Source organism: Pseudopipra pipra, chromosome 4 (genome assembly GCF_036250125.1).
Source record: "Pseudopipra pipra isolate bDixPip1 chromosome 4, bDixPip1.hap1, whole genome shotgun sequence".
In the NCBI taxonomy this organism is placed as follows: Eukaryota; Metazoa; Chordata; class Aves; order Passeriformes; family Pipridae; genus Pseudopipra; species Pseudopipra pipra.
The window spans coordinates 51,435,934-51,579,242 of NC_087552.1; the positions used below are offsets into that span (position 1 = coordinate 51,435,934).

At 38.5% G+C, this 143,309-nt stretch overlaps 3 protein-coding genes across 5 annotated transcripts; 1 reads left to right on the forward strand and 2 right to left on the reverse strand.

Annotated features, from left to right (window-relative positions):
- The first annotated feature begins 35,624 nt into the window (after positions 1 to 35,624).
- Positions 35,625 to 68,538, forward strand: BEND4 (BEN domain containing 4). 2 transcript variants are annotated; one of them, XM_064652939.1, is made up of 5 exons: positions 35,625 to 36,082; positions 44,301 to 44,867; positions 56,990 to 57,081; positions 61,327 to 61,496; positions 64,761 to 68,538. In XM_064652939.1, exons 1-5 carry the CDS (start codon positions 35,719 to 35,721, stop codon positions 64,768 to 64,770), a joined length of 1,203 nt encoding a protein of 400 aa, XP_064509009.1. In that variant the 5' UTR covers positions 35,625 to 35,718; the 3' UTR covers positions 64,771 to 68,538. The 2 variants fall into 2 exon arrangements, with proteins under 2 accessions (XP_064509009.1, XP_064509007.1); XM_064652937.1 differs by having other exon boundaries at positions 35,627 to 36,082; positions 61,327 to 61,567.
- Positions 68,539 to 70,462: 1,924 nt separating this feature from the next.
- On the reverse strand, positions 70,463 to 110,360 carry SLC30A9 (solute carrier family 30 member 9). Of its 2 annotated transcripts, XM_064652941.1 has the most exons (18): positions 110,115 to 110,360; positions 108,235 to 108,411; positions 105,666 to 105,728; positions 101,864 to 101,963; positions 100,428 to 100,520; positions 99,972 to 100,054; positions 98,844 to 98,902; positions 98,035 to 98,102; positions 94,566 to 94,668; positions 92,658 to 92,713; positions 91,136 to 91,271; positions 90,690 to 90,729; positions 90,175 to 90,246; positions 89,616 to 89,723; positions 87,793 to 87,958; positions 83,987 to 84,116; positions 81,634 to 81,747; positions 70,463 to 80,175 (listed from the first exon to the last, which is right to left on the reverse strand). In XM_064652941.1, the coding sequence occupies exons 1-18, from the start codon at positions 110,209 to 110,211 to the stop codon at positions 80,131 to 80,133; spliced, it is 1,710 nt and encodes a 569-aa protein (XP_064509011.1). In that variant the 5' UTR covers positions 110,212 to 110,360; the 3' UTR covers positions 70,463 to 80,130. The 2 variants fall into 2 exon arrangements, with proteins under 2 accessions (XP_064509011.1, XP_064509010.1); XM_064652940.1 differs by lacking the exons at positions 70,463 to 80,175; positions 81,634 to 81,747; positions 83,987 to 84,116 and adding an exon at positions 86,592 to 87,068 and having other exon boundaries at positions 110,115 to 110,352.
- Positions 110,361 to 116,961: 6,601 nt separating this feature from the next.
- Positions 116,962 to 129,276, reverse strand: TMEM33 (transmembrane protein 33). The gene is made up of 8 exons (XM_064652942.1): positions 129,186 to 129,276; positions 129,038 to 129,102; positions 127,630 to 127,724; positions 127,015 to 127,202; positions 126,233 to 126,300; positions 125,316 to 125,449; positions 123,288 to 123,371; positions 116,962 to 121,942 (listed from the first exon to the last, which is right to left on the reverse strand). Exons 2-8 carry the CDS (start codon positions 129,092 to 129,094, stop codon positions 121,813 to 121,815), a joined length of 756 nt encoding a protein of 251 aa, XP_064509012.1. The 5' UTR covers positions 129,095 to 129,102; positions 129,186 to 129,276; the 3' UTR covers positions 116,962 to 121,812.
- Positions 129,277 to 143,309: the final 14,033 nt, after the last annotated feature.

Consider the following 143,309-nt stretch of genomic DNA (forward strand, 5'->3'; position numbering starts at 1 on the left):
TGCGCAGATGTTATTTTTAAGGATAAAAAAAAACCCTTCTGGTGCTAAAGCTGTGGGAATGAGGCCCTTTTCATGTCAAGAGTGATGTATGGACTGATAGCTCATGAAAGGTGAAGACTTGACTAACTTATCAGATGTCTACCTTTAGAGTTATGGCTGGATGAAGTAATTTGATCAATTACCTTTACTGATGTCCTGAGCAGTCTGAAAGCTTGTTTTTTTGTTACCAGTTTCAGTAGGGTCCAGTTTGATGCCCTCAGACCAACATAACTAAACAAATTAGCTTTCCATTCCAAAGAAAACGTAACCTAAAGCAAGCTATGATTTATGTGAAATAAATGCTGACTACAGCCCATGGGGTCTGCAATGCTTAGCTCTGTCCAAATTACTTTTAAAACCACACAGGAAAACTCTGAAGTTCAAAGAATGAGTAGGACTTACTACCAAAAAATAAATTACTAGGACCTATGTGGATACTGGCAAACATATTAAACGTTCCAGAAGTGCAGATTTTTATGAAATGTTCAAATGGCTGGAGAGGATGGGGCGCCGGGCGAGCAGCTCTGCTCAGTAGGAGCAGCTGAGGGAGCAGCAGCACAGAACCTGCTGCTCCAGGTTGACTTTTCTGTGAAACCATATATCATGCAATTAAAACCTCAAAACATGGGTACCTAACTGAAAATGTCTCTGCTTTGTTGGCGCCTGGTACAGAAGCAGAAATCACTTTGCACTTTGCATACTCCAAATCTCTTTCCTTTGTCTGTTTTCCCATTTAAGGCAGCCAGTGTTGTACTGCCTTTCAAAAAGTAGAAGGTGGGAAGGTGCTGTAGGATAAAGATTAAACCATTCTAGTTACAATCAAGTTTCTTAACCTTCCTTCCATTTTGTCAACTCTGTGTGGTGTTGAGGCATGGTCTGAGTAACAACAAAAACCAGAAAAAAAAAGGACTTCAATCCCTGTTGTCTTTTTTTCATATTTGATATGAACTAAAGTAAAGTAAAATAAAATAAAAATGTTTGGAATGCCTTTATAACATAGGAGAGGTTTAGGTAATGTAAGAATACACTGCATTTCCAGAGAGTATGAAACACTGGAGGGTTTTTTCCCACCTGTCAGGAGAGAGAAGAAGAGGACAAGAATGGACAGTAACTTTTTTAGAGCTCCAGCCCCTGGAATCATGCATTTTGAAAATAATATTTTTTCCTATTTTCAATGTAGTTGTCTAGCCTTGTGGAGCTGGGCAACTCTTACAATAGTTTGCTTAGGAGAGAAAGCAAGAGTCTGACTAATTATTTCAGAAGAGGTGAGACAGGTAAGATACTCCAGGGCCTATTTTTCCCACTTTTCTTTGATTCCTTAGCATCCCTCCTTGAATTAATGCATTTCTTAACTTTTTTAAGGAACTTTTTTAAGCTGCATGTCCAAAATCAGAGCAATGTGCATGCATCTCTCTTTAGGTTGTTTAGCTTTACACAAATGTCAAAAATGTTTACTTTTGTTAAGTATCACTATAGTTACGTGTAGTTCTCAGAAAGAAACTCAAGGCTAGTTGTTTATCTTGATTATTCTCATTATACTGGGCTTATAGCATGACATCAAAATTATCTGGGTATATCTGAGGATCAAAGGACTCAACAATACTTGTGTAGAATTAGATGTCAGGCTGGACTTTTCTATAATGAAAATATCCAATTGTATATTCTACGTGTCTTGTTGCTGCCATCCTTACTTTGGGCCAACTATTCAGCAACTGCAGTCATATGGATTTACTCAAACATGGGATGCAGACTGTGAAGCAGGGGCAATAAAAAAACTACTCCAATGGAAAGCATTTCAACTGAAACTTCGGATGTCCTTCAGAAATTTTCTTTTTACAGGAACCCTGTGAAATTCAGCTGCAGCAGTCATATAGAATAAAGAACAGATTTCTCACGTATGCCTGTGTTCTCCAAAAATATGGTGTGGCATTTATCAAACACACACCCCTATGCATAAAGTGGAAGTTTATAGTTCCCATTTCAAAGTGTAAATATGCTTGGGATTTTGCTTTTGACAAGCACCATTGATGGATTTACACTTGTGGAAATTGGAACTGGATTCCTGCAGGGTGCAAGTCTGCCTTTACTTCTAATAGGAATGAAATTGTATTTCCAAAAATCACGTAGACAAGGATCTAACTCTGAATGAATTGCAGACTATATTTCCGCCCTTTAAATTGAAATTATACTTTTGAAAAATCCCTTGTTGTTTTCTTTCATCACAAATAACTCTTCTAAATACAAGATCTAGTTCAAATTCAAAATGTGATCTGAGATCCTAGCTGATTTCTTTCTATTCACATATTCATCCCAGCTGTAAAGGTCTGTTGGTTAAATCAGGCCTTTAAAATGACTGCTCTGTAATTTCGTGTCTTACAATTCGGCCTTTCCCAATCATCTTTGTAACTCAACTGCCCTCCAAGGATTCACAGAGGAGTGACTGACTAGCATTGAGACTAGATAAATTATTCTGTTGATGGTGCCTAGGAGGTAATAAAATCCACTTTAGTCCCTCAGATCTGGAAAGCCAACGAAGTCAGAAGAAGGAAATAGCAGTAAAAGCTGTGTTTTGTCAAAAAGTCAGTGAGTGTGTGACTGTGAATTCCTACGAGGGGTAGTCTCTAGAAGAAGAAACCATTTCTGAAGCCACCTTTAGACACAGACAAAAACTAGAAATAATGGATGATTTCTCCATTACATAGAACTATACCTCATTCATTTTCTTTGTGACCAGAAGAATATTATATAACAGTTTCCAGCCAGGGAGCTCAAGAAGCTTTAAAAACTCCAATTAGTTGCACCTCTGAATTCGGGCAGTGCTATCTCTATTGCACAGATGGAACAACAGTGACACAGGGAAGCTGTTTATCAAATGAGCAAAACCAGCCTGAAGAGAAAGTAAAGCATAAGCCCCCAAATGCCTGCCCCCTGTTCCTGCACTTTGACCATTCTTCTGTCAAAGAGTCTTAATGAGCTTTATATATGTATAGAAATATCAATGCATAATAATCTGCCTTAGCATTCCAAGGGAGGGATAATAAATGTAAGAATAAGACATAAATCATTGATTAAAATGTCAGAAGTGATGAGAATAAAAGATTGCTCCTGCCTTTGCTGAATTACATATGCAAATTTGCATACACTACAAAATGAACATCTCTAAATGAATGAATTAGAATCTCATGTAGAAATGACTGAGCCACATTTGCATACAACATTTATTAGGAGGAGATGTGCTTATTTTTGGAATAAACAGTGAGAATAAATCCCTGGAATCTGCTGAAGCAGCCTATGCCTGCAGCTTGTCAGAGCACACTGTCAGCCCTGCCAGTGTCTGCAAACAAATATGAGTTGTGCCCTGAAAAACCATAACTGGCGGATTCAGGAAAACATCGACACATCCCAAACATTTACAGGAGTTTACCACATTGTTTGTAGTATGAAAAAATTAAAGCCACTGAGTTTTTCTTGCTTTATTTCCTTTTCAGAAAGACAGATTAGTTCTTTGGCAGATTCGAATTCGCCATTAGGACAGGAGCATCCATATTTATTTGAAGCAAACTCTATTAGCTGAAAGACAGGCAACTTTTCAGTGAGACCGATCCCAAAGCTATTGATGCAATTAAAAAGTATTGGAATTGCAAAGTACAGCATACCCTGCTATATATCTATCATCCTAAAATATCTGGCATAGAGAATCATGAAAAAAAAGAACTCCCTGAAATTTAAGTTAACTCATTTGATGTATTCATTCAAAAAATTGTACTTTTCATAAGATTTCATGAAGTACTGAATCTTCTTTGAGACTATTTCACCCACAGCTCCTTTCATTTGAAGTAAAGCTGAGCATATTCAGCATCTGCATTTTCAGCCACTATCAAAACTATTCCAAGCATAGGAAAGTCATTTTAACTAGTTAAAGTACAAGGAGGAGAGAGGAGACCAGGAGGAAGCATTGAAATCCTCCCCAAGTCCCATGAGCATGCCACAAGAGACTAACCACTTTTTCTTCTTCCTTTGTTGCGGGTTACTTCTTGAAACAAAGAGCTTATCGAAATAAATGTAACCCGTTTTTCCCTGTGCGTGGTATTTGCAGTAGTGACCCTACAATTATTTCAAGAGCTTTGTGTATTAATGTCGTAGTTTGACCCCAGCCGGCAGCTCAGCCCAACGCAGCCTCTCACTCCCCTCGGTGGGATGGGGGAGAGAGCTCGAAGGGTAAAATCCCCATAGGAACACCTACGAAAAAAAATTAACCCTACCCCAGCCAAAACCAGCACGATTTATTAAAAAAATGGTCCTTAAGGAAGAAAAAACTCCACCTTTTCTATACACCTTACTGCTTTTTTTCTGGAAAGTCTGTCCCCCGTGTTAGTGGCTTTCATTAACGAGCACGTTGTGAGTTCCGACGACTGGCACACGCCAGACCTCACCAGTGCCGGGGCTGGGGGCTCCGCGGGCCGGGGCTGCCCGGCCGCCGCCAAAAGGGGGCTGGGAGCGCCCTCTGGGGGCGCTGCCGGGAGGTGCGAGTCCCTCCCGCTGCAGGCGACGGCGCGCGGATACTGCGGGAAATCTCGCGTCCTGGACCTACTCCTGTTCGTCATCACACCTTGGTCTGTCCCACCGCGTCCCCTGGCTGAGCATCCCCCGGCAGGTGCTCACCTCTTCACTCTCTCGGAGTCGGAGCAGTCAGGTGCGCTGGCTGAAGGCACTCTGAGCAAGTTCACAGGTGAACGCAAGCTGATTGATGCTGTTGACGTGCACAAAGGATGAGATACCATCCAGAGGGATCAGGATAAGCTCAAGAAGTAGGCCCACAGGAACCTGAGGAGGTTCAACAAGGCCAAGTGCAAGGTGCTGCATCTGGGTCGGTACAAGCCCCGGTATCAACACAGGCTGGGGGATGAACAGATCAAGAACAGCCCTGCCAAGAAGGACCTGAGGGTGCTGGTGGATGAGAGACTGGACAAGAGCCGGCAATGTCCTCTCACAGCCCAGAAAGCCAATTGTATCCTAGGCTGCATCAAAAGCAGTGTAGCCAGCAGGCTGAGGGAGGCAGTTCTTTCCCTCTGCTCTCCTCTCACGCATAGCAACCTTTCCCATCTTAGCCATTCTATCTTAACATTTGGCAAGCTTCAGTTTGTCAGTCCCTTCAAGCCCATAGCTGTTATTTGGAGGGACTAATTTTTTAAAAGGAGTGCAAAGCACAAGTGCAAAGCAAGGAACAGGGCATTTCTTTTCATAGTTTTAGCACTTCAGTGGATTGATCATAATGTGGATTCCTTTGAACAAGCCACAGCACAAGCACAGAACAACAGGGTGGCTTCTGCTCTGGCTCACTGGCCTTCCAGGGAGACAATTTTAAAAGAATTAAAATTTAGAAACTTTGGGAAGTTCACTTATCAATAAGCGTATTTGATTCCAAGCAAGAGGATTTCTTCTAGGTTTCATCTTAGCATTGTCACCAGCAATCTACCGACATTTCTAAATTGTTTCTCAAGGCAAGGTGAAGCCTGAAGAGACTGTCCTAATCTTTGTTAGGACACCAGATTTCCCATTTTACTTTAGGTTAGTTGAACACCTACAGACTCTGTTCTTCTCATCATAAACAAGAAGGGCAGCTTCCTAGAATAAAACCAAACCAAAAAAAAAAAATTCCCAAACCAAGAGGAAGTTCCCTCAACTTACAAATCCATAAACAAACAAGAGGAATAAAAAAGATATCCAAGCAGCTTATCTTTTAAAGATAGTCGTATTCTTGAAAACACAGTATGCACTGCCATGCATACATTTTGGGGGGAAAAGCCTACGTGCTAAATGTATTTCTCCAGCTTTAGAAGCAATCTTGTAATGTTGGAGAGATGCCAATCAGCTTGCATTCCCTGCTCACCTTAATGGACTGAGCATGTCCCCAGAGAGTCATTCCTCTGAAGTTAAACCCTGGATGGATTTATCCATTGTGTACACTCATCAGGTTTCACCAGACAGCACTAAGAGGAGGACAGAAGAAAATATTGGCAAATGTGTCAAAAACTGGTCATAGCTATCTGACCATTCTGAGTCTGAATATAATAAGTATTGACTTTTTTTTCTCTTTTTCTTGTATTTGGTACTATTAGTTCAGCATTTTGTTACCATATAATTATTAGCAAAAAAACAGAATTGATATAAATACAGCTCTTCAGTTCTTAATTTTCTGTGTTATCTACACTCATTGTGCATTGGCTTTGTGGGCATTTTTGTTAAAAATTCTCTGTTATCATTAAAAGAAAAAAAAAAAGAAAACCACAAAAAAGAAAGGGAAAAAAAAAAAGTCCAGTCCTACAATTCCACAAATTTCTGGTAAGTTCAGTAGAGGGGATACTAGGCATTTACAACAATAGTCAGACTTGTGCTTCAGGAGCTTCATTCCCAGTCTGGAAATCACAAACTGTGATTTATTTATGTGATATATTTATGTTTATTCTCTGGATGTGTACAACATCCAAACTGATGGGATTCTCACCCAGCAGTCATCCAGGAAGTACTTGAAAAATAAGTATTTTATAGCAGAGAGAAGTTTCTTTAGAGACCCATATAGAAATAAATGAAAATTTTATGCCGTTTCTGTTGTCATGGTTGTCTGTGCCCAAATCCCCAAACTTTTAAAGCAAGTCCCAGTAGCAGGTACTGTGTTATCATGGTCAGGTAGAAACACAGGATCTAGTTAGTCTTCAGGATACAGAAAAGATAGACCAATCTCTCTGAGAGAGAGACTATGGAAGCTATGCTCAACTCAAGTCACAAACTCTTCACATTACTTTATTCAATTTTGCACTTGCCTTGATGATCAAAAGGAGACTTCGAGGTCTTGGTCTTCCCAAGTCACTCCAAATTTGTCATTATGACAAAGTGTGATCTTAAATACCACAAGGCTGGTAGAATCCATAAATACCCACAGGGTCACAAGTTCTACAAAGAAACCTGCTCCAGCCTGGGCTCCTCTCTCCGAGGGTCCGAGGGTCCCTGCCAGGACCCTGCTCCAGCACAGATTTCCCATGGGTTCACATCCCTCTTTCAGGCATCTACCCACTCGGCGCAGGTCTCCTCCACGGGCTGCAGGTGAATCCCTGCACCTCATGGTCCTCCATGGGCTGCAGGGGCACAGCTGCCTCACCATGGGCTGCACCATGGTCTGCTCTGGTGCCTGGAGCATCTCCTGCCCCTCCTGCACTGACCTTGGTGTCTGCAGAGTTGTTCCTCTCACATCTTCTTACTGAGCTCCTTTCTGGCTGCAACTATATCTGCACAATAGGGGTTTTTTTCTTCTTTAATATGTTATGTCAGAGGCATTACTACAGTTGCTGATGGGCTTAGCTCTGGGCAGTGGCATGTCCATCTTGGAGCTGGCTGGCAGTAGCTCTGCCGGACATGGAGGATATTTCTGGCAGCTTCTCATAGAAGCCACCCCTGTAGCTGCCCCACTACCAAAACCTGGCCACACAAACCCAACACAAATATTGACTATATTCAGTTGCTGAACAGTTAGTGTCTGAATTTCCAACATCTGCAACAACACTACCAAGCCTAAAAATAATTACAAGAGTTTCCCAAACCTCTGAAATCCTTGCCCCTCTGTCAGCAACAGCTGTTCCATTAGTTTAATAGTCTGCAAATGCCCCCAAGATCCTCAAATTACCACTTCATATTTCTGCCTTGGCAATGCTGATGTATTTTGAGTGCTTTTTTGCCACCAAACCACTCTACTTCCAAAGAGAAATATATAAAACCAGGAAACTCTTCTATGGTTGCAAGCAAATGATGCAAATGGACCATGAGATGTGAAACTTTCCTGGGAAGTTTCCCCCTCCTGTGCACTTCTGGAGTGTTAATTTGACAATATTGTCTGCATAAATTAATGAAAGCAGTGTAACATCTGAGTATCGTATAAATAAGGCTAGTAGCTTACAAAAGCAGTTACTTTTCAGTGTGAAAAGTACTCCTACTTTTCACTAGGAGCATACAGGCTATTTTAAAAATACTTTCTGAATTTCTACTGCCCATTATTGCTAAATGTTCTCAATTCCAGAAAGAGTTTCTTTTGCCTTTATTATTCTTTTTTTCATTTACTTTGATATTATAAATATGCATTAAAAACACTTTAAAAGCATGATCAAAACAAATATAGAGTGTGCTTAAAATATCCTGTCAGAATATGTTTTGATTAGAAAAATTCCACAACTCGATAGCAAAATGTATTGCAGGAAGATATTCAATAACATTTTGTTTCAGTTAATAAAATATTTTCAAAAAGTTATAACATCTGTTGCAACATATTTGGTGTAGATTAATTTGATTCTATCCTCCAGTTACTTAGTTCAGAAATTTTAAATTAAATATAAAATTGGAAATGTAATTCATGCCGAGCAGAAAATTTAGCTACCTTGCTCCACAGGAAATTTTTTTTCTGTGTCTTCCACAGAATGGGAATTCCACTAGAATTTCCCACGGAAACAGGGATCTGGGCAAAGATTGTCAGCCCTATTGTCAACTCTGTGGGAACTTCTTGTCCCTAGCTCCTTAGCATCACCTCTCTGCTCCCTTCACTAGTAGTATTAATGGAGATCTGGTGTCTTGAAGGTTGATGGATTTGAACTTAGGGCGGCAGTTCAAAAAGGATATCAAAAAGATACCAGATTTCGGGGCTTCGGGATGGAGTTGGTCTCCAAGGTAGGTTGCCTCTTGTTTTCCACAGAGAGGAACCCAAAGGAAGATGTCTTTGGACACCAGCTCAGCTGGCCATCAGCCCAGCCAGGCACAGCCTGTAAGCAAATGCAGGAGGGCTTCGCAGATTCCGCTCCAGCTGAGTCAGTGTCGATGGACATGAGACCAACCCTCAGAAAGCCTATCAGGAGGGTGCTCTCCTCTCCTTTGGATGGAGATCCACAAGTTCTTTACCAAGAGAGAATACTGAAAATGAGGCTTTTCTATGAAATCAAATGAGTTGGGGGCCCATTCGCCTCTCTCCAGTTTATCTCCACAGGAGTGCTGTGAAGCAAAATCTGTCTTTCTAAAGTGCTCAAAGCACAGAGGTGGGATTCACGGCATGGTCAGAGGCAGAATGAGGGTAACCAGCCCCTGGGTCTTCCCCAGAACCTGTCACCAAGTGGAAACCATTCACTCTGCAAGACTGATGTCACCCTGTGAGACACTGGATTTTTATGCTAATTATTGGCTCGGACCAGCTCAAGTGTGTGTGTGTGGAGGAGGGGGCAGGTCAAATTTCACGAAGGTGAAGTGATACCCTGCTCCATACCCCAGTCCTTTTGAGCCTCCTTGGGCAGCCCTGGAACAGCTGTCAGTTACTGGACACTGGGAACACTGCCCCCCACCACCCTCTGGAGCCCCTAACCCAGCCCCAGAATGGCCAGCAGACTGGAAGTCCCATGTGGGGGTGGTGGCCACAGGGGGCCAGAGCAGATGAAACTAATGCCACGTGGCCATTGCATGGTTGCAGCCCTGCTATTTACTGGACTCCTGGTAGCTGGATCTGTGCTGGATCTGGGGTGGTAGATTTAGTTCTCTGTTTTTCTCTCTCTTTCTTTACTTCTTCTCCTAATCTCCTTTCTTGATATTTGAGTAACTTAAAGCTGGATGGATTGGACTTTGCTAAGTTGCATGAGTTAACATGTGCTAAGTCATTGCTTTGTGAAATGCTTTATTTCTAAACTTTTGTCAAATTCTCTTATTTTCTGAAGTTTGCTAAAAAAAGTTATTTTACCTCCTGAGAAATGCGTGCAGTACCTTCTCCCATGCACTTTATCAAAGTATTAAAAGAACTGAAGGCCCTTTAAATAGATCTGGCAAATGGATTTGGGGAGCCTTGTATATTTTTAAAGTAAAATGCCTATGATGGGCTCATAGCTCAAACCTGGGGTCTTGCACACCCCTGAAAGCCAAAAAGTCAGGAGAAAGGGAGTCAAGAAGATGAATAGTATTTAGACTAACAACTAACAGGTTGCTTAACCAACAAAACAATGCTAAAGATCAATCAAGCTGACGAGAGAAGTGCCAGGTGTGAGCAGAACACTGGCACTTGCTCAGGGAACATGAGCAGCATTGCTGTCCTCCTGCAAGGATGTGCCAACAGGTTTTGCTCACCAGGTTACAATAAGGATCACCAGCTTTGTCCACAGCTTTCAGAGATGAACTGCCTTGTCATACCTACACCCTTGCAGCTCACCTATGCATAAAAACTGCACAGTTTTAAGCCACTGTTTAAATCTTCATATTTCTCTATTAATGCATGACTTAAAAGCTGGCTTAGGTTTAGACTGTCACTCTTCAAGAATTAGGCTCTGTATTTCTCTTGAGAATGTAGTATATAAAAAGGAACAATGACAAAGGGCTGAGAACAAAGAGGACCATATTCTACCACAGTACAATGGTACAAACCCATGGTACACAAAAATTTTGAAGTCTTTTCAGTTTAAGTCTTGGTAAGGAGATGAATGGAAAGGAAATATGCTAAAACAATGTTCATTTATAGGCATTCATCATACACAGTTACCTGCATGATGACCCACAACTTATTGATAATGTACACCATGCAATTAATCATTGTTCTCACATTCTCATATTGTCACATAATTACTCTATATTTATTGGAAGCCTGTAAATCTTGCAGGGTCTGGGAAAGTACTGCTATTCCATTTTGTCAGTCTCAACCTTTAGTTGCTCAGGCCTTTGGCATTCCCACATTTCATTATTCACCCTTGCACATCTGATCTGTGTGAGCAGCTTCATGACTTCCCTTCTCCATTTTAAAAGGCTTATTAATTGCCATGTATGCTCATTTACAATTAAGAGGTCCAGATCTACACAAGAAATCAAAGGAAGTACTTTTTCTCACAAAGTTTAATTAAATTGTGGTGTTTAATACCAGAGGATGTTACAAAGACCAGGCATAGATGAGCTCAGAAGAGATTAGATGCATTCATGGATGCTGGTGCTATGGCCACCTGTTAAACTCAGGTTCAGAGGCAACCTCTAGCTCAGAAAGTCCTTCAGTATCTGAAGGGAAGGCTTGTGCTACATGTGCACTGTTATTTATGTGCTTTCTTAGGCATCCACTTCTGGTAATTTCAAAGAGCAAATACTGGGCCAAATGTATGTGCCTTCTTTTCAGCCTGGAGTCTCTGATGTCACTAATTTTCACACAGCAGGACAGACACGGTTGTTCATGAGCAACCAGACAAGAAAGGTGCAGTTCCTACTTCTTGAGCTTAAGGGAGACTTGGTTCAGATTTGGGATACAGCTGCCTTAAACAGAACTAGGGGGATCTGCAGTGCCTTCTCAAAGCCCACAAGGCTGCACAGAGCTAGCACTCAACACATTTCTCTGCCTTATTTCTCAGCTCAGAGCAGGTGGAGTGTGTGACAGGAGAAGGAATTGCAAAACACAGATGAATGGAAGAAAATGGAACCAAGCTACACATACAGACATCCACAGTCTTCAGTTTAGCGCTACTCATCACTGTGTGACCAATTCAGACTAGATCCCTAATTTACAGGTCCTTGTGTGTATGTAGAAGACAACTGCTTTCAAGAAACCCAAAGATCACAGGTCCAGAAACACATGCAGGATCAGTGCCTACAGTGGTACCTGCCTCTGGACTGACTGACATCCTCATCTCGGTAGCACCTTGCCCCACTTCCCCTGCTTGGGAAAACACCTACAAAACAAGCCAGTCCCCCAGCACAGAGGAGACCCAGCCCAGCCTATTTATCTTTTTCTAGCTGCCTATTTGCATTTTGACAGCATCAATCATTGCTCTATAACAGCATCCTTTCTTCTCAGGAACAGGTTACTGTGTGACTCTTTCACCTTCAGCTTTCTCCACATTGGCAAAAGCTGTGTATTCTAGGCTTAAAATCTTGGTATTTCATCTTGGTACCTCAGCCTTCCTATACAAAAAGCATGTCACCCTTTTTTGATCTCAAGTATCTCTAACTGGAGCCCTAAATCCTACTTATAGCAATGAATAATAATAATCAATATATACTGTCTATTTTCTTTCATAATTTCATGTATAAATTGCCCACATCCCTTTAGAATTGGTGTGGGAAAATACATTCTGTAGCATTCTTTGTAACAAAATAGTTACAGCCTATGCTACATACTAGAAATTCAGTGAGACACAGCAAGAAATCAATAAAAACACAAATTGCTCCATCAATACGTACATTCATTTATACTCTTCAAGGTTATCTTTGCTATGCCAACATAGAGACACATTTTCTCCATATATAGCCTTGCATATTAAACTAGGCAAGAGAGAAGGGAACGGAAACAAAAGCTATCAGTACAAATCTAATCTAGCTAGCATTTACATTCAAAGACTTCAGAGTTGTTTTTCCCCTCTGTTCAGGAAGCAGTCTGAAATCTGGGCACACCAGCTGACGCTGACTCTACATTCCCTGTACAATTGTCTTCTCCCAAGGCAGGTATGCTTAGCCATAGAAAAGATCCCCAAATTCACCTTATGTGTGTATTACTCTATCCACTGGTATAATATCTATGAACAGGACTTCTTTTGCATCAATGACAGATGAATGTGTTATAACAAATGAACTGATGGGTTAAATCCTGATTGGTGATCATCCATGTCAATGGAGAACAAAGAGAACCCACATAAGTGTCTTTGGGGCATTATGTACATGGACTTTGTGTTGAAGCCACCACCCCAGGAAGACCCCACAAAGCTTACATCTTTACTCATGTTCCAGTTCACAGATTATGAAGGTGGTATTTTCAAAGCAGAAGTAGGTCTGTCATGCACAAAAGCAGATTCTGCAAATGTTGAGCTTTAGGACCAGAAGAGTTCATGTTTCTAGTAAAAAATGGAAAAATACTAGGAAAGATGTGAGGTAGGGCCTGTCAGAGGTCTCTAATAGAATCTAAAGAAGAACAGCAGTGACAAGGAAAAGTTTCTTTGCATGAGGTCTCTGACAGGCTAGCTGCAGCAGGAGATCCCTTTCCTCCTGTAGTAGTCAGTCACTGCAGAGGACAACATATCAGGAGATCACACTGGTGAATACATGCACTGTTGGTTTCATGTGTTATTAATATTGAACACGATAATGCATTGCTTAGTTGCCAAATTCTAATTGCATCATTTATATATCACTTGTATGAATCAATCAAAGCCTGACTTGCCATGCCAGTATCATTGGTATTTTCCCATTGTGTTCAGTTCTGATGAAGTCTCTGGTCTTTTATTTCTATTTCTACATTACTACATTACTATTATATGCAAAATTTCTGCAAGGTTATGCATTTTCCAATAGGAAGTGATCATTAAATTTTTTATGGTGGATATCTATTATTTTTGTAGGCAGATCTTCATGATGTTCCCAAGAACAGAAAATGAGCCTTGAAAAAACACAGAAAGAGCTGCTTCCTTCATGCCATTTTCCTGATGTTGAGTGTATGGGCAAGAGATGTTCTCTTTACTCTCACCCATCACTAATGAGAACATGAAGGTATAGATGTGAATGAATTTGATACATTATGGGCATCTCAAGTCTTAATGTAGGATCAGTCATGTGTTACTGGAGAGTGTCATGGATTAGTTCTTCAGTTTCTGATCAGATTTCCCTGCTGGATTGACCTAGAACTTATATGCCTTGATCCAACTTTTTTTCTGGAAACTTGTATATGTTTTAATTACTATGGATTTTTCTTTTTCCCATCAGCTTGTCTTCTACTTCTCAGAGGAAAACTTCATAAAAGACCTTACCAACACCATACAATAGAGTAAGATAGAAGTCATTGTTCTTGGAAAGTATCTTGCTGCTCTAGAGACTACTGAATACATCTCTTTGGCCATGTAACACTTAATGTGACTCTCCATTCTTCTGCATGTGAGGTGCATTTTTATTACTCCTTACTTTAAACACATGTACAGCATTTCTATGAGCTTTCCCATGAAACCTCAGTGAATCTTGCAGGCAGCACCAGAAGTCAGTACCAAAGAACTCAGACATCCATATACCATAGGAACTGCATAGCAGCACCATCTTAAAACTGTAGAAACTTTGTGTGCTGCAAAAGTTAAATAGAACATTGAGGAACTTGTTTGTTTCCTTATCTGAAGGCTGAAAGCAAATTTCATAAGTGTTTTCCCCTACATGAGGAGTCTCAGCAATACACGTGTTGCTATGATTTTTGCCCAGTCCATGTTCAATATGGAAATGACAATCTTGCAATTTTTGTAATCATCTCACAATCTATCTCTGGCATTTAAGCAGACAGGGGCACTGCAATGCCCCATGATTAGCTCTGATTGTGAAAGTCCTTCTATAACCAAAATGATAAAAGTGATCAATCACCTTAACAATAGTTAATAGCTCTTATCCAAAGCCATAATAATCCCACTCCGCAGTTTGACTATAGCAAGCTATTACCCTATCAACCCAGTCTTGTGTCTGAAACATCACTGTTCTCACTCATCCAAAAGCCTGAAAGGACACCATATATCATGGTCCTACAGGCTTCTTTCCACCTTCCTCCACCCCTGCACAATAATTCCTGTTCCTCTCTGACTCTCAGTCACCATCCTAAAATCTCAGTTAGCTCCCTGGGAAGATCTCATAGGAAGTCCTCAGTCTTTGAGGCCACCTCTTGCTCCCTGGCTGTCTTTTACCTCAACATATGTCACATCAGTACCAGACCATTCTCTTTCACACCCATCCTTTTTCCTAGCAAAATGGAAAAATACCCTGAATTTTTAAACACATTATCTCTTGGTATTTGCATGTTAACAAAGAGCACAAAAGTGAGCTTGTTTCATAACAAGTGTGATCCCCCTGGCCTGCAGTGAGGCTTACACAACCTATAACATTGCTCTGAGGGGTGCAGGGATGCAGCGACTCTACCTGTTCCAGTTCAGCTACTGCCTGTCACAAGGGACAGGCAATTATTGATGGTGCCACAACTTTAGGGTCATTCCACTGAACTGTCTCAGCCTCTCTGGTTTGCCTCAAACGTATTTCTATTCCTTTCTAATCAAACTAAGCTGAGTATATTGAATGTTTTCACTTTTACAGGTTATGAGATAAACCTTCTGAGAAAGTGAAGACAAACATAGCATCTCCCTCACTTCAGTGTCATCTTGTTTTTCTATGGGCTAACTTCATCTCTTGTCTGACTTGGCAAGACTAAAAGATTGTGAAGAGCTGCTTATGTTTGTCCTGCTTATGTCACAAATGCTGATCTAATGAATACATCATAAAAGAGATTGCTCAGGCTTAGCCAAATGTTTTCAGAACCAAATGATTCAGGGAAATAGTAGTTATTCAGTCAGATTATAGACACAGCCAAGAACATCAAAGTCCTCGAGAGCTTACTGTTTACCAGTTGATATAGAGAAGATCATGGAAACATCTAGCCCCTGCAAGAAGACTGGCCGTAAAAGAATTCCTCCAGCGAAGGTTTGAGAGATGTAACTGCATTGGAGGCATAAAGATAGTGGTCATTACAGTACTTAGTGCAGGGAGTCATACATGTTCCCAAAACTGAGTGGTTTGTGAAAGACTCATAAATACTTGAATACCAGTCCTCAGACTACAAAATCACAGAGATCTCATCTTGAACAACCCTGACTGTAAATCCACTTTGGGCACAAGCTGCTCTGATACATGATGTCTCTTCAGAACTTCCTAAAAAATATGCCACAAGAACAACTATAAGAATTCACAGTCTCTAGAGGACTTACCCTTATTGCAGTGATCCTCCCGCTTTTCTTTAAAACCACCATTTTATCCCTCAATGTGAAAGGCCCCATGAGACAATGGGCCTTGAATGATTGTGCTGAGACTAATTCTTTTTTTTCACTACTATATTAAAATTATCTGAGGCAATACAGTTTTAGCCTGAGAAGATCTTATTTAATCAAATTTCTCAACAATGTCATTCATAATAATGACAATTCAGTGGGAATGTGCAGCATCCTGAATTAAATCAAGTAGTGTATAAATATAACCAAGGTATTCTCAAAGTAAATGCAACTAACCAGTTTAAAAATGGCAACTGGCTTTCAGTTTCTAATTGGGGTGACGTTTTGCAAGCCCATTTCTGGGTGAGTTTCATGTTCTTTCATTCTGTTCTGCTTTTCTTATTTGTATAGTGTTACCAAGGCATATATTAAATACATTTCAAAGTACAGATATCAGCTCATTTACAGCTAATTATAATAGGCAAGTGGTGCAGTAAATGGAACACCCGATTTTCTCCCCTCTTTTTTTTCCTTTTGGTTGAAGCTTTTGTGATGTTCTCCAGGTGACTCCCATGCATAATGTAACACTAGCAATGCTGTTTGCATAATAAGCTATTTTCTACCACAGAAGCAGAAACATTTTATCACTACAGAGAAGGCTTGGATTATGAATACATTTTCATATAAGTTGATTTATGTGAAAATTACCAATAAATGCATTCTAGCCATAAGTAAAATGTTTGTTCTTACTTTAAGAAGTAGTATTATTTGAAACTTAGGGGGAGGGGAAATGCACATCCGACCAAGGGAAAGTATTTTATTAGTATGATTCGAATGTCAGAGCTTGGGGTCACCTTTCAAGGTATGGAGCCCCCTGAGTTTCCTCAAGTGAAGTCAATGAGAGTAGAAAATACTCGGCACTAGACAGAATTACTCTGCATCTCACCACACTGAACCCCCACTCTATGGCATTTACTACAGTATAAACACTAAACCAATCTTGGCTCTAAAAAGATGATACCTTCTGCAGTCTTCACAACAGTTGTTTGTTGCCATTTTGTTTAAAAGGCAGCTACATTTAATACTGTGAGGTTTCCTTATTAGTCTTTTTTAACATGCTTATTTGAATTAGAGCCACATTGTCAGTAAGACTAGCTCTGGAGTCTGACCTCCCTGCCACTGCTGTAGGAATAGGACCATGAAGCCTCGGTCCAGTTCAGCAAATGCAGGCAGGTACTAGCCCCTCCATGTGCTCCACTAGCCCCACACCACTCTCACATACCCACGCTGCAGCAAGCAGAGCAGTGGTGTTAAAAAAGCCTCTACATGGCCCTACACCCCTCTCAAGATCAGCACAGGATCACAGCTCACGTGTTTGGTCGCAGATGAAATGCGACCTAGATGCATGTAAAGCACCAGCACCAGTCTCAAAACTGACACCCTTGAGACTAAGCTGGTGCCCTTTAAAGCCAGCAGAATAGAGGGCTTTGGATCTGGCCATTTGCATTGGAGTGTATCCCAGAACCAATTAACTGCCATTGCAAGTGCGCTTTTCATGGGCTAGAGTAAAGAGGCATTCCTTGGGAAGTGCTGGACTTGCTCCTATTCAGTGAGGAGCTGATCCTGCAAAGTACAGTCTGTAAGCAAACTTTGGTCCTCCTGAACCTGCGGGGACCTCGGCAGAGCTGTCTGACACAGCAAGGCTGCATCCTAATAGAGCAGATCAAGCTTCTACCTTTAAAACAATGAATAAGTGTACACCTCAATTTTTCAAAGCAATACGCTGCTCAGATCTCCTGCTACTGTAAATCAAGGTGGGTTTATTGACACCAGAGGAGTTCTGCTGAGTTACATGAGCTGAATGTCTGATCCAGTGCTGATGATCAAGACTATTTCTGCTTAATACATAACTCACAGAAGAAAACTTTTCTTACAATGAAAGTCGATGGCTTTCAACCCTACAAAATTAAAAGGCTAATACTCCAGTTGGAGGAGGATTGACTACTGCAAATGAACAACACATAACATATTTTGCCTGAAACACCACTCTGTAGATGTAAACATTGCTTAATGTCATAATTTCCCTGTAGATTTTGTAAACTTTCTGTAGAAATCCATTGATTTCACCTGCATTATACCAAATAGATTGGCATGAATTTTCTTCCAAATACATACTTATTTTTCTAAATGCCTTCCAGTTTTACTAATTAACTTCTCTCCCTTTTCCCTGCAGACCTCTTCCTGTGAGGAAGAGCACTGTTCAGCAAACAGCCTTGAGCACTACACACCATTCTTCAGTTCAGCAGCTGAGAAAACGCTGTGACTCTTTAGCAGGTGTCACTGAACCTCAGTGGGAAACTGAGCCTTCTGAGCAGGCTCAGCAGTGCTTAGGCCTGCGCTGCTTGTGGTCCAGCCCTTGCTGATGGCAGGATACACAGTGAACTGTCTTTGAGCGAGATCTGACAATGCTTCTGCCCTGGGTTGCCTCCAGGCAAAATCCTGCATCATTCATTCCCACGCTCTGCTGCTGAGAAGTGTGTGTACCTACCTCTGCTTCTCATTTACATTTGCTGTTAGGGTCACCTTATAGAGCTCAGCTCGCTGGCTCACTGAAGTGAAGGATGATTTGTATAGAAAGGTAAATTAAACCCTTCTCCTAAGGAAATATTTCCTGGACACACCTGAGTCCAGGCTTTCCTGTGTGACCCAGCAGCACTCCTATGCCCTGAAGTCTACTGCTTAGATGTCCAGCTGCACACCATCAGCCCAGAGGCACAAGTCAGCCAGCCTCTGCTGCTTGAGCATTGCAAGCTACATATTTTGGCTCAAGATCCCTTTTTATAGGTACTGCAAATCCTCTCAAGTCCCCCCTGCATGATATCCTCTTCCTGCTGTGCACTCATCCAATCCCCACCGAAGATGGTCCCTGTCCTCTAGCCTGCTTGGTAGCTCTCCCTGCATGCCCAGGAGACTGGCTAGTACCTCTAAAGATGCCTTAGCAAAGTTTCTTGCCTTTTGAGATTTCTGTCTGTTCTCTGTGCTCTGACACTGTCGCTGCTGGCACCGGTCCTGTGGCAGCTCCATTGGCCTCAGTTGTGGGTCACTGAGTCAAAATCTCTGACATGAAGAAGGAGCAGCCCAGGTTACCCAACTGTAGGCATGCCAGGCTCTCCCAGCAGCAGGTACCAAGAAGAAAGTCTTGGATAAGTTCCTTCACTTATCACCGAACTTGGGGCTCCCAGCATGAATAGTCCGGTTCAACTTCCCTTGTCCCAGGCATAACAAAACTGATGCTAATTCACAAAGCAACACTGACCCCTATGTTTTCACATTTTCAATTTAAAAACATTGTAAAACTATATTTATTTTACTACTCTTAAATACGTTTGTGTCTCTAAGATAGTAACTAGTATAGGTGGTGGAGTGTGGAATCAAGAAATTAAACTAACTCATTCAGACGACATAGTGTGGAGACTAAAGGTGGGAAGCAAGCTACAGAATGGGGGTGTTAGATCATGCATTCTTAGTTACACATTTACTATGTCTATAACAGCACACTTTTCTATTTTAAACCCTACTAAGTGGAGACTATTTAAATGTACTGCTGTAGTAATAAAGAAAAGGTCAACTCAATGTCTGTCTTGGCCATTAATCAATCTTTCCCATACTTTCTAATTATCTTGATTGCCTGATTGAGTGAAGCATGGGACACTGATCATCTATATGTTCCTTGGTTATATCTGCTCTTGGCACCTTTTTTTTTGAGACAAGAGAGGATATTTTCATGTAGTGATTATTTTTCAAAAAAGATCCCCAACTTCTTCCTCTGACAACCATCTCTTTTTCTGCCTTATCTCCCACCATTTTCTATAGCAATTTTGCAGGCTGTTCCCTATAAAATGTTGAAGTGTCTTTAATCATCTCAGGCAGCAATTTTGTGTTGTTTTTTGCCTCTCCTTTTCAGTAATCTGGGATTCCCAGTGTTATTCTCTCTCGCTCTCCCTCTGATTATGAATTGTAGCTTTTTGTTTTTAGAGGGAGCTTAATGCAATGCAATAACACACAAACATAGGAACAAATTATAGACATGAAAAGATCAGATTTTTTTATAGTGATAATTTCCTTTTACTCCTGGGTGTCACATATCCATGAGGGACCCCAGAATTTCACCAAGAGCAGCCAGATAGCTCGTTACCTAGACACCCGGGACTGCACAGCATGTCTCCAACCCCAGGTGACAGGGAGTACCTTGTAGAAAGATATGGCAGGGGAGAGGCAGCAGGTCACATTCAAACTGCATAGATCCACCCCAGGGATTGGAAATGCATGTGACAAATGGCACACAGAAAGGGGCAGTTGTGTAGCTCCCATATGAGCTCTGGGAGATGGTTTAGTCTCAGTTCAGCTGTACAGAAAGTACCAGGGATACAGGAGACCTGCAAGGACGGAAACTTCATCTTAATTCTTCCATACTGAATTCACTGAGAGTCTGAAATGTTTGAAGAATGCAGAATAGGATCCTTCGGAAACATTTCTCACCCTCTTTGATTATCTCTACAGCTTGATTGAATGAGTCATGCAACCCAACTCCTTCAGATATCCATTAATGCCCAGCAAACAAAGCATATTCAACACATCACTGTTTTTTGTTAGGTTTGGGTCTTTTTCCTGTTCATAAATAGCTTGAGAACAAATGTATTCATTGGCCAGTAATTTTTGCAACTTACACAGAGCCTGCGATTTTCTCAAGTAGCTAATGGTCTGAGCATTGTCTTCCTCCAAAGCTGCATCAGTGGGCAGGCAGCCTCCACAGCCTTTCAGTGAGAGGCACCGGCAACTGCTCCAAACCACTGCAAACCTTGGCCCTCGCTAGAACTAGTGTGAGGCTCAGGTGCCCCAGCCACAACCCAAAAACCTGAATCAGACCGGGTTTTTGTGGCATGATATAAAAATGGAACTGGAATATGCCTGGGCAAGGGTTCTCCTATTTTTCCTAATGCAAATGCTGTTACCAGAGAGACAACTCCAATTGTTAAACATCCCCATTCTTTACACACTGACACCCTCAAAATCAGGGTAATTTCCCCAGCAACTCAGGGGCAGTGGGCTAAATCTGGGGAAAGCCACTGAACTCCCCAGTGCAGCACCAGGATCCACAACCCCGGGCTGAGCAAGCTGGCACCTTTCCAAAGCAGATATCCCCCTGGGTCCTGAAAGAAGTCAGTTGAGGTTGCTAGAGTGTCACACTCATTTGTCCTCCACTCTTCCACACTCTAATGGCAGAAACAATCCACAATATGTCTGAGTAGCTCCTGCTGCTCAGCATAGCTCAAGTCTTGGTGCTTCCCTGCTCTGCACATTAACCACCCATCAGATGTGTGCATCTCTCCCCCTTGAATATCTAGAGAGCCTGACAATCTGATTTTCTTTTTCTTTTTTTTTTTTTTTTTTTTTTTTTTTTTTTTTGGTGTACTTTGTTGGAGCCAGCTACTGATTTTATGAATTGAGAGCCATGCTCTCAATTAGCAGGACTTGTGGTACCTTGCTAGATTCCACCCCTGGCAAATGGTGCAGTCTACTAGAAAGGAACAGTACAGCCAGGTTAGCATGGATTAAGGGAGATCATTGTTATATGACTATCTTATTTCCTAGTGTTCCAAAGAAAACTCCACAGTGATAAATGAAACAGTACCCCTAATGGAGAATTACTAGCTGCAAAATTATAAACTTTAGATTCAGTAATAGTACATTCAGGCAATATTTACATGAAAAATAAGGAAAACCTCTGACAGAAGAATCCTTCATGTACTTGTCTGGTTTTATCACTCAGCTCACAGTTTTATCTTGCATTTAATCATATTGCCCTTCATCTGCCATCCAGTAGCCAAAGTACTAAAATACCCTTAATCTCTCTGTATCTCATTACAATGTGAGACTATGGTTTTGCAAAACTTTCTGTTAAGTATGATAAATCTCAGCTGCATAAAGTATATGCTCAAAATTCATACAGAACATGGAACAGCATTAAAAATTCTAGGATCATTTTTAAGTAGAAAAACTGGATAAAATGATGCAGAAAATACAGACTGATAGGTAGGTAAAGTGTTATTAATAGATCATAAAGGCAAATGAAAAATATCAAATGCAATTTCATGTAATAAAAAACAGAGAGAAATACACATTAGTGGGTCTGATGACGTAAGACTTACTTGAAGATTGTATCCTTCCTTCCTCAGAGGAGGGCTCCCTGATATCTGTTTAGGGCAAGTACAATTGAAATCACTTTGTTTTGGTTTTAATCTCTAAATCTATAGTCAGTATGACATAACATATTTTCAGGCCAGAAGAACTTGATACAATAAGTCAACAATATTTATAAAGATAGCTATTTACTTGATTAACTCCTCATCAGTTTTGGACCACAGATACTCTGTGCCACATAGCACTACATCCTTAATTGAATGTGATTGTCGTTACACTTTGGCGTTAAAATTATTTGTCACCTGCCTGCTTTTACAAGTGGAAATCCCTTTAAGCAAAGGTATGTGTGAATAAATTGTTATTATTATTGTTGTTGTTGTTGTTGCTATTATTGCTATTATTTTAGCCTCCTCTTGATGGAGTTTTACAGTCTGAAAAGTACCAAGTGGCTCTGTGGAAGTCTCTGGAATGACTGGATTTGGGCTGCATTATTATACTGCAAATAGCTGGCAATTTATTAGTTACACATTCCATTTGACTACACCAGTTTCTGTGTATTTTAAGATCTCTCCTTTTGAGTATCTCTAAGACCCCTGTTGTTTCAATTACTTATCACTGTGGCCTGAGGTATCATCACTATGCTGAGGATAATAAACAACTCCTCCTATTTCTGCTGCTAGAGCTGTGACTAACTTAGCATGATCAAGAAGCAGCATAGGATGGCGAAGTAAGAGCCATATGGTAGGTGGTTGATCCTAAATCATATTCTGCTCTGACAGCTTTATTGTGTGGTCTGGGGCAAATCTCTAAAACTCACTTTTTGGAAGAGCTGAGCCCATAATATATACTGAGTACATAAGATTGCATAGTAGTTTTGAAATTATATATCCTCTGCTGTTTCTTTGCTGTAATAGGGTTGAGGTCTAATGCTAGGGACATAGCAGGAGTCTATTTAATACAGCAAATTTAGAAATGTGATGTTGAAGGACTAAGCATCAGAGCCATTTCATTTGCATTACAGCATGCAGCTGGATGTCAAATACACATTCTGATGAGGATAGCTTTAACACTTAGGGTCCGAGGTGTTTGTCTTCTCAAATGTAGTCTAAATGCTTTACTGAGTATCGGTTTTGACAACTATCCCACAACCCTGCTGTTCCCTTCAAAGTTTGAATACAACCTCGCCTGGTTCTTCTAGTGAACACCTTATTAACACTCTCTCTATAGCTTATTTCTATTTTCTCACACCCAATACCAATATTTGACCCATTTAACACAGAATTTGGGTCATGTAACTTCTGCTAACTTGTTATAACCAGGTCCATCCCGTTGATTAAAAAAGTCTTAGTTTACAAGAACTTCACCTGCCCTGAAGAATGTTGTAGTTTAGAGTTATATCTCATCTGTGTCTGTGCATCATCTAACTCAAGTCAATTTAAAGGGCAAGGAATTTTGTCATCTTTTGTTTGCTTACAATGCCATAGAAGTTATACGTTAAGAGCTTTTTCCTTCACAGAGGAGTAGAGAAAACAGTCTCTGAGCTCCAAGATCATGCAGAATCCTGCTATTACCATTCTTCCAATCATGTCTTTCAGCTAATTTATTCCCATTAAGTCTAGTGTTACAAAGAAAAAATGCTTTGCAAACATTTAATGGCTTCTATGAGTCTGAACAAATGAATCCATAAGTTCCTGTCTCTTTAAATACCTTCTCCCTACAGTATTCAAAAGAAGCAGTCTCTGGTTGCTTTCTCCTGCTGGTGAGAGACTGTGAGGTCTCAGGCATTTGGATGCGGTTTCTTTTTCTGGGGCTTATGGACAGACCAACTTGCAGACTTTCAGGCTCAGATATTGCCTAGCTCTATTGCAGGACTGTGTTCTTTCCTTATTCTGACTGTACTAGGCTACAAGCACAAAAACCCAGGTGGTGGGACCAGGCCGAGAGCTGGAATCAATCTCAAAATGGCTAGTGTGATTTACTAAAGGATGGTAGAGTCCAAAATTTTTGATGCTGCCTTCCCCCACAAATTTTGCTACCTCAGACCCCTTGGAGGGGTTACCCAGTAAATCAAGTATCAAAAAAACAAGAGAAAAACAAACGGGAGAGTAAATGTGAGAAGAAAAGAAAGAGATGGCAGAAGCTTTCCATTCTAGCATGATGATTCATTTGACCTAATTAGGGGATTTAGCTACTACCAAGTTAGGACTGAATTTATAGCACAGCAACTAACCATGCATAAACTGTACAGATGCTGCGTTCCACCTGCAAAGAGCATCAGCTGCCTCAAACAGCCACATGTTAAACCTGTCCATGCTAGACATGAGATTAAGTCCAACCTTTGACTAAATACCACCCATGCCCATTAAACCATACCACTTCATACTTAGGCATTATCCCTTTGTCTCAGTAACATGTATTACCAGAACATGTTTTATCTATATTTTGTATATGTTTTAATAGATGTTGTCATCTGCAAAGCAGGTGCCAAATCTTGCAAGGCACAAGTGTAATGTAACAGAGTAGGGGACAGGAACTGGAGACACATCTCGGGAGACAGAGCTGTTTCCAACTATGTCAGCCCTCCAGGACAGCTGTCTTCCACAGATCTGGCCCTGGAGGGAATAACAGCCAGCAGAGCTGAGTGTTGAATAACTCTAGGGTCCTTATTTTGGAAGGAAATTCTTTGTACAAGAAGGGAAGAGTCCACAGAGGACTCATATGGGTCCCCATGGATAAATTGTGAGGAGAGCAAGGCTGCCAGGCTCTCTAGGGGCATTAGCTGCTGGTAGCTGGGTCTCTCGCAGAGATAAAAAGATTGACGGCATTTTGTGCATCCTTATTGGAATGGTTAGTCTCCAATCTGGGGGGGAAAAAATCACTGAAAAATTAAACAGAGAGACAAAAGGCTTGTTTACCCTCTCTCCGTTGAAGATGTTCAATAGGATGCAGAGTTACATTCCCCAGTGCTGGGGGTGCTGTGCGGTGATTTGTTCCAGTGCAAAGTGTTTCTACAATGCCTGTATTTTATACCCCAAAAAGAAAGCAAAACAACCTCCCCCCAAATTACCGATGATCTCTTTTTTTAGCATGTAGGTAAGTAATGGGACAACTGCATACAGTCAGCACTTTAAGTTTGTGTCCTTAAAATGAGACTGTGATTCGTCTCACATTTACTTTTCCCATCTCTGCTTGAAAATCCTACGGTATGTCACTGTAGCATGGCAGGAGTAAACATCAAGCAAGTGCAGAAAACTAGCTCCTCCCTCAATAAAGACAGAACAGTTTTTTTAATTGGTACCTCACCCAGATGTAATCTTGAGATGTTACAGCTAGATCTGCGTTACAGATGGTTACAGACATTTTAAAGAATACAAAATTAAGAATTCAGGTCTTTTAAAGTGAAAACTGACACTGTTTTTATACTGCTTTGTCTGCAAAGGCATGAAAAACCTCAGACTTGAGAAGGAGTAAAAATCATCACTCATATATTTTTCAAAGTATCATTTATTTCCCAAAATAACCTTTATACATACATAATCTTCTAATTGTAGATTTTTTTTGGTGTTAATTATACATAATACCTTGCTATCTGTCAAGACTTTCTCAAAATCTAATTCCCAGAACTAATATTTCTTGATCTTTAACTAGTGAAATACTGACTTCTAGACTCAACGAAGAGTGAAACAACTGGAGACCATAAACCTCCAGTGGAACAACACTGTCATTTCAGGCCTGTCAGGGAGTAAAGGAAGGACTGTTCTGCATTTTGGGAAAAGAAAGGACCATTTCTCTAGAAACTCAGTGAGTTTTTAGCAACAATTGTTTAAAGAACCTCATTAGCATAAGAAAAAGGCTCTTGGTAGAAATGAATTAGCAGTCACAGTGCAGGTGAAGCAGGCAGATAATATATGCAAGGTAAATGGAATTTATTGTGAAAATGGTCTATCACATGGCTGTCATCTCCACCTGCTTTTCGTCTGACATACACTCCCATGTCATAGGAAAAAAAAACCACTTAAGTTTACCCTCCATGTGGAAACACAGTCTGTACCTGGAGAGTGTGTCAACTCCTATGTCCCCTTGGGTATCTCTGGTACAAAGCCCCCAGGGTTGGTTGCCATCACTAGCTGGCCCACCAAGGGCACCCCATCCCAGCCAGCAGTCGATTGCAACAGTCTCACAATCAGCACCCCTAGCATTTGAGTCAGGGAGAGAAGCCACTGAGGTACAGATATATATGCCTCAAACTGCAGAGAAACATCAAGAAGGATTCAGTTGTCCTCCACTCATTGCCTTAAACATCCAGTTCTACAGATCTAAGGTAGGATCCTGCTTGAGTGTGGAGCTGTGAACAGAAATGGAGTTTTATGGGGACAGTCCAACAAAGTTTTTAGGCTGGTGTCACTGAGTTACTGATGTACATAAAAACATTCCCAGTAAGGAGTGGTTCTCAGGGGTTCTCAGATGGTAAACAGTTAGACCAAGGGGTTATCTCCATCTGTCCTTTCCTTGTTGCAGGGATCCCAAATATAGGGTATTACTGTCACCATCATCATCATCATCATCAGTATTTTGTATAGAAACACTAGCAAATTCTACACTTTGAAAGCATGGTTAGCAGTGGTTGTTTGGAGAAAGAATAGAAAAAAATTAAATGAGCCCTTGGCAGATAGATCCTCCCAACCCATGGTCACCAACAATACAGTAACTTCTTGGCATGGGCATTATATCCGTAACTCACATGTAATAGTCAGTAATAGCCCCATGCTCTGCACATTTCTCTAATGTCTTTTGGATGCATTATACTTTGGGTCTTCTTAACAGTCTAAGGTGGTGGTGTGTTCATGCACGTGGCATGTAAAATAAGCTTGTTTAAACTTGCTAGTTGAATGAATGTCCCCCAGCTTTTACAGTTGAAGAAACAGTGAATCGTCATTCTTCATTCACCTTTCCTACACCACTTATCCTTCTATAACCCCTTGTTATAACTCATAACTCTTTTCAGTTATCCCTTCTCCAAACTGACAAGTCCATGTTTATTTGCAGTCTTTCTATATGGAGGTTTATAGAAATCTAGTTGGATTCTGCCTAATTCACCTCACACTTTGCAAGATGAAAAAAATGTGGATATTATACTGTATAATCTGAGAAATAATATTTGATCATGTAATTAGACTGTATCATAGGCAAATGCACTAGGGAACAGAGTTAATGTTGCATGTACAACCTTAATTTTGTTTCCTGACTTTTAAATGCCGAACTAGGCAACTTTAACATTTTCTTAATGCAATTTTTGTATGGAATATTATATAGCCTATTACATATGCATGCATATTGAAATATGGAATACATTAGGCTGCAGCACACAGACTGTGGCATACACATCTCAGTACTAGATACCAGCACTAGTCTTGACTGGCACTGGCTCAGTTACACAGGTCATTTCAGAGTGGTGGTCTCAATGTTTTTGAGTGTCACTGCCCTGTTCTTTATTCAGTATTTACTATAAGTCATACGGGAATGTTACAGATTGTTATCTTACAAAGTTGTTGGAGTTTTTTTAAACTGAATTGATACTACTTTTTACAGCCTCCTCTTCAACAAAGCTAGCCTTATTCAAATATTTAGGCTTCAGCAGCTTAAGAGAAAAAGTATGTCCTTGGAAGCTTTAAAAATTATGAAAATGTAAAAGAATACTATAAAAACATAAAACAGTTTTCCAAACATAATGGCACCATGGCTTTACTTCCTGATCTCTGCAGATCTCCGTGGGTATTAAGACACTATAATCGAAAGCTAATCATCTCCCCTTTCAAGTGTAAGAAGACCTTTTCTAGCTACAAAGAGCTATAAGATGATTGACTTCAAGGCTGAATTGTAAAGGATTAGGCACTGTCCTTTCTCCATCTTGTTCCACACTGTAATGTCAGGGTATCTCTGAAACTGTATGGCAGCTTCAGAGGTTAGAAGAAATCCTTTGCAGAGACATATTTCTGAACACACTGCTGGGAAGACACTTGGATGAACCAGAATATAGGATTGATTGATGAGGCTAATCTAAATAATTCAATACTCAGTCATCAAATGAAAAATAAAGCACACCACACATGTATTGTCATGTGTTTGAGACACAAAAGGGTGCTATTGGACATCAGGTTTTATTTCCCTGGTCAAAGACATCTAATATGTGTTAGGATTACAAAAAGTTAATATCATATGACAGGAGTAAGAATTCTACTGTCTTTGGAGGTTACTTTTGAAGAATGTCGCCATGGACTAGATGGAATATACCACTTATAAATCACAGCAATGTTCTTCCAATAGATTAAGTGATTTTTAAAAAGGGCAAAAAAAATCAAATAACATATTCAGCTAACAGGACTTGATCAGCCGATCATCTAGTGAATATTAAAAAACCTGATCTGATGAATAAATTATTCAGTAGAAGCAGGCAAAATTAACAAATTATATATTTGCTGAACAACAGTTAAACCATTCACCACATATATAATTAAATATTTATTCATACATATTTATAAATAGACCTTACACATTTTTTTTTTGTTTCATCCAGGTGAATAAAAACTCTCAACTGTTTTATTCTTTCTTCTGAGGATAGTGGAAATAGCCTGCCTTCAGAAAGTTTGATCTCAGGTCAGCATCTCATCAAAGCCAGCTTCATTTGTATTTTTAATCAGATGCCTATGTAAGTGAACATGTAAAATCTTAACTGTAAGCATCCATTTCAATGTTTAGTTTTCAAGTTTTCTGGATGTTTATGTGTCTGTCTGCAAGGCAGTGTAAAGAAAGGAAAGCTATGTTTGTCCTCATGCTTTGGCCAGAGCTACTAGGGCAATGCATTTTCTTTCAAATCTGGACAGCTGTCTTTCTTGGTACTTGGGTTTTCCAGAAGCCACAGCATATTGCTTTCATACATATATATGGCAACAAAACAACAATTTCCTTGGAAATCATGGTCTCATCCATCATTAATACAGATGATCAGAAAGGATGTTTATCCCAGCAAAAGAAAATTACAATAACAATAGTACTGAAAAATAAAAGGGGCTGGAAAAGTACAGAGAGAAAAAAAAAATCCCGCAAGCCTTTTTTTCTTAACAAGCTAAGTCCTACATAAGTGAAATTCTTGTTCATGGAGGGACAGCAAGAAATGGTGTCTTCCTTGCTTCCTTGAAGAGCCCCTCTTCTACCAGCTGGGAAGATTTTCATAAATTTTTAAATGTTAGTTCCAATTAAAGTAATGTAAATTATCTAAACTCTGATCTCTTTTATCCTACATAAGGGTGGCAGAACCAGCACCAAACCCAGCAGATATTTCCAAGGATGGTAGATGATATAAGAATTCCTCAATTATAAATTAAGATTCAGAAACAGAGCATGAGCTAAAGTTGATCTCAACTCTTTGTTATCAATGGCCAAGTCTCTCTTCTGTTGTACGTCACAAACTCATTGTCACATAGCAAAGAAACAAGAATATAATAATGAGGATGCTGAAAAACGGTCAGGATATAAAGAAATTCTCATGATAGAGTGATCACAAACATAAAGCTAATAGATGCTCAGTGTATTATCATATTATCTGAGACAACTACATATGATATTTTTTTTTTCCAGATCCTTTTCATTTAAGCAAGTAAAAGCATACATTTTTATAGAATGTTACTTATTTGAAGTGCTGTTCTGAGATCACCTCTTGATGTCTTTTGCGTGCAACTCATCCATGTGCAGAGAGACAGAGGTGGGTGGTGCATCAGGTGAACTCCAGCCTCTGCCAACACAGCATCTCTACATTTACCATTGAGAAAACATAGTTTCAACTTTTTTCTTTTTTTCCTAAGCAGATGCAGCTTGTGGTGGACACAGTCCCAGGCATAAACACTTGTAGAGTGATGGAATTTCTTCTCACTTGAAACTGCAGCAGACTCCTGGCCCTGCTCCCACACAATTTTGCCTTTACTTGCTATTGTCTTATTTTTTTTTTCATTTCTATGAATGTGGAATTAAATTGTGTTTGTGTTTCAAAGCACTTCTTACAACTGAGCCATTCTGTGCTGCGTCAGTCAGTGTGCTATTGTGCCTCGGGAGACTCCAGGTTTTGCCCATCACTTTCCTCTTTTATGAACTGCAAGTAATGATTTTGCCTCCAAGGACAGCTCTTTGGGGTTTTGCAGAGGATTAATTGTGGTACTTCTACGCTATTACTAATGCAGAGAAAGTCCTTCATTTCTTCTCTGTGAAGTGGTTGAACTCTGCATTTCAGAATGAGTTGTTGTCATGATTTCATGTAAGTTTTAGGGGTTACCTGAGAACAGGATAGTGATAAAGGGAAACATAGGGAAGAGTTTATACCTTCAGATCCTAATAGGCCCTCTTTAAATCTGGGAAAGGCACATAATCTGGGCTGAAGCCTTTCTTCAGCAAATAATCAGGTGTCATTCCCATACTTCCATCACTGTTGGTATCTCCAGGCATCTTTCGGGCCGGTGTTTTTCATCAGATTAAGCCTAGTTGACTCTCTGCTTGGTAGACACTACAAAGCTGATCATGTATATCCTGTTGTGCTTGAACCGCTGTTAGGTTTCCCATTTAGATGAGTTTAAGGAACATTCTGCTTCCAGCTGTTTTCCTCTGTCCATCCCATCTGTGTTTTAATTGCAACTGATGAGCACAGCTTCCTTGACAGTATTTTTGAACAGCCACCAAGCTGTGTGGGTGCTGGGCCCAAACACAACACTTCAATGCAAAATATCAGTAACATCTCCACTTGGGGAGGTCAGTGATTTCTACTGTAATTGAGTTCTAGCTCAGTGTGACTTGTGACCTGCAAGGACAACCTTTTTGCAAGCCTGGACAACAGAGATTGGAAAGTTAAAGGGCAGAAACTAGAAGGATCAGTGAGAGTCGCAGAGGTTTGGCCAAGAATCACAGAATCATAGAGTATGTCAAGCTGGAAGGGATCCATAAGAATCATGCAGTACAAATCCTGGCCCTGCTCAGGACCATCCCCAAGAGTCACACTATGTGTCTGAGAGTATCACCCAAACACCTCTTGAACTCTGGCAGGCTTGGTACTGTGACCACTTCCCTGGTGAGCCGGTTCCAGCACCAAACCAACCTTCGGGTGAAAAATCTTTTTCTAATATCCAACCTAAACCTAATGTTCCAGAGAGGAGACACTATTCCAAAAGAGCACAGCATAGACAATGAAGCTTTTTTAGGGCAGATGGAAGTTGAGACTATGTTATGTCATCTGTTTTATCCATGATATATTTCTAAAAATTCTTAGCAACAAGTGCCCTATACTGTTTCTCCCTTCTTGAAACTGCTTTATGTAAGCTATCTTTAATTAAAATGAGCTTTTCCATGTGTCCACAATTGATTCCTTAAAATATTAATAATTTTCCCTACATTGAATATCAAAGCCATTACTTTTTCCTGTGTATCCTTTAACTCTGTTTAAATAATTCATTTATCCATTTTCCATCCCTCAGGGAGACCCTTTTTTTTTTTGTTAATACAATGTGATCGCATTTAAAAAAGAGGATATTTCCTCCTCCTAAAGATATAAGATATTTTCTTTCTTTCCAGTGTTTATTCAGCATAAGAATCCAGTTAGCAACCATTTTATTAAGATACAAATGTAGCATGGAAATATGTGTCTGCCTCTGTATAAATGCCCTTTCCACTGCTCATCAATCTTGCACTAATTAGAAACACAAAAATATTTTAAAACCAATTAATGTCACTGAGAAACATTCCAGTAATTCTCAAAATGCAGTGTAACTATGATAGATACATTTCAATTATTTCAAAGCATTTTCTCAGAGCACTGAGTAAGCTTAAGGGAAAGGAAGGGGCTAAGAGCTGCATTACTTGGCTGCTGAATCTCTGACATAGGATGTGGATTAAGGTTTAAGTGAGACCAGCAGTTCATGTTCTCTCTCAAAAAGCTCCAGAGTCACCTGATTAAAGTGCAACCTTGACAAATATGCACAGCATTGTCTCTCACAGTTGGAATCACCAAAGAGGCTAAAAACAGCACCATGAGCTGCATAATCTCTAACCTCAGGGGACAACAAAAACAGAGAATTGCTGTGTCAATCTCATTTCCTTGTTAGGCTCATTATCATAAATGCAGGCCTTTGGTTTTGAATGCCACACTTCAATAACATTTACCTATCAACAGCTGCTGAAATATTGAATTCCACAGTCATCTTTTCCTTTTGATGCTTTCCCTTTTGTTTCTTTATCCATAAACATGAGCAACTGAGCTAAGCTTAAATTAACTAGCTGGGGTTAAATGTTTAGGGCAGCAAATTATGGCTAGCCTTCTTGCAGAGTGGTTTAGATTACAGAGGAGAGTTGCCAATCTTAGCTCTCATCATGCACTCCAAACGTGCAGAGCAATATTGGCAGTTCATGGCCAAATCCTGCATGCTTTAGTTATCACAGGAGCACTGCTCCCATGAATAAGTGGAGCAAGATTTAGCCCCAGCTCAGAAGATAGAGATGAATCACACTTTTATTCTTTGAGTACCTCACGGTACCTTCAACACAGGCATGTTCAGTGATTGATAGTCTGTGTCTAGATTGGGTATTTTTCTATATACTGACAAATATTCTCTTAGCGGTGGTTTCTAGGAGCAGAGGAGTATACACTGCAGCAATGTTGGGTTTCTTATTTTTCATTGTGCCCTTTGTCTTTGTTTTGATTAGGGTTTTTTCTAAGGGTCAGTTACTTCCTATCATTTTTCCACTCTGAGTGCTCCACAATAATCCTGTTACAACATCTCCAGCCCTTATCATCAGTAAAACAGTGGAAACTTGCATCAGTAAACAGGTAGGGAAAGACGCAACCTTCACTTCAGGGTCACATCCCAAGTGGTGGCACAGTCTAAGGGAAATGAAGGTGTTTGGCTTTCTGAAAATGAGCTCCTGGTATCAGCTAAGGCTTTTTTTTATTATTATTTTTAGTTGATCAAGGCAAGGGTTATGTGTTAACTGTTTTTATCCAGTGCCCAATCAAACTGTGACTGTAATTCAGAGATAAATGTTTGGTTAATAATAATTTTGTGATTACAATGCTGTTACTCTGAAGACCACTGGGGAGCTGTAGGCTGTGCTGCAGGGAGCAGCCACGGAAAGGGGCAGCCCACAACTACTCACAGCAGGCACAGCAGCATCTCCTCCTCATTTGACACCATTGCTTCACCCAGCCTATCACTTTGCTAGTCTAGGGCCACACTCCTCAGATGCAAAGGCACAGAGTCCTCCTCCAAAGGTGACTGCATACCTACAGAGCTTATGAGGAAAATGGTGTTTCCCTCGAAAAGGGTATCCCACAAAGGAAAAGGTGGGACCACCGGGGTTAAGCACTTTTGTTCCACAGGACTGAGCTGCAGGAGCTCCTTGGGTTAGGCACGACACACAGTCTTTTGGCCACAGCATGATAGTCCCTTGTGTGAAACTCAGGGGAAGTCACAGAAGGAAAGGGGGAGACACCAACACATTTTTTAGGTCAACATACCCAAAAGAATCACTGACAGCAAAACAGAGGAAAAGTTGAGCCTTCATAAAAACAAACAAATGGGGTATTTTGGTGGTGATGGGCACTGTCAAAAAGCTCAGCAGAAAGAAATCCAGTGCATATTCCATTTTCCTCACAGATGACATCCCTGTCTCATTTCAGTGGATAAACCTGCTTCTCTCTTCATATCCATAGAGATCCAGCATCTGCCTGATGAGTTGCAGGGACCCCAGTAAAGACGGCAGCTTGGAGAACATGATCTGCCACCCTTGGTTTTCTGTGTTTGTACAAGGTTCATGTCAGGCAAGGGCTGTTTCCTCCCACTGGGAGCTGAAGGGTATGCATCAACACCAAAGAGTAGTGAGCTCCTAGGAAAGTAGTTGACACCTCAGCAGGTAATTTTTGGCTGTTTATTTGAATCTAACTATTAAGAGCCTAATATTAACTTTATACAATTTTAGTACTGACCTTTGAGAGCTGCTGGCCACAGCTGTAGCAGAGGCCAGTCAGATGAGAAAAGATGGAGGACAGATTTTGTTTCTGAGTGGAAGCAGACTTTATCTCACACATATTTCCAGTCTCTCTTTTGCATTACAGTACAATATTTTTTTTAAAGCACAAATGATCAGAGACAGTCCGAAAACAAAAGATTTATGATTGATTTTGCTTAGGTAAAAAAGCGATTTCTATTACACTAGCCTTTACTTAGATGCTTTTGGCTCCAACAAGGAATCAATTTATTCTACTTGTCAAAAAAATCAAAATCAGAAACAGCTCAGCTCCTGGTATGCCCTGCATGAAAGAAATGCCCGGTTGTAGAACTTAGCTCCACTTTTCTGCTGTAGATGGGCTGTAGACCACAGGAGTTAATTATGTCAATAAAGAAGGTTCGCTTTTCATTTCCAGCAAGCCAGACTCTGACTAAATAAATAAAGCTGAAATGGGAGAGTGATGACCACAATAAGTAGCTGAAACTCCATGTCATGACAGAGGAATGATTTCCCATCCACCACTTAAATACAACTAAGGTGTTCTGTAATTTTACTTCCACAAGCCAAAGGGTTTATTGTAATCCTGATAAATTATAGCAACAGAAGCAGGCGAGAAGTGGAACAGAAGAAGGAAAATGTTAATGCAAAATATAAAATTGTCTTGCAGAAAAGAATAGGGAGAGCAAGCAAGCGGTTTGTTATCATTTATTTTTCTTCAACATATCATTTGGTTTCAGCTGTCTCCCATCTCACCCAGATCTCCACCATTTCTCAGAAACGTCTCTCGATGGCATCTCATTCTCCTCCTGTCTTTCACCAGCGTTTCATTATTTCTTAACTGTCCCTGAAAGGGCCCGGGCAGGCGATGGGGGGGGAGCGGGCGCGGAGGGAGAGGGACCAGCCTGCGCCCCACGCGTCGGCCCCATTTAAGCAGTTTCCAAAAAGCGGGTGGTGGGGGTTGGGGGTGTGAACTGGGCGTTGCAAATAATGTTAAATGTGATTAATCTCCCGGATTCCTGGAAATCTGACATGCATGAGTTACAGCGAAACCTCTTTTATTTCGCCATGAAATGCTTTTGCATAATGAGAAAGAAAACGTCCTCTGTGCCCTAATCAACTCTGACAGGTCCTGGACTCCCAAATACTTTTATTTATGGCATTATTTATTTCACCCCTAATAACTGGGGAGGCGGGCCCGCGGCTCGCTCCGTGCGGGGAGAGGAAGGGAGGGAGGGAGAAAGGGAGGGATGGGCGGCCGGGCGGCGGGGCTCCGCGCCCGGCCAAGGGGACACAAAGTTTTTGCGGCGGCCGGCGCTCGGCAGGGCGGAGCGGGGCCGTTCCCCGCGGCCCGGCCGTGCCGAGCCGGGCGGTGCCGAGCAGAGCTGGAAAAGGCTCCGCGGCCCCTCGCCCCCCGCTCTGCGGCTCACCTGCCCCGCGGAGGGGGCCCGGGGGCGGTGGCTGCCCCGCCAGCGCCCGCCTCCCACCCCGCTGCCATTAGCAGACATTACCCTAAACACTTGCCGGTCGCCGCCCGTCTCCCTCCAGGCATTGGCGCGGCCGCCTGTCAATCAGGCCGGCGCCCCGCCGCGCCGGGGCTCCGCCGTGCCACAGAGACGAGCCGCGGCGGCGGCAGACACAGCCCTGGAGCGGGGCCGCGCCGCGCCGGGGGAGGCGGCGGAGGATGGAGGAGGAGATGCAGCCGGCGGAGGAGGGGCCCAGCACCCCCAAAATCTACAAGCAGCGGGGCCCCTACAGCGTCCTGAAGACCTTCCCCGGGAAGCGGGCGGCGCTGGCCAAGCGCTATGAGAGACCCACCATGGTGGAGGTGCCCCGCGGGCGCGGAGCGGGGCAGCCCTTCCCGCACGCCGCCGAGCCGCTGCCCTACGCGTCGCACGGCCCCTTCCCCAACGGGCCCGCCCGCCCCGCCGCCGCCCCCGGCGCTGCCCAGGGCCACCCCCGCCCGCCGCCGCCGGCCCCGAGCTCCTCGGGCCGCTACGGCCCCTGCCCGGCGGCGGCGGGGGGCGGCGGCGCGGAGCTGAGCGCAGGTACCCGCAACTCCTCTCCTCCGCCGCGCAACTTCGCGGGGCACTTTGCAGCAGGCAGGAGCGGGAGGGGGGCTGCGGGCTCCCCTTTCCCCGACGCGCACGCCCCTCTCCCGGGCGGCCGGCGGCGGGCTGACCCCCGCTGGGTCCTGGACTGGGGGCTGGCGGCGCCGGGCGCCCCGGGGCTGGTGCGGGGTCACGGGACGGGCGGCTGTGTCCGCCCGTCGGTCGGGCATCGGCTGAAGTTCCCGGGGCGGGCGGGGAAGGGTCGCGGTGAGGACTGTGCCACAGCCGCACAGGACTTGGCAGGGCGGGCGCCGCCGGCCGTGCGCACCTGCGGGAGGGAGCGCTGCTGTCACCGCTGCCGGCGGGGCGGGGGGCGGACAGGCGGGGAAACCCCCGGGCCGGCCGCTCCGCCGGGGAGGGCGGCAGACTGGGGCCGGCTGCCGGAGGAGCTGCTGGTAATGGAGAGGCTGCTGATGGAGAGGTGGTGATTTTAACAGAAAGAAAATAGATCGGCTGCTTGCCTGCACCGTTTTCGTAAGATGCAGCGAGGAACAGGAGATCAAATTATTTTTATTTTTTCCTTCAAAGGTGTAAGATACCGTGATGCTGAACGTGTATCTTTCTTCTAGTGATGGCTTGGAGTTAAAAACCACGTAGATCTTGATATGCAACCTAAATTTGGCATCAGGAAATGGGAAATTGCATCTTTAAGCAGAGTACAATCAAAAATGAATTACAATAAATCCTATATAATTGCATAGGTCATTCTCTTTAATGAGATTTTATTAACCTGACTGTCAAGCTTTTGAGTCAGGCAGATATTTTATCTTCTTCAACTGATAAAAGTGTCAGCTATAAACCACCATATAAATATTCATAAATCTACACATCTGTGGCAGCCTATCAGCATCATTCTTTTGGACATTAAAAGCATTCTAATTACTTTCTGTCTAGCAGAGCTGAAATGCTGCCTGTTATAGTATGTGCTTGGCAGGCATGATTGCTTTTGTTTGCCATCACAAATAGCAGCATCCTATTTTATATACTGATGGTCCAGAATATATTCAGGGTTTGACTGAACAGGATGAATATTATGAAGCACCATCTGGTTTTGATAACATTGGGTATATTAACTCATCTGTTAATTTTTGACACATCATTGATTTATTTATTTAGAAAAATTGGATCCTGTTTTGGTATGTTGCTGTTTGCCTTTGTAACAAATGTGATGACATTTCCTTACTAAACAGGGAGATACGCTAGTTAATAGGATATATGGCTATGTTTTAATGCCTGTTTTCACTTAGAAGCAGCCGTGTACTGGAGGAATTTATCATGTCTTGTTACAAATAATTCAAGTACTTTACCAAAAAAGTTTAATACCTGAATAGATTAGCCTGAAAATTCACATCTCTGACGCATAGTTCTGTGATCTGTGGCAGAAGGTCATCTTTTTTCATGAAACTACTTCTTGAAATGCCCAAGTGGTGGTACTTAGGTATTCTATGTGGCTCACAATCAAAACAGTGATGATAAATGTAACACCTACATTTCTTTACAAAAGCAGATTACACCATGGAAAACATTCAGCTGTCTGGTAGATGATATACAACGCCATATTCACAGCAAAGCCCTCTGGGCTTTGGTGAGCAGAAGTTTGGACTCTCTTCTGCCTGTGTACATTGTACTAACCAGGCACTAGAGCGGACTACAGAGTTTGTCATTGATTCAGTCCTGTGCTAAAGAAAGAGATAGTTGAGGAAGTGCCATTTGTGCACTGAAGTTCTTTGAAGTCCCTGCCCCTTCATCTGTACGTTCAGGCTTTACTTTTACTTTTGGTTCCTAAATGGGTCCCAACATACCCTTTGCTCAGACTTAAGTACCAAGAGAAACAGCACAGGAGAAAACAAACCAAAAAACTTGTTACAGTGTGTGGAAGTGGGATTTTGTACAAGTTCTTACCAAAGGCTGATAGTTGTTACCAGAGGTGGCCCACGAAGGTAAGGTGACTAGAGCACCTCCCCTATGAAGACAGGCTGAGAAAGTTGGGGTTATTAAGCCTGGAGAAGAGAAGCCTGCATGGAGACCTCACAGCAGCCTTCTAGCATTTGAAGAGGGCCCACAAGGAAACCAGAGAGGGACTCTTGAAGAAGAACTGTAGGGATAGGACAAGGAGTAATGGGCTCGAAGGGGAAATTTAGGTTAGATATGTGGGAAAAAATTCTTTACTGTGAGGGTGATGAGGCACTGGAACAGGTTGCCCAGAATCGTGGATGCCCCATCCCTGGCAGTGTTCAAGGCCAGGTTGAATGGGACTCCGAGTAACCTGGTCTAGTGGGAGGTGTCCCTGCCCATGGCAGGGTGTTTGGAAATAAATGAACTTTAAGGTCCCTTCCACCCCAAAATATTCTGTGATTCTATAAAGCAAGAGGCAAGGTTTAGACCTCCTGGGTATTGTAATCCTGGAGGTAAGGGTGCTTTCCTGAGCTATGCACTGATCCTTCCTGCTTGGTGATGGAGTAATACTATGCACCTTTTGTTGGAGGAGACATAGTGTTGGTAAGCTGAGCAAGGAGCTAGTTGGGACCCCAGAGCTGTATGTATGGGAAGTACTCACATTGACCAGAGCCTTGAAATCCTCTTAACAAATGTCTGAGCCAATTTAGTAGCTCAAGATGCCTCTCGGGAGGCAGGGCTGGGGTTTTGCCCCTGAGGAGTGGGACCATTTGCATGTGTTCCATGCATGGTCACTCTGCACTTTGCCCAGCATCTCTGGGTTTCCCACAGGAGCAAGGGGCAGAGGCCTAGAACACCTCTTAGCCAGAGGTTCATCTCAAGTTGTGGCTGTTGTAGGGAGGGACAGGTCCTTCTCTTAGCAGGTGTCCAGCTGCATGTCCATTCTCCACAAGGCAGTCACCATCCATGACTTTCACAGTTTTCCCATTAGCTTATCCCTGGCACTTGGCATGTAAACACTTGAATTAAGGAGTGGAGTGCTGTAGGTCATGGTTTTGTAGGGACACCCAGTTTCAGAGATCTTTTTGCTGATACTCTTCACCTGTGCAGGCAACAGTGAGCAATATGGCTAGTAAAACACCATTACTGGCATGCCTAACTGTGCCTGCAACTTAAACACTTAGCGCAGTTGGTTCTTAATCTTCAGACATGGCATTTCTGGCCCCATGAAATTCAGAGCTCCAAGTTTGCTTTCCGGAGCAGGCACCTCAAACACAGCCACAAGTAAGGATGCTTCCATATTTTTGCAGCTTTTCCTAATGGTTGCAGCTCTTGCCAAGAGTGACTGGTTTCTTCCTCAGTCCCTCTCTAAGAGACTACCCTCACTTCCAGACTTCATCAGAACTGCAGGAAGATGGAAAGGAGGAAAAGCAGGTATTCTCCACCTAGTGCCACAGCAAAGAAAAATCTAGCTTGAGGTCCCATCATCTAGGGAAAAATCATGCCTGAGAAATGTCATCTTGCTACGAGAAATGCTGCACTGCAACACAACCCTTCTCTCTCCTCTGGTGAATAGTGGTTACTCTGACCGCTGCTGCTGCTGTGAGCCACAAATATGGATGCATTCAAAGCCCCATTTTCTTACATGAAACATTAATTCTTTATTCTGATTATTTTCCTGCTATGAAGACAATGTGTATCTTTGTCTTTGGTAGCATGTACGTTAAATAGTATCGTAATCCACCAAAGAAACTCATCTTCCTTAGGAAAGCGTGATGTAGACCTTACATTGGGGCTTAAAATTTAAGGTGGGCTTTCATGGAAAGCAGAGAAGGAAGAGCAGAGCTGTCTTAGAGGTATTACCAGTGCCAGCAACCTGGCATATTTAACATGACCAGTTCATAAAGCTCTATCCTGCCAAGACAGAAAAACAGTTTGTTAAGTGAACAGCAAAGGTGAAGATCCTTGTTTTGGCCTTAACTGAGGAGCTGGGAGCCCTCATCTGGAAGTACATCTGTCAGATCAGTACTGAAATGGCCAGACTGTCTCAGTGATCTTTATGCAAAATGCGCAAGAAAGCATCACATAGTCATGGGAGGTGTCAAATGGTCTCGATTTTGTGACCCAAGTGTAGATATTTACAGCAGTGGTCATATCTAAAAACATAATTATAAAGTCTCTATGCTTAGATAAAGCCTACTTTGGGGTGTACAAGGCTGCTGCCCCAGGATCTCAATTAATAAAAATATGATTATAATCAAATCAAGAAATGCAAATAATCAGGTGAGAGGGCTGAATCACTTTAAGGTGAAGAGTGAGATGATTGAAACTGCTAGGGAACCTGGACTTCACAATCTTGCTGAAAATTAAATACCAATGAATACATTCCCTGCAGGGAAGAATGTATGGTATTCTTAGCCACTCAACAGTTACAAAGATGACTTTTTAAACCAGCTGCCCAAGGATACCAAGGAAACTGTGGAAAAGCCACAACTTGAATCCAGAGCCATTGAGACCAAACACAATGCCTTATTAATAAAGCTGTCTGGTCTAAGTATTGAAAAGATACTTAGGTGTAGGAAAAGCTGAAGTTATACCTGCCAATTTTTCCAGGCATCTTTTCTGATGCATTAGTGTAAGTCATCAGATTGAGTTTCAGACATTTGCTCTTACTAAACCCTGTTTTCAGTCTGGCAGTTGAATAGCTAAGAGGCTCCCGTAGTTCAGCATCAATGAGAAAAAGATGTAAAGATGAATGCTGTATCTGGGAGTTGATACCTGGTTTGCCATATGTATCTTCTGGTTGCTTGTAGTCTCAAATAATCTAGTTACAAATACTTACACTTTCAGCAATTTAATCCCGCTCTCTTAGTGCTTTATGGGCCTTATCCAGCAGGTCCACCTTCAGGCAAATGTCTAGTTAAAGTCAATAGAAGTTCTGTTTTGTAAAACTAAAGACTGTGGGGCCTGGGACATTAGAATTACATGGTTGATGAGCATGGTAATAAGGAAAAGGAATATCACAATAAGGCTGTAATAAACTTTTTACCCTGTTTTAGTCCAGTGCAATGATTTCAATAGAATCCTACTTTCATAGAAAATACATACATTACATTAAATCAGTTAAGAATTGTATATTGGTGCTTATTCAGTAGTAATCACATAAAAACAACTTTTTGTCATTTCTTAAGTGATTAGATGTTGCACAGTGCTTGCATTTCTAATTACAGTCAGTCTGTAAAAGCTGAAATCCCAATTTCTACAATATATGCTAAATGGGCAGCATTTGTTTTTATTTTTTCTCTATCACAAAAATAACTGTAGTTATCATTTAGGGTTGTTCAAACTGTGGGTGCATGCACTATAACTGGTGTAGAAGTCGTTTCAAACTGCTACCCACTTCAGCACAGAGCCAGATGTTTCCAGAATGTGTGCTGAGAGCGTCCCTCGCTGTTGCTGCCCAGTGGTACCCACAAAAAAAAAACATTTGTGACCTAGCCCTGCTTTGTCATGACTCTCATTTTTATGTCTTTGAGTATGGGATGAAGTTAAGAAAAAAAAACAGTAATTGCTGTTATTGTTTCTTTGTAGTAGATCAGATACTGAACTGAAGACTAAATCAATACTGTCATTTCTGTATAAAATTTCAGTTGCATTTTAAGCCATTATCACAGGGAATGTGCCTAATGCATTACATTTTACAACAAAACTAATAATTAATTTCATCTTTACTGATGTGTGTATTATAGCATTCTTCAAAACTAGTATTTTGAATGTCAGGTTACTTTTTGCTGGTTTTTAGGAGAAACCATAATAGTAGAATAACATCTCTTATATTAATCTAATCCCTTTTCTATTGTTTCATTCATATTTTGTCCCCTTGTAACAAGGATATGCAAAGAACGAGTAACTGTTTTGTCAACAGGAACAATAATGATTAAAATACAAACAGGAAATACAGTTTTAGGTCTGGAATCAGATTATAGGATTAAAATTAATGAAAAAACTGTTCTGTAGTAGGAATGCAAAGTTCCAATCGATATCATCCTGAAATAATTTTAAAGGGAAATGTGGGAAGAAATAAGGCAAAGAAAGCACAACTTGAGATTGTTAGTGATGCTTCAGTTTCTTGATTTTCCTTTGGTTTATCAGATCCCAGCTAGAAAGCTGCCATGTCACTGGGGTTCCGTTCTTCTAATTTATATTACATCTGTTGTGCTATTTGCATTGTAAGAGTTAAAGACAGCTGGCCTTACGTTAGTGCAGAAAAAGAGAGGGAGAGACAGCAGGTATGGAGGCTACAGAGCACCTGGCACCTTACTGGCACCCACTTGCAAAGGGAGTGGCAGTGCCTGTGCATTTTGGCTCCTTGGAGTTTGTAGTGTGGACAGAGGGTGTTGCATGCTTTGCACCAAAGGTGTGTTGGAGAAATCTGCCCTGGTTCATCTGAGCCCATTTACAGGGATGTGTTATGGCTCTTTAGCACAGGAGGCTGACTGTAAGGACACTTAAAGTGGCCTTAGGCCAGTCCAGTCCTTCACACGCTGCTGGGCAGTCCCTGCTTGGCCTTGGGCAACCTCATGACCCAGCACTGGGCTTGGGCTTGCTCTGTCCACCTCACATCACTGTTCTTAGAGTTAAGCCCTCAGGAGATCACATCCTCGGGTTTTGTGCCAGGGAGGACTCCTCTGACTGTGTTCAAGACTGAAAGCATTTGTATGCTGCTTCAGCCCTGTCCTCTTTGCAGAGATCTGGAAGATGGTGCAAATGCAAATTAGTGTTGTTTCAAATATTCTTCAGGCCAGCTGTACTAACCTCAGTGTGAAGGAGATTTCCCACAAGACAGTGTATCTTCTGGATTGTGAAGAAGTACTGTGAGAAGTGCCACCTCTTAAAGGCCTGAATTCTGAATGTTTCTGTTATTTATGTGTTATCAGTGTGATGAGGCTATGTTTTCATCTCTACTGATGAAGTTAAGATAAATGAAGGTCTGGGGTGCTTAGTCTCATGCATCTGTGGCAGGTTTCAAAAGTAAATGCATTTATCACTTTCTAAAAGTCAAGGCTGCCTGAGAAGTGCTCTCCAAAATTGGCAGCACTTTAATCCACCAATCTTTTTTTCATATGCAAAATGTTAGTTACATCTGTTTAGACACCTAGAGGAACTCAGCTATGAATAAGCTAAAAAAAATTTAAAAGACATTATTTTTATTGGGGAACCTAACAGGTCATATCACATATGTCTTGGTCATTTTCTTTCTGAGTCCAAGAAGCATTACAGCGACTTGAGCTATATACATAGACATTGCAGAAATAGATCATCCTACTATGTAGGTTTAGCTTGTAGCTGCTGTTGCTCCCTGAGGTGTGACACCTCCTGTCATTAGAGGTAAGGCTGACTAGGTGCAGCATCCTTATCCTACTTCCAGAGCTGAGCTGCTGTCTTCAGAAACTGCTGCACATCTCCATGTAGATTTTCCTGATCGTATCCAGAGCATCTTGAAGAACTTCACACTGCTGCCCACTGTGTGATACTGGCCTGCCCACAAACTCATAGGAGGTCAGCAGGACAGAAAAAAATTCCTCCTCTGACCAGAGGAGCTTCATGTTGTACATTTGATGTCTTTGCTTTACTTAAGAAGAGGGTTTTTTGCTTATCACATGGAGTTTTGGATTGTTCTTGAACGTATCTGGAACCTAAAGCATAAGGAACAGAAGCAAAGTCCATAGAATTGGGTGTGGGTTGTGTGAAGTGTCAATGTCAAACAACTGCAGCAAAACCGAAAAGGAATAAAAACAAAGCTTGGAAGCCTTGTTGGAGAGGAACAGGGCAGAGGATGAAAATGTGGTGCAAAGTCCTGCAAATATGTACAGACAATGCTCTCCAGCATTTTGAAATAGACTTTCAGAAAAGTACTTACTTGAAATTTTACTTGTAGCAAATTGGATGGAATTTGTATTTTCTTCCCCATTTTCCTGACTTAATCCCTCTGAAAGAAGATGGCAGTAAGCTGTGTCTATCATCACAATGCATTTCTGATTAACAGCAAGGGCGCAAGGGCACTCTCAAAATAGAAACAAAGTCAGGATTGTTTTAAATCACAGTGTTGCAGAAGTATTAAAGCAGAAGCCATAATTTTAATGTGTTCAGAAATAAAATGCATGCTACTGTAAACGGTTGTGTACATTCATCGAGCTGCTACTGCCTGGCATAACCTTTTGCATTAGGTTTCTGTGATTCATGTTTTCTTTTGTTGCAGAGAGTCGAATGATTCTGGATGCCTTTGCCCAACAATGCAGCCGGGTTCTAAGTCTCTTAAATTGTGGTGGAAAACTACTGGACAACAATCACTCTCAGTCCATGATTTCTTGTATAAAGCAGGAAAACCCAAATTATAGCGAAAGACAAGAGCAATGTCAGCTTGGGAAAATGGTCCATAGTCAGACGTCAGACATTTTAGACATAGAGATGCAGTATATGCAAAAGAAACAACAAACCTCAGCCTTTCTGAGAGTTTTTACTGATTCCCTTCAGAACTATTTGCTTTCTGGGAGCTTCCCTTCTCAGAACACCTCATCAATAAGTGATTTTAGCCATTTGGCAGATGTGGATCCACTTTCAACCTCTCCAGTACACACTTTAGGTGGATGGACATCTCCAGCAACATCGGAATCTCATGGTCATCCATCGTCTTCTACACTTCCAGAGGAGGAGGAGGAGGAAGAAGAAGAAGGTTACTGCCCTCGGTGTCAAGAGCTAGAACAGGAGGTAATTTCATTGCAACAAGAAAATGAGGAACTTCGTAGAAAGTTGGAGAGCATTCCAGGTAAATAATCTCTTGCCATATAATGTTGCCAATCCGTGATTAAAATAGTTTGGGTAATAGTTTGTTACAAGTTCTAGTCATTTTTTAAGTCATTTCGGACACTGGAATTTGTCTCCAGCCAAAATTCCTATATCTGTGCCCAGTGGAAAATTGTCTGCTGATACTCATCCCTATAAACCTTGAGTGAGCTGTGTTCAGGGATGTACTTGGAATCTCAAATTCCACATATCAGGTGATTTGTCACAGTAATTTCAAACATACGCTTTTATAACTCATTATCTGTCTTGTTCTTTAAGTAACATTGCAGCTTATAAGACTAATTCCCTTTTGGGCCTCTTTTTTTTGGTTACTTAAGGAAACTATTCAAAGGTACATCCATACTTTTACCTGAAATAAATTTGGCTTTTAACTTGAATAGTATCTCTTAAATTGCTGTTAGCTTAGTGAGAAGGATTAATACATCTCCTCCCATTCATCTTCAAATAAAACCTAATAAAAAAGCTCAACAACAATTTTTCCAGTTCAGCACTACCTGCATGACACTGGGAGAGAGAGAGGAAGGAGACAGAAACACCCAGTCTAATAGAAACCCCCTATGCAAAAAGCTTCTCTTGCCCTTTAAACCTAGGACTTCTCACTGTTAAGATGTGTCAAGATGCTTGACGAGTGGTATTGGATAAGAGCAAAGTATCTTGGACCCATATCTTCTCAACTTTCAGCACAGGCGAAAATACACCTCAAATAGCAATACTAAAAGCAAATTGGAATTTAGCAAAGAAAAGAAGCATACAATGCACTTCTGACATGTATAAACACTAGAGAGCTGCACCTTTGCTACCTGAATTTGAGGTGCTTAGGGTAGATCCATGCAAAATTAAATGAACTAATCTCTAAATGGCAGAAAAACATGTAATATAGCATGGGCTGCAAGAAAGAAAATACTTGAAATCTGCTAACTATGCAGAAAGAAGGCAGTAACCAACTACTGCCCAAATATGGAGGAGCAGTTGAAAATCTGAGCAAAAAGCAAGCAGCAGTCTTCATAATTCTTCTCCCCAGCTATCAGTGATGTATTATGCATTATTAATATCACATTGTGTTTTTCTTTTGGGCATTGGTCCATAGGGGTGTAGACAAATCCCATAAGAAGCATTGTTCAGTGCAGAGAAAACCCAAAATTTAGAGTAATTCCCTCACCCCTCCCAAAATCTAGAGTTACCATAACACATGCACTCTCACTGGTTTCAGTAGTGATTAGTACATCATCTGGAAACACTGCATGACAAAGGGAAGTGTGTGCACTTCAAGTCCTGCTGCATCCTAGCTTCAGGTGTGTAAGACCAAAAATGATCATTTAGGATCTGTAATCTGACCTACAGCTTTCATTCAGTCTGAATGCAGTACTGAATGTAGTAATCTTTTTGACTTTGACTAAAGCATAATTTACATTTGACTCAAGTAGTATGCCAGAAGGCCTCCTGTCCTGAGTTAAAGACACTGGTAAGCAGCAGTTTCACCTCTTACCCTGACACTTCGTTCCAGTGCTTAATTACACTGGTGAAAATATGTGCCTTCTTCCCCATCTGACTACCTGAAATCAGCTTCTAGCCATTGACTTTTATACTTTGCTCCACTAAATTAAGTGCTCTCTAAGTCTTGGTACTTCTTCTGATTGAAGGTACTTACAGACCGAAAACTGACTTAATTTCCATTTTAGATAAACAAAGCAAACAGAGCTTCTTGAAACTCCTCAGATGAGTTGAATACTTCTTTGCAGTTCTTTTCTCCCCTTTTGATCGTTTCTTTAAAATTTGGGCGCTGGAAATGCGTACAACACAATCCTGTCTGCCTGATCAACAGTGAATAGTCTCTTTGCTCCTACCCGTGGTTGCCCTGGTCAGTTGACTATTGGTCGTGCTGCTGAGCTTCTCGTTCTGTGCACATTTCTTCCTAGATGTGTGTACTTTGTATTTGGCGGTGTTCGTGTACTAAGTGTTCCAGTTTGCTCTGCCTGCCGTGCTTGCCCACTGTTTGCCAATTCTTCCATTTCTGTATCATCCAGATTTTTTTTTATTCTTTTTAAATTAACTTTGTGTCCTGGTTAGAAATGCTGAACGGTAATGAGGTTGTTAGACCCTCTTGAACCTTTCTAGAAACACATCTATTAATGATGATTTCCACAATGACAAATACTTGAGTTGTCAGTAGCAAGTTCCTAATCTATATATGTTCTAGTCTACTGATGTTGTGTGTTTGTCCTTTTACAATCAGCTAACTCATGGTAGTAAGTTAAATGCCCTTAAGGAGCCTAGGTGTCTTATATTGTTCAACCCAGCTTTTTCAAGTGAATCTGTAATCTCATCAAAGAATGACGATCAGGTTAGTCTGACAAGATCTACTTTCCATAAGACCATTTTGATTGGCATTAATTATATTCATGTTCTTTAGTTCTTAGTCAATTGAATCCCATTGTGATCACCTGTATTTTGCTAGGATTAATCCTGAGTTAAGCATCCATTATTTACCTGGGTCATCATAGTTACCCTTCATCTCCTTTAAAAGCAATAACCATGCATAATCATAGTCATTTTACACGCCCCGGGAGTAATGAAACCCCTTGTTAACAGTGTATCAAAGGAAGCAGACAAAGATAAAGTAAATGTGCAAGGACGTAGGACTTCATCTGCCAACAAATAATCATCATCAGATGCATCTGTTGCTGTCTGGGTGACATACAGATAGATCTGAAGTGACTCGTGTTTGGAGAAGCAGTAAGAGCCACAGAAGCTGCCTCAGATTTTGCTATGTGGTAGGACAGAGGTTTGAGCTCCTCAGGCAGTCCCACAGCCACCACTGAGCAAAGTTAATCAAAAATCAACTAAAGGCAATGTCTAATTATTTTTGTCTCTAGTGCTGATTTTGTTCCAGTGAGCTTCTACTACCAAAAAAGCTGGCAGAAATTTTTCTGTTACTTGAAATACCCAACTCTGTGTGTAAATAGGAGCAACACTCATTCTCTGAGCCCTTTTTTTCTTTGCCCATCAAGATGTTGCATGCCTCAGGAGGGAGCCAGAAAGCCTTCTGCTGAGTGTTTCCCACATCTATCAAAGTCATGATGGAAGACAAACTTTCTTCCCTGTGAATTTGTCCACCTCATGCTGGGCATCCAAACGGCCAGGGAAGGAGATGAGTGCGGTGCAGAAGCAACTGAGGAGGCAGCTAGATGGGCATGAAGGCTGCCATACTGCCATACTGTCTCCACCAAGCCACTGAAAGAGCAGGATATTTTTTACATAGTGGTTTCCTTCTCGTCCTTGGGGGAACTGGGCCAGAGCTGCTCGATGAGGCTGGCAGGAGACCCTCTGGGGCAGTGGTGATGTGCACTGTGCTGTCCCCATGCTCACTGAGGCTCCCACTAGCAACCCTCTCAACAGACTATGAAAGCACCAACCCCTCCTTTGTGGTGTATAATATGAATCATTTTATCCTTTTCCTGAAATACTTTGCATTTCTTTTTTTTACTTTCCATATGCAAAAGCCCTTTTAAAATCCATGAGAGTTTGCGATCTAAAAATAGTTACCGCTATACATCTCTGCCTCTAGTTCTGCAGAGCAAGGCTCACAAAGATGCTACTGAGAAGAAGAGTGTTTCCTCAGCAGCTGTAAAGGCAATGACTTTTTTTCTTTTTTAACAAATATTACAGAAGACATATCTTCCTGTAGCTTTTGGACATGGAAAATAAGATTTTTCACTGCCCTGTTGCTGTAGAAGCCCTCCAGTTCTGTAGGATCTTTTTGCCTATAGCCTAGCATCACTCTTTGGAGATAACCACTGGAGAAAAACAATTACATGGGTAAAATATTGCATATATTTTGGGTTTTGCATGGGTCAAGGGTTTTTTTCTCAAAAGATATGATTTGACTGAAATAATACTTAAATTTGTGTGAAATCTTAATTGTTCCAGCTACAGAATAAATGAAGAAAAATTCATGTTTCAGTTTTTGGGGTTTGGAGCAGTATGACTTCTTTTTCAGTTTCCCCAATATATTTTTTTATGGAAAATCATTAACCAAACATTTTCAGGTTTCAGTTCAATTGAAGAGAAACATTTTCATTTAGTGTGTTATTTTTTCTTGTTTTGCAATTATCATTAGATGATTTCTGGAAGGAGTTTGGCAAGGTTATCGTTGGCTCTTTAAGGTTTTGAGACCATCAAGAACAGAGCAAATTAATCCATCTATACGAGGATAAAAGTGTCTCCTAATCTTTTGCCTCTGTATAGAAATTACTAGGGCTGTGATACATTCCCAATAGTGAAATTAAAGACCTATTTGTGGAACCGCATGTAAGACCTGGATTTAGACCATCTAATATATCAGGATATTAAGCAGTTCTTTGTTATTGTCAGCATGATTTTCTTGCAGTTTTTGACCTAAAAGGAAGAAAATATTTCCAGGTGGTTAAAGGAAAGGCCCAAAATCATGAATGAGGGTTTGCCTTCTGGTGGTCCCAGCTTTGCTGCATGGTTTTAGACAAACCAGTCTGAAAGTAGTGAAAAGGTATAAATAAGATGAAGCACAATGAGGCAGTGATTATTCTTGCCTCATTAGCCCAGCAGTAGATCATACTACAGTAAACAGCAGAAGGGTGGGGGTGGAAACCATCCTCAAATGTAGAGAGCTGATCACTTGTAGAGACAGCATTCAGAGTGGCTGCAAGTAGCCAAAGCAAAGTGGGTTTTACGGGTAGAGTTAATATCAACGTAATTGAAAAAGTCAGCCAAGTTTTCCAGGAGGTTTTGTGTGCCCAAGGCTTGACTCTTTTTCCTGACTACTGGATGATCTAATAAAAGATATTACTTTTCCCTAGAAATCCGGTCCCCTTTATACTTTCAGAGCATCATATTTCCAAAGAGCCTACTACAGCCACAGCATAGATAAAGCAGCCATCAAGGGTTATGATGAACACTTTTTCATGTCCTTTTTTTTGGTCCTTTTTCTTGATGTTCACATTTAACCACTTCTTTGGTTTCCCTTGATGTTCTGGATGTTTTGGTCTGATCTGTGGCCTTGTTCTGCTGTTCAGCTTCAAAGTGTGAAGTTACTGTGAGAAGAGAGAGCCTCGAGCACAGTCACCCAGTGTTTGGCACAAGAACCCCTTTGAATTTACAGCACAGCTTTGCTGCTTGCGGATGCTGGCTTACTTTACTAAACCTGCCTCAATACAAAAACTTACTGAGATATATAATTGCAGCAGACCAGGGCTTTAATCTGTTTTCTCCCCGCTTCTGGGTACAAACTCATGAGAATTTGGGAGGTCAGATTTCTTAGCCTTCCTTGGGGAGCAGGACCTGGTGGGAGTTTTGTGGGGAGCTGCAGTTCAGCCTGGCAAGGATGAACTCCCCAGTCTCAACTTAGGTTTACCCTTTGCAGGTCAACATTTGGCATTTTAGTGACTCAAACGGCTGTCCCCACTCACTGGGGACTCCTTGATTTCCTTGTTAGTTATCAGCAGTAGAAGTGTATTGTAGAGGGGTTTTTACAGGCAATATCCCTTCAGCAGGGAAGACTTCAGAGCTCAAAGGGAGCATAAGAAGGAGTACCTTCTAATGAGTGAAGGGAAGTGAGGGAGCACAGACAAAAATAAAAGCCACATGAGCATGTGACAGTATCACTTAAATGAGAGATGCACAGCTGCCTTGCTTTATCTCTTTTCGGCTCTTGTTTAGGCAGAGATGTACGTCCTAGAGGTGTATGGAAGGGGAACATTCTTATTTCTGGAAGAAATTAAAGAAAATTAAAATTAAAACTCCAGTGGCCTTTTAGATGTGGATTAATAGAAATTAAATGTTTTTCCACTCCACATGGAAAACACTACTGAGAGGGATTTTATAAGTAATGTGATTTTTGCTAGAATTTTTTCTCCCTTCCCTGTTTTTGGCAGGCATGTAGGTCATTTTAGGAAATCTTGAACACCCTTCTATACATAATGTTGATTATTTTGATTTCTCCTGTTTGCTCTCACTACAGATGGTTGCTGCTTTTATTTTACCATCCAGTGACAAACATCCAAATTTGTAGGGTCTTGAGCACTGAGATCAGTTCCGCTAGAGATCCTAACCCCCATCTCTCCTTGCCCCTTTGTTTTTCCAGCTCAACAACTTGCCTTCATGGACCATCCAGCTTTCGCTGGCTTTCAGCTGACTATTGAAATAAAAAAACCATATGAGCTAAAATAATCTGAGCCGTGTACACTTGTCCAAATCCCAGGCAGAGAAGGCATCTCCATTAATGTTGTAAGAAATTCACACAGCCATGTAGTTCGTCAGCACGTTCCCTATCATTTGTTACATCTTTTTGACAGTCGAGCATCAATTTAGAAATGCCCTGGAATGAACTCGGAGAGAAGCATCGCTCAAGGTCAAGCAAAGGACACATTGCAATGCTGAGCCAGTCATAACTAACAGCTGCTGGCCTGAGCAGGGTGGATGTAAATGTACACCCTTCCCAATTCTCCTCCTCCTGGCAAGTCAGAGGTAAATTGTCTTAAGTGCTAAGGGATTCGTCTTCTGCAAAACACCAGGAGGAATACTAGCCAGTGTCAGCTACAGAGCACATAATCTCATTAGTGAACAGAATAACCAGATTTCATACTGTCTGTTTATGGGGCTGAAGCCACCACAGGCAGACATACTGCCAAGCTGGGGGTGAGCCATCCTTTCTCACTAGGCCTGTCTGATGCTGCGGGAGAGGTCAGAGATACACTTTATTTACCTTGGAGATGCGCCTTATTTACAGCAAGCCTAAGCATCTCTTGACAGTGCTGTGCTTTGGCAGTATGAACAGCCCTGGAGTGTTTTACACTGGGAGGCCACATTTTGGGGATGATAAACGAGAGCCCTCATTTTGACAGATACCAATGCAAGTGATGTTGCACAGTAACATTTATAATGAGCAAAACCCCAGCCTAAACCAATAATAAAGATGTTCTTGGCACTTCATAAAAAGTTGGAAACAATTATTAGAGCCAAAGGTTAAAAAGAAAAAAGAGTGGGCAATAACTGGGAAGCATTAAAAGCATGTTATTGAAGGCCTCAAAAGACTATCTAGAAGGAAAAGTTTCATGCTGGTTACAAAAACAACCAGCTTAGAGGGAAAATGAAGGAACAGTTAGAAACATAACAGATAGATTAGAGGGAAGTTGATGGCGATGAGTAAAAGCAGAAGTTAGGATCAGTGGCAAATTAATAATAACAATTAAACCTGGAGCACTGTCTTGAGAAGGCTTTCTTTTCCTGGCAAAATTAAGGAAAAATATGGCATGCTAATAACAGCATTGGACCATTATCAGATGGAAATAGGTTTTATCAATAATATGGAACTGCTCATTGAGTATTTCTGTGAAGAGTAAAATAATGCAGTCACACCAATATAATGATGATGGGTAAGCAGGTAGAAATATTTTCCATTTCCATCGTAACTCTGGGTGTTAGCACACATTCACCAGCAGCTTCATGTGGGACTGCAGTCTCAGCTGTCTGTCCCAACTCCCTCCCAATGGGGGGACAGCTGAAGAGCTTGTTAGTCAGAGCCAGAATTGCCAGACTTGTTGAAAATTATAAAGAGATGTGGATTCCAGCCCAGGTTATAGGACAGAGTGGTTCAAGAACAGAGATGTCATTGCCAAGAGAGCTGCAGCATGGGCTACCAGGAGGGGATAGCTGCTTGGGCACACCAGCTTTTCATCCTTTAGTGAGCATCAACCAAAAGAACTAGGCAGCTGCTACCAAAGTGTGATGTTTTCAAAATTGTAAGGTTTGGACAACTCCCTTCAGGAACTAAAACAATATGTTTTGGAATATTTGGGATGCTACAGAAGACCAAAAGATGCAAATACTGTCTGGGTTTTTTTTTTTAAAGGACTTAGGAGATGTTCTTTATGATTGTGGGTTCGTTGGCCTGATATTGAGCCCAGACTAACTAATTGCACAGCTGATGCCAGCTTCAATTAATAGAGTACTAAAAGGGAATAATGCCATTAGTACCAGGCCAAATTATGATTTTGATGAGACAAAAACTTTGGTTGATGAGGGTTGATATTCAGGGTGTTACATCGTATTACAAAAAGTGATTTAAAAATACAAATATATTTGTATCTGGGAAATTGCCACAATGCAGTCGAATTTCTGGAGGAAATTTTTGTGAAACTGTTCACAGCCCATGCTTTTAATACTTTAATCCGTGAAAGAAAGCACACAGTCATTGCTCACAGCTTGCAAGCAGTGCAGAGGTAGCAGTGGATGAGGAAGATGAGAAGTGACAGACTTGGCCAATCACAGTGCCGATTATCATGTATTGAGGCACAGAGAACATCACTCTACTTGGTTTCAGCCCCTGGGAAATGTACACTGAGAAAGGCTTTTGGATGACACAGTGATTTTCTGCCTGAGTACTGATGCATAGCATGGCCAAAAGAGCCACCATGGCCTTCAGCTGTACCAGCATGTAAGCTGGCGTAAGGACTGCTTTTAGCAGGAGCCCAGCACCTTGGGAACGTCAGTGTTGAGCTTAGCAAAGAGAAGATGAATAAATTACTTCACCACCAACTATAAGCATGTAACAAGTGACAGGCATTTTCCATTTATTTTTCCAAATACTTTATAAACCCAGTTGAAAGAAAAAAAAACAAAATGCAGACTTGAAATAAAGTTTATGTTCCTGAGGGTGAAACAGTACACGCTGTAACAACGAGCTGAGGGTAGAAACTGCATCACTGGGAGATGATGACTTGGGTTGTACTGTGTTTTACCCGCTGATGCTGTCTGGTGCAAGAAGAATTTAGTCCAGAGAGTCGCTGTGCTGTGTGGCAGCTCAGGCTGAGATATCACAGCCTGTGTCATCGGCACATTTGGTGGCCACCACACTCACTGTTCAACTACGTACTAGAAATTAGGATACTCTGCAGAGAAAGCTGTGACAAGCTATGTCAAATAAGCACTTGTTACAACATACAGATGCCTAGAATGCCAATGAAGTCTTAAAACTTGGATCAATAAACAGCAAATACCTGCCACCTCTTACACATGTCCTGCTTAGCATCTTGGCAAGACCAGCCTTCCCTAGCATGCCAAGTGCCCTGTAGCCCCTCCTCCTCACCCTTTAGCTCCTGCTAAGACCTTGCTCTTTCACTTGCTGCAGGCCAGCTTACTTTGCCTCTTCCAGTGGCAAAAAGGTTGAGGAAGGAAAATTACTTCCTCAGGTTGAGGAAGGGCAGGAAAATTACTGCCTCCCCACAGTCTTTCTACTAAACATAAGGCAGTGTTATTTCAATGTTGGTGTCTTTCCCCTTGATTTCAGTAGTTGCAGATCCTTGTTAGTGATGTTGGTGCTAAGTGGAAACGTGCATAAGAGATCAGCTCTTGGGATTATGATCTTGTTAACTCTAGAGACCACATCAAAGATAAAGATAAACAAAATTAATAAGCTGGTACATTTAAATGATTATTCATCTTCACAGTTGGGAGCCTCAGGCTCTTACAAAGTTACGTTTGCTGCAGGGTTTGGAGGAAATAGAGAATATTTCCAGAGCCATAAGAGGGACTGTATCTCAGTAACAGAACTAAAGCTTTGAGTTTCTGCCTCGTGCTCCCCTCTTTGTGGCTTCTTTTAGGCTTCAGTTAATATGGCAGTCCAAGAAATCTGGATTTGAAAATAGCACCTGGTGTTTGAAAGGCTGAGGTTTTTGTACCAACAGCAAACTGTGCTGTGCAATGGCGTTACAAGTCAAAAATGTTCAGCATCCTCAAGTCACCACAGTGATAAAAAAACAATACAGTTTTGTGGCCAAAACTGTATTGCTTTTATGAAGATAGAGGGTTTTATAAGCTTTGTCTAGATTTTAATACTTTTGTGTTTCTCACTGGTAATGAGAAGGCATTTTATCAGTAGCATACAGTTAAAGTAGAGCTGTACTTCATCTGCTGGGGACACAACAGGTTAAATAATTTCCTGTCATCTCACTTGTGCCTCATCCCTTTGGAATAACACAGGTAAACATATCTTTGGATAGCCTGCAGTGAAATTACTTACTGTGTGAAAAATCAGCAACAGGAGTAAATACACTGGTGGGTCACATTACAGAGAAGTCAAGTGTGGGGTGCAATAACATAGGAATTTATTCGTCATATCAGGCACTTGGCATGGCTTCTGTATGCACACTGTCACGGGAGAGTGGAACGCTTAGACAAAGTTTTAAGAAGCAAAGCGTTGCTGGTGAGTCTTGAGGTGCAGAAAGGACTCTCTTGCTTTCTAAACTCCTTCTCAGGGAAGGGTTTAGGTGCAGCTGAATCCTATCTTAGCCTCGGATTGTGTTAACCATTTAAATATAAAGGAGTTATAGAGGTATGATTAAACCACTTTGTCCCCCGGGTTTTAATGATGGCAAAACAGATATATTTATATAAATTAATTTATTATGACAAATTAACAAACAGGTGAACAGATGAAAGATCTTAATCAGAATTATTTACTACACAGTGTAAAAGCTAAAAAATCTATTAGTAGTGTATTATATAACAAAGTAATATAGTGCACTGTAACAAAACAATTATATTAAAGCTATTGTATTGACGCTAGCAAAAGAAACAATCATTAAGTAGAGATTGATATAATTCATCATACGAGACAGCAGACAGGTCTCTCTCTTTCTCTTAACCTCTGGGGAGTAACGATGAAGAGGCGTCCCTGCTTCACGGGACAACCTCCACACTTTAAGGAACTATGTGGAAGAATCTGCCATAAGGAAATTTGGACTGGGCTTTTATAGTTACGAAGGGATGGACTGGTAGTCACAGACTTACAAGGTCACAGACTAGCTTATCTGTCACATCTTGTTTCAAAAAAAGGATGTATATTCGAAGTCTGGGGAACCAGGATGGTCTTAGCATAATTTAACACCAAGACAGCACCCTGGCACCAGCAGCTGAACTGGCATGATAGTTTGCATGATGGCCTGCATAGTATGTATTATTGCATTTTAGGTCTGTTCAGGGTGGACTATCCTGCCACACACGCTACTGGATGTAACACCACTTAGCCCTCAGTAAAGAATCTGTTTTGCACGGACATTCTAAGCTATTTCAATGCTGGCTTTCAGATTGCTAGCTCGAGAGAAAGCCCAAATCACCACATTTTTCTTGGCTGAATGCCAAGAAATAATAATAATAAAAAAATTTCTTCTGGGTTTTTAGCTGAAACTATGATTAAGTCTGAATGTTTTACAAAAACAAGCCGTACAAAGTGTGAGAGGCATTTTATAAGGGACCTTAGACACTAATGCAACATTATGACTGACTTGTGTAAGTTTTTGTGTAACTCTCCTGTGGTGTTTCAGGCTCAGGAGAAAAGAGCTGTATCTCAGAAATACTTCAGAGTTAATCACAGTTGTGGCAGCATCTGCTTAAGAGAGACCCATAATTGAATCATCCCTAATTAACCTTTCACCTCAACAGAAGAGAATAGGATGTTGGTACCACTACTGAAATGGATGAGAGTGATGGGAATGGAAAGCAGGAAAGATGAGGGAAAGAGAAATAAAGCAATTTGTTTAACACCTAGTTTTATATCAAATTTGGGAGGAGGGAGGGAATAGATATTAAGGTATATGAATCATTGAATCTCTTCAGTATAGTTAATCAGACTGTAGTTTCAAAAAACATTTCAGCATATTTACATGTTAATCAGTCCATTATTTAGGTCCAAGAAATGTTTTCTCCTTTGTATGGTTTGGGCTTTTTACAGTATTTACAGATTTTTTTCTTATTATCGTTACTGCTGACCTAATTTGTATTTGTAATAATTATAATTTCAAACTAGGAAAAAACCCTTTGAAAACTAGTGGGCAGAAAATAAAAGCAATGTCAGAGATCTCAAATAGGAAATACATTTGTTGTACATTTATTAAATGAAATGCCCACACAAATCAAAATGAGAAGTATTTCCTGTTTGAAATAAATCTCCCAGATGTACAAAACAGATCCTGAAGAACACTGCTTGATTTAGTATTGTTGTTCTATTTCATGCTATATAGCTAATATACAATAATTGCAATTTGTTTCATGCAGTGCCCTGCCAGACTGTTTTAGATTATTTGAAGACCGTACTTCAGCATCACAACCAGCTTATGGTACCACAGCCAACAGACCATCCAACTGAGGTAGTATACAGTGAAGACAAGCTACACCTTTTTATGTTTGAAAACTCATTGAAAACATGTTGGCAAATAAATAAGCACTGATATAATATATTTAGTTGCAAAAAATATGTAAAATCTATTGTTAAACTGTCATTCTTAGCTTCAGTAATGCCCCAAATGGAGGAGACTAATCATTAGTGTAACCTAGAATGACTTTACTAAGCAATATGCAACTCCCTCCATCAGGAACAGCTGCACTTGCCCTGCTTCAGGTAATTTTTTTCTCAGAAACATCACTTTTTTGATAAAAATTTAGGCTAGAGCTATCTTGGTGAAAACTGTAGCTGGGTGACTGGCAGTGACTGCACATGGCAGCTACTGGTACACAGGGGTTGCAGCCCATGTGTGGGGGTTACCAACATGTCGTGCACAGACGCAGACACGTGTGTGTAGCCCTGACATGGTTAACACTAAAATACATGTTTTTTTCATTTTGCAGACAGACCCAAATATAGACTTCTGCAAGTCTGTGGAGAGCTCTTTTTTTTCAGAAAGATCCCAAACAAAATGTTGAGTGCGAACAATTTTGTACTTGATACCAAGTTTGGGGATTTTTGTAATTATGACCTTTTTAAAAGTGGTGCAGTAAAAAGCAGGACATTTAAGTTCTGCCCTTCTCTAGAAGGTAAATAGATGTATAGGTCTCTCTATCAGCTCTAGTGTCATCATGGCTGGGCTTCACAAATGAAGATTTGGGAAGGGCTCTACCCACGTTTGTCACAAGCACGCTGGTGGCTAAAAAGGCCAATACGAGATAGGCACGTCCGGTTGCAAAAGGCACAGCAGAAAGACTCCTTAAGTGGTATATTCTGCAGGGCATGAATCTTTCTGCGTTGTCTTTTCTCCTCGAGAGTGATCCTGCGTGCTTCCTCAAAAGCATCAGCAGCGTTATAGATGGTGTGTCTCCAGACCTCCCGGTTGGAGGCCAGAGTAGATCAGTTATGTTGATCAATATGGCCAAGGCTGAGATGTTGTTTCAGGGAGTCCTTGTATCTAGTGTAAATGTTAATTTTGCTCCAGTGTCTTTCTATCCAGGCTCGTAAAAATGCCTGAAATTAAGTGGGTTTGTTGAGACTTTTCTCATTTAGACTGTCTGCATTTGAGACCCTTGCTATGCATGTTTTTGTATATGTGTTACTGTCCATTCACGGAAACAAAATCAGAAGAGGGAAGACTTAGGTATAGTCTGATGTCCCTTTGCACATAAATGATACGTAGTGCAAGCCTCACATAGTACAACTTACCCACGTTTCGCTGAAGATATTTAGCAGCAGTTCAGGGTGTGCATCACTTTTTTCCTGCATTCAGTTTTATCCTGTGCAAATTGATATATACATATTTATATTTATATATAGTTAGTTGTTATCACTCAAATATATTCCAAAGATTCATTTATCGTTTTTTAATGCTCTTTTTCTTAACCAAAATTTTCAAGTACTGTAAAAACTGAGGCTGTTCTGTAACGTCCCACAAGGAATAGCTTGTCACAATGTGACATAGTTTTTTCTTCAATTAAACACATAGATATTAATCTTTTATTCATGAGCTTAATCATATACAAATACAAGCATGAAGGCATTTGTATTTTGGTTCTTCCTTCAGGGTCTGCTTATTTTATTTCTGGGAGGTTTTCTGTTTGTTTTAGATTAATGAGTGCTGGACACACTAAACCACATCATATATTTAGTGAGAATGTTTTGCCCAGAAGTACTGTTCTTTCAGAGAAAGCAATTAAAGTGTGTCTGTAGCAGGATCCCAGTAATTGTTTAACGGAGTAGCATAACACTGTATCATGCCTTTGGAGAAGAATGAGGAAAAATATCCTAAATTTCAGGGGGAATAAGGGAGAAGCATTATAAAATTGAGGCTGAGGATGTTACACAAAATTTATTACCTTCTCCTCAGTTAATAGTAATGGGAGCTCTCATGAAATCTAGACATTGGGCCTTTCTGCACCGTATTTCCATCAGTGCTGTATATACATACACACAGCTTCTAGGATAGCTTGCTGCTCAGCAAAGCCACATATGAGCATCCATCCTTAATGCACATGAGCAAGCCTGGAGCCTCACGCTGGGCAATGGGCTTGCATCGCATAAGCCCTGCCTGCCAGGGCTTAAAAGAAAGTGCCTACAGAGTTAGCTGCAGCTTGTACTTTGCACTGGTATCAGTAAGAATGGTCCTTGTTTCACTAGAGGCTTTTTGTAATAAGAAAAAAATAGGTTTCAGAAATCGAAGGTAGGAAAATAATTGACTTTATAGAAAAGGGATGAGGAGCTAGGTGCTGAAAAAAATAAGTACCAATGTGAGTATCACATGGTTCTGTATACTGCTGTAGAGGAACAAACCAAGGAAGTACTTGTGTCAGCTCCCTCAGGGATACTGTGTTTACAGTTGTTTTAGCATAAGAGTATAACAAACACCTCCAAGGAGCTTTCCATGCTTCCCCTCTGCTCTTCCTCCTCCTCCAGCCCCTTCACCATTTTGGCAGAGGACAAGGAGCTGGACTGGATGGAAGGTAATGTTCCTTCATGTCAGAGCTCTTTAGACTTAGGCTTCCCAGGCTTATGTACCTGCCAAAAATTAAAGCAGCTTCTTGTATCATGAATGAAGGGGGAGGACTTGATCCTGACCCATTTGCAGTGTTATGAGGAGACAATGAAGTGCAAAGAGAAAGTCCTAAATTATAACAGAGCTAGACTATAGGCAAAGGGTCTTTCTCTTAGGGATTACAAGCTTCAGAGGTAATAAAGTGTTGAGTTGTTCTGGCAGGAGTGGCCCCTCAGGCAGACAAAGCCCATCTCTTCCTTTATATTTTGGCTTCCTTTGCAGAGTTTTGGATTTGCCCATAGCTGTCTTTGCCAGCAGCTTGCAGCAAGGCAAACAAGTAGCAGACGGTCACACAGGCTCAGCTCCCAGTGATGGTAACCCCACTGGGAGGTGCTGCTACTCTAGATCATACAGATTATCTAATGGCCCCCTTAGCACAGTCCTCACTAAATTCAATTTTCCATATATCAAGCTTGCAAAAAAATTAAAAGCAAATACCTGAGAAGAAACTTCAAAGATGCACTCAAGCTGTCTCCAAAGATGTTATAATAAATATATGAAAGAAGGCAAGGGTAGTCCTTAAAACAGCTTTGAGATATCAAAGGCCTGGAAGTGAGGAGAACTTTGCAGCGGTTGCCCACAAGTGCAGCATGTGGCTGATTGCCTCAATGAGCACCAGACCCTTGTTTCTGTGGCTCACTGCGAGTTCCTCTCTAAGCTGGGGGCTATATGAAGAGTTTACTAATTAGGCTTCTAGATTTATGCATTTTGATAAAGAGGTGCAGCTGTAAAAGTGAATGAGTCTCTAGGAGGGTGTAGTTTGGGGGTTTTGTGTACTTAAATTATTTTAAGTATATTACCAGTACCATCTTACATTAATTGGGTAATCCTGGACTATAACATTTTATGGGCAACAAGAATTAAATACAATTTAGGTACAATTGGCTTAAGAGGGCTTATAAATGTGTGTGGATTATAGGAATCCCCATAATTAGTCCCACAGCATTCATTTAATGTTGGAATGTTGAAGCACACAAATTATGAAGGTTAAAAGCAAAATTTCTTTCCAGCTGACACAGTGGCATTTCTGTAAAGCTATAATTGGAGTTAATACAGCATTCATTAATAATAATAAAGCTTTTAGTTTCCATAGTTCCTTTATTTATTTTCTTTACATTTTTCACAGTAACATAACTGCTGTCAAGTTTCAGATGTGTTCTACAGAAGTAATAAATTTATTATAAAAATAGACCAAAAGAGTCACCTCTGAAGTAAACTGTCAGCTGCAATCAAATGATCCATTTGATCACGCTCTTCAAAGACCTTTCTTATGCATTCTAACATATTAAGAAGAAATGTTATAGTTAAATAATATACCCAGTCACTGATTCTTAACTCTTTTGAACCCGCTTGTTAAAGTGGAAATTATCAATAACCAGCTCTCAAAATGTATTCCTTGTGCCTCACTCAATTTGACTTCTAGAAAATGGAAATGTAATTTTAAAAGTAATCATTTCTCAGTAAGAGCAATGTTCACTTTGGGTTGTGTTTCACTGTCAGAATTGTGGCTAATTAAAAAACATATCTTCTATTGCAACTGACATTTTTACCTATTTGTCTTGTAAAATAAGGAATGGAAATATTTCACTTTTCCAGGGGAGTAAGCAGTTGCTGAACAACTACCCTGTCTACATCACTAGTAAACAGTGGGACGAGGCTGTAAATTCTTCCAAGAAAGATGGACGACGGCTCCTGCGCTATCTCATCAGATTTGTTTTCACAACCGATGAGCTTAAGTACTCATGCGGCCTTGGAAAAAGGAAAAGGTCAGTGCAGTCAGGAGAGACAGGTCCTGAAAGACGTCCTCTGGATCCAGTAAAAGTAACATGTCTCAGAGGTACTGCATCTTTTCGCTCAGTGTCCACCATATGTGATCTCATTTCACCACATTGGCTCTGGCTCAGTAGAAGCATTTGGCTGACAGTTGCAGAACTAGAAGGGGTTTTACAGGCAGGTGACAAGCATCCAGAAACCCTCCACTTTCTTTTTATACATACATACGTGTATGTATGTATGTATTATATATGTGTTTTGGGTGGTTTTGGATGGGAAAAACAAGGCTGCTTATTTGAGAGAGGAGAAATGCAAGGCCACATGACACTAATACACTTTAAACAAAGAAGCAAATCCAGACAATCCTGATTACACTCTTTTATAATAAACTATGAGGGTATTTTTTAACCCTGATACACAAAAATAACCAAAGGAATAATTATAACCTAATGTGTAGAAGAACACAAGGCATCATTGGTGTTAGAAGCTAAACAAGTTTCAGAATAGGTTTGGACATCTTATAGGGTCAAGAACATCTACAGGTTAATTACCTACAAAGTGTATACAAATGTGTTGTTAAGAATTTAACTTCTTTTTTGGTATATTGATGCAACATTGGCTGAAAAAGTTGGAGAATAACTTTCCCCCATGTTTAGCCTGAAAAGGAGGTGGAGTTTTGTAAGCATTTTGCAATGTTGGAGAGTGAGGATATTGGACAATATAGAGGAAGGGGTACAGATTGTGAAGGATGTTCTGTACTTTCATTTCCTAAAATTGTTTGAAAGGCCTGTTACAAAGATTTGTAATAAAACATACAAACCTGGACTTTTTAAATCCCAATTAAAAACATCTTTTAATATCAACATCTGCATTTTATCAATGCATATGCTTATTATCTCCTTAATTAACTCATAGTTAACTTTTTAGTATTTTATGAGCACTGGTTGGTTAGTTGGTTCAACTAACTCAAGAATATTTAGTAATCAATGCAATGTAAAAAGCTATATTTGGTCAGTCAGTGATAAAAATATCTTTAGTTATTTAACTGGAGTCCAAAGTGGTTATATACACCAGATGGAGCCTCTTGCCATGCAGGGTAGAAGAATCCAACAGGGCTAAGTAGATAAGATTTGTGATTGGGGTACATTGATGTAACCAGGTAATGAACTCAGATTTTGCATACAGGCAAATTAGGCAAAGAGGCTCTTTTTATACTACAAAGGAATCTTTTAACCAGACCTGAATACTCTATCAGAGCTTAACTGAAGGGCAAGTCCATTGCACACTGTGCCATAGAGGTCTGGAGGAAGATTCAGAGTTCCAGAAGTTTTCCTGAGAACTGAAGGCTAGATACAAGTGCTTTAATATTTACTAAGTTACTTTAAATTTTACTTAATAATTTACACACAAGCAGAGTGTTGATACCCTTTTCTCCCTCTTTCTTCCCCTGCCTCCCAAGACCACCAGTAAATCCACCTGTACATGGACTTTTGGTTATGGCCACTCTCCTTTCTGGGGTCCTGGACATAAAGAATGTGGGGAGTGCTCCTAGGGAGAAAGAGGAAGGGTAATTTCTTTAATTTTCAGAAGCTTGAAGAGGAAGTCAAAACTTTTCAGTGTCTAAGGACCGGCTAATAAAGCAGAGTAGAAAACTCTCCCTTTGAGCTTTTGTGCATGGGTGCAAACAGGACAACTTTATCCAGTGCTAAGAGCTGGCCACTGGTTCCTGCCCATTTACAAGCCAAGGTAACAAGTGTCTGACTAATTCTCAGCCAATGGCCAATTATACCTTTCCACCATAGCAGAGAGTGTAAATTGGTTATCTCTCTGCACTCAGAGTAGTTTAAATATCTATAAACATTTTTAATACATTCCTACAACTGACTGGTGTCTGGAACCAGCTTTAAAACAGACTGGCATGCTTAAATTATATCATTACTCCTTTATGTGGTAACCATTTCTCTGAGAAAAAGACAAGTCTGTGGAGGCACACATGAGCATAACTAGGAAGGAATTACTGTTGCCTGTACGGATTTCCAGGGAAATGAATTTAAAACAGAGATTGCTATCAATTTTGCAGACACACTGCTGGAGGAGCTATGCAAAAATCACATCCTAATTGTCCAATAGATGAGATACCTTGCAGGCACAGGAACTCATGTAAAAGCACAGCAGTCCCCGTCTCGAGATGTGGTGACAGTAATGAAGTTACCTTACACCACTTATTGTGCTGTTGGCTTGTCAACAGTAGAAAATAGAATTTAAAAATATCCTGGGACACACAATACTGCATGAAGGAATAACTAATATTACGGAATAAATAAGAAGTTCAGTTTCAATATGAGCTATAGTGTATCCAGTATCGCTAATAAGGTGCCCTCACATTTAAAATTGGTTTTGGATGTTTCAAAGTCCAAATACACCTATTTGAGCTATGTCTAGGAGTTACAACTCCAGAATTGGTAAGGCACCTTGTGCAAGGTCTAGTATATTACATGTCAAAGGACCTGAAAAATAAATTATAAAAAATGTAATCATTACATACAAATAGCTGCATGTGGAAGCACCAGCTACTTTAATAGCCAAATTACATGCAGTACAATTCATTTTCTCCTGCACTGAAAACTATTGGAAGGCTAACCAACTCAGCCCTCTAATCTCATTTCGCTATTTCTAAGGCGAGTTTAGTCTGAAAAAATAGGTGTGAAATACAGGGAGAGGAAAAAAGCAGAACTTAAAAGGAAAAATATCCCAAACAGAAAGGAGCATCAAACAGAAATAATGGCAGTGACATTTTCCAGCAGGTTGTGGGCTCCTGCAGCCTGCAGGTGCTGAAGCAGCCAGCAGAGGGAGGTCATAAAGATCCACGACAGCAATCACCTTGAGGTATAAATACCAACAGGTTTCAAATTAAATACATCCCGTTCATGTTAGCTTTCACATGTATTGCACATGCTGAATCACAGCCTTCACTTGGAATTAGTTCTTTTTATTTCTGCCAGAAGGTATTTTATCTCCAGGTCCCATGCATCACCTATTTAGCTCAGGTATAACAGCATACACTGCATGTGGAGAAACACACTTGTGCAGCAATAAAATAGGTCCCAGTGGCATTATCATGGCATCCCCCATAATGCTTACTTCTGCTTAAGTAGAGCAGCAATATCCCCTTTTATTTCCTGTGAGCTTTTGATGCCTGGGTGATAAAGAATGCTGCAAAGACAAGCTGTTTTTTATCCTTGCATGTTTTCCTGCAGAGTTTATTAGGATGCATTGTACTTCCAACCCGGACTGGTGGATGCCATCTGAAGAGCAAATAAACAAGGTGTTCAGTGACGCAGTAGGACACGCTCGTCAGGGGCGTGCGGTGGGGACTTTCCTTCACAATGGGAACTCATATTATGAAGGGACTGACCATCCAGGATCACAGGATGAAGTCTTCAATAGAGGTATGCAAGATGGATCTGGTGATTGATGGCAGTGAGAACCACCTCATACAACAGTAGCAACCACTTAATTTAGGAGATACTATTTGTTAAACATACTTAACCCTGCTGTCATTTAGGAGTCCAAAGCATGTTTGAACACATACTGCATACATTTCAGCTTCTCCATCCTACCATATCCCAGTTAACAGAAAGAAATCCATTTCAAGTCCTTCTTAATAAGACTTCTCAGTGCCTATTATCCAAATACTTCATAGCACACTCAAAGGAAAAGTGCAGTTCATTTCATCTAGTTGTAGAGAAAAGGTCATTAAAAAACCTAAAAATGTCAAAAGAAACAGTAGCTACTATTTCATCTGCCTATTGATAACAACTCCAGATCTGGACCCAGAACAGCTGGGTGCTATTTGCTTTCCCTGAGTAGGAGATGTAAGAACAAGTCTGCACACTTACAACAAAAAGAAGTGGTCTCCCATTTCCTAACAGAAAAGAACACAATTATAAATGCTACCTTAAAATACTGCACCAGATGAAAAATTCAGGGACTTCCTTAGGCAACTCTTCCAGGAAATTAAGCTTCCGGGTAAAACAGCAGCACTCATCAACAGCAGAATCCTTCAAAGACCCAGAACAATAACAGGCACTTCCAACAGCTAAAAAATTGCATTGTATATCAGATAGACAGTATATTTATCTAGATTTCTAGAGGAGCAGAGTTGATCATGACAGTTTTCATTAAAACAAGATTGCTAAAAACAAATTGCCATTTCAGAAGACAGATTTTCCATTGCCTACTGCTATTCTGCAGCCATATTGTATAGCTTTAGAGGCTTCAAATTGCCTTTTCTTGGTTTTGCTTTCATTTGTGTTTTATATCCATTCCTTGAAAAAGATGAGACAATGTGCTGGTTTTGCTCAGAGTTGGATTCAGGGAGGGGTTGGGCAAGAAGAGCCTAGTTTAGACTTCTGTATTTGATAAACATGCAGTCCGTACTATCTGAGAGCTATAAGAAAAGAGCTGTTAGAGCAGAATTCACAACAGTGCACAACATGGAAGCAGATACCAGCTTTAAAAACAAAAATCAGTCTACCAAAAACCTTTAATTTTAAAGGTTTAGGAGTCCATTGTCCCTCCAAATTGATGCACTCCAGAAATAGGCAATGCCAAAGAAATTGTACCCTTTCCTTTCCACATTGGGGTGTTTGCATCTCCTTACCCTTGTCTGGTTGCTCAGGCCCATGCAGGCATCCTTTACAGCCTGAACCAGCTCTTCTTGAGACAACATTTCCGCACTGGCAGGTACAGGGAACTGGTTTTTGTAAAGAAAGCTCACTTCACTTTTGACCATCCTTAGTGCTACCTCATCAGTGTCGACTCTCCTGAATGCATATCTCACACTCCCCAGCTCTCCTCACCACCTTGTGCAAGCCATGAGAATAGCTACTAATTGCTCCTTTTATCCATCTCCTCTCCTTCCCAACCTTCTCCCTGTGCACCAGGCAAGGCAGGAGGCACCCAGCCCCTTCCTCAGAGATCAGGAAGGGCTCTCTGGAGCGCAGCGCTCCTCTAGTCCCAGGCAGGCCGCAGGGCTGCAGCCGTCTCTCAAAGCTCAGCTCACCCACACAATAGCTTCTTCCTGCCATCTGCCTCCTCTTTGCCTGCGATCGTAACCGATCTCTCATGGCCCATGGGGCATCTCAGGACACAGGCTCCACCATGCACTGCCACAGACAGGACCTCACTCAGCCAGGATATGCTTTAGGCCCTTAAATGTCCAATACCTCTCAGTTCATTTTAATTTTGGTGATTTTTTAGAAAGGGGTTGAAAGGCACTCACTGGACCCAAATTAACTAATTTATTTTCTAAAAGTCAATTACCAATTTAGTCACATAGGACCTCACTAGAGCAAGGGGTTTGGAACTGCATCCGCTCATTACAGGCAGGAGGTGACTTTCTTGGAGCGATCAACGGCACATGGTGGCCTCTAGAGAAGAAATTCAGTGTACAGAAATGTCACAGTACAGATATCCTATCGTAGCTTTTTGGTGTTGAACTTACACTTTTCTAAAAAGAATTATAATAGAAGATGTTACATTGCTCAGATGGTGTAAGTCTTGCTGGTCTATGTTTAATGTGGTGACACATACCAGAACTATTTGGTAAAACATGTCAGAATGTGTGAGTCAACATTATACTGTAAATTTGTCCACAGCGATATGTATCATGCTGTATTTTTGTAAACATTGTGATGGTTTCCTTTCAGATATTTAATTGTATGATGTTAAAATACAAACATTTCATTTTTAACAGTCTCAGAACAGATTAACTGGACTGGACAGACCTCTCATGTAATGACCTAAGGATTTGCTGAAATAACCAGTAAGCTTAGCTTTATTTTTAGTGTAAAAAGTGTAGCCAGCATCATGGAACCACTCACAATCCTCTACTCTCGTATTGTGCAAAATAACCAAAAGTATAGTATCATCCTGAAAGCCATTTTGGCAGTAGAAATGGCTTTGCTCGTTTGGACCTTTCTTTACAAACAAAATTTTGCCCTCAATTGCTTATGTGCACTGGCCAGTGACATGAATCATAGTCACAGACAGGCATTAACAGACACCAGCTCATATTTTTGTTCATGTTTGGTTTTAAAGTAACAGAGTATAAAAAACTTTTCTCAGTTGTCTGTCTTCAATTGCCATCATGACCACTTGACCCACCCATTTCATTTTAAAAACCCAAAAATTTCCACAACAGCTTATTCCAGTTATTTTTTTCATGAGGTATTATAAATTCATACACATTGAAGTGTCTAAATATCCACAAGATGTTAGGTATAATACTATGGGACCTGAAATTATAGATAGCACATAAGCCTTTGCAGGGTGAGATATCCATATTTAAGCAGTGTGCTTTGTAAGCCAGCACATCCCTTCCCAGCTCTGGATGTAGACAGCAGGCTTGCAACAGAAGGAAACTGCTATCTATCATGTCACTCCAGAAAGTCCCAGGAGGATAGAGATTCTTGTCTTATCCTTCCATACGCTTTAATTTTACTGTCATTTATGTATCTGCCTTCTCTCAAACTTTGTGTAGCAGTACCGCACGCCCATCTGTGCCAACATGCCTTTGCTATATTTTCTATGACAAATATTTGTGGAGAAACTGTGATTAAAAAAAACATTAATCCTGATATTTTTATTGTTATGGTGTAGTTAATTCTATGAATACTTTCTAATGATGATTGTACTGTGTAAAGTAAGTACAGGTTAGGGATAGACCTTTATCAGATATTGTACAAAAAAAAAAGTGCATAGTGTAATATAGACTAGTAAGGTTTTTGTGACAATTTCTATAGGATGTGTGAATTGTTTTCTATGTGGCAACACACATTTCTTTTAAAGAATATAAAATCTTAGAGAATTTTTTAAACAGTCAATATTTTTTAATTATAAAGACATTTGTTACCTACAGTTTACTATTTCAGGTGTTAATTCTTATTTGAATATTGGTTTTATTACTACATACCTCCAGTTCCATTTGTTCTGTTGCATAAAAATGCACAATAAAAGTTAGTCTCTGGTTAACCTGTCTCTCTCTTTCTCTATAGGCATTGTTGTGTCAATGTGACAGCCATCACAAGTGGTTCTGACTATAAATATATATTACAAGTTTTAGACTTGTGTTTATATAAAAGGCTAGAGCATTTTCTTTTGCATTAAATGCTTGTTTGGTATGACACACTGGCAAGCACAGTGAAAGATTATGAAGAATTCAAGTATGAATATAAATAAATAATTTTCATCTCAAAATACAACTACATATATTTATGTGTTGGTTAGATAGAAAGACTGTTCAAAGGAGGTACCCACCTGCAATCTTAAGACCTGGATTTTCAAGCAGTGAAGTTTAAATCCCATTTTAATTCAAAATTCGGTGATGGCTGAATGCAATGTCTCCTGTTCTCTTAAACACTTTAGAGAATCCTGAGTCCAGATAATCTGTAGAGGAATTACAGTGACAAACATTCACCATGGCAAACCCCTTCTGCAGGGCTGTGAAGCAAGATGGGCCTGGCTGCAGGCTGGTGTCAGCCATTTGAACTGGTCGCCAAATATTGCCATAATAAAGCAACACTTTTCAGTGCCTGTAATGCTGCAAAATTAAATGGGATTGAGCAGGTATTTTATACAGCCTCCTGTATTTTTTTTTTTGTTTGTGAAATTAGTGAAAACAGTTATTAGTGAAACTCACCAAAATCATTTCTAGTGATTCTGAGAAGCTTAGGCAAAAACCCCCTGTATTAACCCTTCTGGGAAAAAAAATTAACTTATCTTTGAAAAGCTCTGGCTTCCCAGACTCTTGGGCAATGGCTGGAAACATCAGAGGGTGGTTCCAGAGGCAGGACTGAACAGGAATGGGTTGTGGGGAAACCAGCAGGGTGAAGGGGCAGTACAGGTAGCATAGAAAGCTGGCAGGGAAGGAGAGCATATAGGTAAGGAACCAGAGGCAGCAGCTGGGTTTGTGAAGTTTTAAAAGAGAGATTAGGTCTAACAGCAGAGCCTGTAAGAAGGTGATAATCATGAGAGTCAGTACGTGAGGCTGGGCAGGCAGAGAGAAGCAGTAAGGAAGAGGTACCTGGGATGGTGGAAAAGCAGGGATGGGAAATAACTGAAGGGGAACAGGCAGTACAGATGGGGGCTGCAATTTAGTAATGTCACATTTTATCATTCTTCCACTAAATACCTGTTAAACATACTGGTAAGGCAAAGTTAAACTGTGCTCCTGCTCTGCCACAGTGCTGGTCCCCTCAGAAGCACAGCCCATCTGCTGGCAGTTATGTCTTTGCTGAAGCACTAAGATGTTCCCAAAGAGAACCTTTAAGGTCCAAGGCAGTCATTGAATCTCACGCATATGAAGGAATTTAGTTTTTACCTAATTTGTTTAGAACAGGCTCACATGCAAGCTGAGATTATAAAAGACTTTGTAATCTTATTTTAATAAGACTACTCACATTGCAAAAGTCTTGCCCTGAGGAGTTCAGATAGGCAGGAGTGGATGCTTTCTCTGCCTCCTTCCCTCTACCGAGGCACTGACTGAAGCCAGTGGACTGAGTGTCAGAATATGAAGTGCTTCCATCACAGTGAGGAGACTGAAACATCAGTCCCAAAGGAACACAGCAGGAGGCAGCATATTTCAACATCAGCCCACTGTACTCAGGAACTGAGATAGTTCTACCTCTTCTTTCATAGGGGTTTTGTGAAGATCAATGCTACTGAAAAACCAGAGCTACAGTGCTAAGCACAACAGAAAAGCCTTTGAAGACAGCAACAAGTGTGCAGAGTAGTTTGAGTGCACACAGTACATAAAACAAGGCCAGATCAAACGAGGATAAAACAAATACCAAATAACTGATGAAGGAGCAGCATCCTCACGCAAGAGGCTGGGGTGCTGGCCAACAGCAGCAGGGTAGAGCAGACATAGGTACCCCCAAACACAAGGAAACTGAGATACATTTGCACAGCAGCATTTATTTTGCTGTCTTCTAACATCTGAGTTCTTGAGACACTGCCTTCACAATGTTCTCTTATCACAGCTTTGTGATCAATTAGCTCATGCAGCATGGACAATACATGATGAGTGCTGACTTGCAAACTTTAGCTTCTATTTGGAAACATGCACATAGATGGTATCTCAAAGAGAACAGAGAAGAAAGAACTCATCTTTCCTTATACCTGACTCTTACTTATGTTCATCTGCACCATGGGTAACTACAAATGGTCCCCAAGTGCTTCAGCGGGAAGAAAGCTCCAGGTGACAATCATATGAATCTTAAGTTATTGATAGTGCAAACCAATATCACTGATGTGATGACCACTCCTTTAATGGGGCCTATTTAAAGCAGAAGCTCTGCCTTGGTTATTTCCTAGCAGCACAGTCCCTTGGATTACTGAGCAGATCTCTGTATATGACCTTGCTCCGTGAAAACAAAAACCCTCCTACACAGACTCTTCAACGTCTGAAGAGAAAAGCAGCTTCTATTGCAAATTTAATGGTGTTAAAGGAGAAAAAAAAAAGCCACACCAGTAGATTAATTACCTGAGTCAAGGAAAAAAAAATTCTGACATGAACTTACATAACAATGTTGGGAAAAATCTAAAAAACCCTTTTGCCCTTAAAAATGCTTTAAACTTTCCCACTCATCTGACAGATATAATTGCCTCAACTTAGGCTGTCTTTGTAAGAAAATGGAAAGAAACAGGTTTGCTAATGACTCAAAGTAGTTTCCCATTAGAAAAGTTAATATTAAATTTAGTTCCCATTTAGGAACAGGGTCAATAGTACAGCTGAAAAAGTCTAATTAAACCTTTCAAAAATGCCTAGTAGTGTGAGTGAAAAACTGAAGTCTTGCAAAAGGATATGAACCTGAAAGAGCCAACAACTGAACTACTTACTGAACTGATAGAAGCAAGATTTTTTTTTTTTCATTTTCTAAATGATAATCCAAAATGAGAAGCAGAGGAGCAAGCAGTTCCAATACAGTCTCGTGACAAAAGGAATGTGAAGGAAACACCCAGGGTACCTTTCCGACCCACAGCATCACAAAGACTATTCCAGGGCAAGACTAATTTCCAAGAAAAAAGTTAACCTTGGCACATTTGTAAACCCACCAAATGCTAGATAGAGCATCATTGTGCTTCTCCCTCGATGATCAGAAGCGTCCAACTGCCCACCTAGCAGATGGAGCTCCTGGAACACAGATTTTGGAATTAGTCTTCTCCACCCAAACCCCTTGTTTTGAACTACCTGGAGACTGAAGTTCTACAGCAGAGGTCAGAACCAAGGAAATCATTGCAAGGCATAAAGGGGAAGGAGCAGAATGGGTTCAAGCCACAGCCTTACTGAAATGTCTTTCATCAAAGTTTCCAAATTGTCCAAATTCATTAGGATCTTCTTCCACAGTATTTAATTTTCATTTTTGCTGAGATCTCGGTTCTCTTTCATGAGAAGTATGATCAGTGAGGTACAAATCTACAGCCAAAGATACCTACGTACAATTATAACATGCAAAGACACAGGTTCGTATATGAATGTATTGGTATGTGCATCAGATGCAAGACGGGTTATCTTTATGACTGCCTTGGAAAAAAAACAACCAACATTTTGACACTAAACTTAATGGTTTGTGTTATCCAGAGTGGTCTAATTTATTTCAGCAGTAAAGTGCTGTTCAATCAGTATTTTGGGTGAAAAAATAATATTTCTCTAAAACATTGAGTATCTGTTTAAACTAGACACTGAATAACATTTAAGCCACCTCGTTTGAAGGAAGGAGAACCTAGAAAAGATCCTATTATGACTCAATTCAGTAACAGAACTGAAGGAGTCTAAATTAAAAAAAAAGGAGTCTAAATAAAAAAAAAAAAAAATTCACAACAGAGCTTGGGTAAATCAATATAGGTTATTTACTAGAAGCCAAGCTGTCACGACTTCTGTGAAGGCAGAAATTTATGTCCCTTTTCTTAAGGTTTTCAAAAAAAGTTTAACTGAAACAGTAAAGGAAGGTTTACTTTTCATGATATTTTAATAAAGTCCCTCATAAAATACTAGGAAAGATAGACAAAATTCATTCTCGAACAGCACTGTTAAGATGACCTCCAACCAGCAAGGTCCCATTTCAACCCATTACCCACAACTTAACATGATTATTTAAGAATGGCCTTTCAACAAATACCACAAATGGTAAATAAAGCATTTTGAGGATTCCAAGTTACATCATGTGAAAACAGAGAGCTCTCTCCCTCTTTCAAAGTGGCTGATACCACTTGCCTGGTTATTCAGACAGCCCAAAAGACAGTCCAATATTTGGACTTGACACCAAATAGACAAGAGACAAGGCCCTGAAGTCTCTCCTGTCTCTGCTCAGGCAATCTTGGTTCATTAGGAAAACAAACAAACAAAACGAAACGACAAACATTCCTTGAAAAAGGGAGTCTCTTAACTATGAAATGTGACATCTTTAGCAATCAGGACATTATGCTGCATAGCCAAAATCTTTCCTGCAATATGTTGCTTGACCACCTTACTGCTGGTATCTGATACCATACAGACAAAAACTCCCAAATTTTTCAAGCTTCTCTATTTCATCACCCAGGCTTCTGGCATTTTTGACTCTTCTTTCCAACCACATACAGATTTTTTAGCCCAATTACAAGTAGTTCTTTCCATAACTGGATAAATCACTGGTTTTATCAGTATTAGTGATAAAAAGCAGCACTTTAATGAATCAGAGAATATGTTAAATCCCTTCTAAGCTGACTGATTTCAAGCTTTTTCTTAAGAGGCTTGGACAGCTTTGCTGGGATTGTGAAACTACAGTTACTATATGAATCTAATACATAAAACCAACCTCTTCAAGGAATTTTCCCCATGCCCTTGACTATACAGAGACATGCAACCCATCTGTATTACCAACTTTCTTCATTTCATCCTTAAGTCTGGATCAGGACAGGTAGTCCAAACAGGACACAGTGCCAGAGGAGCCTCTGAGGCAGGCAGAAAGAGCTTTCTCTGTAATGGGGAAGAAACTGCACTCTTTTGAAGATGGGGGTGAATAGGATAAAAGGCAGAGTTGCCATAAAGTACAGAGTATTAATAAACAGAGCTTGGCTAACTGGGCATATTGCTCCCTCACCAACTGCATGCTATTTAACAGTATGTGCACTGTCAGCATCACAAAGGCAGACTGAATAACTAGTACAAATAGATGGATATAACCTTTGTTTTGCATCCATAAAAGTTGTATGCATTTTGAATTCAGAAATTTAACAAATCATCAGCTGCCTAAAGCCATTGTTAGTGCTTACCTTTATAATATATATAAAATTGCTTAAATTAACAGAATGCAACCTTTACTGGCTATGTAACATTTTACTGAGTAATTACAAGTTCCAGACATGATACAGAATGTACCGAATTCAAGTGTAATTACAAAACAAAGAACATATGCAGATAAGTATTTAAATGTCTACACCTCACAAATCAAAATGACTTCCCCATACTAATACGGAGTAACCAAGACACAGAATGAAAAAGCCAATACACCAAAAAGCAAGAAGGGCAACTGGGGGGTGGGGGGTGGGGTGGGGGGACATGAGGGAGAGTGATGAATTTGATTAAGAGGTTGCATGGAAAAATAGATTTCAACTTTGACATTGCCTTTTGAAAGTTCTACCACCAGTGACAATCCTCACTGTTCAGTTTCAAATTTAATATAATTTTGGCAATAGCCAAAATGCTTTCCAAATGCTTTAGGCATTTTTCAAATGCTTCTCACTTAGTCCTTCAGCATATTTAATTTGAAGAGAAACTTACAAAATCCCCTTTATATTACGTCATATATACATCATTGCAGTGCTTTTCTTCTGACTTGAGATTTGAAGCAGCTGATCACAACCTCAAAAGTTTTAAATTTAGTCTAAATTTAAATTACAAAAATCAAACTTATGCTATAGTGTGGACCTGTATTCCACTATTTTAACAGACACTTTCTTCCCATAACAGCACTTTGAATGTTGGCTATACAAAAATTTGACTGGGCTTACTGTCAGTATACTACTTTTAAAAAGTAACTAAGACTCTTTATTTTAATTGGTGGCTTTAACTTACACAGAGAAAAAAAAATGTCCACAAGTACTTCATGTAATATAGAATATTTTCCACCTATCTATAATAATCTGCTATAGTATTTGTCTGTGGTATTTAAAAAACATACATAATTTTCACATTATATTTTAAATGTTTTAGCTTCTTTTCATAATGTTATTTAATTAGAAATCTTGCTTATCCACAGATACTTAAGCAACTTGAAAAATACGGACTAACGTATTCACCAATGATTACAGTCCACTACAAGAATTCTGTAGACATTAGAACAGAGCACCTTTTTTTTCATAACATGTTCAGTATGGTTCAATCATTTTCTGTCTAAAAGAATTGATTCATTTTCTCTTTAATTCACTCCAGCTCCCATTTCCACAATTAACATTACTCACCCTCCACTCACCAAACACATACCTCACCAACAAAGCTCCAGACTGAGATTACACCATCACCCTTAGCAGTAAAACTAAGTTTTCAGAGGACAAATAGATTTGTACCTGCAAGGCTGAACACCATATTAGGACACAGTTAAACAGAGGCACTGATTTTCAGTACAGGAAAACAAAAGATGAGTTTTTGCTGGGGGTGAGAAGCAATTATCCAACCACTGGAATATTGCTAAAAGACATACAATGTCACACTACCTAGTTTTATGCGTTCTAATAAAATATTAATTTCTTACTGTTCCTTTCTTCTCCAATCATAATTTCTCATTTCTGGACAAGTTTTTTAGATTGTGTTCATCCTTTCCTTTTCCCAAGTGCTCAACATCTTAGGTCTTTTTCCTTCCTTATATTCTTTTCTTTTTACCACACACTTTTAGTTTATTTTGTTTTGCTTCAGCAAAGTCTGACTGACTGCAGTTTCTATAGTCCATATAATCACTTAGAGCTCCTGGCACATTTTATTTTCCTCAAAGGACATGCATTTCAAAAATCTGACTGTTGTGCTTTAAAGCTTGGATTCTTTTTTTTTTTATGTAATAAAGATTAGCCTACTTTTGATCTTACTTATTTGTATGTCACTAACAAGAAAGGAAAAATTACTTAAGCTGCACAATCCCTCTATTAAAAAAGAATCTTTTTGGTACATCTCAACTTCTCATTTACATTACACAGGTAAACTGCAAGGAAGATGTTAGTGGTACCCTCTATTTCACTAGCAATAAGAACAGAGGCAGCACAATACTTAAGCTAGAAGAAAAATGAACACTGTCATTTTATATTCACTTCTGTAAGCCTTAAGGAATGTGCAGAAGCGAAGGTTTTGTACAAGAGTCAATACTTATCAATTGTTCTACCAAGACAAAATGCCTTAAGAACATATGACTGTAAGAGGAAACACTTTGCTTTCAAATCTTAAACAATATGCTTCTGTGGTTTCTTCTACAAGGAAAATATCTAAATCAACTTTAGAAAAAGGATTACTTCACTGAGATTTTTCAAAAATTACCACACTTTCAATAAAGGCCTAAAAACTCTTGCATGATGCCTGTATTTGATGCACTCATCATTATTAGAGGTACTTCTATAATGTATATTTTTTTCTTTGTTACAGAAAAATCAGCTGAAATGATAAAAGAGAGAACATAGAACTGCAATTAGTGTACAATCTAGACAAAACATGCCTAAAAACCTACCCTGTGCTCTCCCTTATCAAAGAGGGGGCAGTAAAAATCCCTCAATAAAAACTGAGTCTGCAGACATAACTAAGAAACCTGCACCTACCATGAATCAGAAAACTCAGTTTTGGCTAACATGGTTTGTAGCTTTTAAAACAGCGATCATTATTGTCAACTATGAATGAACAAGAAGTACAGTACAAAATCCAGACACTAAGAGTAGAATTTAGCCCTGCTGTTAAAAACATAAGATGTTCATAATGGCTTGCTCCTCTAAAAGTAAGAGTCGTTTAAAAAAAGCAATAAAAGCTGTGTGGGAATTCAGGGAAGGAAAAAAACAGAGCCTAAAAACCTTCAGTCCAAAACTGAGTCACAGAAGGTGAAGGATGCAAATTTGTCTTTATATGTTCTCCTGTTCCCTAAATCCCCACTACTTCTAGACCAGCAAACAAAACGGCAAACAGTCCCTGAAATACAGTACTCCACTGGAATATTTACTGCTACCAAACCCTTAATAAATGCTTTAGAAAGTGGAGGGGGAGAGGGAGACCACATCAAATACTGAATTCCAGTGTATAAAGGAGAAATTTAGACTTGAAATTCATTCTTGGGAGAAAGATAATCACTTCAAAATTTTATCTCTTACAGAAAAAAAATTCTACAGAAAAACATATTATTAGCATCCAGCCAACCTGGACTTAAAATACATAAGATCATTCAGTATATTGGAACACAAAGACAATTTTTTTCACACATTGCAAGTTTTAGAGAATTATGAGACACTGCACAGCATGTAAGCAATCTTCCACAAAGCAGAGAGGGCAGTATTATTTTGAACACAGTTTGAAAAAACAGAACCTGCAAGACCAGTCTACAAAAATAAATTATTTTAAAACAACACACTTTAATTGAAAAAATCCTAGAATATAACTTCATTGGTAGGTAAATCCCTACTCCTTTTCTTTAAAATCAACCAAAAAGAATCATCATGCAATTGCATTTGTGATAAAGAAAAAATTCACTCCTCCACACTTTTTAAGTTTTCTTTAATTCTGAGGATTCTATAATGTAAATGTATTTGCTAATAATTTTCCCCAAAAAACATTAAAACAAAAGTAAACTAAGTCCTGGACCCACATCACCTCAAGTTTTTTACTATAAACACAGTTAACGAAAAAAGCAGTAAAAATATCAAATGTGTTAAAAGCAATCTGCAAATTCTAACATAAAAATTAAAATGTAACAGCTTGGAATTACGTTTCCTTTCCAACCTGACAGGCTCCATGAATCAGTATTTTCCATCCTGCATGACATGTAAACTTACAGGGTACTGCTGAAACCAGTCTGCATGCCCTTTTGTGCTACATCACCATCCAGGGCACTTTAAAAATGGAACTGGGTCCTCAAACTGCTTGACTGTAATATACCTAAAAACATTCAAGTTCTGGTTTCTTAAATTTAACATTCTGTGTTGCTATAATTAATAATGTAACTGGGAAACAAGGAAGTGAATTCTATCTTGGAATACAAACAAAAGGCGTGTGGATGAGTATTCTTCTGATTCAAATAAGGAAATTAGGATCAGAATTCAGATGAATTACATCTCTGATGAATTAAAAAAACATTTTTATAGGCTCTTGGAGCAGATGTCCTGTAAGAATATAAACTCATGTCTTTTCTTGAAAACAATATGGGAACCCTTTGCTATTGAGATAACATTTACTAACCTTGCAGGGAAACTTCTGCCCTGCAAAGTGCTTACTGGCACTACTCATTCATCAGTAACTCCAGCACACAAACCACTTCGATCACACTGGCTGTCTTCACTAACCTCCACAGGAAGAATATTTTCCCAGTTTTACTTCTCTTCAGGTTTTTAAGATTTCTGGAATGACTGGCTTACTAACATGTTTATTCAAATTCAAAATCTATATAAAGATTCTAGGGAAAAGAAAACAGGGTATGTGTTACCAGATTCCAGTGCTCTTCATGAATAAGACTAATACCAGCAGTGCATACTGAGATGAGATGAATTTTACATGGCAAGGTGAGAAGGTAAATTATTTATAAGGTGCTAAAATATACCTTAATATTTGATACGGGAGACTTCCAAATTACCTTTAAACTGCATTTCAGATCATCAGGCTTAAATATACTAACTAGTTCTACAAAAGGAGAAAACCAGATAAAGCAAGCTTTTCTTTGAATTAGCCATAGTAAGGTATTATACTATAAAGAAGCCATCAGTGAATAGGGATTATGGACAAAGGTACTGAAGAGTAACTTAACTCTGGAATGTTTTTCTACTTAAAATGACCAGCATGCAAAATGCTTTGCAGTTGCCAAAAAGGTATGCTATTTTAATTCTCATAATTCACTGGTAAGTGACACTTAGTATGAAAAAAAAATTCTAAAAAGCTTTTAGTCAAATCTGGACATATTGGTCTCCAAAATTATTTGCTGCAATGCTTACAATTTAATTTTAAATTGATTTTTGAAGACTTGTGTTTCATATCAACATTTCTTCTTTCAGCAAGTCAGTCATTATTCAGCAACTGAGTTACTAGGATGGTCTTATCACTACCTTTCACCCATGAGCAAATTTTATGTTAAAGTGCATAAACAAATTTTCTCAGTGTTACTTATATACAGTTATTCCACTTATATTTCAACTTTGTGCTCAATACTCATGGCCTTATTAATAAAGACTGGGTCTCAAAGAGTCTGGTACAACTTGGGTACCTACTGCAGAAAGCCTTGAGGCCAATTATATACAGTGCTAAAATCTATATTTCAAAGTTATAAACTAAGACCTTCTCTCAGGATTGTTGAGGACCACTGATAGAATTACTTTACTTTCCAAAACAAGTACGGTCAACTTTTAAAAAACAAAATGGTTTTGAATTCAGACAACAAATAATATCTAGAGATAAATAAATTAAGAATACAATGTATTCATTTGTTTAATTATAAATAGTTCATTTTTTACTATTGTGTATTCCAACTACATCTCTCGCTCCTTCTAGAAAAGACCATATCTGGCAATAGAGCCTATTAAAATATAAAAAGCCAAAAATGCTAGGTAACTTTTAATAAGCGCTACCATAAATATCCCTCAGATTACATCTGAAGATAATTACAAATAAGAAAACAAGTGTTAGAGCAGGGAAAAAAAAGAACAAAACTAAAAAGAGGAAGTGCACCAAAATTCGTACACAGTAATTTTTCACAGTAGCTTAATATGCTCTGGCTAAACCCATACAGCTGGCTCCACTGAGGTGAAAAATCTTATTTTTCTGAAGTGCAGTTGGTAATCTTGGTAATCGTAATGGTGGCAAAAAGCAGGTTTCCAGGTCACAGTACTTGAGAGAAGGCCAGTGCCCATTTGGAAGAATTTATCTCATAGAAAAGAAAAACTATGAAACAATTGCACAATTGAAATAGTTTAAGGTTGGCAGGTTCCACTGGAACAAACTCCTCCTAGTTAATCTTAATATCTCCCAAGAACCTTTAATGATATCTTGAAAGAAACTAAAGAAGTGCAAACTGACTGCAAAGGGACACAAATGGAAAACTGTGTTATATAGTTTCAGGGAGCTGTATTTGCCTAACTAAATCTCAAGTCTTAAGTTCTGAATCACAGTAAATATATTCAGACAGACTCTCCTGTGGAATTTAACTCAAGTAGCTTTTGAAAACTGATTTTGCCATGGAAATTTTTGTCTGCAAGTCTAGCACTCTTCCAGAAACAGAAGCAGTGCTTACAGTCCAGGAAGCCTACAGCATAAGTAAGCGAGGTATGGTGCTGAGGTCACTGCAATTTCAGAAGCTTTTCAGCCCTTTACGTGACTTCTTTCCAGAGGAGTAGCAACCTGAAGATTTCTTCTGTTTGACTCTATAGTATCTCCAAATCCACGTGACGAACATCAGGATTTCGTTGCTGAAATAAAATTAAAAAAAAACATATTGAAAATATTCACATTTTTGTACATAGTTACTAATAATGTATTTCTGGTATGATACTGGCAACTGGACAACAAATCCCCTTTTCGGGTAACATAGGAACTATTTTAAAATGAGGAAGGGCTTCAACAAACATTGCCTATACTATACTATAAGCCATTTTTTGAAGTCATCTTTTTATTTGACAAATACTTCTCAACATCACGGCTAAGTTAGTTCTTATGCTTTAAAAAGTACGAAGCAGCTCTTGATTTTAAAAAGGCAGTTAGGTTTTATATAAAACTGTCCAAATAAACATATATATATTTATATATACATATACATATATACACATCTCACTGTCTTAACAGGTACTTTCTTGAATAATGAGTAAGATTGCTAAGATAATTTGTTCTATACCACTAAAGCTATTTATAAACATTCAAAATACTGTTTCTATTAAGAAATATGCATTTTCTGATATTGTAGAAATATGTTATCATTACACTGATTGTATTATCCATGAGAAAGTCACTGACTTCAGAACTCACTCAGTATGTGAACCTAACTAGCATATTGAGTAAAGCATATTCAACACCAACACAATCACTGAAATCCCTACCTATACCAAAAAAACATTATTAACGTTTATAAAATAATTAGTCATGATCTACTCCTCAAACACCATGAAGAACTGATTCTGCTGGTGCAATTTAATTCAAAAATAATATTTTGATTTTTAAACTGCACAACTGCAGGGACAGAAACTAAAACTAGAATATTTATCAAATGTAATGAGCAATGACAGATATGCTCTCAAGTAGTGTCTCATGGCCAGAAAAGGCAGTCATGGCAGGACTATTTGTCTGGCAGTCAGTATATTTGTAGTTCTGAATTCATGCCAGAAAGATTGACAGCCACAATATACCTGTACAATTAAAATGGAAACAATCCTTTGTTGCATCAGCCAAAGGATATTTAAATTACAGGATGAAAAAAAAGTTATAAGGAATTTGAGAGGCTTGTAAAAGAGGTAAACACTGCACTGCTTCAACAAAAGCAAAAGATGTTGAGTAACATTCCCATCACACAGATATACTTGATACAATGCTAAGCACCATATTAAAAAAAAATTGAAATTTGTTTCTATGCAGCCAAAACAGAATGCAATAGCCTATAATCTGACTTTATGAGAATACAATAATATAGACAAAATCACGTCTATTTAATGAAAGTATTGTTCTATGTTGGTATAAAATGGAACAAAATACACAACAAATGGATCAGTGGCAAAGTAAGGGTTTGCTGGTGGTCAGAACTTAGTTAATAATACTATAGGAATACCAACCCCTTCCCTCTCCCATATTTACAAATGAAATTCCAAAAAGTACATGCAGTGATACTGTTTAAAATATATCACAGAATAAGCACACCCTATTACCCAGTTAAAATTTACCTTCAGGTCCTTTTCAAGTCTGTCTACTTCAGCTCCCAGTGTGTCAATGATATTGTCACCATGCTTAAGCATGAAGGCTTCTAATTCTTCAAGGGTTTTCACTTGCTGAATTTCCTAGGAAGAAATTAAATTTAAGAGATTGAGATGACAGAAAGAAAATAAAGGAATAACACTCCAGAGGGTCTTGACATATTTCAAGAGGAAAAAAAAAACAAAGACCTAAACAAAACACTTCAGCTTTTGCCATTTCCTTCCAAAACATCATCTGTTCTTATGTCTCAAAGACACAGCATCTATTCAATGGAAACAGCTGGCTCTACCATTACACCTGCATTTGATATGAAACCTTCTATCTTAAATTGATTTTCTCCTTAACTTTCCAAGTAAGTTTAGAGAATTTAATTCATTTTCTAGAAGTTTCTGGGGTATTCATTGCTCACAGCAAGGCAGAGCGGGGTACCCCTGTGTATTCTTTCCCCATTTTCATACATTCTTGCTATTCCATTACACTGTCTGTTCTGGGTATCACATAATCAACTCATCCGAAAATCCAAAAGGATTACTACAAATGCTGCTGCAAATACAGCTCCTCCATAGTGTCAAAAACTTGAAGATAGTTGACAGGAACTAAGACTAGGAGACCCACAGCATATGCAACTGAAGGAATGAAGTTAAGGAAGACAGTTATACCCCACCCTCCAAAAAACCACAGACATCAGCAACATCAAAGCAGGTGTTACATATTGCCTTAGAATCATACAATAGTTTGGGTTGGAAGGACCTGAAAGATCACCCAGTTGCACCCCTGCTGCCATGGGCAGGAACACCTTCCACTACACCAGTTACTCAGGGCCCCATTCAATCTGGCCTTAAACACTTACAGGGATGAGGCATTCGCAACTCCTCTGGGCAGGCTGTTCCACTGTCTCACACCCTCACAGTAAAGAAATTTTTTCTTATATCTAATTTAAATCTATTATCTTTCAATTTAAAACCATGAGCTTTCTTTAGAAATCTCACACTAAACTGGCCAGAAGCCATCTACCCTGTAATATCTCAGCCACAGTTCAGGCAATACAGCTGCAGTATGTTCAGGATAAATATGTTATTGCAAACAGATACAGTAGCTACTAAATAGTTAATTCTTCTTGTGTATACAATTACAACACCAATTTTTTTCCCCTCCCTACTGCTCTAAAAGTGAAGAGGAATAATGTAATTAAGCAAGTTTAAAAGATCTCAACCACAACAATCCATGACTACGATCACATCAAGTCTAACAAGAAAAAGAAACAGGATAATCTGAATGACAGCATTTCAACAAATATTTCACAACTCTAGAAAGAGTAATGTCGACAGCAATACTAGTTGAATGAGCTAGTTATTTGAAAATGTACAGATCAAAAGGCAAGCACAATGTCTGCCTTTGACTTTGGATGACTGAGTCCTACCGAAAGTGGCTATCCTTCAACAATGGTTTTATAGCTGACACAAGGTTACTACACGAAATAACAATGACCTGTGTAAGAAACAGCTGCCAAACTAGAAACAATCAACAACATCTTTTGCAACAAACTAGAAGTATTGGAAGAACTAATGAAGGTTGTATGCAATCACCCAAAGGAACATACGGAATATATGGAAGGTATCAGTGAAAACTGGTAAGCAAGCAAAACATTTTTCTCACTTAAAACTCCTTTTAATTTAGATAAATTATTATTTGCTTCATACTTCATAGCTTGCCATACAGAATCCAGCTAAGAGCAGTTTTGCATTTCTATACTGGAAAGAGGGAATAAGAAAAGCTACTCTGAACTACACTAAAATCAGATCGACACTTAAAGATGTTTAATTGTTAAACATTGTAGAAATGCTAAATCACGTGATGCAAGCAATCCATATTCAAGCCAAGTCTGAATGGCCAGACCTGTAAAGCCTAACACTGCATCATCAACAGCCAATGCAAATGGCTCTGCCAACAAAAGTGTTTATTTGCAAGTGTCAGGCTTCTAGGTTTAACTATAGATCTTGTAATTCAATAAAAAATTTATTGGAATAATTATATTCTCAAAAATTTTTTTTTACAAGTCTGTATTTTCTAACAAAAAATAAATTAAAAAAATCTGCCCTCCTACCCAGGCCCTGCTCAGCCCAAAAGTGGCTTTGTTTCAGCAGCACATTATACAATTTCATGTACAGACATTTAAAACACTAACACAAAGGAAGAATACCGGCAACCCTTCAAAATGAAGAAGTGAAATATCTCTCACCTACTTGCAAATCTTGCATTTAGACATACTTCAAATTGGAACGTATCAAATACAAGGGTTACAAAACCATTTTTTAAACATACTTGTAGCAGCTGTTCAATGTCCTGTTTTTCCAGGTAAGACCGAGTAACAACACGTCCATCAAAGTCTACTTCTGCCTTGAATCTCACTTTGCTCATTCCCATGTCTGTGGCTTTAACATCATGAATTGCTCTGAAACATATAAATTTTTAAAGAAAATGAAAAATAACATAAATCAAACCACTAGCTAGTTTGACTTCTGATGTTAACAATATTGTCATAAAAAAGTGATCCTTTTAAAAGGCCACTGTCTTTAAAAAAATATCCTCATTTTACCACCATTAAATACTGATTTATATTTAACTGGTTATATCATTTCCACAGGTTTCTGCAACACCAACACATCTATAAATGGCTCACTGCAATAAAAGACAGACTACAAGAATCATCACAGATTTAGAACTAGATTAACAGTATATTTAAAACAAAAAAAAATTAAAAATGTGAGAACTTCCCTTTTCCATGTTAAAAGTTTAAGTTCACCTTATTTGCTACTGCACGGAAGTTTTTATGTGTATACATGACACTAGGTAACCATCTTTAAGTACCCTCAATTCTGAGGTAAGAAACAATAATGTATTGTTATTTACTGAAAGGAAACATTGAAATTATAGAAGTGTGCTTTCCTACACTTGGTAAAGGCATCAACTTCTGAAGAATTTTCAGATACATCTGATATAAGAAAAAGCTATGGATATTTTGTTTGGAACTCATTTTTGATCATACTGAACAGTTGATCATGACCTACCAAAATACAGCTGTGTGTAAATGCTGAAATTGTATATTTATCTAAAGGTTTCTAATCAATACTAGAATATGAAAGCTGTAATATGTTTATATTTTGGTTCTTTGAAAAATTCTTTTTTCTACAGCACAGTTTTGTTCCAGTTTGTTAGATAAACTCAGTGATGTGTGAATATAGGTAGCAAACAAAAACTCCTATATTTTTCAGGGATAAGAAGCAAACTCAAGACCAAGACACATTGTAATGCATTTCAACAACGAAATAAATATAAAATATAATACTCAATTTTTTTCTAATGAGGTTGACAAAAACTCAGTTTGTCTTTAAAGCCAAGAGAATTTAAAATTGCCACTACAGTGTAAGTTTCCACATTTTTCCATCCAGGCCAGGAAAAAAAAAAAAAACAAGTGGAGACTAAAATAAGGGATATAAATCACAAAAGTTTCAAATTTTTTAAATTCTTGCCTCTAACATTCCCAAAGCAAAACAAGTATAAAATATTCCAAAGATTTTTAGTTTTATTAACAAAAAATGCATTCTTGACAATTTTTTAATTCTAACATAAAATTTAGATTCAGCAACACAGCTCACTTCACAGTAACAAACTTATTCCTCATTCATTTTGCTAAGTTGTGCAATTTCACAGAATCTTTACATTTTAGCATGCCCTTTGCCTTAAGCAAATTTGTTCTTCCCAACTAGAAATGTTTCTTTTCATCTGAATGTTTATAAATCAGAACTAACTTCACAGTAGGTTCTGAAAGAAAGCAGAAGGCATGTTATCTTGAAAGGAGCCTGTTAGAAGGAACAGCCAAAAAAGAACAGGAGACGGAAATTTTAAGATGAACAATCACAGGAAATTTTTATGGAATACTTCTTGTAATACTCAGGGTAGAGGAGAGGTAAGCATATTAAAAAAAGAAATAGAGCATGAACTAAATATAGAGACACCAAGAAATAGATCTTAGTAAATATTTAAACAGATTAAAAAAAACTATCAGCTTACTTGTAGCAATAAAGACTTTCCAGCTCCATTCAAATTTACACAGCTATTCTGTGGGAAGGTACCAAATCAAAACAGTATTTACTGGAGTAATCTGGCTGGCATCAAACTACCTGGTCACAAAGAGGGTATTTAAGATAACAGATGTGGTTACTGAAGAGAATTTGAAGCCATGTGATTCAAAAACATTGAAGACATATCAAGTGCCTATCAGACCTAAGCAAGAAGATAACAAGTGATATTTGAGATTCTCATTAATCAGTAACCTGATAAAATTCAGTGAAATGATGCACATTTTGCAAATGTGAAGAAAAAAAATCTACCTTACTGCACATAATCTGTCCAGGAAAGATAAGACTGAGTCAAGAGGAGAAAAATCACTAATCATTCAAAAATGCACATGACAAATGGCACAGAGAAAGGGGCAATTGTGCAGCTTCCATATGAGCTCTGGGAGATGGTTTACAGAAGCACAGAATATACCAAGTTGGAAGGGACCCACAAGGATCATTGAGTCCAACTCCTGGCCCTGCACAGGACCATCCCCAAGCATCACATCATGTGCCTGACAGTGTTTTCCAAACGTTTCTGGAATGCTGGCAGGCTTGGTGCTGTGACCACTTCCCTGGTGAGCCTGTTCCAGTACCCAACTACCTCCTGGGTGAAGAACCTTTTTCTAAAAAAATCAAAGCTGATAATATAATGGATCTAAGAAAGAGATAACTGAAGAAAAAGTGCACACAGAAGGTGTGAGAAGTACATAAACACGTTTCAGCTTCTAACCTTAGGAAAAAAACATGCAGTTTCTCATGAAGTCTTCACTTCTTTTATTATTCATGCTTTGTTAAAATTAAGGTACTTGTTTTAAAAAAAACGTCTAAAGCAAGAAGGAGATGAACTAGGTCTGCTCTGTTGAAAAGTTAGAGCCATCTACAAAATGGAATACAATATAAAATAGTGCTTGGCCTAGGAGAAATTTTATTATTTCAGCCTGAGACAAGCAAAAGCCATCTGCTCACTTTGGAAAAAAGAACTAGAGAAACCATGTATGAATAATTGTGTGAACTCACCTACTCTAACACAGCACCGCTGACACATCCTTCACCATTCAGACTAATTCAGGGCAACCACAAATACTTTAAAATAATTTAGTTACTGACGTGAAAATTCTAACACAATTCTATTCCAAATAGGAATCTTGTTTAGTTTCTGGAATGAAGGGCATGTTGTCCAGACCTCTTGCTTGCAACTGAGATGATGCAGCACTCAGTTTCTTTCAAGTATTCTGGTATTAAGTAATGGGCTTAGGGTTTTTTCCTCCACAGGTCAGAAATGACTACAAATAAAAAAAGCACTAAAATATTTCAGCTGATTTACACAGTAATACATTCCTGAATAAAGACGAAAAAGCTAACAAAAAGGAGTTTGCTTCTAAATCAAGGTTAGTAGGGTTAAGTGTAAAATAGCTCCTTGAAAAGCATTTAAGCAAGATTTCAGAATTACAATGACCTGTAAGTTTACTACGAATTGCAGACTTGCAAAGAAAATTAGCACTGAGTTAATTTTATAAGCATCTAAAATGCAGAATCTATTACATCATAATACTACTGCAGCACTTGTCGATTGCTACAGAATTCCAGACACTGAATATTAACTAACAGAATTGAAATATTTAAGTGCTAATAAACTATAAAAGCAACAGAACAGTATAATTTAAGTGCTTGCATTTCATGCATTTGAAAAGAGTTTTAAGTTTGTGATGGCTTTCTCATTAAGTCATTGTCAATTCCTGTAATTATAATGTAGCTGTTAGAACATATCTGCAATCTTATTTCAGCTGTGGAACATCCAAGAGGTACAAGTATTCACTTACTGAAAGTTTTAGCACAGAAATAGAAGTTAGCTATAATAAAGATTCTAAAATCTCAGTACAGAAGAATCCACACTAAAAATAATCTCACCAGATTTCTCTCATTTAAAGTGCTTGAACTACTTTTTCCAAATGCTATTTTCTTGCTTTTTGTTGTTCTTAGTAGAGATTGAGCTGTAAAGATTCTTACCTTACTACAGGATCACTTTCCAGTAACTCGGTGAGTCGCTGCAGTTGTTCAGGTTCAATGGATCGTCCCAGCAGGGCTTCAGTGTTAGTGTAGATTAGAAATGCTGAGACAGTTCCTAACAAAGTTCCAACACCTAGAGACCCCACGCTGTCATAATATGGGTTTCCTAAACCAGATACGTCAAATTAGTTTCACAGAGGTTTTCTAAAACACAGCAGAGAATTTCAATTTCACACTGAAAAGAGAACACAGTTTTGAGAGATTTTTTTGGGTTTTGCTTTTTGGTTGATTTTCTTCCTGGTTTGTGTTTTTTTTTGGGGGGGGTTGTTGGTTGGTTGGTCCATTTTTTGAGGAGTTTTTTTTAATTCAGTGGCAATCTTTTCCTACATGGAGGAACAAGATGAAGCTGAAAGAAAACAGGCTACCTTAAGATAAAGTCTTAAGTTCCTCCTGTCCCTTGGCCACTCCTGTCTCCTGCAGGACTAATACACGAGTAAACTCTTGTCAGCTATATGGGTTTCTATATAATAAAGGTATAGAATAAATAAAGGTATAGAATAAATAAAGGTATAGAATAAATAAAGGTATAGAATAAATAAAGGTATAGAATAAATAAAGGTATAGAATAAATAAAGGTATAGAATAAATAAAGGTATAGAATAAATAAAGGTATAGAATAAATAAAGGTATAGAATAAATAAAGGTATAGAATAAATAAAGGTATAGAATAAATAAAGGTATAGAATAAATAAAGGTATAGAATAAATAAAGGTATAGAATAAATAAAGGTATAGAATAAATAAAGGTATAGAATAAATAAAGGTATAGAATAAATAAAGGTATAGAATAAATAAAGGTATAGAATAAATAAAGGTATAGAATAAATAAAGGTATAGAATAAATAAAGGTATAGAATAAATAAAGGTATAGAATAAATAAAGGTATAGAATAAATAAAGGTATAGAATAAATAAAGGTATAGAATAAATAAAGGTATAGAATAAATAAAGGTATAGAATAAATAAAGGTATAGAATAAATAAAGGTATATAATAAAGGTAAATTTATACACAAAGTTATATGCACCTAAACATAGGTAATAGAAAAAAAGTCAGTGTTCTTTTAACAGTAACTCAAAAATTTGCAAGTACTAAACATTTCTGGAATACAGTACTTATTATAAAAGTTTCACTTATTCATTCCTATTCAGATTTGTAGAAATAGTACTGTATTTTTAAGTTTGTGAAGGAAGCTAGAGATGAAAGAAAAAAATTACTCTTATAAAAAAAATGAAAATTGCAATTAACTCATTAGAAGCCACAAATAAACAAAATTACAATCTTTATTGTTTTAAAAAGACAATACTTCAAAAGGGATAAATCATCACCCCTCTTTAGAAAACTTCACTGTGCAGCAAAGACATACTTTGAAACACTTGCCATGCAGACCATCCTACCTGCATGAGTTAGGTTTGCCACACTGCTCAGGAGCAGCTATTGTTACTGAAGATGACACTAGCGCCACTATGTATCAAAAGGAAGGAAAGAAGTGCTTCCTTCTGCAGCTGTGCACCACTTACGAAGGAAGCCCAAATTATGTAATCCCAACATGGCACAAAGTGATAAGTGACTGCAATAAATATTCTTTTAGTAAAACAGAACTTCGTTTGTACGCCAAAACAGCTCAAAAGGAAGTTAGACCCATCTGCTTACAGAGTACAAGCATCAGAAAAAAGAACAGAGACATCTATAGAAACTAAACGCACTGTGTTCCTATCACACACGAGTAAATCCACATCCTGCTTTGCCTCTGTGCAGAATTTTACCTGTTAAAGAAGTCAGACCCATACAGGTAGCAGCTACAGCCACGCTCAAAACTGCTGCAGCATCCTCCAGTAACACCACATTTGTACTAGGATCACGACTCTGCACAACTGCACATACAATAACAAAAAGTTAATTGCTTTGGAAAGCTTAGCTTTATTACATTATGCACAGTACTTAAACTAGACTAACAACAGCAACTTTAAAAAAATTTCCACAATTATATAGGTGTAAACTGAATTTTTGCAAATGCACACACTTCTGAAAGCATTTATAAATACACAGAACAAGCCGAATTATGGAAGCTTCTCAAAAACGTTTGAAAAGTTAAAAGGGGCATTTATCCTGAAAAATACAAACACTTCAGCCAACTATTTAAGTAGCAGTACTTAAAACAACAGGTTTTCACCTAATCTGTGAAATGTTATTTGCTACTAGAATAGAAAACAGATCACTAAAGCAAGGGGAAAGGGAAAATAGAGAAAATTGTTTCTATCATTACGCTAGTGAACAGATTCTGTTTTAAGTAACCACATACCTTACTGCTATAATGACACATACCATATTGATAAAATGACAGGCCCTTGGCACGAGCACTCCTGCGAATTTCATTTATAGCAACAAGAAGGGTAGCTGAAACAACACCAAAGTTGTTGCTGAAAATGGTTAGAGGCAAAAAGACTTGTTTCCATTTTGAAGAGGAATTTCTCTTTATGTCATAGCAACAGATCATCAAGGAAGCTCTGATTATTGATAACTTTGAATAACAACAAAGCATAGTTACTATCTTTTCTATGTCTCCATACAAATCAGAACAGTTACATTCTCTGATAGTTTAATACAAAAACGGCACTCCATGTCTACTTTCCAAATTATGCGTTCTTTGACTTATTATTATATAGACATTTAAGAAAAAAAAAATGCTTTCCCACTTTTTTTTGTTTGATTACAACTATTTGCAACAGAGTTCAAAACTTCACTGTGTAAGCAAGGAGCAATTATTACTGTAATTACTCACACAGTAATCTTAAGAAATTACAAATATGTAAATAGAAATATTTCTTGAAACTGCATACCTCCTTCAGATACCAATGACCCTGCTAAAATGCAGTATGCCTGTATGGAAAAAAAAATTATTATGTTATATGCATATTTGTACAGATCTCTTCATCACAGACTACCTAAACACAGCATTCCAGAACCTCTGTGCTGTGTAATTGTCCCTAAACAGAAGGAAACCAACAATATTTGCATTATGCAATATACTGCAATAGGAAAGGAGGACCTCTTGGGAGGTATGAAGGAAGATGCAGGGTTTAAAGAACACTTTTGCTGCAAGATCAGCTGTAGTTTAACAAGATTTTTTTTCTTAAAACATATTCTCATTAAGGGTGGTTTGAGTTAATTGTGTTGGGATTCAAACTGACTCAGAAAGAGAATTTCAGACTATGCTATTATTTTTTATTAAGTCATTTTTTATTAAGTCACTTGTTAAATACAATACCAAACAAGATTAGCTTACCCAGAGAAGAGATTCTACAGGATGAGGGTGGAGTAAACCTATGATCCCATGATACCAAGAAAGTCCTGCACCCATCATGAAAATGCCTACTCCACTAATCAGGGAGGCAATGTAGCGCATGTTTGTGAAACCATACCTAGATGAAAACAAAGGAAGTGATTTAGGAATATAAGATTCTGTATCTCTGCAAACATACCACAAAGTTTTTCCACTAATTTTCACATCTTAAATTATCATCATATGACTTGGCATCTATTTAAGACAAAGCTACTAAATCCCAATCTAATCCAAGGGGAAAAAAAAAAAAAGCCAGTTGAAAAAGGGTATCTCGTACATGCGAGAACATCAAGCATAGATATTCTCCTAAATTGTTTTTAAATAGCTGAATTGGGTCTTGTGCAGAGATTGAGAATTTTACAACTGTAAAAAAAACCAAAACAAACAAAAAAACAACAAAAAAGCCCTAAACCCCACCAATATTCATGTCAGTTTTACATGCTAATGAAATGCTACTTCTAAATGAGAACTCTAGCCTTGTAGGTGGCTGGTCTACATAATTTATAATGCTAATTTAAAGGAAATAAATTGTATACATCTTTCAGTAGTAGATAACTAGGGACATTCAACACTTGCAGTTTTTAAGAGCACTGTTCTAAGTGGGAAGAGTTAAAGCAGTGTACCTTTATTCTTTTTTTTCCTGTATTAACTGCTACTACAAACAGTACACTTCTTTAGCCACATTTAAGAAACCAGTATTTTGTTCTGTTGACTATATTGAGAAAGAAGGGAAAGAAGTGAGATAGAGGAAGGAGATACAATGAATATGCGGAGAAATTTAAGATTTAAATGTTTCAAATTTTAATGATGCTCTTAATGAAAAAAAGTTTAACTAATTCTGTAAATTAGATGTATTTTTTAACTAGTGTTTACAGGATGAATGACTTGTCCAAACATATGAAGTATAAACCAGGTCAACACCAAGAAAATGTCATGGAGAATATAGCTTATAATTTTCATGAAGATGTAAGAACTTATCAAGTAATATCCCTATTATTCAGATAAAAACAAAGAGCAGTTTAAGTCAAACACATCTCCTTATGGTAGAAGTAATTGCCTTGCAGCAAAGCACTTGTTAAAAAAAGGAAGAGGGCAGTAATTTTTATTTTTTAAAAAATCCTGTGATTCACATGAACAGTGTTTAGATCTATTCACTGGAAGAGGTAGAAGAGCCCAGAACAACTTAGAGAAATAATGTCAATTAAAATAAAACATAGCAAAAGCATACCACAAAAAACAAAACAAAACAAACCACACATGCACAAAGCCACTGAAGCTACAACTACAACTCCTGAAGCATGGGAGAAAACCCTTTTCTTATTTTATCTATTGTAAAATCAGAAACAAAAAATTTCTGAAGTGACACAAAACAGCAGATTAAAAAGAAAAAAAGTGATGCAAAAACAAGAACAGATCTTACGCCTATATATAGTTAACAAAATCTTTATTTACTCAAAAAGCTTACGGATGACTAGGGTCAGGTGTCCTTGCAGACTGACTGATGCCCAAAGCTAGCAATGCCTATTTAGGACAAAAGGAAAAAGACTTTGTTAAAAAAACCTGAACATGAAAATAAATTACAAACATTCTATATCAACTGAACTTCAGAGATAAAGGTAAATGCAGTTTCTTGACCTGCATATATGTTTTGTTAGTGATATTTTGCTAGAGCTGGAATATAATCCTCAAAATCTGTCATCTAAATATACCACCTCCAAGAAATTGTTAGTTATACCAATATATATAATATATATGCAATTACATGGTGTGTGTATATATAATTACTGTTAATTATAATTTTAGAATTGCAACTAAAAGTGAACATTACATGCAATCAAAAGTGTTGTTGCTGTGCTTCAATGTGAAGGAATGAAGTTTCTCAGGGAACAAAGCTGTTTAAATAAATCCCTCTTGAAGAGAAATTATATTGAGATTGTGGTGTAGCATGGTGATGACATACTACATTTAAAGCATCTACTTTACACAGCAGCTTTTTGCAGTCTATTTTTAAGGAAGACAAAAAAAATCTTGCTACCTAAATTGCCTATCTGCAACATATTTAATTAGGCACGTATTAAGCTACTGATGCAGTAAGTTATAAATCTATACCTCAATTTTGCAAAGGATGTGTTTTGTTTCAGGACTATGAATTACTGAAACATAATAACAAGTGTTAAAACTTAGACACTTTAAGTAGCAGCAGCAAGGTACTTTGAGGAAGCAAGGTGTCTCCTGTGTTTTTCCCAAAACCACATACTGAAATATTTGGGGGGGAAAAAAAAAAGAAACAAAACCAAACCACATTTCAGTGGAACATCCCTTCAGAGTATATAATACCACTATCAAGCTTGGTTCACCTATAAATTGACACACTTGGCCACTTCAAGGCTGGTCTCCCCATAAATTTAAGTACTATCAGTTGAGTTAGTAGCACCCCATCTTCACTTCACACCTGAACAGCTGAAAGGTTGTGTAAAAACAACAAACAAAATGTGAGTCCTCAACTCAGTCTTTCTGGATAGAGAAGCATACTAGGTCCAACTCAAGCAAAAAGGTTGCTGAAACTATTCTAATATGCTTTTCAAGATATTCAGTCTGCTCTAAGGTCCCATATACTCCTCAAATTTGCATTTTAGTAGTCACAAGTTACCCAAGGACTCCTCTTGCTTGAGCTGCAGGAGGGTTTCAGTCACTCATCTTTAAGGGTTGGGTTTTTTTGTTTCCAAAGCCTCGCTATATCAAACACTGCAACAAGACAGATTCTTACCACAATGGCAGAAGGGAAAATTTCAAGGTCTCACAACATATGCTTCAAGCATATCATAGAAAACAGTGGAAAAAACATTAATTTTATCTCTGCACACTAATATTATGTGCCTAATTCTGAGTCTGCCACACCACTTATCAAAGTAAACGTGCCAAATATGTGGCTACTTGTGCTGTGAGAGGCTGATAAGGTAATCAAGGAACAGAAAAAGAAACCAAGATGCTCAAATTCTCATTATTCTACCAAGAGATGACTAAGCAACAAGTTTGTCATTGTATTATAATAACTGACAGAAGTATTTTGAATTAACATTTAACCAAAATATTAACCAAAATAAGAAAGAGAGACACTTTGTACATCATCTTATTTTCACGTTCCACTCATAAGCCATGCAGCTGAGTATAGTTCTGCTTACTGCAACTCCTCTCTTTCAACATATTTCTAAAAAAACTTCAAAATCTACATTCTGACTTGTCTTGTTTTTACATTAATGCAAATTAAAAACCATCCAATTTTAATTTTTATTCAAGTGCAATACAGCTACTATAAGTATCTTTCTTTATTCCTGAAAATTATTACAAGTACAGAATGGGAAAAAATACTCACCTGGTTACATGTGTCTGCTAAAGAATGTATGGCTTCTGAAAACATACTTGCAGAACCCGTGTAAACCCAAGCAAGTAGCTTAAAGAAAAAATTCAACCCATTTCTGAAAACAAGAGAAGAAAAAAGCTAAAGAACAACAGAATATTTGGTGTTTAATATTTTCAACAAAACCACAAATGATGTATGCATTACCTGCCACAAAGTGGTAAACCCAAATATCAGTTTAATCATTAGAGACCTGTACAGATAGACAATGCATACAGATTTTCTGCATGGTTACTGTTAAAAACACCCTTTCAGCTAAACATGATAAGGTGTTGAGTTTATCTGAAGGTACATTTCAGTTGTGCGGCTCACACCTGTTGAGATGGCACAACAGGCACTCAGCTGGTATTTTATTTCACCCCTACAAATTCCAAAGTTGTGAGGGAATTTTATATCCTAGAAATCTAATTCTTATTTGAACCTTAGCCACATTAGGGTTTTCAGATGTTGGGCCCAGCAAAATCAATCTGTTAATGATGTCAAGTATGTTGGTGATAGGACAGAAAGATGAAGAATGCTACACAGGAAATAATTACAAAAAACATAGTGGGTCTACAGAGCCATTAAAGCTATTCGGTGTTCCATGTTTGACTAGATATTCACATGAATAACACAATACAAAAAAGTCAGTTTTAAAACAAATTCAGCACTGTATTTGAAAATAATAAGCCCTATGAAAGCCTAAATTCTGCTGAAGAAATACCACAGCAGAGAAAAAAATAATCCAACCCAGCAGATTCTGATAAGGCAGCTAAAATACTCTGAACAGGTTTGAAATGAAGTTATCTTTTACACCAGTGACCACCAATTCAGAAAGTATTTTCTCTATTGTACTGCACTGAACTTACTGATTTAGCTACCTCATTTCTATCTGCATGGACCTGAAAGTAGGAAACTGAACAGAACACAGATCAAATCTACTAAAGGCTGAAAGATTTATTGTAAAGTTTTGGACATTGTGCCAAGAAATACTAAAACCAAAAAAAACAAAACCCCATGATTCATTAGATAAAATTCTATACAACCGTTTATAACTGTAAGTTATAAACAAAGTCCACTTAGGAGGCAGACATTCACCAGCAAAATGAGGGGAGGATTGTTGAAACAGTACATATCTTCCTTCCTGTCAGAAGACCTGTCAATTTTAGCGTAAAGTCTAAATTTAGTTGGTAACTTTAAAATACACCGATACATAAACAAAATCAGCATTTCTTTGAAAAGAAATACACAAATGCAAAAGTAGATCAAAATCAATTACACAAATCAAGTTTCCCAACTTCACAATTTCAGTTATAATTGCAACAAATTCAAATAAACCTATTCTGACGGAACTGTAAACTTGAAAAAATTAAAGGGCATTAATACTTGCATTTGCAGATCTATCATTCCAAATTTGTTTCAAAGATAACCATCTCATAACTCCAAGATGAATATGTGGTACATGAAATACAGAGAATTGAGAAATATATATAGGGAATTGTGCCATCATGTGACTGCCCATTTTTTATACTCTTATCTCACAGCATATATCTTATCTCATTAGCCATGATGATCTCACAGCATAAGATACTGATCTAGACGGACCTGGTGTGATTAACCATCTCTGTCTAGGTACATGAAATATTTAGACTTTTGAAGAAACAACAGTAAAAAAATAAATGTCAGAATTAAAAAAAAAAAAAACAAAAACAAAAACACCTGAAATTATTCAGATCCATTATGAAGCTATGGAAAAAAAAAATCTTCTATTTAGGCCCTGGATCTGATAAATAAACACATTTCCAAAGAAGTGGTAACATTACTAACATCCTTCACCACCAGTATTTTTTAAAAAATATTATATGCCGTGCAAACTTTGTACTGCTTAGAAGGTAAAGCATTAGTGTGACAGTGAAATCACTTCAACAACACCAGACTCTGAAGAATGTTTTGCTAGTAACAGATTTGATAAAAAACATTACCCTCCTGTATTTCTATAATAGAGCTACAGAGTTCCCCCTCACACACCAAACTCTATTCACAACATAGAGCATTCCAGTGCAGCTGGTCTATACTTCCACACACAGATTCACAACACAACTCTGCTTTCAATTGAACCACATTTCATCCTCACTGGGGAAGGCTGAAGTTTGTTAAAAGTCTACCAAATCATTCCAACTGAAGAAGTTAAGACAAACTGGGCTTACTTGACACAAAGCCAGAAACCATTAAAAAGAAGACCAAGACCACCAACAAAGGAACACTGATGGTGGCCTTGACTTAAACCTCTGAAAAGTCATCAGGTATTTGAGGGCCAAGAGTCACTTGAACTTCTAAAAAAGCTCCACAAAAAGGTGTCTGAGCAACACAACAGTCTCTACAAACATCTGCTGGACTGGCTGCCAGGCATTCATGTATAAAAATACCTAATCATCCAAAAGGTATTTTTGCTATGTTTATAGCAATGCCCTACCTACAAAGCAAGAGGACAGGTCTATTTTTTCTATATCATTATAAGAAACAGAAAGAGGTAGAAATGATCACAACACTCCCTCTTTTTTTCTATTAGAAACATCTGTACTAGCAATTCTTACATGTTTTTAACTTAGAAGGCTCTGAACAGTTACTAGTAGAATACTCAATAAAGTGGGAGGTTTTCAGTCAAGCAAGCTTTGAATTTTAACTCCCCAAGTAAAAGAATATAGTTTTGTAGGACCTTAAAAAGTTACTTCCTGCTCAAATTTGTTTTGTTTCCTGTGCCAAAACAAGCATTTTCCTCTGTTTGTATTTTGCTTTCTTTTATCAAGTGTCTTAGAAAATAAATAGCTTTTATAAAAATAATTTATTTTAAAACTATAAGGTTTCATGGCAAATAAGTTTTAGTCATCATTTCCTGAGAGAAATTTAACACACTTCTCCCTATTTCATGCCAGATAGTCTCTGTGAACATTTGCTTTACATTAGTTTGTTTCATTCAAACTTTTAAAACATGTGAAAGGGAAAAAGCTCCTAAAATATCCCTTTTTCAATTAGAGAAGAAAGGAGTTAAATAACAGCATAAAGAGAAAAGTGAATTCTTTTCTGTTGGTTATGCAGAAGACTGTTTCAAATGTATGAAAATCTTCCTCTCAAGAAGGAGCAAGAAAAAAAGGACAGCTTTACTGTCCCTTCATGTTCTTCAAAATTTTACTTTAATAAACTTTAGTCTCCAACTCAAAAAAATCTGCTCTTTTCACATCAGACATTTATTCAATACCTGATCTGTATATATATTGATGAATGTATTCACATGAACTCTCCCATCAACAATGAACAAACAAATCTATTAACTTCAGTTACAGACATACAGATATCTTTATCTTAAATACACACACTGTTCCTATTTCCAGGATAATAAAAATAAACTGCTTTATACTTGCATAAACAAAACATTTTTTTTACTTACATGCAAATAGCTACCATCACCACCTTCCCTGGTCCCTTGAAAAACATAGTTGCTGTACTGGAGCGTGGCTACATAAAGAAATAACAGATTATTAAACAACTAAATCTTGACCTCATGAGACACCTACCACACAAATTATTAAATAAAAAACTTTGCAATGCCCTGTATTGCAGAAGTGAAGCTACAATCCTTCAAGACAACTAATTCTCTACTGAATGTTCAGCCAAACTGCAGTTGGGTCTTATATATTTCAACAGATGGACAGCTATAAAACAAACAACCAACAAAGTCTCCAGCAGAGGCCACTGCAGCCATAAGGCCAGACACCAGCTGTGCAGCAGAACAATTATGAAATCATTCCACACAGCAGAGCACCAGGATCTCAGGCATGTATCTGCTTAAGCAAAGCAGAAGGGCCAGTAGTGCATAGCCGAAAGTATTAATCTTTTGGGGTCCTTTCTTTAAGAAACTTATTTAATTTCTTTAAATTAACAATATATTTGGTATAGATATTAATAGGTTATACATGAAATCACAAGTATAGCTACAATTTTGATAAGAAGCCAACCGGAAAAAAAAAAACTTACTGGTATTTACACTGTCGCAGTAGGAACCCCTTTAAACTGTCATCATAACATTTACTACTGCATTACAATCAGAGATGGATCTGGTATATTACAATGCAAATAAATGTTCCTATAATATTCAGTTAGTTAAGCTTATGCAACCATTACACAAATTTTCCTTCAAAAAGTGTCATAGTACATCTCATGACACTTTTCTAGTCAAAAACTTGAAAACATCCTTACCTTAGTATTTCCAAAGAACTCCCTGTATTCCCACAACAGCCTTTGGTTTCTAAATAGATCTGCAATACAAAATTATTATCATAAATATGTACTAGTAACCAGTAGTTTCAGGAATTTAAGTCTACTTTTTTTATGCAGCAGCCAACTTCTAATAAGAGCTACATGATCTATCTTAAGTGTAAAAAAATTTCTCCTTTGGTATTGTTAATCAGAAACACACATTGGTTATACACTCATGCAAAATGCCAAATACAATGTTATGATCCTATACACTGTTGCCATTTATACCAACAAAGGATGATGCACAGAAGGAAAAAACTCAGAATACACTTCACCAAATTCAGGCATTTTATTTATATCCAATAATTATTTTGCAGATCAATAAAAATTTTGAAGCTACTGACTGCACTCTCAGTACAAACACATACAGATAGTTTAACAGGTGCCTGCAGTTCTAATCTTTTTACTGGAAGGGTGTTCCTATGGCACAACTGTTTTAAAGAAATTGACAGGACCTCTAATTTTAAGGTGTACAACTTCACTAAGCACCTTGAAGCAGCATTGCCTCTCCTGTGATTTTAACTGACTAGATAGATCCAAATACATTAAAAACTACTGATTTGACTGTATCTGTTATTGGTAATACCAGCACGGGTAAAACCAATAACATTAAGTAAAAAAAGACAATTTGAGGGTATTTCTCCCCTTCTGAAACACAAAGGCAAGCTGAATTCATTTTAGAGGAAAAATAAATAAGTAATGGTATGGTATAGAGATTTGGATCAGTTTTAAGTATTTTCAAAATTCTAAATCAGAAAAAAAATGCAAACTCACTGAAAATGTAAACTACCATCTAAAAATTGAAAGCCCCCCCCCCCCAAAAGAGTATGACTATAGATCTCAACTGAAGGTATATTCTTGCTATAGCACAAAGATGTTAAATTGTAAGATAGTAACAGACTGTATCTGCATAGATCATGTTATTCTAATGTTATGCTATAAAACCTAATAAGCAATTGCTAATTCCAAATGTAGATGTTCTCAGGGAAATAACACACTATCTGGTGGATTTCCAACAATCATACTTTGTTGTTTACATTTCAAGTTATTTGAAAACTCTGTACTCACTTTCTCTGTACTTGATCTCTGCCTCTTTACGCCGTTTTCTTTCTCTGGCAAGAGCCTCTGGACTACCCCAAACTTCAAGAGACCTGAATGAAGTAAAAGTAACTTAACAATGCAACTTTTTTTTCAGTTTGACTATATTAAAAATGCCTTTCCTAAAGCAGAACAAAGTATTCTTTCTGATAAGAACCCCCGCAGACTACAGTACACAATAAAAAGCTCAGCAAGAGGGGGCTGAATACAAGCACAAAAACATACCCTCCAATTTTATATAATATAATTACATAACAATGTAATTATTACAATAATTAGGATACAAAATCTGTTCATATAGAAAATAGAAAACGTTATTTCCCTTTCACATTGCACACCTGACTTTTGAAATTTTTTTTCCTCTCTCTCTCTCATTTAATCCATTTTAAATAATTCAAACATTTTCCTTCATAAAAATGCTCTTACTTTGCCTCTACATCTGATCTCAGGTATACGGTGAAAGTCTCAGTGTCATCATGGGGACTTCGTCGTTTAATTTTCCTCAGCTGGTCTAAATCACTAAACAAAGTAGACAAAGAGTTTAGTGCAGGAAAAAGTTCATATTATTCTAATTTGACTTTTATATCTGGGTGATGTTCCACAATTTTGATATTACTAATCTGCTATACAAAAAAAGTGAAGTTGTTTACTTCTGTCAAAGAGAACATATCACATGAAGCAAGTGATCTCCATGATACTATTGAAAACCATTGTGTTTTTCACATCATGTCCACACACCATGAAATACTATACACTGAAGACAAAGTAATAACATTAAATAATAAAACATCCAATAAATTATCTGCATGTAATTGATAATGTGCACGTGCTAGACAAGAGGGTTAATGAATTAGCATCTCTAAACAGGCGTCAGAAGTCACGTGACAAGAAAAGTTAGGAAATTTAACCCCAAAACCTACACACACAGCACAAGCTGCAAAAGGCTGAAGGTAACAAAGCTACTTCGGGAAACAAATTAATTTCCTGTGCTGGCTAACACATTAGGTCATCTACACTGAAAAGCATTAAGGATTTTTTTTTTTAAATACAACAGAAGATCTAATTTTTAGCCCCACAAATTATCTAGTCTTTTTTTTTTTTCTTTATTCTTATCCCTTTTGGTCAATCCAGCAAAACTTTAACTAGTTATGATAAATATAATGCAGAGGACCAACCATTATTTGTCACTGTATCCTTGGCAAAGACTAATTATAGTGACACACAGTATAAGTAAAAAATGGGGAGGAACAGCAACAGCACAAAAGTTATAAACAAAGCTGCTAAGCCTTTAGATTTAGTATGGGTCACATACATAACATGCATGAAATCTGACAGACACCTCACCTAAAACAATACTCAGTAAGACCTGCTGGCAGGTATGGCATGTAGTAAAAGGCAGTAAACATGAATCAAGTAACAATAGTTAGGTTACAGCAAACCAAATTATATTTTATTCCAAATTACAGATCTCACATAACATGAAGTTTCCACTGATCTTTTAGAGATGTTCACATCAAACCATCATGACCCCAAAATGCTGAATCAAGAGTTATTTGACATCCCTCCCATAAAGCTGCTCTAGGAGTTGGTCTCCCCCCAACTAGATTTATGGTCATATAAGTACAAATAAATTACTTTAAGAAGCAACTATTGAAACATGCAAATTCAGTGCAGACTCCTAATCCACTGTAACACTAAGTAAAAAAGAACTAACTTCAGCCACTTAAAATTATGTATACCACAAAAACACTTAGAAAAAGTTGTCATGCCAAATCACTCTACAATCACAATTACTTTTGTTGCACATATGAACAAATATTCAGAATTTAAATTTCAACTCAAATTCATCATACCCATCATACCTGGACTTAAGACAAAATTCATTTATTGCTCTGACTCCAGTGATGAAGTTATTTTGGGTGTATTTTGGTCCGTACTCTCTTTTTTTAAGGACTGCTTTCACTTAAAAACAGAAACAGATAAGCAAGTTAAATCACTCATGAAGACTACAGCAGAAACTTCAAAAACTAATTCAGTCTAGTCTCATACCTCGAAGGTGACATGTGAAAAACAATGCTTGCCAGTGATACAGAAATCTACAGAGAAGAGAAAGGAATCTTCCTCATTGTGGAAATGAGTAAGAGTAGAATGATTTATCTCCAAAAATGCTACTTGTTAAGTTGTAGTTCAGGATGCCCAAACATTCCGCATACCTAACTGCCACTGTCAGCTACTTCTCCAACCTCAACGTCAGAGATGGTGCTTGGCTACACAGATAGCATTTAAATATGGCAATTTGGAAACTCCTGCTCTAGCAACTGAAATAGCAACAGATAGCTGCATTTCAATTTTTTCCAATACTTAACCAATTCCACCTTCTGCAAATCAGATTTTTGACCTTTGCAGACCATACAGAGAAATGAGACAGACTGTATATGTCATTGTTCTCAACTATTACTTTCAAAATTAGTACACTTACCATTGGGCATTTATAGCAAAAACATATATTCTTTATTTATACTTCTCTGTATGTCTAGAAGATGTACTTTTATCACATCAGATTTTCACACACAAAGAAAAGAATAACACACATATTTAGAAAAATTATAAACAGAATTTTAAATTTATGCCATAACTTCATCTTATTTTCAAATGTAAGTCACTATACACTCACTCTATTAAAAACATTATGCTTATTGGAAGAAGAGTTATGTTTCATCACAGAACACAACTGAAAACAAAAAGCTCAAATTCTACCCATGAGAAGACCTTAGAGCATGCATGAACTTCCTGCATATCACAGGACTGATATGATTTCTCTAGGTAGTCCAGAACTACCACTTATGTCACAGGATAGTTAGAGAAAGATACTGCTTCTAAAGACTTTGAGAAAAGACTATGTAGAACTCCAGGAAAAAATACTTCTGAGTTTTGAAATCTTAATGGCAAAATGTATTGCTTGACACTCAACAATGCACTAACAGTACAGGTATTAATATTTATCATAATAATCTGATTTCTCTCATCTGGTTTGAACTTGAACAATTTTTTAAGTACCTGAGTAATCACATTCATCCCACAATGCTCCTGAGTGAAAAGTGACAAAAAAAACCAAAAACTTTGAGATTTCCTAAAAACAGTCCCTCATTTACTAAGGTTAGAACAGGGTGATAATATTTAATCAAGAATGCTTCCTATCTTTTCTTATTTAAAACAGATACATACCCAAATCGTATTAACCTTACTAAAAAGTAACTTGTGAATTTATCAAACGCTTATTAACCCATCTTTCAGAAACAAAGGTAAATTTCACTAAGATAAATTACTATAATTGTACATTGCAGAATATTTCAACAATCCTACTCCTAAATTCAAATAAATGTGGGGGAAAAAAATCCATTTGGTATTTCCAAGAGAAAGACAAAGCTCAATAAAAGATGATGTAAATAAAACACTTAGAAAAGCACATTTTTTTAAGATCCTTTAAAATGTTATAGTCTTAATAACATTTGGATCAGAGCACCATCTTAAGATTAGAATTCCACTTCCTAGGCATTATCAAAATCCTTAACCTAAATGTTGTTCCTTGTGCATCTATAATCTACAGAAGGAAAACTCTTCTTACTAAAAGATGTATCTATTTTCACAACAATTTCACAGTAATTTCTCCTATCTACCTTGTATTATCCCCCTGCATGCAACTATGTGACAATAAACCTAAAGAAATAGACATAAAGGATGTAGACAAAAGTGCACAGAAAATATACATAGACACTGATAATGTTAGGAAGAACTATTATTATTTGATGTTTCTTTAAATTTGAGAAAGACAGGGAGGACTTTGGAAGGACTTTTGATACACAGAAGGCTAGGAGTGATCAAAAGCAAGTATTAATAGCATAATTCTCACAACATAAGAACAGAAACTATCAAAATAAAGATGGAATGAAATCAAGTCATGACAAATTAAAAACATGAAAGTTATGTTCTTATTTTACCCACTTACATTTTTAAACAATGTAACTGAAGACAAAAGTATATATTTTTGCTTGCATTGGGTTTGCATGGCAAGGTTTGGTAACGGGGGATTGCAGGGGTGGCTTCTGTGAGAAGCTGCCAAAGCTGCCACTGTGTCTGACAGATCCAATGCCAGCTGGCTCCAGGACAGATCTGCCCCTGACCAAGGCTGAGCCCATCAGCAACAGTGGTAGCACCTCTGGGATAATGCATTTAACAAGGGGAAAAATACATCCGGTACAACGGCAACTCCAGCCAAGAGAGAGGAGTGAGAATATGTGAGAGAAACAGCTCTGCAGACACCAAGGTCACTGCAGAAGGAAGGGAAGGAGGTGCTCCAGGTGCCAGAGCAGAGGTTCCTCTGCAGCCCATGGTGAAGAACCACAATGAGGGAGGCTGTGTCCCTGATAGAAGACGTAACACTGGAGCAGTGGATGCCCAAAGGAAGCTGTGACCCTGTGGGAAGCCCACACTGGAGCAGGCTTCTAGCAGGACCTGTGGCCCCATGCAGAGGGAAGTCCACACTGGAACAGGTTTGCTGGCAGGATTTGTGACCCCAGGGGGCCCCACGTTGGAGCAGCCTGTTCCTGAAGGACTGCACCCCACGGAAGAGAGACCAACACTGCAGCAGCTGATTAAGAACTGTGGCCTGTGGGAAGGACTCAAGATGGAGAAGTTCATGGAGGACTGTCTCCCATGAAGGGACCCCACACTGGAGCAGGGGAAGAGTGTGAGGAGTCCTTCTCCTGAGGAGGAAGGAGCAGCAGAGACAATGAGTTATGAACTATGCCCAGCTCCCAGTCCCCATCCCCCTGCACTACTGGGGGTGAAAAGGCAGAGAAACTTGGGAGTAAGATTAATTCCTGGGAAGGAGGGAAGGACTGGGGGAAGGTGTTTTAAGATCTAGCTTTCATTTCTCACTACTGTACTCTGATTTGACTGGCAATAATTTAAACTAACTTTCCCCAAGTCAAATCTGTTTTGCCTGTGACAGCACTTGGTGAGTGATCTCTCCCTGTCCTTATCTCAACCCATGAGCCTTTCATATATTTTCTCTCCCCTGTCCAACTGCAGAGGAGAGTGATAGATCAGTTTGGGCGGCAATCTGGCGTCCAGCCGGTGTCAAACCCACCACATTACTACAGACACAGAATATTACAGGACTCAGATTAGGTACTTCCTGTGGTCAAAATATATTTAGAAGCAACACTGATTAGATTAACTCAGTACTAAGAAAGAACAGACGAAGACTTAGAACAAGGAACAGGGGAAGATCAAGTATTCAGCTTAGCCACATTAAGTCTGAGATGGTGAATGGACATGCCTAAAAACATGCAAGGAGAACAGACCATGATAACAGATGAGAAAATAAATTAGTCTTTTCCTGATGAACTCTGAGCTTAAATGAAACAATTAAAAACAAACACAGAAGAGTGAGTAATTAGAAGGAATACTCCTATATTTGATTTTTCAGGAACCCTTTTTAAACAAATGGGTATCAAACAAATCTGACATACAAATGTGTTTTTAAAATGTTATTCACGTAACTTCTTTACCCAATTGAAAAAGAACCACAGTTTCCTTACATGCTTTTTTTGACTACCAGTAAACAGCAGCAAAGCTTCAATGCAGTAAACATTTCTTTACCTTTTACTTGAATTGGCTGTTTAGGTGAAGACTGCTTTTGACCTGCATTGGTTGTATCTTGTCCTGTAAAATAAAAGTAAAGATCACTGTAAATATGGAAGTAAAGACTTTGGTTGACATAACAACATAAGAATATATCTTAATATCGCTTTTCACCCTGATCATTAAAAATATATTTGGTAGATTTCCAACATTTGAAACTCTCAAAAGACAGAAACAGTAAAAAAAAAAAAAAAAAGAATTAGACATTTAATACAGCATTGATCAATAGACTCCTAGCAGCTTGAAGAAGAGCACCAACTTCCACCATACTTCAGAAAGTATTCTGAATTTAAAAGAAATATTTTAACAGTGTACTTATAGTTTGGGACAAGTTTTTATAGCTTATGGCTGCTGTATATCAGAGCACCTCAAAGCATTCAAGCTGGGATTCAATTTTAAGGGACTGAAGCTTCTTCATTTACAGAAAGTAAGCTCCTTAAAATACAGAATATTTAAACTAAAATCCACAACTCCTATGTAACAAGATGGAGCTAGAATGAAAAAGTATTTTAGCTGGTTTTGAAACTTGAGGATATGATTCCATTAAAAAAAAAAAAATATAATTTACAGTGGTTAATTTAATCTTAATATTTGGAAAATTATAAAATCCAGTAATTTCAGTGAGATTTCTGAGATTTCTATTTAGAAACCAGAAGTACTACTTGAAAACACAAACAAATATTGCATCCTTGTCTCATATATCTTGACACAGCTTTCAGAACAAAATTATTATAATTCTAACACATCAAACCAACATATCCACTCTTTTGTGCCCTACTGCTCTCTAACACTGGAGGTTTGCCACACATCCATAATCATTAATAAAATTAAAAATTACATCACTGAAAGTGATATAATTAAAAAAATAAAGATTTTTCAAGCAGGTTAGTGTTAATTAATGTGATATTCCTAGCTTAACATGCTACTCAAACTACTAAAAGATCAAATCTTGAAGGTTGGACTACATAACTATCTTTCCATCAAGGAAATTAGTTAATGCCCTAACAGCAATTGAGGACTAACCCTAATAACAATTCAAATATACTTTCTTGGAAAAATAACACATAAATTCATGCAGCTGATCTTGTTACACAACAAATAAGGCTGCACCATAAATAAATAGCATTCTTTAAACAGTCATCTCTATTGGTTACTGTTTGACTTGAAAACAAAACTAAAAAATCCCTTTGTTGTTCCTTTACTTTCTTTTCTTACCTGGTTTAAAACACCAGACAGCTGATGCATGAAAAAAGTTTCCACTAAGACTGCTTAGGAAAAACTGAGTGGCATCATCTTTTCAAAAAAATGTGTACAACCATTTCTATCATTAAAACAAATATCACAAACACCATTTAACAAAAGATCTGGTCACAAGATTTCAGAGGGGGAAAAAAGAGGCACAAAATTATTAAGATTTATATCTACGCACAGGTATCTATGTACATCAAGTACCCTTTTGAAGACTATAGACTAAACAAAATCATAGTGCATCACTGAGAAAAAAAGATATGGAATACTTCAATTCACAGTCACTGTTTTTCAGACAAGTAGAGATTGATATGATAGAACCTTCAAAACTGAACAACATTTAAGATTCACTTTTGTACTTCCAAACATGAGAAATGTAATACTCTTAGCTGGCTACAGTTACTAGCTTTTAAAGACTGTTACAAGCCTCAGGAATTTACAAGTTACTAAAGAAGGAAGGAATATCTGCTACCCTGACAATGAAGAGAAGGAAATTTTCTTCAGAAGACCACTTGATTGAAGACAAAAGCACAAAGAAAGATAGCTCTCATTTTAAAAAGCATCTGTTATCTCTTAAGCACAGTAGTCTTCCAAGCCTGTATCTGTGCAGTCCTACAGTTAATAAGCATCAAAAACAGAGGATGCTATGATGGAGCAAGGACAATACAGTTCTGAATTTCACAAGCACCTATCAAGCACAAGATTGACAACTGAACTGAACAGCAAGGAGGGCCAGGTTATGTACAATGTATCAAATGTTTAATGTGAACAGTGCAGTTCTAACAAGTGCCAGATTAGAAAGCTCTAGCAGATGAATCAGCTCAACCTTCTTTACCAGTCATTTATAGCCTGGCCTGGAGAAGCCACAACGCTCAACAGTCACACTCATTCAACCTCTATCATTAGTTCATTTCACACAACATACCTGAAATACTAACAAAAAAAATTCAAATGCACAAGAAAAGTGATGAAAGATGAGTAACACATTCCATTTCTTATCCCTTAAGTTATGTAAGCCTTTCAACATCCACATTTTATCCTGGCCACTTTAAATTTGATTCCTCTAAACTTAAATCCTGTAAATACCAGAATGCCAAAGAAATAAATTTCAGCATTCCTCCCCGCTTATGCCTTTGAAATTCATATATAAACACCCACAAACAACAAATACTAAGAAATCTGCAACCATAATATCACACAATTGAAAGAAAAAAGTTATCACTAAAGACATTAAGTTTTTACATTTTTATAAATACTCCTTATTTTAGCTTAGTACTACCTGTTTCAGCCTTATTTAGTGTTTCTTCATGGGCTGATCTATTTTTATCTTCTGATCCAAGATCTTTTTTCTGACCATTGGATGTGTAAACTCTCACTTGACTCATCAACTGCATGGGCAGGCGATTGCATGGCAGAATATAAGACAGGCTCCCACTTTTCATTGAAGCTTTCCATCCTAACAAAGGGAGGAAAAAAAGCTGTTTCAGACAACCATTTTAGAAGGAAAAAGAAGGAAAAGCAAAATTGGAGTATATACCATGCTTTCACTGCCTCTCTTCAAACATCCACTTTTAAATTTCATTCTAACACTAGGGATTTTTACCCATACAATACAGTATGGATATGGATTTTTCCCAAGACCTCAGGATGATCTTAGGATGTTTACAAAAAAAAAAAGAAAAAGAAAAAAAATCCAACCCAACCCAAAAAAAAAAAAAAAAAAAAAAACACACAACAAAGCTATCTAACAAGATGGGCTTACTAATACATTGTCACATTATAGTCATACTGTCTCAAAATCTTTAAAACCCAAGTACTGATAAAAGAACAAATAAAGACCGCTACAAAACTAGCTAGTGCTGCCATTTCATACAAACCTCCGTATGAAAGAAAAACTGAACTGTGTGCATTACCCACTTGCTACAGAAATTATGTAGAAAAGTACACAATACTGTATAAAACACTTTCTAAAAGCCCATTGAGAAATCACCCTAGGTAGGCAATCTTCTATTTCAAAAGATTAGCCAAAAGTAGAGTTGTATGCAGTACAGACTAACCTGTATCAGCAACCAGTTTCTTTTAGGGAACACAAACACTCCTGTAGAGAGGGCATATAGCTCCTCCAACTAGAAATGCAGCAGGGAAACTGGCTGCTTTGGAAAGCACTCACCAAAAGAATAAACAATTTTTTTTAAATAATCAAGCAGTGCTGGTAAATCAAGTCATGCAAAGCATGACCACTCATATATGAATAACACACTGCTCACAAAAAAGGTAATATTTTATAGAAGTGTTTATTCTGTAAAAGTCTCAAAAGCTTTCCTTTTTTTTTAGCCTTCTGCAGTACTAAGGCACCTGCACGTGTGCATGCACTGACCTGACCCTTACTGAAGGAACAATTTCACCAAAAAGGGCAGATAAGCTCTTGCTGACTAACAGTTGATGCAAATGGGACAAAAGCCCTGAATACTCAACACAGCTCAATGAATCAGCTTACTGGCCAGGAATTTATAAAGCACTACAACAAATATATGGCACAAGATGAGCAGTGTTGTTTCCTAAGCTTTGGTGTTACTGCAGCAGTTGAAAAGGGTCAACTTCATCAGCACGTTTAGAGGACGTTTTTCTTACTCATTCACACACCGTTAACGGGTATTTGCTGCAATTCAGCGGTCAGTGGCTACAAGAAGAGGGACAAAACTGGTGAGAATTCAAATGTCATGAGATCTGTAGTCTAAAGGAAAAGCCGGATCTCGCTCCTCATACCAACACAAACCCTGTCAGGCCGCGCTTCATTTTATGTAATTCCTGCAAACTTCGGCCCCAACACGGGCATGACGCGCCCGCCTTGCGTCACACGGGGCTGCCACGGCCCGGCCGAGGACACCCGGGGCCCGGCCCTGCGCTCGCAACAAAAACTTAGGCGTTTTCCTTCCTGTTGTCCAAAAATTTGGACGTTTTCCCTTCTTTTTAAAGCCGATTCGCAGAACGCAGCCAGCGCTCCCGGCCCGCCGGTGCCCGCAGCCGGGAGCAGCGCTGCTGCCTCGGGAGGAATGCCGGCACTCGCTGTGCCCCAGGCGAGAGCGTAGCTCCATCACGGCTCCCTGCGAGCCCCGGCCGGGGCGGTGCGGCGGGCCGGGGGCTCCCCGCGGGACTCACCGTGGCAGGCGCGGGGCCGCGGCGCCGCCTGGCACCGCAGGTACAGGCGGTAGAGGCCGCGGCAGCCCCGCCGCTGGGCGGCCAGGGCTGGCATCATGGCGGCGGCCGCTCGGCAGCGGCCGGCGGGCGGGCGGCGATGCGCATGGGACAAGGCCGGCGCGGCGGCGGCGGAGCCCCGCTGGCCCCGGGCGGCGGCGGTAACCGGAGGCCGGCGGTGGTGGCCGGAGGCCGGCGGTGGGCGGCGCCGCGGACCCGGATGTGCGGGGGAACTGCGGGGCCCGGGCGGGCGGGACCCCCCGCGGCCGCCGCTGACTCACCCGCCCCGCCCCCCGCGCCTGCGCCGCGGCCGCGCCTGACCCCGGGGAGCGACGGCTCCGCCGGGCGGGCTGTGGGAACTCGGCCCCGACCGCGCCCCCGCCTCCTCGGGAGAAGCTCCTGCTCAGGAACTACTCATTTACTGCTGCTGGTAGAGGGATAACGCGTACGGGTATGCGTAACATACATTACGTTCTAAGTCTGTTAGCACAGCTAAAAACACGTAAGACAGTGGGGTTTTATAGGATCACAGAATCAATTAGTTGATTCAACAAGACCATGGCACTAAAGTGCTATGTCTAGTCTTTCCTTAAACATCTCCGTGGACGGTGACTCCACATCTCCCCTGGGAGCTCATTCCAATGTCTAATCATCCTTTCTGTGAAGAAATTCTTCCTAATGTCCAACCTAAGTCTCCCCTGGCACAGCTTAAGACTATGTCTTCTAGTCCTGTGACTTGTTACCTGGGAGAAGAGAGCGCCTCCCACCTGGCTACAACCTCCTTTCTGTAGATAAAGTCCCTCCTGAGCCTCCTTTTCTCCAGCCTAAACAACCCCAGTTCCCTCAGCTGCTCTTCATAAGACTTGTGCTCCACACCCTTCACCAGCTTCATTGCCCTTCTCTGAACATAGATAACATTAAACCACGTATGCTAAACTTGTTTGCATGATTTCTATGTGAAAATGAAATCCTAGCCTAAGACCTCCATTAAAATGCACTTCCTGGATCAGTGCTGATAAAACAAGATCTGATTAAAAACGATGTCTTTCTCCAGGGAGAGTGCCCTGTGGCTGATCCTGCACTCGAGGGTTGTAAGGGCTGCCTGTGCACAGCTGTGACACCTCCTCCTGCTCTGCTCACCTACAGCCTGGCTCAGGACCATGCCTGGAATCAGTCCCGCTGGCATCAAATTACACTTTTTTATAGAAGTTTTTTTCAGAATAGCTTTGATACTATTTTACATGATGCTGAGAAAATGTCTCAGGCTTCCTTGTCTTCATTTGCACCCTGGGAGGAACGTGGGAGCTAACCAGAAGTTAGCTTGGCAGGGAATTTGGATAATTAATGTACCTGATAATCCACAAAGCTTCCTCTCGCTGAGGAGAGTTATAATGGCACCCGCTGTTAACACACCCAATTAAATTTTGAACAAGGTTTGCTGGCACATCTTTACCACCCGGCTACTGAGTAACATTGCCAATGCAAGTTTTCCTAGAAGCCCAGTGGAGGCAGATCGAAGTAAAATACTTGCATGAAATAATTAACACCCATCTTCCCAGTAGTCCAATTGCAGCCATACCAAATGAATCAGGAGTATTGCAACAGATGCTGTATCATTAAGTACCAGATGTACAGCAATGGAGTTAAATACTAAATAGACTGCAAGTTGTAAAGTAGCACAGGTGAGGTCAATTCACCTCTTTTAGTTGGGAGTCTAACATGCAGTTGATATATGTTTTGCTGGCCTCTTGTTATTTTGGCAAGAGCCTAACTGCAAAAAAAAAAAAAAAAGAAACGTGAGGGTAAGAGTTCACTATTTTTTTTCCCCACATAAAGATGTTTTAAAGAAGATAAAAATTCTTGAAACATTTGCAGTTCCTGTTTCTGCTATACTCTAGAAGAGATGCTAACTTTAGGTTTGTAGTTTCCTCTCTAAAACCAAATGGAACTACTATTTCATATTCTTTTATCCATCAGAATAACTGAATTTGCTTTGCCTGATTTTGTTGGGGTAAATATGAAACAGAAAGAAAAATAATAAAACTGAAATGCCACAGATAGATTAATAGACACTAACAGTGTGGTGGTCAACTGGGATTTACACGATCAACTGTTCTGTGTGACCCTTTATATTGACAAACACTGAAAACTGATGGAAACAAGAAACAGGCAAAAGAGCATCAATAACAGACTGTTCTGCATGGGATAGTCAAGTACATAAAGCAATTGATAATGAATTATCAAGACTCGTGGCATGCAGCTGCAGCCTCCTAAGAAAAAAATATCAACCTCAGTTATGAGCATCTTAACCATTTATGAGCATCTTAACCATTAGTTATCAATCACTAGCAATGAATAAAGAAACTCTCTAAATGATAGGGTATTTTGGCACATACAAACTACATTTAACAACTTTTTGCCTGTGGCAAGGACTACTATGTACAGCCCAAGCAAATTGGTGAGATCTTGTTTTCATTCAATATAGTTGCAATTGCATCCTAAGGTTTAATTTTGAATAATGGTTATTCAATGGCTACTTTAAGCTCCTATTTCATAAAATCAAGCCAGTTAAAAAAAAATGCAAAATCTCATTCCCATTCAAGTTGCTAAATGCTGAACTGATAAAAAAATACTGTGTCTATATACCATGCTTGTACATGGGCTTTTGTGCCATCTGAACCTCTGTCAGGGGACAGAGGTTGCTCATATACCAATTGCGTGAAGATCTGTGTATATTGCTCATACGAGGAAGGAGGCTGGCTACAATATCAGTCATTTCCTCAAGCCTCCTTTTGCAAAAACTCTAGAAACTTGTTGTATACAGCATATTACCTTGCCTATAAAAAATTATAAGTTTAAGTTGCCTTACCAGGTCTTCAGGAAGAACAAGGACTGTGGTAACAACCTTTTAAGATTTAGAACCTGTTTTATGGAGACACTTGAAAAGTTTACATATAACTGCTTGCAGATCAAGAAAGAGAGGTGACTGGATTGAAATATAGACCTTTGGAAACTTTTTTCCTAGTTCCTGTTTATTTAAAATAACTAAGTAACTGGCTGGATTTCTTGAGCTGATGAGAAACAGTCCATCATGATGAAATTCTCCAATATTACTGCCTAGCAAGAAATCTGTGATATGTGAAGGCTAATAAGCAGTGAAGATTTTTAGTGTTCCTTATATGAAAAATGAAGTAATATAAAGCCAATTTGAATATTTTTTAATCTGAAATTCATTAAATATTTCAGGTTCATACAGCAGAGGAGACTTGAAATGTCCCCAGATCCACAGCAAGAGCTGGTGGTAATGACTTAATATCGTTTAAATTACTCTTCAGGATTCCCATCGTATCCTGCCTTGTGTATCTCTCATACAGCATAGCAAGGGACAAAAAATGGAGAAGGGAAAAGGGAAAGACTTTATTTTTGTACTTTTTATGATACTACACATATATAGTTAACACCAAGCAGCTACATACAGATAGTTCAAAAAAAGTATGAATACATAAAGTGTCCAGTGATCCCAAACAGCCCTTAAGTTTTTCAGGTAAAATATTTAAATTCACAGAAAAACTAGAGAATACTTTGTGGCAGGCAGGTGCATGAGGGGAACGACTCTTCCAAAGCATAGACTGGTGAATCTACAGAAGTTTGCATAACACCACTCTGAGTCGTGTAGGTCTGCAAAGTTATTTCATGGTCACTGGGTCAAAGATCTACATAAACTAAAACTAAATATTTTTTATTTCCAGCACATGGATAAGCGTTTGCAGTTATTCACATGCAGTTCGTTTACCTGAAAACCAGCAGTCACATGCAGTTTCTTGAACTGGGTGCAGCAGTACCCAACCCAGCAGCAGCAGCAGCTACTGAGTGCCAAAGGAAAATAAATCATGAAGAAGCATTATTCTGCTGGAAAAATGAAATGGAAAATGACTCTCCTGTACCCATAGACTCGTGAGGAGCATATTACATTACTAAAACGTTTAGCTTCGTAGTTGCAAACCAGCCACTAGAGGTCAGTGGTTTGGAATAAAATTAGCACAAGAAGGAAGAATTCAATTTCATTTCAAATGGCCAAATCATATAAAATGAAATTTCCCCCCGTTGAGTAAGGAAAAAATATTCTTAAGGTTAGCAGTGCTTACCTTCATCCTAAAGCAGAAAGCTAGTTTAAAATTCTTAAAAACAATACTAGGTACATAATATACCAAAAAAACTACTCTTATTCTCTACAGTAATATGCAGACATGCATAAGAATGCAGGACTGGAAGAAGCTTCTTGCATTATCAGGTCCAGTCTCCTGCTACTCCACCCGTCCTACAATCCCTTACATGACCAAAGAAAGGACCAGCTTAAAAGTAGCTTGATTCTTTTGCTTATAAGAAAAAAATAAGAATTACAAGAATGTTAAATAAGCTCGATCAGTACTTTTAAAGTGCATAAAGGCAGGATATTAGAAAGATTGTGCAGTGCAAGAATCTTCTTTCAAAACTATTTCCATTATAAATGTGTAACACTGCAAAGAGAAAAGGCTGACAGAGGGCAGGAAGAGGCTTTTTCATCATAAAGTGCAAAGTGTATATCCAAATAGGAAAAAAACCCTCATACTATTATGTTTTATTTACTCATTTATCCACTGCTGTAAGCATACATACACATTGATGCAACTAAACATCTTACCTCTGCCCCACAGTGATGTTAAAAAATGTGAAATAATTAGAAATAGAACCACTGGATGCTCAAACACATGCACACTGAACTAATGCTTGATGCTATAACTGTAATTTTCTAAGATTTCAATATTTCTCTGTATTATAGAGTTACACAACTGAAAATTCTAGTGGACATGAAAATTCAGAAAGTCAATCCTAGATTTCCATCTGCTACTACAAAAAAGCTGTCATTAATGGCTTTGATTTAAACTTTATCACTGAAAGGATTCACAATTTAGTCAGAACCTAACTGAAGTTGCTACAGCAGAAAGTATGTTGAAAGGGATTGCAATAGGAAACATCTGTCATCTCAAAACACTGTTCGGATTTTCTAGATTGAAAAAAAAGTAAATCAAAAAATTTTAAAATACTACATTACAAATATCATGTTCTATGCAAACAGAGAGTAGGACAAAACCCCATGCAGTTTCACATAAAAAATCTTCCACCAGATTGCCAAGAAAAAAACATAGCAAAGCAACACGGAAAGAGAAATGAAAAAAAAAAAGCCAAGAAGCCCAGTAATAATATAGACCAGAGCATTTATTTCTTTACTTTTCCACTATAGGAGCTCCAAACATAATAGAGAAGAACACATAATTCCACTGCAGCTATTTTCCGTTTTAAGGAAACCAAGATTAGCCTGTCAGTTTGTGTACAATGTAGCAGCATCTGAACATGCTATTCCAGCAGTATTTTAATAGAGAATAAATTCGAAATAATTTACAGCTTGAAAACTTAAGTACTATCCAGAGGATTCTGATTGCATGAAACCATGAATGGTTTGTGAAAGCAACAGAATACCCAGTAGGATTTCCAGACCTCTTTTTATCACAAGGATGAACTTTTCTGCGTTGTCATTATTTTTATACCCATTCTTCTTCCTTCTCTTTCTGTTGCATTCCTACCTGTGTGAAAACTATAGCTGACTTTGCTTTAGCCCTTGCAGATAATCTAGCCCTGCGCCCTTTTTAATTTCTGATTTTCAGCTTAATTTTCCTGTGCAATATCTCAACTAACTGATGCACTGTCTTCATCTAACATACTCTTCCTCTTCACATTAGCAAAGGATCATGAGTGAATATTCATAGGAACACATACAGCAAATGAAAATACCATGATCAGCACTTGTTCAAGGAAACCAGTTTCCTCACCCAAGACAGGAGTCTGGACTGTTGTAGAACTTCACTCACCTCAAAGCAAGATATCATGGTCAGACACATGGAAACTGTTATAGACATGAACTTAAATTATCTTAAATGAAGAGCAAAGTCTTTCATGGCTCCTTAAAATACAATTCACACTACTGTTTTTACAAAACCACAGCTGTATGGAGGTAGCCAGCTGTGGTAGAATAAAGCCCAGCTCATTGGCACCGGGGTTGAACAGAAGTCCACTAATAAATGTGCCATCACAAATGAGCTAAGCCTAGCCCATAAGAAGAGGGTAACATAGGGTCACATTATTAACCACACTGGTTCACAATTTTGCTTACAAGTTGCAAAACAAATTATTATTATACTGATATAAATGCCAAGTAAAAAAGCACTAGCCACAACTCATTTTCAGTTCAGCAGTGGCACTTAGGTAGTGGGATGTAATCAGACACAAAATAACCTATTTTAAAACTAAAAGGACAGGACTTCTGCCAAAACACAGGTGTACAACTTTCTCTATTAACACCTGCACTGAAAATATGGCAGTGAACTGGGCACATAGGTAGATTTTTTTCCCACAGAAGTTGGGGTTAACTATGCCAGGTGTAAAGCAGAATAGTTCAAATGACTTAAAGACAGGGATCAGCTTTTTTTTGAGTTTGACATACACATTAATCTTCCTGTTTCTCTAGAAAAAGCAAATGAGATACCGCAATGGCTCACTGCATCCTACTCTATTCTAAACATACACACACACACACAAAAAATCAAACCCAACACCCAACATGCACCTACAGCATTTAACAGAAAAAGCTGTTGGTCAGTAAAAAGTCACTCACAGATTTGAACTTAAACAAGTGCTGTTTTGCAAAACAACACTGATAATATTTAAAATCCAGAAAAAAATATACAATCAGATTTCAAGAACAAAACCGTAGCCGTATCAATACAGAAAACAATTTAATTTGTTTCAAAATAAATATTTGACATACCAAGCACATACAGTGAAAAAGGGTCACAATAAATTACAAATGGAGATACTTGCTCATTCACTGAGAAAAGCCCTTGATATTTCCAATTTCATATCATCAAATTTATCATTCTTGCTGATTTAAGCACAGCACTGAACAAATATGGATCCCAGTGCTTTCTTTCACAGGTACTGGTATGGATAATTTACTGCAGTGATCCAATTTGAAAATCAGTAGGGACCAGTAAATCACTGCATAAAAGAAAGAGCGAATGAGGTGCTTTTTCCTTAGTGTCAGCAGCCTGCGATTATTATGTTTATTAGATTTTCTTGAAAGGGCTTCACATTTTTTCAAATATGCAGGAGAACTATATTTCCCCTCTGAGCCCTTACATTAGCATTTTGTGCCTCAGTCCTTGAATACAAGTAAAAGATGAATTTTTCAATTAATTTTAAAAGTTTATACCATCTGGATGGCACAGAACTAAGCAATGAAACTCCCTTACCTGCACAACATCTGCTATTATCACAGAGCTAGCTTCCGCAGAGAAGTTAGTAAGTAATGCTGACATTTTATGAGAAAGATTTTTGAATCCACATTTAAGATTAAATTCTATGACATTATCCATACTGATAATGCATCTTTGAAATAAAGGATTGCTTAAGGTTCTGTCCTTAAAAGGCGATTTAAAACAGCGAGGCCTGACTGCTCCTGTGACTTTAAGAAAATTACAGCACAATAGAAGTTACAATACAATGATACGCTAGCCAATTTCAGTATGTATAGTTTAAACATAATAGATGCACTGCAGCAATTAAAAATTGTAGACAGTTATAAGATTAGCATACCCTACTACCATCTAGCACATTAAGTGCTTGCCATCTTGTTCTGTTGTATTATTTTTCATCAGTGCAGAGATGATGATACAAGGGACCATACCTAGCTCTTGCATGTGGAAATCAGTTTTTGATACTGCTTTAACAGGGCATGCTGTCTAGTTCAATGTCTTTTCTGCCCTTAATCTGAGCACTGTAAGGTACAGTACTTTTTTAAGTATTTAAGCCAGCATAATTGGTATAATTTTGGGAGCAGGACCAACAAGTCATGTGTGGTATAGAAACAAATCAGTTTCCTCTGGGCACTTGTCCAACTCTCTTTGTCCTATTTCCTGCTCTGCCAGAGCTCTTACACCCCCTCAGGAAAGTGCTCTTTTCTTCCATGTCTCCATTCCTGTCTGTAAAATGGATAAGAACTATACTTCCTTAATAAACATGGGATCTGTACAGCAAATGTTACACTACAGGTGCCTAACAAAGAAACAGTCCAACACAGACTGTACAAAATAACCAGACACATTGTTTGTTTGGACAGTACTATAACATATATAGTTAGCAGCTCAAAAACTGTTGGAAGAAATAGTGGCTCACGATTGTAATGGATTTTTTTTTTAAATCCCTAAAACATGCAACTTAAAATATTAACAGATATTGCTCACCTTAAGCATCCATCAAAGAAGGGAGCAAAATATAAAACTGACAGCACAGAAATTACAATAAAAGTATACAATTAAATAAAAGGCGATAAAGGAAAGGATGGATGTATTGGTGAGTTACTTGGTGTGTAAGAAATCCCAGCTGGCATTAGCTATTCCAAAAGTCTCCATTGGCTCTTGATACTTTATTTACCTACAGGTGACAACAGAAACTGTTATGCTGGAGCGTCACTTCTACTTGTTTGTGCAGAGCAAGGGGTGGGTCTACTCACAGAATCTATGCAACAGCACTTATGAAAGCTGAGATGACAAAAAGCAATGACCAGTGTGATTTATACCAGTGGAAACAGCTACCTAACACTAGGTAGGTAACCTTTCAGTAAAATAAAAACTCTTCTGCTTCACATTTGGGGTTGACAGGCATTTTATGGTCAGTTGCAAAATTTCTCTGCGATCATAGACTTCTGTCACAGCCTCTGTATCACAGCTAGGATACAACCAGCAATTCATATCTAATTTAATCATTAGTGTAGAAGCAATCACAAACCATGGCAAGTAAGCAGGCACGAGGACAGAATGGTTTTGCCAGTATTGAGGAAATGCATGGTTATCACTTAGGCAGCCAAAAGGCTGCAGTAAAAATCAAAGCTGATGCAGAGTACAGGTCAGTTGCCCTATTTATTTAGTTTGAACATTATTCTTATAACATTGTTCCATGTTTTCCTGGCACGTCAGAGAAGATAAGTTTTCCCAGGCCACAAGTTGCTCATTTGTCAAGCAAATCCTTGCAAAACCACAAATATACTAGCCAAATCATATCAAATCAAATCCCATTTATGAAACATCTTCCTCCTCTTTAAGGAGTCCATTTTTAAGAGTTAATGGAAAGAGTTAACAAGAAATTCAGTATCCACATTTAAGTTCTACTTCATGGCACTGTCTTCCAACTCTCAACTTGCTCATTGTCATTCACTTACTCCTTTTAATCTTTCTCATCCATTCCTAGAGTTCGATCTCAAGACTTAGCATCCTTCAGTTACAGTTGCAATATATCAGATCCAGTTTAGACTCATCTCTAATTTAATAACATCATATAATTAAGGAACAGTAGACTGCACCTGTAACTGCAGTCCGACCACAAAAATTTGCTCAGAAGTAACATGTTATTCTGCTTACATTAACTACAGATTTATTTGCCTTCCACTCCCAGCATGGGGGACCAACTTAGATGACTGAATTAAAATCTTTAAATCACATTGGTCCAAAGAGCTGAAGAGAGTCTGAGGTCTCTAGTCAAAAAACACATCACGTAACATGAAACAGGGTCTAGGACTGTGCAGAGGAACTGAAACAGTAATAAGTAGGTCTAGATTTTTTGCTCTGATTAGATACCATTGTTGCAGTGCTTATTTTAGGGTTAGATTTTGAAGGAAAGGGTCATACATTTTTGCATTTTAGAAGGCAAAAATTCCCTATAAGATAATTTAGAAATGCACAAGACATTATATCCCAATTCAAAAGCAGCAGTGGGAATATAGGAACATGCACACATACACACAGGAAAGCATTCTGCTCAACTTCCAGGTTCAAGCATCAGTATGTTCTGTTAGAGAGAAAATAAGCTTGAAGAGCCTAGCAAGTTACATTTAACACTCATTTTATTGCAGTAGAAATTTTAGTTTTTATAAAATCCTCAGGATTACAGGATATACATATAATGAAACTCATTGCAAGTCTTTAGCAGCTGTAGAGCATTACTGCATGCAGTTGCTTCTGCAGTGTGCAAGTGTTCTATAAACAGCTAATCATGTTCAGAGAGCAAGACAAGTAGTCAAAGAATATCATGTTCAATTAGTAACTGGATAATCAATACCAAGAGGTTGAGCAAAAAAATGAAATAAGTTTATAAATACATGGCTCTGATCTAACAAACTAATACAACTGAAAAGTCTGAATGATATCCACATCACAAACAATAACTCAATAGTTACAGGAAAATACTCCAAGACTGTTTTTGAAAAAGTTTCACATAAGATTTCTCTGACCATGGAAGAATAGTTAAGTTCAGTGCTATAGAAGTTTACAAAAGGCCCTTTAATTTTATGCAATTAGAATACTAACATTAACTACAGAAGATTAGGCAAATATTTTGCCTTGAATTCATGGAAAGAAGTTTTGTTCAGACAGATAACATTATTTTTCCACGACCTACCTTTCAGCTGCTAAGTGAATACATAATCAGCACTCAATTTAATATTCACTCAAATTAATATTCACTTCTGTAGTCATGACACGGCTTCAGGTCAGTCATCAGATAGATTTATGCCAAGAAATCCTACACCGATTTGTTTCAGAAGCTGCCTAAACAGGTTCAATCCTTTATGCAAATTTCCGATCACAATGAGACTCTCAGAAACTGGAATAACAATTTATACAGATCTAGCTACAGATTCATTTTCTAAAAAGCTAACATGCTTGAATTACTGCAGTCTCAAATTTTTGTGGACATATAAACAAATCTCCAATGAGTCTGCAAAAGTTACTTCATTTACATTGATTAGTTCATTTGAGACATGGTTAAAACTTATATCTTTGGCTGAAAAGCCTACAGGTCAGCAGTTTGGCTTGGTAAAACATCTTGTTATGACAAGAAAACTACAGAGTTTTCTGTGATCAGAGTCTTGATATTTCTTCCAACCGTGTAATGTAAGACTACGTCACAAGGTAGGAACTTGGAAGAGTTCTTTTTAAGTAGTATAATAAAAATAACCTCTCCTTCAGAAAAGGTGTTATCTGTGTCAGCTTGATAGATTTTAATCCCTTGTGTTAACTTCAAAGTGGGCCATATCTCTACACTGAGTATAGTAAATTGGACAAAATAGTTCTACAGATACATGTAGTAAGCAGAAGAATACTGTCCAAAGTGTACTGCATAGGTATGTGTACCAACTGCTATCCACTGGAGATATCCTACAGTAGCTATAGTTCCAACTAACATAAACCAAGGGAGCATAGACCTCTTATAGTTTTAATCAATCTCAAACAATCCTTGATTCCAAAAAAAAAAAAAAAAACAAAACCCTGTATGATTGGGTATGTTTTAGAAAGGATGCAGCTAATTTTTTTCACCAATTAACAATACAGTACAGTAACTTTAAGTTTACATTATTTGGTTTTGATATGCTAAATTTCATATTATCTCCAAGAAAAGCATATACATATTTTTATACAGCCTGGAGTGAGATCAGTGTAAAATCAGAAATTTCTAATCGTCAGCAGAAGTGCCAGCTGCTCATAATGTTCACAAAACACGAGTGCCTGAAATTTGGCTATGCAACAGTTGGTGCCAATCTGCTTATAAAGGAAATGCTGCTGAGGCATAGTCTTCTTACAAAAACAGGGCACGAGGGCTTCATTATTAAGTGTTCAACAACAATCCTGAGCTCAGTGAAGAGAGTCCTGAAAAAATCAGATTTAAAGAGAGTTTTAAAATGCTACAGCATTTATCAGAAGTGTTATCTAGATCTGTCTTTTTCATTCACTTCTTTCCTTAACATCACACACATACACACTCTAGCTAACAAGTTCTTTGGACCAACTCAGTATTGCAGTATCTTGCAAGAGCTTCAGAATTCTTGGCTTTTAAACATTAACATTTTAATTAATTTTATATCCATCCCTGGCTGGAAGCTGCTGAACTAAAGACAGCAGAAAAATTCCACCTTAAAGCCAAAACAAAAAGACACTATTGAAAAAAAAGAGGAGGAAAGAATAATGCTTTATCACAATTAGTGTAAGGAGTTGGGAGGCAACTGTGTATGTGTGCTATTTCTTGCCAATATGCAATAACAGTGCACTCTAGAAGCAACTATTAGAAGACAGACATAAGAAATAAAACCCAGATCACCAGTTTCCCTTAAAACTACAAAAATGCCAGCAGAACAATTTGGATAAACTAGTTCTATTGAAAGTCAGTTTTACTATTGCACAGCTTAGATTATTTTAAGATACTAAAGAAATTTCATAGATTTTGTTGTTGTTGTTGTTAAAAAAAAATAAATACATGTACCAGGATGGAACAATTAATTTCTTACAAAATGGTAGGAAACAGGAGGCGATTAAGGTTATGATTCTCAGACTTGTCTTCACATATCACAGCAGCCAAAGCCACTTCCTTGGCACTTTAGCAAACCATTTTCTAATCGAGTAATGATTAGACTGGAGGGTATGTTAACAAAAATCTTACATTTTGCAATGCTTGTCTTACAAAACTAAGAAAGCACTGACCTGAGAAAATCCTCATAGAAATATTTATGGTTTCAAAGTCTAAAGCAATATTGGCTTGACCAACTTTCAAAATCAATAAATTCTATTTCAAATATAATTAACCTGATTTGTGAATTTAACTAAGGGAGGTAATGAGCATGTTTAACTACAGATTTTTTTCTGTCAATATTACACAAGTTCTTAAGTGCCTATTCATATACAGACTTAGCCTCAGATATACCTGAAAATCTAAAAATAAGGATATCTTTCTGATAAGAAAGACTTTATTCTCCCAAGGTGTAGTTTTAATTACACAAGCATGTTCTCAAAGCTCCCATTCAAGAACACTGGTACATTTCTGATCAGTTACATGAAATAAATATAACCTTGAACCAGCATCCAGGTGTATTTTGCATCCTAAAATTACCATCTGCAGATTTAGTACTATGAGTTATGCATTCATTTTAGAACAAAAAGTTTCCAAATGCCTGAGCACTACACAGTTAAACACTACTTCCAAAATCAGTTTAGTACTTACCGACAGTACGGATTTCGCCGAGAAGAGTAGCGTAACGTAAGAAACCTATAGTAAATGAATGGCTGGAGCAGGCTCCCTTGTCCACTGAAAGAGAATAGTTCAGTAGAGCTTAGCAGTGACAAAAAAAACAAACAAACAAACACCAAAATCAGGATTTTTCCTAACAAAAGCAAGCAAACTACTTGGGTTCAAAAAAGAGCTAGATTTGGGTCACACTGGTTCAGAAAATCTAGATCTAACAAGAAAAAGTACATAACCATACACTTTTAAATGCAGAAACTTACATTATAGAATAAAACTGCTCAATCAAGCACTTAAAGAAGTGCTGGTTTTGTATTGATTTTATATTTATGAAGTTTTTTTCCATGTGTCATTTCTGGTGGGGTGCAAAGAATCACAGAAATGATGGTGATAGATGCTCAGTATCAAGAAAAAGCTTGTTGGTCACGCAGGGAAACTGGCTGAGATAAGTAGTGCAGTTACAGCGAGTAACTGGACTCACAGCACTTTGACTATCTGGACCATATTTCTAGTATCTTTTGCAAAACTTGTCAGAACACACTGGAGACAATTATAGATGTATTCAGACATGCAAAGCTGATATCCAGTTATTTCAGTTACACTGAAATTAGGTTTTGATATTTTACAAAGTTGCTGTTACACATGACAGCGCTATAAAGTAGTGAAAGTGTAGCATACAAACCATACACAGCCAAGCACAGAAATGCCCTAAGTTTTAGTGTTGGAAGCTACTTTGAAAAACACAGCATTTAAAAGTTCTATTTGAAGTTGAACATCACAGTTCCAGCAAGAACTCCTTCAAGTATGAACAACATCTTTACCCAGGAGAAAAAAATATAAAGCGAAAGGAAAGTGAGCTACAGGAGGAAAGAACAAGGAAATCTTGAACCTGTAGACTATTTACAAGCAATTTAATATGCTAAAACAATTTAAAGAACAAAATCTCACAACAGCTGCATTTAAACATTATATGACTTTAAATTTGGCACGATCTTTTTTAAGCTTCAGTACCTACTAGATGACATATCACACACTAGATGACATTTCACATACTACATTTTCCATAGATAGAAAACAGAAAAAAAAAAAGGAAGTTATCCCAAAGACAAGTTCAAACCACTTGGAAGTTTCAATACTGGATATAGAGTGGATATAGCTGGTAAGTGGCCTTAAATGAAATGGAATCCTTGAGACATGAAGTACTGAAGCACTCAGCTGACATATCAAGAGATAAAGACAAATTATGCATTCTGTCAACTTCCAAGAAGATAAAGCCTCTCTTCTGCTGACCGTGAGACCACTCAAGACAAGTGCTCTTACTATGCTACAACTTATACAGAACAAAGGGTATATTCTCCCTGCAAATATTAAAAGGCAATGATCCAAACTTCAGTGACTGGCAGGTCACCTATACAACTTCAGTAGGATTCCAACATGCATACGCTCAAGATCCCTAAAATTAATTCAACAGGATGCAAAGCAGGCATAACCAAATGGAATAAAAAAACCCCACAAGGATCACTGCTCAGAAGTAACACAGGAGAGAACACAACCTACTACTGCTTGCACACTTTTTGCATATGGAAACTTCGTGCCACTTGAATTTCTGGAATCTAATTGTCAAAAACAAGAGCTTAATTTCAGTGAAGCTGAAGATCTTAATATTCTATTAAACTAACCGAAATTAAACTTACTGAACAATGTACTGATAGAAATGCAGGTGAATGCAAGTTGCGAGCCCAAAAAATTTCAATGCGACTCAACAACGTCACCCACGCTATGAAAGAGGAGGGTTTTTTTGTGCCCAGTTATGTCATAGTGAATGCTTTTTGATGTCATGATGCACCAACTTAAGAAGCCTAAGAATCAAATAAATTTTACTTGAAGTTCAAGCCCTGATCAGCCAGAACAATACAAGTGGAGCACTATGATCCAGAGAACTCACTTGCAAAAAGTAATCTTGTGTAGCAAGTTTCTAATTATTTAAATATTTATCGTAATTCTTACCTGAAGAGCATAAAAACTGTAGCTGGCATGAGGAAAATTTCATTGCAAGCAATGAATTTTAGAATATTCTGTTGATTAGCATTCAGTTTCTCTAAGAGATTTCTCAGAAAAGGCAAACTATTTGAACTTCGTGCCTTTAAAGAAGAAAAAATGATTTACAGAAAAAATATGAGTTACACCTATCTTCACTAGCACAGAGAAGTCAAAATACAAACAATTGTCATTTACAACTCATTTCAGCATTTTAAGACTTTACCAGAATTGAGATTAATATCGCAAAGAAAACCGTAGGCTTGGAACTCCATAATTTACAAAGAGTTCAATTAAAAATATCAGGTGTTGCAATCCCCTCATGCACCCATTTTAAGTTCAACTGCACAGAGAGAGCCACAAGCTTTATTCTGTCCACTAGGTGGAAGTGCCCATGGTAGCAAGATAGCCCAGTTAGGAGCACCAAAGACTGGAGTAATATTACGTTGCACAAGGCAGTGCATTAAGCAGCAAGTCCAACTGGCAAGTATTTTGCTTGCTAGTTTGTTACCTTACTAATGAAACAGAACAACAAAATTCACAGGCTATGGTTTAGTTTGAAAAAGACATGTCTTATGTTTCAACTTAACTGCTACACAGCTTTTGTTTCCTTCAAAGGAAAGCATTTGAAGAAAAATAATCAGTGTCAACTCCAACATATCATTGAGTCATTACAGAAGGGGAAATCAACCAAAAACAAATCGCAAAACCCAGCCAACTCAAAAAAGTCTTCTCAGATTCTCTGTGCTGACATTCCACACTACAAATTCACTCTAATTCCTCTACCACGGCCAAAGGAAACCAAACCGTAGCTGCAACTTAAACCTGTTTATAAACCCCAAGAATACCAACAGTATTAATCATAACATACATCATATCATACTTACATCAAGAACCTTCTTTGTGTATGTGGCAGCATGAAGCAATGAGAACAGCAGAACTGGAAAAATACTCACTGAAATAAGCAATAAGGAAAATTATACGTTTCATTTCTCCATGATGTTACACTACACGAGTCACAGCTTGGTGGCTCTTTGCAAGAGGTTGGCTGGAATGACCTATACTGGATGAAGATATGTATAAGTCTAATATCTATATTTATAGCTCTTCCCTTTGCTTCTTACACTTCTTTGCTATACATTTTTATTAACTTCAAAATATAGGTGTCTGCAAGTATGCAAAAGTATAACATACACCATTCACTACACACTAGTGCATTTCTCCTGAAATGCAGTCTTTCTGCATGGAAGACACACATGAGGTTACTACTTAAAATCTATTAAGTACATGTAGTCATAACATTTTTTTATTAAAAGATGCTACAAAATTAATTTCTTTACCAAAGAACATGCAGTTGCCAGCCATTCACATTTCATAGAGCAAGAACATAGACATTCCTCTGCCAGGGAGATTTTTAAGAGTCAGATGTGAAGCGTACATAGCGTGGCATAAAGAAAAGTCAGTTCTGACATGTCACCTTTGACAAGCCATAGGGAAAGTATTTTTTGCAGACTTTATCAGTTTAATAACTTATTTGAGAAAGCTATCACTGAATAATTGTCTCTCTACATGACGTATGTCCTGCTACAGTGAGAAGTCATATATAAACCCTGTATTGGCAATAAATGAAAATTACCAACTTTACCAGGATGACACAAGTAAAGGATACTTGTAACAGGGTAGGAATTCACAAAGATAAGGGAGTACAGCAGGTAGTGGCAGCTGTCCTCCAGCAAAGCCTGGGCCAGAAATGCCCTGCTAAGCTGAAAGTGTGGTAGCCTTTGATGCAGTCGGAGGGCACTAGTAAGAGCATTTGCCAGCAAGGCACGCTGATAAAAGCTTGCTGCTTCATGCAACCTGCAAATCATCAGAGGAGATGTTACCATATGAACCAAGCTCAGAACTCTTCCACCCTTGAGAATTGCATCACAGCTGCACAGTACCTGAGCATTTCTATTATCGTACAGAAGCACTATTTACAAAATACAACTCAAAAACTGGTAACACTGACTTACTGCAGGTGCCTAAAATAAAACAACTCAATATATTACTGCATAACTACACACAAAATCATGCATTTACTGCTACTTTACAGTTGCTCAACACATTTTCCAAACACTTCTGAAAGTGTTTTAAACTAATCTGAAGTTTGTAAGATGTTCTGACAAAAAGCATCCAAGTAACCTGAATAACAGCAATTCACCCTTATGTGAAAAATAATTCTATGCAAAGGGACTCTGGTTCATAAATTTTTAATGCTATTTTACAATATTACGGTACATACCCTAGAAGAGGCAGGACAAATAAAGCTGAGCAGTAAACTGTGAACAAGCGGGAAATCCACATTGCTGTATCCAACTTGTTAGCCATCAGAAATTGCTACATTGGAAAAAAAAAACAACCCCAACATAAGTTGGTATGTTAATATTTGCATAAAATGAGCATTCTTCCCTGCTATATTAAATTGCAAATCTTCTTCCAACCTTGAATATAAGCAAATTATAGCTTGAAGTAGAAAGCTGCTTTTTGTTCTGTGATACTTGACTAATATGATGCTACTTGCCAGATCAAAAACAGCTCTGCTTCCTCAGAACCAAGAAGCTCCTTTGTACACTACAACCAAATACAGCGGTAAGAACTTCTGGGAAAGTAGTTTTTCTATCCAAATTGACCTGATTAAACAGCCAGCTCCACAACTGTTACCACATAAGATCTCCAGACCTGATTTTTGCATCTACTCCTTCAAGGTTCCTGCACACACCTTGGGCTGAATCTCCATAATTCTTAGCAAGGGGAAAAAAATAAAGGATCAGGTAAAGTCAGCATAACTACATGCTTATTATTACAAGGAAAGTGGCATCGTTTTGGCCTACATATTCTTGGCCTCAAAAAAGCAAAAGCTTTTTACAGGAATCTTGCACTTCTCCTGTTGTTGAGCTCTTCTTAACCACAGCCCTTCTCAGTCTTGATACATCCATGGTACCAGAAAGGCTCTAACAAAACACAGCATGCTTTTGGCTATTATGTGCCTCAGAGTCAAAACATCTGCTTCTTTGCATCTGAGAGTTCAAGTTTTTTTTCCAAATTTGAACCACCTTTTAGAGATTCCTCTTTTCCTCTATATTCCTAGTGTGTCTCTATGGAAATGACCAGAAACTAACTAACCTGCAAGCATCTTCATATCATGGTCTAGTGTCTTACCTGCACAATATAAGTACAGAAATGGCATGAAGCTGTGTCAGGAGGTTTAGGTTAGATATCACAGAAAGCTTTTTCACCCAGAGGGTGGTTGGGCACTGGAATAGGCTCCCCAGGGAATTGGTCACAGCACGAAGCCTGACAGAGTAGTAGAAGCATTTGGACAATGCTCTCAGGCACATGGTGTGACTATTGGGATGTCCTGTGTAGGGCCAGGAGCTGGACTCGATGATCGTGATGGGTCCCTTCCAATTCAGCATATTCTATGATTCTGTGAAATACAGACGCTGCCACACCGAATTACTTTCGATTGAGACATTTTCAGGAGCGGCGGCGCACCAACAGCACGCTTTCAGTCGGGAAGCGAGAGCTGCTTCCCCCTGCCCGCACCCGGGCGGGCAATGCCACGCTGCGATTCCAGCAGGACCCAACCCCCCGGCCGCTGGAGAAGCACCGCGGCCGGCCCAGGACCCTGAGGCCCGGGAACTCCTTACCACAGCCCCGCCGCCGGCCCCGCCTGGCATGGGCCCGTTCTGCGTGGAGTCCGCCATGGCCGCACCTGCGGGGAGAGAAGCGCCTCAGTTTGAGGGACACGGCGACCGCCGCCTCCCGACCCCCGCTCCCGGCCCGGCCGCGACCCACCGCAAGCGCCACACCGGGCACGGCACACGCTCCGCCGGATCCTGCCCCCGGATGCGGCAGGACGACACTTCCCGTGGGCTGCGGGGCTGCCGGGCAATGTAGGCGGCGGATGGGATTCTCCCGGCGGCAGCACGGGGACGTCCCGGCGGGTTCCCGGCGGGTTCCCGGCGGGTTCCCGGCGGGTTCCCGGCGGTTCTGGGACTGCGGCTGCCAGGGCGAGCCCGCTGGGGAGGACACTGGCCTTTCCCACTCTGTCCACAGCAACCCCGACAGCTGGTGCTCAGCTCGGTCCGTAGGGTTTGTAACAGGGGCACTTTTGCGTGGTGACAGCAACAATGTTAATGCTCGCTTCGGCCCCAGGTTGGGGAGTGTTTGCTCATGGAGGGCCAGCTTGGCTTTCCAGAGCTGTGCTGTGCATCAGCAGTGTAAACGGGAACCGTAAGATCACAGGACCCTGGCAGGGTTCTCCGCAGTTCCCCGATGCTGCGGTAGTTCGGTGATGTCAAGCAAAACCATCAAGGCTGTGTCCGTGTGTTTTAGTGTCATTGGTTCTCCATAATGTAGAATGGGGGGAAGGGACGGGAAGCCTCTTTAAAGCCACGTGTGCCTAAAGATTCGTACTGTCAGTGGTATTGCATTAAAATGCAACAGTTTTGTAACAAGTTTCCGAAATGTTTGGTCGGTAATCGCTAAACCATAAAGCTAAGGAGCTTCAGTCAAGTACAGGTATATCCGCGACATTGACAGGACGACCAAGCTGGAAAGCATAAAGCAGAAGAAGCCTTCTGCTCACTCAGCAGCATGTAGCATATGTAATTTGCAAGGTCTTGGAAAGGGTTTATCCTCCCTTCATTAATCTAACTCTTGTCTTTAATATTGATTTTTTTTTAATGATTTATGCGGGATAGCTGTGTGAACATGTTTCTGTTCTCAGTTGGAAGTCTGTAACTCATCTGAAGTGGTATCAAAGTAAAAGAAAACGAAGTGCAGGCCTCAAGACCAACACTTTTGAGTTTTAGCTCCTATAGCCTCATGCAGTTTGTACTTCTAACTTTCTCTCAAGGATGTGCAGCAGGTTCCCCCTTCTGGCAGCATGGGTTCTGGGATGGCAAGCTGTCTGCTCCAGTTTCTCTAATCGTTCCCAGATGCTTTCAATTACTCTTTAGCGGCAAGAAAGTAATGTTCTTGGGACCAAGGATCTTGGAATCAACATCTGCAATCTGCCTCGTTTCTGGCTCATGATGATTATACTTGAAGATTGATTTGAAGACACTCAGGAATAATGTGTAATGAAGTTATGTTGACAGGAAAGGAGCAAAAGAAAAGTCAGCTGATAGGGATTCTAATACCACAACAATTACAAGTAATCTAAGACTTTAGGCTAATTAACACTTTTTAAATTGAAGATGCGGAACCTGATTTTCCACTTCTTTCCCAACTATTCATCTCTCACTAAAGTGACTGAGAAGTAGGTATAGGAACTACCTGCTGTTTGGGGATTTTTTTTTTTCTACAGGTGGAGGAGACTAGTAAACAGCACTAGAGAATTAGGACTCTCAGTGTATCTGCTGGGCGTTCTCAGGCATGTGATAAAAAAACTGACAAACATTTATGCTAAACCAAAATAAAGGCTTTGAATATAGCCTTTGAATATAGTAAATTTAAGTTAAACCGATACTGGTTTATTTTATTGCAAAATGAAATATTAATACATCCAGGAGACTTATTTAGACGCAACTGAAATGTGGAAATACACATTGAAGACCACCAGATGTTTAATTGAAATATCACAAGGGGAAAAAACCTAGTCAGTCTTCAAGATTATTTGTATTTCTTAAATGGAGCTAGGATGACAAATCCATGTCTTTTGCAGGAATGCTTATTTATTTCTTGGTATTTATAATTTAGGATGTACTTAATGCACACGCATGCAAAGCATTAATTTCTAGAATCTGGTTTGCTGTCTATTTGTCATAACACCAAAAGTAGTCTTTCACATATTTGCCTTAATTTCATTTAAATAGAATGCTAAGCCATTGTTTATTCCCAAAAGTTAATGGCTTGAGAAGTGTCCTATTTTGGAATACTTGATAAGCAATATCCCTCTTCGACCTTTGCAACCAGTCCCCCTTTTCTTCATGCGGATGTTTCTTTTCCTGACTTTCCCCTTCACTTTTGTTCTGTGCTTGCTGTTACTTTTCGTTTGATATAGTCTCTCCTGTTGAGCAACTTGAACCACGCTACTGTTTACCTAACTTGAGAAAGACATTAAATTATATCTTAAGAAATCAAGAGTCAGCTATTGGCTTCTCCATTTCCCAGTTCTCCTCTGCTATGATATTGCTGATTGAGCACAGAGGAGGAGCAGAAATTGATCTGTTTGTTGTTAATGCTTTTGTTTCCAACAGTTGTAAGGGTTCCGTAGTTCTTCCATAGTTCTATAAGTTCTTCCATATCATCAAGGCACCAGTTTTCTTTCGCTGGTGATTGATAGTTCAGGTATTTAGAAGAGTATTCCTGTAATTGCTGAGGACTTATCTCCCTCATTAGCAATATAGTCCCATTTCTCCTCTGTGGCAATGCAGCACAATCAGCATGGACATAGCTGAAATTGTAACTTACACACCTCTGTTTTCCTCCAGTAAATTTATAAGTCTATCAGAGAATTACTCACAATAATGATACCTGGGGTCAGCTTGCTTTTAATTTAAAAAATTATGGATGCAAAGCAATATATTTTGAACTTTTATGCCCAGATGTATACACCTACTTCCACTAACCAACTTGATGTTGCAGGGGAAAAAAAAATAAAACACTTGCAAAATAATTAATATATTTTAGAATTATATGGAAGAAATTATGCAGTGCTTTGCATTTATTTATCAGGGCTGAGACTGAGAGGCTGAGACTCTCCAGGGGCAGTGCAAGGTTACTAATGCTCACAACATCACCATTAGTTAGATGTTCAATGAAGACTTTAGGTCAAAAAGGTTAGTAATTTGCTTGTAGGCACATGAGCAGTACCATAATTGGGCTAGAAAAGGAATATACAACTCCACAGTCCCCATCGCCAATTTTTTTTTTAGTCACTATATGTTTTCAGATGAAATCATATGCAAAACTTTATATGTCATTTGAAGCTAGTTTGAATATCTGAAGAAGACTCTTCTGGTGTTTCAAATTAATTACTGAGAACCTCATTACAGACATTATGGAAATATTTTATAAACAATAATTCTTATTCAATGCATTCAGCCATAATAAATATTTTATAGAACCAGTATTTTGCATTACATGTTGTTTTAAATTTGAACTTTTAATTGTCTTTTTAGTAGCATCACCATCAGAAGTATGCTGTCTTTTGTGGTCTCCAGTGGCCTCAATTCTTAACCATCTTAACAGAAGCTGATGTAGCATTGTTTAGGAGGTGTTTATCACCTTACAGCAACGGGCATTGAGGTTCAGATAATGATTTATCTATTTTGTCCCTCTTGATTTGAAAGAAGATACTGTTGCTAACATCTGTATACATGTTTTCATTTATTTCGAATAAAAGAGAGAACATTCCTCCAAGGTCGATAGGATTGCAGTTCCTCACAGCCAAACTAGCTCCATTATTTGTATATCAGTAGTGTATAGCATAAAGCGCAAAGCTAAAATAAGGTTTTATGCAAAGTTGTAATGAACAATTTGGTTCTTGTTTGTGGTTATCTCAAGCTGGCTGTCCGAATCTCAAGAAAAAATAAAGGACATTGGATAAATGCCTGTTACATTTTTCAGAAAAAGAAACAGAAGTCTTCTGTCTCTCTACCAGATTGCTTTGTGATTTTTGCTCAATGGTCTGTAGCAATATCAAGTATGTTCTTCTTCCTTGACCCTCGCAGCTGGAGTTTCCATTTACTCACCCTTCCTGGAAGCAATACCCTTTTAATCACCAAGTGTGTGCCAAAGCAGTGAAAGAGAGAAGCCAAAACCTTTTGGAAGATGTGCAGAATAGATGTGCAAAATTCCTTCCAGTTGCTTTCTGTGTCAGCATTTTCATAACTCTCAACATTTTGTTATATTCCTGTATTACTAAGATAAATGAAACATAAGCTGCAAGTGTAAGCTTAAGACTGTACAAAGAAATATGATAAATTTATATATATCTTTTGTAAGATTGGGGGTATGACACAAGGATTGGCATGTGATTGAATCGATCTTGCCAGTGTATTTTATTTGCAATGTCCAACTCATTAAGGACATGAAAAATATTGCAAATTTAGGAATGGAAAGAAAGATGGGCAAGTGTTATTTTAGTAAATTATTTAAAGGAAGCTTAGGAAGATTTTAGAAATCTGGAGCAAGAGACCATATCAACAAATGGAAGAACATGGTGAATTATGGATGTAAACTTGTGACTATCTGTAGTGTTTGATTATAAGTACCACAGCAGGAAAGATTGATAAGCATCCTCTTGCAAGCTCAGAGAAGTATCTGAAAGTGTATTGATCAATGCTGAACTCTTTACTGAGTTGTTGGTAAATGGCTCCCTTATCTCATACTAATCACAGGCTATACTGAGGGAATAAAAAGAGGACAAGGAACAAAACTCCAAAGCTTTCCAAAGGAGAAGTTCTGTTATGATGCAGGGAATGTTAGCTCTATGTTTACATAAAAACATGAAAAGAAAAATTTGCTTTTTAAAATAATATCTGTTATATGATCTGAGCAAAAACCCCACAATGATGGATGACAGTAACACTTGACATGGTTCTGCACTAATAGCTAGAAACTAATAACACTATAATCTGTGGTCCAGTGTTTTTTAGCACAGATACTATTATTATATTTCTGCCACTCATTCAGTGCAAGCAGAAGTTTGCAGATAAGTAATTAGAGTTGCAAGCTGTTTAAGCTGAATAAAATGAACTACCAAGAAATTTTCTGCTTTTATCTGAAGGTGACACAAGGCAAAGACTTCTGTCAATGTAAGTGTACCATTCAGTATGTCAGGAATCCCACCTCAATCACATACAAAGCTTTTCTTGCGCAACAAACATGAGGGCTGCACATTTTTTGTTCTCTGCACCCCCAGAGCTCCCTCTGGTTTCATCCACAGGCATCTTAAGCCTTTGTCCATGTCTGTCAGTATCATCTGCACTCTTACAATCATTATAAAGGTACCTAGGCAGTAAATGTTTTATAGAAGACCTTATTAAAATTAGAGGAGGCTTCAGAGAAAAGCTTTTCATTTTGAACAGTTTTGCACAATCCAGTATGTCTTCCTAACTAGGGCAGGTTCAAGTGATCTTATTTATTATATTGTATAACTTGTTCCTGATCTTTTAATACATAGTCCAGATGCTGAATTTTCAAAAGCAATTTGCAGTACAGAACTCTGAAATTAGTAACTTTCTGCATTTTTCGTGAGATCCCATTCAGAAATTCAGTCACAGAAAACTGGATGGGTGATTACAGGATAGGAATATGTGGAAGTATTTTTAATGTTTGATATTTGATATTAACTTTTTAAGCACAGTGGACTGACATGTCCACCGACATGTTCCACAGACATTTTATTGCTTATTTTGGAGTGGGAATAGTTTTATTCATTGGTGTTTATTCCTTAACAGTATATCCAATTTCAGACAGCAGGCAAGTGCTCCAAGGATTCAAGTTCATAAAATTAATCCCTCTTATTCTTTTTTTTTCTATATAACTAGATTAATTCAGATTTATAAATATTGCCAAAAAAAAGTATATGCATATTTTATCCAACTGTTTTTTGTGGCCTCTGATAATCAATAAGAGCTTAAAACTTAGAAAAGATAAAGAATACATGGAAAGACAATCAAGTTAATTAGATTTGTCCTTCCAAACCATCATAGGTAAAGTCCATCCATTTAAATCTGATTTAATCATGTGCTGAAGTGGCATGAAATTGAATGAAATCAAGCTGTCCATATCCCAGAAAATGTTCTTGCCGGGATATAAAAATCCTCAAGGATACCAATTAGTCAGATAGTCTACTGATAAGTCAAGGATAAGTTTTTCACTCAGTCATAATGCTTCCGATTTATATATTGACCACAATGACTGGCAATGGAAGAGTATTATTTGAGGCTTATAACTTTTTATTGAATTCAGCCTTTCGTGCTGTGACTTTTGCAGAAATGACCTATCTTACCTTTTTTCTTTAGCCATCTTTGCTTGCTTATCTATAGCCAGTATACTTTATTAGGAAAGTAAAATACAGGGGGGGTTAGAGTTCAAGAGTGTGGTGGTCTGGACAACCAGCGGAAAATTGGAACTCCAAATAAGTCACTCCCCTTTTGTTTTTCCTTCTCCCACCCCTCTCAATAATGAAGGGGCAATACGGAGAAACATAAGAAAAATAACAATTTACTAAAGTAAATAGCAGTAACTAAAATGATACAGAGGAAATCCCCCTCTGCAACCCAGGCAAGGAAAGTTCTACCTCCTGTGCTTAAAGAGACTGTCCATCAAAAGTTACATTTAGGATAGAATACATAACTGCTCACACACACCTAATGCTAACCCACCTCCTTTCCCTGTAACTAGGACAAAGAGATATCTTGCATTTGCACGAACAGGGATTATAAGCAGTCTAGAGAGCATCACAAGTAAAATGAAGAGTTAAACACAGAGCAAGATTATTGACATGGATGACAGCTTCTGAAATATAATAGTCAATTTATTAGCAATCAGTGAGTTGGGAAGAGAAACACAGGAATTCAGGGCATGTCTGTAGAAAACTGACTGTACTCACTCATAGCTTCTTCACTAAGGTTTAATGAGACTTTTGGTGAGTTATACCATTTATTCTTGCTGACAGAAATTTTGTTGAGTTTCACAGTTCTGAAAAGTAAGCAAATTTTCCTAATCAAAAGATAAAACTGAGATTTAAAAAAGTCTGCTTTAAGATTGCTTTATGTTACAGTTTGTCCAAGATCACGAGAAATAGTTCTCGTCTGGCACCTTTGTTTTAATCTTCATGGATGACATTAGAGAGAGGGTTTTTATTAAAAACCCTGAATTATTAAAAAGTCTGGCAAGCTTGTCACATGATCTCTTTAGAATCTTTTGTCTGCAGCAAGAAACAAAGTGTAAAATAATTCTGACAGGAGCTGGAAAAAAGTTCTGAAAGTTCACCTGATGCAACAAAATTCAAGGACTGCAGGGGTACTATCCCAAGAAAGATGCCTAAAGGAAAAGATACCCAGCCAGTGCTCGGTATAATTCCTATGACAGCCCACTGGGGAGGCAGAAGCTATAAGAAAATATCCTCAGCAGGTAAATTCATAATGCGTGAGGTAGGAAACATGGGAAGATATTCAGCCACTGAGAGTCATTCATGCTAAGGATTTTAAACAGCATTCTAGGATTAAGACTGGCAGGATGGAAAAAAAATAAAATGGGAAAAGAAGATGAAAAGGGAAAAGTTTAATTTCCATACTAAATTTAGCAGAAGTAAAAAAAAAGGTGTTAAAATAGCTGAAGGAACATCAGTCTGGAGAAGGTTGAAGTGTAAGAAGAAAGCTGCAGCAAGTAGTGGGCTTAGTGACAGGTATGTGCTTGAGAAATGGAAGATGAACAATAGGAAGTGAGAGGACAGTTTACATGCAGGACTGTTCTTGTTCCTTGTGCTCATAATTGCATAATGGCATAGGTTATAGTATGGAGGTTATATAGGGTTATCTGCAGTGTTGCAGATAGGAGGACTTTTCAAGACGAATAGACTGCATTATCATGCAGAAAAAGCCCTGGATGAGTTCAAGAGCTTGAGAAATAGAAATAAGATCAAATGCAGTAGTAGTAAATGCAAAATCATAACCATGTAGTCTCAAGAAAACTTCTAGGGGAAAGAAACATCTTATGGAATTGACCTCGGTGAAGCTGAAGGTACAGGACTACCAAAGAATGGATATGAGCTGCCAAAATGATAGGAAATCTGAGGGATAAATTGGGAAATATTATTGCCATTGTAGGTGGCACAGATGAGACCTCATCTAGAACACACTGCACATTTCTGGTGACATAAGTTTAAAAATAAGGAAATGTCACAGATTATAGTGATTTGTATTCTTCAGAGGAATAGCAGATTTTATGAGAGAACAGTAGAATTAGTTGGTAACAACAGGACAACCATGCAATTACTTAGGCTGTAGTTGATATAAAAACAAATGGGTATAAATTGCTAATCACTTATTTAGAGTAGAAAAAAGAAGAATCTCTAAGAGCCTTCCACTGTAAACAGTGGAATTAAAACATCTAAATACTTTTAAAATGGAGTTTAGTAAGTTTCTACAGCTTGACAAACCAGAGGATTCCTTTTGTGATTTTAAGAAGAAAATCTCTTTGAACCACCCTTGAAGCTTTGAGTTAATTGTGTTGGTTCACTGGGAGATGTGAAACAACATCAGACATGATTGTGTCTACTGTTTTGTTTTAAAGGACACTATGAACATATCCACAAAATGAAGAAGATTAATGTATCCTTTGAGATCTGCTGCTGATAGTGCTGATACACTAAAATTCTAAATAATTATTAATTTTTCATAGCAAAATGTTTCTCCATCATGTGTATTTATTCTTCTGTGATTTTTTTTAAATAATCTCAAATCAAAAGAGTACTCTGCAATTTCTGAGGGAAAACAATTTTGCAAGATGTCTGGAAAAAGGCATCTCTGAGGTTCTGTGACTGAGATGCCATAGGGGATCCCACAGTCAAATGATTAAAATTTTCCTAAAAATTTGCCCCCCACTTTTAAGCTGGAAATAAAATTCTCTGAGAAGTGTCTAGAAAACAAGTCACAATGCAGGAGAAAAGTCTGTCAGTGCTGTATCCAAACACAAGGTAAAATTTTGTCTGAATTTCCAAACACCAATCTCTCAAACTTCGTTGACTTTCCAATCTTTGGCCTCCTTTTGGACCTATTTTGGGCATGCCAAGCAAGTCAGAACCTTGTTCATCAGCCATAATCCCAAGATCAGCTTTTCCTCAGTAGCTTATTGATGCTTTGGACCTAAGGTACAGCTGAGGTAACAGCCCAAAATATGAACAGAGAGGAGATCACAGAGCTTTTCCTCTTGAAATCCACAACAAAGATGAGGCACTTTTGGCCAGGACACAAAACATTTACTAAATTAACATGGAGGAGTTGTCCATGGCCCAGATAAGGATTCTGTCAGAACTGCAGAGTTCAGAACATGGTAACCATAAAAGCTCTGACTACCCAAATGAACCACAGTCCTTTGTAAAACCTGCTTCCTCAAGAACATTTTCCAATGCATCTGCTTTTATGAAGACCTCCGCCCAAAAGAAACAACTAAAGATGTTTTTCCAGAAGAAATATAAATATCGATAACATTTGCTAGTCTAATGATCTTACTATCCCATACTGTCAGTGTACACTTCTAACTATTAGATATGATCTGTTTTTTACACCAGTTTTAAACCAGAGCTGCCTCAGGCATAAACCATAAAGTTTAATTATTTTCACCTCTGAGCATTAGCTCATGCAATAAAATAAAACTTGTGTCAATCAAATATTTATTAGTCTTGGCTTTACATAATGCTTATCAGAGGATTTATCGCTTAGCAAAAAAACTGGAAAAGAATAATTCAAAAGTAAAACATGGATGAGCCAAAAAAGAATATAAGGAAGAAAATGTAGATCTAACTGTGACTTCTGATTAATGTTAAATTTATAGGTGAATCAGCAGATTTCTATTCCTAAAGTATTTTTACCTCTAATTAGAAAATAATTTAAAATATCCTTGTGATATATGAAAAAATCAGCATAAGAAAACAAACAGCTTTTTGTCCTTTTTTGTGCTTGGTCAAATGCATGCTCATCATGAGGACAAAAATGTCATTTATATCCTGTTATCAGGGTGATATCCTGTGTACCAGTGCATGGCCTAGAGAAGAGATGAAATGTTGAAAAACTAATAAAAATGAGAATGGAGGACCAAATAGTTGCTAAAGGGAAAGGCATGGTTAGTGGTCAAGTATGTTAAGCTAAAAGAATAAACTGTGGTTTCCCATCTCCTCTGAAAACACTATGTCTTTCTCAACAAGGGATAGCAGGGCCAAAAGACAGATCTGTTTTTACTATGCCCCTGCCAGTGCTGGAAAACCTCACAATTGATTCTGTTGTGATAAGGACATCATATCAGATGCAATTCAAGTCTTCCTCTCACTAAACCCCAGTGAATGAACAATCTGGGCAGTACAACCTCAATAACATTGCAAATCAGTAGAAAACTTATTTCTGAAATATAGTTTGTAACTCTAGAATTAATAAGAACTCTTACATAGTAGATGGGTGATGAACTTGGGTAAATTTCCTGTTTCTGCAGTTTTCTCAGGGTTCAGTTTAATGGAAATTTAAAGCATTATGATCTGACAGTTTGTATTCTGTGTGTACTGAAAAAGTAACTTGTCATCATGCCTTTTCAGGCATGCTCATTTATTATAAACCAGATTTATTATAATCCAGATTTCTAATTATCCAGAAACTGGATTGTGTCTAATCATTGTTTCTGAAAACTAAATGGGCCAGTACACTTGTACTTTCTCAGTGAACAGTTAGAGATGCGCTTACTTTGGTTGATATGATCTCACTTACTATGACCCCACTTCAGTCAGGGCCTCAGACTGCAGAAGTCCAAGAAGAAAAAAATAAAACCACCTTTTAATCTGAGCAAGTGCAGCACTCAGCAAAGTCCCAATAGCCTTTTTGAGGCCTTTAGAGGTGGTGATATCAAAAGCAGTAAAGCACAGAATGATGATGACCACAAAATAGTATGTTCATCATTTACTGTATAATTATCTCATAAAATTTCATTGGAGATCCTCGCACTAAGATTCTTCTTGTTTAAAGTATAAACCAATCTAATACTGTTAAAAAGGTCACTAGAAATGAATAGTGAATAATATTTATGACAAGAAGGATAGATAGGAGAAGTATTTAATGTATTGAAGGACTTTTTCAGTGGTGTTGGCATCCCAGTATTTCTGGCATCTGCAAATGTAGAATTGCATGATATCTTGAAGGAATGGTATTTCTCAAAGAACAGTGAAGTTTACTAGGAACCAGAAATAGTGTGGGGATTTCTTCTTAAACTCTTAAGAGAACTTTCATGTAATTATCTATTCTTTTGAAAATGGAACACTCATGCCATCTACTCATGACTTCCTCAGATTCTGCAAGACCAATAAAAGGGGCACATTGATATCCAGTGAATAGAAATACAGTATTGCATTCTGGATTTCATCTGTTCTGTGCATTCTTTATATTCAACCCATAATATTGAAAGATTGTTTTCATGAACCTAGTTTGTTCAGTTACGAGTCATCTGATTTAGTTCTGCTCTGGAGATCAGTGTGAATACTTTTTCTTTCCTATTTGAGTATTAAGTATTTAGCCATCTAGTTTGAGAAATACTTTAGACTATGTCTATCATATGTATTAGTTATACACGAACAGAGACAGTGTTTAAATTTCTATCAGTTGCTAAAAGCTTTTTCAGTAATGCTATCAGCAGGGATCCATTTGAGTAAAGGCATTAACATCTGGTACCAAAATAGAGCTTTATTTTATGAAGAATAAACTTCCTAAGGCTAATACCAAAGAGATGACTTGGGTTTAATCTTTTGGTGAGATCTCTCCTCTAGAGATCTACTGCCATATCTTGTTTTAAAATCATGAGTGAAAATCAGCTTAGTAGTTTCATGTTTGTTCCTTGTAGATATTTGTCCAGGTAAAAACGTCTCCACACAATGCAGTGTGTTTAAAAAGTAAAAGCAGCTAGAAAGAAAAATATTTTTCTAGATGAAATGGCGATTGAGTTATAGTTTAAACTACCACAAGAACCCATGCATGAGGAGGCTAAATTTCACTCCTTTTGTGCTACTGACTTAAATCATTAGGTGAGCATAAACAACAGAACCTCTGTGCCTTAGCATAATAACCATTAATGAGGCTACTGAAGGACATCCTTACTAAATGTGATGGCAATCTTAATTTAAAGAGTTACCTGCAGAGATAGTTTTCCTACCTATTTCAGGAAGTCATGGACTCCTGGCCTTTCTCTGCAATCCATCCCACACAGTTATCCAGCAGTCCCTAGATAAGGTGATGTTGCAGATATTATGTGTTGGACCAGCATAGAAAGTGTAAATATGAATGAAGTAGATTCATGTGATGGATTCACAGCTCCATTTCTCATTGCACCAGAAATCCAGGGTAATCAGGGTGATGCTGAGGGCATATAAATTGTTTAATAAATAAGATTCAGAAAGTGAATTTGTACAGTCATGATAGATTGTCCACACTGCTAGCTCCTCCTTCGGTCCTTGTTCTTCTTTAGGTTACTCCCATTCATTTTCTCCAAAGCAAATTTGTAAAGGAGCTAAAAAACACCATGAACACAAGTTGTTTGGTCATTTGGAGTCAGTCATACTGCCTAGTCCTTTTTAATTTATTAGTATAGATTACCTAGCCTGTGAGTTGTCACCAAGACACTGATACAAAGGCACCTTCTGACTTATCCTGGGCAAACATGGCTCTTGCCTGTTACTGAAACTATGAAGCCATAGAGACAACACAAAACCTATATTCTGACCCTTTTTCTCCATGTCCATGTCATGCACTAGGCTCAGAGTGGCTTTATTGATGGAACTCTTTAACTGGGAAAATCAATGCTATTGACTCTACACAGTTCCTGTTGGTTTTGAAAGAAATTTCCCATCATAAGAGAATTTGCTCAAGATCCAAATTGCTCTTGATAGGTTAATAATTACCATACTAATTAAAGATATTTCTGCTGCAAGATTTTTTTTTACTAAAAGCTATAACCAAGTGAAAACCTTTCACACCTAAACTCTGATTCCATCACAATGGAATCAGTTTCTCCTGGATGTTTGACTGCATGGCAGCAAATTCTGTCCAATGCTTTTACCTATTAACCTTTCAAGATCCACCCAAAATGAAACCATCAGGTAAGAAGAACTTACTTCTTCTTTCACGTGTTTATAGAAGATACTATGAGAAAATGACTGTCAACAGAATTAAATAAAATTGGCCAGGGTCTGTTTTCTCAGTGTATAGATAAAATATTCAACCTCTGCCTTTATACCCTGCCAGGACTACTTATTGGGAACAGTCTCAGGTACATATTTTTCCAAAAAAAAATGTCCATCCCTGGGAACGGGCCAAAAACCTGTCTATGAGCACTGTAACAATTTAATAGGTATGGAAAAACATACAGGCCACTTAGATATAAAAATTATTCAAAATGTTACTCAAAACCAAATAAAATCACAGTCAATTACAGTGTTTCATCTTTAATTCTTACCATCAGTCTGGCTATCGCCGCACACAAAGACCAGCCATATCCTGCTATCAAGCTGTCCACAAGCTCCTTTTACCAGAGAAAAACAGACATATGATCAGATATATTTTCCTGAGATGCTGCACAGTACACAGCCACGTAATTGAATTATACCACTGGTCCTGACTGTAAGCAATGAGCCTGGCAAGGCAGGGTTCTAGGCTAACTGTCCTAATGGGCCATTTCTGTTGTTTGTTTTCAATAAAAAACCTCCTGCACTGTGTACCAAGATTTAGGGTCCTTAGAGAAAGTTATTAAGCTTGATATATTTGAGGTCTCTTCTAGCAACAGCAGACAATGTAATACAGCAAATTTTGAAAGGTAGGATATTTCAGTCTTATATTCCAAATATTTGCATAGTTCCATTCAAAATGTCTGTCTACAACCTATTGCTGAACATGGCTGAGAAAAATGCTGTGATTGGCACATATTTTAATAAAAAGTATGCATGGTTCATCTTTTCTGTTTATTGTTGGTATGTTGGTAAAGAAAGAGTACAAAAGAGTTTGTTTCTTTTGAGGATTTTTAAGTGAATATTAGTCTGCAACCCGAGGAGTATACAGTCTATAAGTGCTGTCTGTCTCTGCACAGAAGGGTGCTACAGAAGACCAATGACTAGATTATCAGCTTTAACTGCTTCTGGTGGAGCTCCTGAAAACAGCCTGAGATGAAATTAGGGGAAGGAACCTGCAGGTAAGAGACTGTGATACAATATGGTGG

Excerpts from the sequence above, each read along its gene's own strand:
- TMEM33 (XM_064652942.1), bottom strand. The coding sequence starts at position 129,094 with ATGGCGGACTCCACGCAGAACGGGCCCATGCCAGGCGGGGCCGGCGGC. Across the intron at positions 126,301-127,014 it reads GAATTCCTACCCTGTTACAA|TGAGTATTTTTCCAGTTCTG; the intron begins GTATCCTTTACT and ends TGCTTATTTCAG. Across the intron at positions 121,943-123,287 it reads CGGCGAAATCCGTACTGTCG|GACTCTCTTCACTGAGCTCA; the intron begins GTAAGTACTAAA and ends TGATTTTTTCAG.
- BEND4 (XM_064652937.1), top strand. The coding sequence starts at position 35,719 with ATGGAGGAGGAGATGCAGCCGGCGGAGGAGGGGCCCAGCACCCCCAAA. Across the intron at positions 44,868-56,989 it reads AAAGTTGGAGAGCATTCCAG|TGCCCTGCCAGACTGTTTTA; the intron begins GTAAATAATCTC and ends TGTTTCATGCAG. Across the intron at positions 57,082-61,326 it reads CAACAGACCATCCAACTGAG|GGGAGTAAGCAGTTGCTGAA; the intron begins GTAGTATACAGT and ends TCACTTTTCCAG.
- SLC30A9 (XM_064652941.1), bottom strand. The coding sequence starts at position 110,211 with ATGATGCCAGCCCTGGCCGCCCAGCGGCGGGGCTGCCGCGGCCTCTAC. Across the intron at positions 92,714-94,565 it reads TAGCAGACACATGTAACCAG|GCATTGCTAGCTTTGGGCAT; the intron begins GTGAGTATTTTT and ends TGTCCTAAATAG. Across the intron at positions 81,748-83,986 it reads ACATTGAACAGCTGCTACAA|GAAATTCAGCAAGTGAAAAC; the intron begins GTATGTTTAAAA and ends ATTTCTTCCTAG.